The sequence below is a fragment of the Pelophylax lessonae genome (genome assembly GCF_965119305.1).
Source record: "Pelophylax lessonae genome assembly, chromosome: 5".
NCBI lineage: Eukaryota > Metazoa > Chordata > Amphibia > Anura > Ranidae > Pelophylax > Pelophylax lessonae.
The window spans coordinates 360,011,101-360,155,279 of NC_138772.1; the positions used below are offsets into that span (position 1 = coordinate 360,011,101).

General features: G+C 42.1%; 1 protein-coding gene across 1 annotated transcript; it reads right to left on the bottom strand.

Moving 5' to 3' along the window:
* Window positions 1-21,642: 21,642 nt before the first annotated feature.
* On the bottom strand, window positions 21,643-62,572 carry LOC309556379 (1,25-dihydroxyvitamin D(3) 24-hydroxylase, mitochondrial-like; the record flags this gene model as incomplete). Its single annotated transcript, XM_082258841.1, has 11 exons — window positions 62,490-62,572; window positions 61,997-62,187; window positions 52,619-52,712; window positions 42,859-42,955; window positions 42,678-42,769; window positions 40,743-40,854; window positions 37,640-37,782; window positions 35,529-35,695; window positions 34,703-34,781; window positions 27,464-27,661; window positions 21,643-21,753 (listed from the first exon to the last, which is right to left on the bottom strand). Exons 1-11 carry the CDS (start codon window positions 62,493-62,495, stop codon window positions 21,643-21,645), a joined length of 1,290 nt encoding a protein of 429 aa, XP_082114967.1. The 5' UTR covers window positions 62,496-62,572.
* Window positions 62,573-144,179: the final 81,607 nt, after the last annotated feature.

Sequence of the window (144,179 nt, forward strand, 5' to 3'; positions counted from 1 at the left end):
ATATGTATATATGTTTATATATATATGTATATATGTTTATATATATGTATATATATATATATATATATATATATATATATATATATATATATGTATATATATATATATATAAATATATATATATATGTATATATGTTTATATATATATATATATATATATATATATATATATATATATATATTTATATATATATATAAACAGTATATACTGTGTGGTGTGTGTGTATGTATATATATATATATATATATATATATATATATATATATATATATATATTTCTTGCTTTACTCTTTTATGCTGCTCATGATGATGCAGCCTAAGTAAGGTTCAACATATTTCTTGGGTTGATAGACTTGCTTCAATATGAACCATGAAAAGATGCGCTGAATCAACAGTCAAGAGTTATAGACCTCCACCTCATCATACCTTCCCCATAGGAAAGGAAGTGAAAGGAATAAAAACACTGGGGGGGGGGGGGGGGCAAAGCTGCTGCTCCACTTTTCTGGCAATAATCTCTCCTTTTAATATATACACGAAAAGACAGCGCTTGCAAAAAAAATGTGAAATTACAATAAAAGTGTAATAAATGATAATATATTGTAATGATGCAATAATGACCATAAAGTGCAATCGTGCTACATCTAAACTATAATAATTAATCACAAAGGTGCAATAATAACCATAAAGTGCAATCGTGCTACATCCAAACTGTAATGATTAATCACAAAAGTGCAATAATAATATTCAATCAGAACAGTGCAATAAATATAAGATGCAATGATGCTAAATGCAACAATGCTTAAAGCAAAAAAAATATAGATATAAATGTCAACTGGTGTGACAATCCAATTAGCTATCCAAATAATATATAATATAATATCTCCAATATTATTACCAATGCAAAGTGCTCTAAGGTGCTGCTGAAAAAAAGGTGCTTCACACGGTGCAAAGGTGCCACAAATCCCCTTAGGGAATCCACTCACCGGAGCCGATGGACCTTACAAAAAGGTCAAAAGAGCCTTATAATTAAGTGGACTGGAAACCTCCAAGGAGTAACACTCAAAAGAAAGGATGGACCAACATAGTGAAGCCCGCATATATACGTTTATTTATCGTTATATAAGAAATACTCACAGAAGATAAAAACAGTAATCGCATATAGAATATACAGATGTCCGCATGTAAGGAACGATCACATAGTCCTTCCAGGAACGCAGCCGGCGTGCGTTCCATGGACTCCAGGAAGTGACGTCATGTGGTTGCCGTTTACTGGAAGTGCGTTTATGCGTTTCGCTCGCCTACAAGGGGCGTTTTCAAAGTTCAAGTTATAGAAAGGTATATGAATTTGGCAAAGTCCTCACCACTTTTTTAATGTGTGAGAGGCACTTTCGCAAAATCCGCCTGCACCAGTTTTTATGAATTCCAGGGACTGTGTCAGAATCCATCAAGTTCAACATTGCAAGAGAGGCATAGGTTCAGCATACAGCCAGCTGAAATCAATGACTGGCTGAAATACGCGGTGACTGTACATCGCTGGACACTATTCTGAGTGTTACGCATATTTAGGACCATATGTATTGAAAATAAAGTTGACCCACTGATGAAGTCCACACCCAGGAAGCAAAGCATATAGGGAATGAATGCTGCTATTTTACATCATTCCACAGCCATCCTAAGTTAGACAGCGGCAAGCCAATGTGATTACATGAGCCTTTACAGATAGCACGGCTAAGTACCATTCATCATGGGGTAAAAGTGGAGTTCCACTCCGGTATTAAAAAAATGTCAGCAGCTACAAATACTGACAAAGACTTTTAATATAAGGAAACTTACCTGTACAGAGAGCCCGTGATATTGGCACCCAAAGCCGACCCCTTCATCAGCTCTGGGTGCAGGCATCGTCATCCTTACTAAGGGAAACAGGAAGTGAAGTCTTGCGGATTCACAGTCTGTTTCCTACCGCGCATGTGCGAATAGTGCTGCGCTTTCTGAATGGTCCCGCTTACTTCTGGGACCCGTGTGTGTCTCCCAGAAGGCAGCGGGGGGGAGGGGGAGGGGCCACAAATGACGTAGGTCGCCACAGCGCTCTTACACAGAAGTGGGAGCGGGTACCTGTTTTTGACCGGTATCCACTCTCCCCCTGCCCCCAAAAAGGTGCCAAATGTGGCACAGGAGGGGGGAGGAAGCAGATAAGTGGAACTTCCACTTTTGTGTGGAACTCTGCTTAAAGCAAAGACAGCAAAATTTAGATCTTAATAAATCCTGTATAGTGTAGCACTGCCCCAGCAGGGACCACTGGATACTGACTCTGCGGGTTCCCCTGGTTTACCAGCGCATGGTTATAATTAGAAAAGTTCCTGGATCCCTCCTTGCTCCTGTTGGCTCTTGACAGAAATAAACAGTCTGAGGGTGTTGGTTTTTTGTTGTTTATTTTGTAATTGGAATAGGAGAAGGCATTAGTGGGATACTCCAACTGAACTATTCACATAGATAAGGACTTCTATCTTCGGAACTTCTTTAGTGATCAGGAACAGCCAGGCTGTTAATCCCCACTGCCACAAGTGTACATGGGGTTAAATCTCTTGCTCTCTTTACTCTCTGACAAAACAACTTGGTGAACGATATCTTATCTGTAGGACACTCTCACTAGCATCATCTTCCCGCTGACACCCGTCCACTGACTATCCTAGGAGCAGGGGTGGCCCCCCTCAGGTCAGGCCCCTTGACACAATATTCTGTACTCACTGTACTACAAAGACAGATCCTCAGGTGTCTTCCCTCTCAGTCCGCTTCCCTGGACCTCTGGGTTCAGCTCCTCACTGCTACTCTTCCGGCCCTCATGACGACTCCCTGAGGCCGCATGGCACCTCCACAGAGGAGGAGGCAGCCACCCCCTCCCTCCAGGACCCTGCTCCACAACTAAATACCTCGAACACATGTGCTCCTGGCTTTTTTACAGTATCCCAACATGCACCGAGGCGACTTTCCCTCTGCCAATCATCAGGACTGTATCAAAAGCCCAAGCACCCATTTGTCAGGTTTCCTCCCACTGTCCAACATGCCTCCCTACTGGACCAGTGTGAAACACTCTCTAGACAGAATGAGTTGCACTCTGAGCACATTGAGCACACCTCACCAACAGATACTGCTCTCTGGTAGGCAGGGAAAATATAGATTTACCTGCAGCTCTTCTGGTAAACAGACAGAGCTCAAACTATACTTTCACACTAGCACCTACCTAGGAGGGTGCTACAATAGGGAACAGCTTGCTATGAAGCTCTGGTAAAACAGGGGTCTTAGCGTGAAGTGAGCGGCCAGTGAGCACTGGTGGAGGATTGCACGGGCACTTTATGTACACTTGTTCTACTTTAACCACTTGCCGACCGCCGCACGACTATCTACGGCGGCGGTCAGCCCCTCACAGGCAAAGTGACGTAGGGCTACGTCACTAGCTTGTGAGGGTCTAGGGAGCGAGCGCGCGCCGCCGGAGGCGCGCTCCCGCTCCCGCGTGGTCACGGACCCCCCTGCGCATGTGACCGGCGGACCCGATGTCCGCCGGCCACTCTGCGATCGGCGGGGGAGAGGGAGAAAGTCAGGCAGCTTGTGTAAACAAGCTGCCTGTCATTCTCCCCTCTGTATGAGAGATGATCATATGGATCTACTATGTAGATCCGTTGATCACTCTGCATACAGCTGAAGCCACAGCCAATCACAGTTAGAATCACGCCCCTAGGGACACACACAGCCCCTCCCTCTCAAATAAAGTTAACCCCTTCACTACCAGTGTATTTTTACAGTAACAGTGCATATGTATAGCACTGATTACTGTAGAAATGTCACTGGTAACCCCAAAAGTGTCAAAAATGTCAGTCAAGGGTCCGATCTGTCCGCTGCAATGTCGCAGTACCGCAAAAAAAATCGCAGATCGCCACCATTACGCGTTAAAAAAAAAAACAACAAAAATGACAAAAATCTTTCCCTTAGTTAGTAAACGCAATAACTTTTGCGCAAACCAATCAAAATACGCTTTTTGCGATTTTTTTACCAAACATAGGTAGCATGAAACAAATTGGCTGAAAATGTTAAAAAATTTTGATTTTTACATTTTTTTTGGGGGAATTTCATATAAAAAAAGGGAAAATATTGCTATTTTTGCAAAATTTACGCTATTTTTTTGTTTATAGCGCGTGATCAAAAAATCGCACAGGTGATCAAATACCGCCAAAAGAAAGCTCTGTTTGTGGGAAAAAAAGGACGCCAAATTTGTTTAGGTACAGCGTCGCACGACCGCGCAATTGTCCGTTAAAGTCACGCAGTGCCGAATCGCAAAATACCCCCTGGTCGTTTAGCAGCCAAATCCTCCGGGGCTTAAGTGGTTAATCATTGTGTAAAGCACAAAGATGGAAGAGCATCACTTATGGACTGGTAAATGTGATTTTCTATTTTTTTATTTTGTGCTTTTTTGATTTTATGGTGTGTTGAGTCACATGGGTAATTTTGCACGAATTATATAATTTTACAGATTTTTTAATACTGATGTGATATGAGATTTTGTTGCACATGCACTTTATATAGCTCCATTGTATGTTGCGTTCGCTGCACTAATATTTAGTATATTGAGTTGTTGAAAGTGAAGTAAAAACACATTTGAGTGCTAGCAGCAACCAAGCATTTAGTCACAATATTTATATTTAATTATTTTTAATTTTGGTGACCACTATTACCTTTGGAGATTGTGCTTATTAGGATTAGCTGTTTTGCATAAGTATTCAAAAATGTGTGTCTCATGTAGAATCTCATAGGAGACTCTGAAAGACACAGAAAAAGCTGCCAGCAGCAGAGAGAACCAGAGAAGACAATATCTAATTAGCTTCTGAAATCATCTAGAATTTATATCCAGAATTCCACAGGTTATGAGAATTTTAAACAAGTACTCTAAAGAAATTTTTTTTTTAAAAAAGTGCTTTTGTTTTCAATTTCTTATAAAGCTGTGTTTGACACCACTGCAATGTACCAAGATAAGATATACTGTATACTCTACGATAATACAACATTTCAAGCATCCTATTTTATTCCTAAAGTAGCTCTGCCACCTAGTGGATTTTAATAAGACTTGACACGCATGTATGCAATAGCTACAGAGAAGACACATAATGCCAACATTCAGCAATTGTGACCTTTAAAACATACCAAATAGTGTTTACAGTGAAGCACACTTTTATAAAAATCAAATACACAACGATGTTGTTAACATTTTATATGTTTAACCACTTAAGCCCCGGAGGCTTTGGCTGCTCAAAGACCAGGGCCTATTTTGCGATTCGGCACTGCGTGTCTTTAACGGACAATTGCGCAGCCGTGCAATGCTGTACCCAAATTAATTTGATGTCCTTTTTTTTCCCACAAACAAGGCTTTCTTTTGGTGGTATTTGATCACCTGTGCAATTTTTTTTTCGGCGATATAAACAAAAAGAGCTTCAATTTTGAAAAAAATAACAATATTTTTCACATTTTTTTATATGAAATTCCCCCCAAAAAAATTGTAAAAATCAAACTTTTTTTACATTTTAGGCCAATTTGTTTTCTGCTTCATATTTTTGGTTAAAAAAATTGCAACAAGCGTATTTTGATTGGTTTGCGCAAAAGTTATTGCGTTTACTAACTAAGGGAAAGATTTATGTCATTTTTATTGTTTTTTTTTTTAACTAGTAATGGCGGCGATCTGCAATTTTTTTTTTTGCGGGACTGCGACATTGCGGCGGACAAATCAGACCCCTGACCAACATTTTTGATACTTTTGGGGGTACCAGTGACATTACTACAGTAATCAGTGCTATACATATGCACTGTTACTGTAAAAATGACACTGGCGGGGAAGGGGTTAACTTTATTAGAGATCCAGGGGTTAAGTGTGTCTCTAGGGGCGTGCTTCTAACTGTCAAGTGGCTTTTGATGTAACCACAGAGACATACGATCCTACATAGCAGGATCGTATAGTCTCTGCTGTTACACCAGGGAAAATGACAGGAGGCTTTGTTTACATCAGCCGCCTGCCTTTCTCCCTCTCCAGTTGGAGATCGCGAGTGACCGACGGAAATCGGAGCCACTGGTCACTCGCGCGGGGATGCCCATGAACATGAGGGGGCAAAAGCGCGCCTCCGGCAGCGTGCGCTCGCCCCCTACAGGCTCCTGTGCGAGCGACGTAGTACTACATCGCTTTGCCCAGGAGGGACTGACTGCCGCAGTAAATGTATTTGCGGCGGTTGGCAAGTGGTTAATAAAGTAAAGTGTTATGATCCCAGAGGGAACCTTTTCCCTTCACCGTGGATATATTTACAAACCATAATTAACTATTAACTGCAATACACACTGCTCAAAAAAATTAAAGGAACACCTTTTAATCAGAGTATAGCATCAAGTCAATTAAACTCCTGGGATATTGATCTGGTCAGATAAGTAGCAGAAGGGGTTCTTAATCAGTTTCAGCTGCTTTGGTGTTAACTTCTTGCCGACCGCCCGCCACACTTGTATGGCGGCAGTCTGGCGCTCCCAGGCAAAGCATCGTACATGTATGGCGCTAGCCTCTACTAGCCCCTAGCATCGGCTCCGATGGCCACTGGTCACTCATGATCAGGAGAGAGAGAAAGACAGATAGCTGATGTAAACACAGCCATCTCTCATTCTCCCTGAAGTAAGCACAGAGGCTATGCGATCCTGCTATATAGGATCGCATGTCTCTGTGGTTACTTCACTAGCCACGCCCCCTGACAGTTAGAAGCATGCCCCTAGATACACACTTAACCCCTTGATTACCAGTAAAGTTAACCCCTTCCCTGCCAGTGTCATTTTTACAGTAACATTGCATATTTATAGCACTGATTACTGTAGTAATGTCACTGGTACCCCCAAAAGTGTAAAAAATATCAGTTAGGGGTCCGATCTGTCCACTGCAATGTCGCAGTCCTGCAAAAACAATTGCAGATTGCCGCCATTACTAGTTAATAAAAACAATAAAAATGACTTAAATCTTTCCCGTAGTTAGTAAACGCAATAACTTTTGCGCAAACCAATAAAAATATGTTTATTGCAATTTTATTTACCAAAAATATGTAGCATAAAACAAATTGGCCTAAAATGTTAAAAAATTTTGATTTTTAATTTTGTTTTGAGAATTTCATATAAAAAAATGTGAAAAATATTGTTATGTTTTAAAAATTGTCGCTCTTTTTTTGTTTATAGCGCAAAAAATTAAAATCGCACAGGTGATCAAATACCACCAAAAGAAAGCTCCGTTTGTGTGAAAAAAAGGACATCAATTTCGTTTAGGTACAGCATCGCACGACCGCGCAATTATCTGTTAAAATCACGCAGTGCCGAATCGCAAAATAGGGCCTGGTCTTTGAGCAGCCAAATCCTCTGAGGCAAAAGTGGTTAAAGGAGATGTACAGACAAAGCTCCTTTGGCTGTACATCTCCTGTGGATCACAGGAGTGCAGATCATTCTGCACTCCTGTGACCTGTTTTCAGCAGAGAGCGGTCTGAAATCTGCCCTCTGCTGACGTCACAGAAGCCGATCCAGGCACCGCATCATCACGACCACGGAGTCTGGATCCAGTAGGTGCCTGGGCTGACAACCGGGTCAGCCTCTGAGCGAGCTGCTGAGAGTCTGAGTCGGCTGCTTCCTGCCTCCCCACAGCTCAGCGCTCCTATGAGCGAGGAAGGGGCAGAGCAGAGAGCTGCTGATGTGGCAGTCAGCAGCACTCCGCTCGGGGAGCTGTCAGAACCGAGCAATCGGCAGTGTTCGATCGCTCGGTTCTCAGTGTAGAAGCACTGGGGGACAGATGTAGGATAGGACCGATGCTGCATCCACCTAGATAAGTATAGTTCTCAAAAAAAATAAATAAAACCATACTTATTTTTTAACCACTTCTGGACCGGAAGGATTTGCCCCCTTAATGACCAGGACTTTTTTTTTGCGATTCAGCACTGCGTTACTTTAACGGACAATTGCGCAGTCATGCAACACTGTGCTCAAACTAAATTTATGTCCTTTATTTCCCCACATATAGAGCTTTCTTTTGGAGGTATTTGATTACCTGTGCGATTTTTATTTTTTGCGTTATAAACAAAAAAAGAGTGACAATTTTGAAAAAAAAAACATTATTTTTCACTTTCTGCTATATAACATTCCCCCCCCAAAAAATCTAAAAATCTAAATTTTTTTAACATTTTAGACCAATTTGTGTTCTGCTACAAATATTTGGTAAAAATATTTGCAATAAGCGTATTTTGTTTGGTTTGCGCAAAATTTATTGCGTCTATTAACTTCAGGAACAATTTATGTCATTTTTTTTTACAAGTAATGGCAGTGATATGCGATTTTTTGCAGGACTGCGACATTTCTGCGGACAGATCGGACCCCTAACTGACATTTTTGACACTTTTGGGGGAACCAGTGACATTACTACAGTAATCAGTGCTAAAAATATGCACTGTTACTGTAATAATGATGGAACTGCCAGGGAAGGAGTTAACAGTATAGGTGATCAAGGGGTTAAATGTGACCCTAGGGGAGTGATTCTAACTGTGTGGGGGCGTGGCTTATGAGATGACCACAGAGACATGTGATCCTATTTAGCAGGATCACATGAGCTCTGCGAACATCCCATGGAGAAGGATGATTGGCTGTGTTTACAACAGCCGACCGTCCTTCTCTCTCAGCAGAGAGTGATCGTGGGTGTCAGGCGGCAATCGGAGTTCCTCTCAGGCGAGCAACATAGGTCTACGTCGTTTTGCCTGTATGAGCAACCCTGCCGCAGTAAAAAGGCGGCGGGTGGTCGGGAACTGATTCATGAAATTAATACCAGGTGCACTAGATGGGCAACAATTTAAAGAACTCCAAAACAGGAATGGCTTTAAAGTCGGAGGCCACTGACATTTTTTTTCCTTACTCATCTTTTCTGACTGTTTTTTACTAGTGTGACCAGTGTGTCCCCTTTCAATGCAGAGTGACCAGCATGTCCCCTTTCAATGCAGAGTGACCAGCGTGCCCCCTTTCAATGCAGAGTGACCAGCGTGCCCCCTTTCAATGCAGAGAGACAAGCGTGCCCCCTTTCAATGCAGAGAGATCAGCGTGCCCCCTTTCAATGCAGAGTGACCAGCGTGTCCCCTTTCATTGTAGAGTGACCAGCGTGCCGTGCCCCCTTCAATGCAGAGAGACCAGCGTGCCCCATTTCAAAGCAGAGTCACCAGCATGCTGTGCCCCCTTAGAATGCAGAGTGACCAGCATGCCCCCTTTCAATGCAGAGTGACCAGCGTGCCCCCTTCAATGCAGAGAGACCAGCGTGCCCCCTTTCAATGCAGAGTAAGCAGCGTGCCGTGCCCCCTTTCAATGCAGAGTGACCAGCGTGCCCCCTTTCAATGCAGAGTGACCAGCGTGTCCCCTTTCAATGCAGAGTGACTAGTGTGCCCCCTTTCAGTGCAGAGTGACCAGCGTGCCCCCTTCCAATGCAGAGTGACCAGTGTGCCCCCTTTCAATGCAGAGAGACAAGCATGCCCCCTTTCAATGCAGAGAGACCAGCGTGCCCCCTTTCAATGCAGAGAGACCAGCGTGCCCCCTTTCAATGCAGAGTGACCAGTGTGCTGTGCCCCCTTCAATGCAGAGAGACCAGCGTGCCCCCTTTCAATGCAGAGTAACCAGCGTGCCGTGCCCATTTCAATGCAGAGTGACCAGCGTGCCCCCTTTCAATGCAGAGTGACCAGCATGCCCCCTTTCAATGCAGAGACACCAGCGTGCCGTGCCCCCTTCAATGCAGAGACACCAGCGTGCCCCCTTTCAATGCAGAGTAACCAGCGTGCTGTGCCCCCTTTCAATGCAGAGAGACCAGCGTGCCCCCTTTCAATGCAGAGTGACCAGTGTGCTGTGCCCCCTTCAATGCAGAGAGACCAGCGTGCCCCCTTTCAATGCAGAGTAACCAGCGTGCCGTGCCCATTTCAATGCAGAGTGACCAGCGTGCCCCCTTTCAATGCAGAGTGACCAGCATGCCCCCTTTCAATGCAGAGACACCAGCGTGCCGTGCCCCCTTCAATGCAGAGACACCAGCGTGCCCCCTTTCAATGCAGAGTAACCAGCGTGCTGTGCCCCCTTTCAATGCAGAGAGACCAGCATGCCCCCTTTCAATGCAGAGTAACCAGCATGCCGTGCCCCCTTAGAATGCAGAGTGACCAGCGTGCCCCCTTTAAATGCAGAGTGACCAGCGTGCCCCCTTTCAATGCAGAGAGAGACCATCGTGCCGTGCCCCCTTCAATGCAGAGAGACCAGCATGCCCCCTTTCAATGCAGAGTAAGCAGCGTGCCGTGCCCCCTTTCAATGCAGAGTGACCAGCGTGCCGCATTTCAATGCAGAGTGACCAGCATGTCCCCTTTCAATGCAGAGTGACCAGCATGTCCCCTTTCAATGCAGAGTGACCAGTGTGCCCCCTTTCAATGCAGGGTGACCAGCGTGCCCCCTTTCAATGCAGAGTGACCAGCTTGCCCCCTTTCAATGCAGAGTGACCAGCGTGCCCCCTTTCAATGCAGAGTGACCAGTGTGCCCCCTTTCAATGCAGAGAGACAAGCGTGCCCCCTTTCAATGCAGAGTGACCAGCGTGCCCCCTTTCAATGCAGAGTGACCAGCGTGCCGTGCCCCCTTCAATGCAGAGAGACCAGCGTGCCCCCATTCAATGCAGAGTAACCAGCTTGCCATGCCCCCTTTCAATGCAGAGTGACCAGCATGCCCCCTTTCAGTGCAGAGTGAAAAGCATGCACCTTTTAATGCAGAGTGACCAGCGTGCCCCATTTCAATGCAGAGTGACCAGCGTGCCCCCTTTCAATGCAGAGTGACCAGCGTGCCCCCTTTCAATGCAGAGAGACAAGCGTGCCCTCTTTCAATGCAGAGTGACCAGTGTGCTGTGCCCCCTTCAATGCAGAGAGACCAGCGTGCCCCCTTTCAATGCAGAGTAACCAGCGTGCCGTGCCCATTTCAATGCAGAGTGACCAGCGTGCCCCCTTTCAATGCAGAGTGACCAGCATGCCCCCTTTCAATGCAGAGACACCAGCGTGCCGTGCCCCCTTCAATGCAGAGAGACCAGTGTGCCCCCTTTCAATACAGAGTGACCAGCGTGCCCCCTTTCAATGCAGAGAGACAAGCGTGCCCTCTTTCAATGCAGAGAGACCAGCGTGCCCCCTTTCAATGCAGAGTGACCAGCTTGCCCCCTTTCATTGTAGAGTGACCAGCGGGCCGTGCCCCCTTCAATGCAGAGAGACCAGCGTGCCCCCTTTCAATGCAGAGTGACCAGTGTGCCCCCTTTCAATGCAGAGAGACAAGCGTGCCCCCTTTCAATGCAGAGAGACCAGCGTGTCCCCTTTCAATGCAGAGTGACCAGCGTGCCCCCTTTCATTGTAGAGTGACCAGCGTGCCGTGCCCCCTTCAATGCAGAGTGACCAGCGTGCCCCCTTTCATTGTAGAGTGACAAGCGTGCCGTGCCCCCTTCAATGCAGAGAGACCAGCGTGCCCCCTTTCAATGCAGAGTAACCAGCATGCCGTGCCCCCTTTCAATGCAGAGTGACCAGCGTGCCCCCTTTCAATGCAGAGTGACCAGCTTGCCCCCTTTCAATGCAGAGACATCAGCGTGCCTTGCCCCCTTCAATGCAGAGAGACCAGTGTGCCCCCTTTCAATACAGAGTGACCAGCGTGCCGTGCCCCCTTTCAATGCAGAGTGACCAGCGTGCCCCCTTTCAATGCAGAGTGACCAGCGTGCACCTTTCAATGCAGAGTGACCAGCGTGCCCCCTTTCAATGCAGAGTGACCAGCGTGCCCCCTTTCAATGCAGAGAGTCAAGCGTGCCCCCTTTCAATGCAGAGAGACCAGCATGCCCCCTTTCAATGCAGAGTGACCAGCGTGCCCCCTTTCATTGCAGAGTGACCAGCGTGCCGTGCCCCCTTTCAATGCAGAGTAACCAGCGTGCCGTGCCCCCTTTCAATGCAGAGTGACCAGCGTGCCTCCATTCAATGCAGAGTGACCAGCGTGCCTCCTTTCAATGCAGAGAGACCAGCGTGCCCCCTTTCAATGCACAGAGACCAGCGTGCACCCTTTCAATGCAGAGTGACCAGCGTGCCCCCTTCAATGCAGAGTGACCAGCGTGCCCCCTTCAATGCAGAGTGACCAGCGTGCCCCCTTTCAATGCAGAGTGACCAGCGTGCCCCCTTTCAATGCAGAGTGACCAGCGTGCCCCCTTTCAATGCAGAGTGACCAGCGTGCCCCCTTTCAATGCAGAGAGTCAAGCGTTCCCCCTTTCAATGCAGAGAGACCAGCATGCCCCCTTTCAATGCAGAGTGACCAGCGTGCCCCCTTTCATTGTAGAGTGACCAGCGTGCCGTGCCTCCTTCAATGCAGAGAGACCAGCGTGCCCCCTTTCAATGCAGAGTGACCAGCGTGCCGTGCCCCCTTTCAATGTATAGAGACAAGCGTGACCCCCTTCAATGCAGAGAGACCAGCATGCCCCCTTTCAATGCAGAGTGACCAGCGTGCCCCCTTTCATTGCAGAGTGACCAGCGTGCCGTGCCCCCTTTCAATGCAGAGTAACCAGCGTGCCGTGCCCCCTTTCAATGCAGAGTGACCAGCGTACCCCCTTTCAATGCAGAGTGACCAGCGTGCCTCCTTTCAATGCAGAGAGACCAGCATGCCCCCTTTCAATGCACAGAGACCAGCGTGCACCCTTTCAATGCAGAGTGACCAGCGTGTCCCCTTCAATGAAGAGTGACCAGTGTGCCCCCTTCAATGCAGAATGACCAGCGTGCCCCCTTTCAATGCAGAGTGACCAGCGTGCCCCCTTTCAATGCAGAGTGACCAGCGTGCCCCTTTTCAATGCAGAGTGACCAGCGTGCCCCCTTTCAATGCAGAGTGACCAGCGTGCCCCCTTTCAATGCAGAGTGACCGGCGTGCCCCCTTTCAATGCAGAGTGACCAGTGTGCCCCCTTTCAATGCAGAATGACCAGCGTGCCCCCTTTCAATGCAGAGTGACCAGCGTGCCCCCTTTCAATGCAGAGTGACCAGCGTGCCTCCTTTCAATGCAGAGAGACCAGTTTCCCCCCTTTTAAATGCAGAGTGACCAGCATGCCCCCTTCAATGCAGAGTGACCAGCGTGCCCCCTTCAATGCAGAGTGACCAGCGTGTCCTCTTTCAATGCAGAGTGACCAGCGTGCCCTCTTTCAATGCAGAGAGACCAGCGTGCCCCCTTTCAATGCAGAGTGACTGGCGTGCCCCCTTTCAATGCAGAGTGACCAGCGTGCCCCCTTCAATGCAAAGAGACCAGCATGCCCCCTTTCAATACAGAGAGACCAGCGTGCCGTGCCCCCTTCAATGCAGAGAGACCAGTGCACTTACCTGCAGCGGCGCCTTCTCCTCAGTCCCCCGCATCCCCTCGAGTCCTCCTGCCTCCTCCTCGGCCATAAGATAGGGAATGGATAGGGGGCTGCACCCCCAACGCACCAGCCACCACTCGTGGCGATGCTGTCCTATGCAAAAAACATTTTTGCCAGGCTTTTTATAAAATTTTTTATAAAAAAAAAAAAAAAACAAGTTGGCTTTTATTTCAGGAGGGTGGCATATTTAGGTTTTCATTTCTTTTGGGGGTTTATTGGTATTTATCTTATGTCAATAGGTTTTTCTTTATACTTTATGAAATGGAAGAGAGAGGGGGGAGGGTGGAGGGAGAGAGAGAGGGGGGGGAGGGGGGAGGGAGAGAGAGTGGGGGGAGAGATGGAGAGGGGGGAGGGAGAGAGAGTGGGGGGAGAGATAGAGAGGGGTGGGAGAGAGGGGGAGGTAGATAGTGAGGGAGAGAGGGGGAGGGAGGGAGAGAGAGATGTGGGCAGGGAGAGAAAGAGAGGGGGGAGGGAGAGAGAGGGGAGGGGAAGAGAGAGAGGGGGGAGAGAGAGAGGAAGGGGAGAGAGAAAGAGAGAGAGAGAGAGGGGGGAGAGAGAGAGAATACCTCACCTGAAGCAGCAGTTTGTCTGTGCTCGGTCTTGCTGCCTCAGTCACTTAGGCAGTTCCCCCTCCGCAGCAGCCGCACAGTGAGGATGAAGGGAGGAGCGCAGGTGGGCGGGGCCCGAGACTCTGTAATAGGCACAGAGCAGGACGCTTTGCATGCTGAGTCCCTACTCGGACATCACTGGTTTCTAGACGCCATTCGGCAGGCGATCCTAGCAACCAGTTTACCGCACAATGTAGCTGCTGCTGCGGCGTGGGGGGATCAGATCTGGGGGAAATGGCCACCCTGCGTGGGTCCCCCAGGCAACTCCCCAGCATGCGCATGTGAAAGACGGCCCTGCCGGGCCCCCCTTGAATGCCCGAATGGTCAGTCCGCCCCTGCACAGGACATGGTTCCAGTAATCTTTGTCCTTAGTCTGCTTGTCTTTAGTAAACTGTTTGCGGGCTTTCTTGTGCATCATCTTTAGAAGAGGCTTCCTTCTGGGAGGACAGCCATGCCGACCAATTTGATGCATGGCGTATGGTCTGAGCACTGATGGGCTGACCCCCCTAACCCTTCAACCTCTGCAGCAATGCTGGCAGCACTTATACATCTATTTCCCAAAGACAACCTCTGGATATGACGTTGAGCATGTGCACTCAACTTCTTTGGTCAACCATGGCAAGGCCTGTTCTGAGTGGAACCTATCCTGTTAAACGGCTGTTGGCCACCGTACTGCAGCTCAGTTTCAGGGTCTTGGCAATCTTCTTATAGCCTAGGCCATCTTTATTTAGAGCAACAATTCTTTTTTTCAGATCCTCAGAGAGTTATTTGCCATGAGGTGCCATGTTGAACTTCCAGTGACCAGTGTGAGAGCGATAGCATCAAATTTAACACACCTGCTCCCCATTAACACCTGAGACCTTGCAACACTAACGAAGGATAATGGCTAATCGGGCCCAATTTGGACATTTTCTCTTATGGGTGTACTCACTTTTTTTGCCAGCAGTTTAGACATTAATGGCTGTTAGGGATGGGCTCTGTGTTTGTGTTGAACATAAGTTTGACTCAAACATCAGCTGTTCGTGTGTTTGCAGTCATGTGACGGCTGAAGAATGGGCATACAGCAGATAGCCTTTGAAGAGGCGAAGCGTTTTTGAATTTTTTTCTATTTTTCAGGTCTGGCAGGCGTTGTGATTGACAATGGATTTACATCGAGGGACACTGTATTTTCTTTATTTTTAACAAAGGAATTGTTATATGTTCTGTGATTTTTACATTTTTACACTTTTTGGGTGAATGGGTAGGGGTACTATATACCCGATACCCATTCACATGGGGGGCAGGATCTGGGGGCCCCCTTGTTAAAGAGGGCTTCCAGATTCCGATAAGTCCCCCACCCACAGACCCCTCACAACCACAGCCCAGAGTTGTCAGGAAGAGGCCCTTGTCCCCATCAACATGAGGACAAGGTGCTTTGGGGGGCACCCCAAAGCACTCTCCCCATGTTGAGGGCAAGGAGCCTGGTATAGTTCAGGAGGGGGGCGCTCACTCGTCCCCCCCCCTTTCCTGGCCTGCCAGGCTGCATGCTCGGATAAGGGTCTGGTATGGACTGGGGGGGGGGGGGGGTTGACCCTACTCCTCCCTTTTTTCATTTTTATTATCTGTATTGCCGGGAGCCGGCAATACATTGCAGCCGTAAGCAAGTTTAAATTACATTTTTTTCCTTTAGAAATGTCAGTATTGCTGCAGAAGGCTCCATACCTTGTGCAGATGTGCCACCTTACAGGCACATTAAGGGGACCCCCCAGATATTAATATGATGTTATTATTTTTATTGTTTCACTTTAAGCATCATTAAAATCACTGCTCCTGTGTGCTTACTGCAATTTTTTGAATTGATGCATTGAAACATGTCCTCCAGGGCAGTACCCAGATCCCCATAACCTTTTTATGACAATAACTTGCATATAAGCCTTTAAAATGAGGACTTTTGATTTTTCATGCTCGTGTCCCATTGACTTTAATAGAGTTTGCATGTTCACTGGAACTTTTTCCCTGTTTAATATGTTCTGGTGTGAACCAAACCGGGAGGTGTTCGGTCTATCACTAATGGCTGTGTGTTGAGTTATTTTGAGGGGACAGCAAATTTACATTGTTATACAAGCTGTACACAAACTACTTTATATTGTAGCAAAGTGTAATTTCTTCATTATTGTCACATGAAAAGATATAATAAAAAATTTACAAAAATGTGAGGGGTGTACTCAATTTTCTCTATTTTTTAAATTTACAGTATCTCACAAAAGTATCTTTCTTCCTAGATTTAGACCACAATGTATTCTGCTTCATTTCTTTGGCAAAAATATCCGAAATCAATGTATAATATTTAGTCTGTATGAAAATGATAGAGTATACAAACGATGATATATATTTGAAAATTGATCAGTCCTGATGTACTGACAGCCTCATTTTTTAGGGGCCTAAAAATCCAGGACAATACAATTACCCCCTAAAAGGCACCTTTTTGGAAAATAGACAGTCAAAGGTATTAAGTGAGAGACATGGCGAGTTTTTGAAGTTGTAAACTTTTGTCATGATTTTTTTGGAAATTGAAGAAGTACATTTTTTAATAAAGTTGCCATTTGAACATATTTTTTCTCGCACACATAGGGATACTTAGAATTACACCCCAAAACTTGATCTGCTATACCTCTCCAGTATGGGGATACCACATGTGTGAGACTTTTTCACAGCCTAGATGCATAGAGGGCCCAAGGTCCAAGGAGTACCTTTGGTCTTTCAAGAGGCATAAATTAAGCATCCAATTTCCTGATTACCTATTATATTTTCAAAGGTCCTGGAGCACCAGGACAGTGGAAAAACCCATTTTTGAAAGCAAACACTCCAAGGTATTTTCTGAAAGGCATAGTGAGTCTTTTCAAAATGTAATTTTTTTGCCACAAGTTTTTGAAAAATGCAGGAAAGAAAATTAACATGATTATTTTTTTTTTACAAACTGTTGTTAATAAGATATTTCCAACACACATCACGGGCATACAACCCCAAAACATATTCTGCTACTCCTCCCGAGTATAGTAATATCATATACAGTACTTGAGACTTTCTCACAGCCTAGCCATATAGAGGGACACAAGTAATGCATCGGATTTCCTGACTACGAAGTAAGAAAGCTGCGCTGTGTGAAATAATACCTGAAATATTAATATATATAAAAAAAATAGTGTTGAACTAATATCAAGTGACTTGTTGTGAATCACAAATAACATAAATACAATCTCAAAAATTGTGCCCATACAGTGATATGAACTTGTAAGCGAAAAGTCCCAATGGTATCAGTCCCAAAGTGATAAGGGTAGGTGGAACTAATGAAAAGTAAGGAAGCCAATGCCTGCTGTCACCATGGTGCTCCTACTAGTATGACATGCATATGCGCTTACCAGAGTCAGGTAAGAAAGGGGCTTGTAAGTAGCAGTCTCCTCGCAACACCACTTCTCCTGAAAGGTCAGCTTCCTTCAGTAAACCCAAATGTGAGTACCCAGGATAGGGTTAAACTGATCCAGACACCAATCTCAAATGTGGTCACCGGTACCGCCATACAAAGAAACAATATGCTCCATAGTGTAATTCACACAAGCGCAGCTTTCTTCCTTTGTGCTTTTGTTTGGTGTTATCTCACTTAAAGCTGCAGCTTTCTTTACAAGTTATTAAGCGCGGTTACACTTTAATATAATAGGATTTCCTGACTACCAATCACATTTGTGAAGGCCCTGGCCAGGGGTGGACTGACCATTCGGGCACTGCCCAAGGGCCCGAAGTCAGGGGGGCCCGGCAGGGTCGTCTCTCAAATGCGCACGCTGGGGAGTTGTCTGGGGGCCCCACACAGGGTGGCAATTTCCCCCGATCTGATCCCCCCACGCCGCAGCAGCAGCTACATTATGCGGTAAACTGGTTGCTAGGATCGCCTGCCAAATGGCGTCTAGCAACCAGTGACGTCTGAGTAGGGACCCAGCATGCAAAGCGTCCTCCTCCGTGCCTATTACAGAGTCTCCGGCTCCACCCACCTCCGCTCCTCCCTTCATCCTCACTATGCGGCCGCAAGACCGAGCATAGGCAAACTGTCCCCCCCTCCCTCTCTCCCCCTCCCCCTTCTCTCTCTCCCTCCCCCTTCTCTCTCTCTCCCTCCCCCCTCTCTCTCTCCCTCCCCCTTCTCCCCCTCCCCTCTCTCTCTCCCCCCCTCCCCTCTCTCTCCCCCCCCTCCCCTCTCTCTCTCTCTCTCTCGACCCTCTCCCCCCCTCTCCCTCCCCTTTCATAAAGTATAAAGAAAACCCTATTGACATAAGATAAATACCAATAAACCCCCAAAAGAAATGAAAACCTAAATATACCACCCTCCTGAAATACAGTAAAAGCCCACTTGTTTTTTTTTTTATAAAAAGTCTGGCAGAATTTTTTTTTTCTGCATAAGATAGCATCGCCACCACTGGCGGCTGGTGCGTCTGGGGCACAGGGGTACCGCCCCCCTATCCATTCCCTGTCTATTGGCCAAGGAGGAGGCTGGAGGACTCAAGGAGACGCGGGGGACTGAGAAGAAGGCGCCGCTTCAGGTAAGTGCACTGCTCTCTCTGCATTGAAGGGGGCACGGCACGCTGGTCACTCTGCATTGAATGGGGGCACGCTGGTCTCTCTGCATTGAAAGGGGGCATGCTGGTCATTCTGCATTGAAAGGGGGCACGCTGGTCATTCTGCATTGAAAGGGGGCACGCTGGTCACTCTGCATTGAAAGGGGGGAACACTGGTCTCTCTACATTGAAAGAGGGCACGCTGGTCTCTCTGCATTGAAAGGGGGCACGCTGATCACTCTGCATTGAAGGGGGCATGCTGGTCTCTCTGCATTGAAGGGGGCACGCTGGTCACTCTGCATTGAAGGGGACACGCTGGTCACTCTGCATTGAAAGGGGGCACGCTGGTCACTCTGCATTGAAAGGGGGCACGCTGGTCACTCTGCATTGAAGGGGGCACGCTGGTCACTCTGCATTGAGGGGGGCACGCTGGTCACTCTGCATTGAAGGGGGCACGCTGGTCACTCTGCAATGAAAGGTGCACGCTGGTCACTCTGCAATGAAAGGTGCACACTGGTCACTCTGCAATGAAATATGCACGCTGGTCACTCTGCATTGAAAGGGGGCACGCTGGTCATTCTGCAATGAAAGGGGGCACGCTGGTCACTCTGCATTGAAAGGGACCATGCTGGTCACTCTGCATTGAAAGGGGGCACGGCACACTGGCTACTCAGCATTGAAAGGGGGCACGCTGGTCTCTCTGCATTGAAAGGGGGCACGCCGGTCTCTCTGCATTGAAGGGGACATGACACGCTGGTCACTCTGCATTGAAAGGGGGCACGCTGGTCACTCTGCATTGAAAGGGGGCATGGCACGCTGGTTACTCTGCATTGAAAGGGGGCATGCTGGTCTCTCTGCATTGAAAGGAGGCACGCTGGTCTCTCTGCATTGAAAGGGGGCACGCTGGTCACTCTGCAATGAAAGGTGCACGCTGGTCACTCTGCAATGAAAGGGGGCACGCTGGTCACTCTGCATTAAAAGTGGGCACGCTGGTCACTCTGCATTGAAAGGGGGCACGCTTGTCACTCTCCATTGAAAAGGGGCACGTGGGTCCCTCTGCATTGAAAGGGGGCACGCTGGTCACTCTGCATTGAAAGGGGGCACGCTGGTCACTCTGCAATGAAAGGAGACACGCTGGTCTCTCTGCATTGAAAGGGGGCACGCTGGTCACACATTACCCAGTCCATACCAGTATAGATCCTAACACATTACCCAGTCCATACCAGTATAGATCCTAACACATTACCCAGTCCATATCAGTATAGATATCCAGCATGATATTTTTAGATCTATTTTTATTTTCAGTGTTCCTTTAATTATTTTGAGCAGTGTATATGGAATAGTACTCACTGTAGTACATATATCAGTGTTATAGGTACTAGCACTCAGTTTACAGAAATCAGTGTTATATATAGGGAATAGCACTTAGTGAGTTCTATTCCCTATATATAAAACGTATATCTGTACACTTAGTGCTTTTCCCATAATACTGACATCTGTACACTTTGGCGAGAAGAATATTCCTTACATTAGTGGTCAGTGGGAAGAATGTTCCTTACATTGGTGGTCAGTGGGAAGAATACTCCTTACATTAGTGGTCAGCGGTAAGATTGTCCCTTACATTGGTGGTCAGTGGGAAGAATGTTCCTTATATTGGTGGTCAGTTGGAAGAATACTCCTTTCACTAGTGGTCAGTGGGAAGATTGTCCCTTACATTGGTGGTCAGTGAGAAGAATGACTCTTACATTGGCGGTCAATGAAAGTAATGTTCCTTTGTGTGGGTGTGGCTTGATTGTGGGCAGGGACACAGGGGGCCCATGATCTCTTATTGCCCGGGGGCCCCATGAGTTGTCAGTCCGCCCCTGGCCCTGGCGCACCAGAACAGTAGAAACAAATTAAATGACCACATTTTGTAGAGTAAACACCCCAAGGTACTTTGTTTAAGAGGCACAGTGAGTCTTTTGAAGACTTCATTTTATTGCCACAAGAAAATGAAAATCATTTTTTTTTTTTTTTTTTACAGAGTTGTCAATTTTTTAAGAGATTTTCACATGCAGCATGGGCATACTTTGAATTACATACCAAATCACATTCTGCTACCAAGTATGACAATACCACATGTGTGAGACTTTTTCACTGTCTGGACCGATTATGTACTGGACTTTGTATCTTTTGTATCACAGAAATTACCAATTACCACAAAACCAATGTACCTCAATGATCACCTCTCTACGAGTGTGCAGGCTGTGAAGTTCAGCATTTTAAGGTGCAATGAGGGAGAAAGGAGATTGATACTCTTGGAAGTGTTGGTTACCCTGCAGACTTCACAGAACATTTTAGAAACAGCGTTTAGTAGTGCAGGGAGTGAGAAACGTAAGTATTTACCCTTTTCTTTTTCAGGTACAGCTTAATAACCAATTTTAATTGATTGAAAGTGTCACTCTAAAGGTACTCCATATTGGTTTTGTATATGTATTTATCATGGTCAAAATAAAAAAAAATGTTTAAAAAAACTTTACATTTTTTTTTTTTTTAAATCAGGGATTGTTATGAAATATTGCATACTGTATAGAACGCTGGAAAAAGCATATTTATTTATTTATAAGGACAAAAATACTTTACAATTGTGTTCCTTTGTGTATTAAAGTAAAGTAATATGTATAAATGTAGCACAATAAATACATATATTTTTGGAAAAATGACACATGGACCTATGTGTTTATACTACGGAAAATGTGAAGTAAAATTAAAATACATATAACACATATCTATCTATATGATAGTTAAACACAGTAAACATTTTGACACGATTTAGAAAATTATCGAAAAAAATGAAATATTATTTGTAAGAAGAGTTCTATCAAACATCTTAACATAATCTTCTTTAAAAAGATAAAAATGTTAAAATAAATGGAATCATTTACACATTTTTTTTTTAGGAAATACAGAGAATAGCATAAGACATGTTGCTAACATATGAACTGTAGGAGTATCTATCGCTTCTTCAAAGATACAGGCAGTTGACGTGATGGAATCATGAGCCCTGAGATCACGCCTTTGCAAGGTTCATTGTCAGTTGCACATATGTAAAAGTTTTGGATTATCTAGAAAAACAATTAAAAAATGATGAATTAATAACTTTACCTTAAAATGGATACCACAGTAAATATTATATACGTCTTCAAAAAAACTGTATCTCTAGATGATTTTTCCTCAGCTTAGGTACTCTTTTTTATAGGGGCATATTTATAAGGGCCCACTCACACAACCCCGTGGAGTAGTATGTAGTAAACTTACATGTTACAGCAAAGTATGATGCAGGGTCCCAAAACAGGGAGCACAACCTCCTCTTTCTGCATCTCTCAACTTTTCCAGAGTGTGGGAATCCAGACAAAGCATATTTTAAGGTCATTGTGAGTTTTGAGAGCTTTCTGTAACATCAGCAGGGCTGCTGATAGAAATCGCTGGGCCCTGTACAGACTACCTAACAGGGCCCCCCCCCCCCCAAGAAAATATTAAAGATATATTTAGCTAAAATTACAATACAACTATTGTTAGCAGACACATATACAACATAACTCACATAATTCCTGCTAAATCCAAAATAAAAAAACAATTTAATAATTAAAAATGAAGATGAGATGAAAAAAAATATATAGGCTGGGCAATTGGAGCTTTGGGATCAGAGAGACAGAGGGAGAGAAACAAAATTAGAGATAACAAACTCAGGAGCAGAGCTAACATTGGAGCCAGGCTGGGAGGGGGGATAGTGAGGGACAACTATACCTTTATCAACAGATAAAATCTGGCAGCAGGGAGAGGGAAAGAGATCAGCTTTCAGCTGCTGGAGGAAGAGTTCTGTATTTGTTGTCCATTAATAATCCCCCTCTCTGTGTGGGCCCCTCTGTGTGCTTGGGCCCCTTACAAGAGCACCAGTGGTCCCCCCTTATCAGCGGCCCTGAACATCAGTGACTGCAAATCCAATATTAATTGAATTCTTTCTAATTCTATCCTTGCAGAATGATGGAACATTTGTCACCCTTTTTTGAATTACAGAATTTGAGGAAACCCTCCAGTGCACAATTCTAGATGCAAACAAGAAATGGAAGACAAATCCTAGTTTAAATAATCAATTTTTTTTAAATTTGTAACTGCTTAGGGGAAAATGTTGAGACACATTAGCCCTCTTCCCTCTTACTAAAATCTTCTTCTAAGATCTGAGAGTGCAGAAGAACCAAGTGGGGTTGATTTACTAAAACTGAAGAGTACAAAATCTGGTGCAGCTGTGCATGGTAGCCAATCAGCTTCTAACTTCAGCTTGTTCAATTAAGCTATTACAAATAAAAAATCTTGGAAGCCGATTGGTTTCTGTGCAGAGATGCACCAGATTTAGCATTCTCCAGTTTTTGTAAATCAACCCTAATGTATGCTTGCATAATAATACATTGAGAGAGGTACTATTATGGAGTTTTATAGACCCACTAAACCTGGAGAGTGCAAAATCTTGTGCAGCTCTGCATGTAAACCAATCATCTTCCAGGTTATTTTTTCAAAGCTTAATTGTACAAGCTGAAGTTAGAAGTTGATTGGCTACAATGTGCCGCTGCACCAGATTTTGCACTCTCCAGTTTTAGTAAATCAACCACATTGTGTCACCAAACTGTGTAGAATACCTCCTGCATACCTCGATTCTTCCCAACAGCTCAGGAGTCACTATAAAAAGCACAGTATGGGAGCGCTGAAAGCCTCTGGTAACTGGGGAGAAGCAAAGTAATATCATTTCAACACAGCTGCCATTAGAAAGGTAAGTATAGAGCCTTTTCTTTTACTGGGAGATCTTTGAGTACAAGTGACATTGTGATGACATGGTAGCATTTCTAATTGGGGCAGATGTGACCTTAGGTGTAGTCAATCACCTTCTTTTTGACAAACTCATCTTTAGGGCTCTTTCACATGGTCTGCCTCCGTCGGCGGACTCCGTGCTGCTCAGCGGGGGATCGATCTGCCAATCCCCGCTGAGCAGGCAGGTGGCAGCTCCCTCTCCGCTCTGTGTGTGGAGAGGGAAGTGTAAGAGCCCCGCTGCTCTCTATGGGGAATCAGATGAGAACGCACCGCCTGTCCGCTCTCATTCGATCCTATCCCATCCGATCCCCTGGACGAGTGGAAAATAGGATTTCCATCCATCCGGATTTTACGGACAGGATCGGATGCGGATGGGAGCGGGTGTCAGCGGACATGTCACCGCTGACATCCGCTGCCCCATAGGGATGCATGGAGGATCCGCTCAGGTCCGCCTAAAAAACTGACAGGCGGATCTGTAAAATAAAAGCAAGAGTGTGGGACTTTGAATGAGGTTGACTGGACAAGGAAATTTATTACAAAAATACAAAAACATATGAGGGTATAATTGCATAGACACACACAGAGATATAGTAAATAGCATGGTACAATATTAGTACAGACAAATGCAGATACAATATAATACAGATTTTCCTCGGATCACATGCGGATCTCTCTGAAGTAAATGAGTACAATAAAACCTCATAATCTGTGTGTGCTCACAGTCTAAAATATGTCATAATACGCTAAAATATCTGAGTGATCGTAGGCTCGACGCGTTTCATGGACCTCCGTCCATTCATCAGGAGCTTGGATATATGTCTATAAGGTGAGAATATGGATTGTATTAATATATTGATTTACGTAATGAAATAATTGGGAGGTATATAAGAAAAAGACACTACCTTAAGCAGTATCAGAATTCATGAGCAATCCAGTCTGGGAATGAGGGACCACAGGGGATCCGGAGAAAGCCTGACCCGGGGCTGAGGCGCGGAAAATATCCAGCAGGGGGGACAACAGGGGGGGAGGAGAGGACCATAGCCAAAACAACTCAAAGGACTCCAGGTGTATTGCTTGAGAATATGATGGTAGAGGCACATTGTAAGCTAAAGGACGGGGTCTAGGTATGTATAAAAAACATTCAATAAATATATATATATATATATATATATACTATAAAAATAGGATATACTGAGAAAGCCATCTCAGGAACAAAATTGTCAACAATATTGGATACATATACTCAAAAGAATAGACCCAAAAATAGTGCCAATAAGAAAGCCATCAAAGAAATAAGCATTGGAAATAACCAGGGCTTGCTGGTGAAGCCCATGACGAAACCAAGTTGTAAAGGAAAGTGAAGGGGGAGAAGACCAAAAAGGGGGGGAAAAAGAGAGACACCTCTAATGTGAAGGGAGGGTACCTGTGAAAAGAGTGAAAAGAAGGTGTACCAAAAGAAAACCAGAGTGACAAAGTAATAGGTGATAAGTGATCCAATTGTGAGAAGAGACATACCCTGGCAGAATAAGGGGGTGCCAAGGAAAGGGTGAGGGGCTATGAAAAGAGATGCGGTGCGCTGGAAGGTCCAGTGTGACCAAAATGTGCTTGCAAAAAAGCATAAGGCAGAGTGATAGGTAAAATGTAAGGCTGTGTAAAAAAGGTATCTGATTACCCCAGGTTTGCAGCAAGTATGGTATGTCTGTGAGAGTAGAGGTTGTTCCAGTCCAAGCCGTGTGTCCAACGTTGCTGAAGTAATGCCACGCCAGCGCCATGCTGGCGTCAGTCTATATGGGTGGCCAAGAACCTCCCACATCCGGTTAGGTAGACCGGACATCAGAAGGCATGGCCCGCCACTGACGCTTGGGGATGGAGAGTTGCCCTGGCAACGGGACGCCAAATGGCCGTCAAGCACCAGGCATAGTAAGCATGGCGCCGATGGGGGGCGTGACGCCCTGCCCCAAACCCGGATGCTTGCACAGAGACAGGCACGGGGGGGAGGCGGCCGGCCACCCATCGCAGCCCCGGACCAGGAAGTCCAGATCAGCCAGATTCCCCACGCCCAAACTGGATAGGACGAGCTCAGGAATCATTGCTTGGCATGTAAATGATATATTATATTAAATTGATTGAAAATTGATGTAAGGTTACTCTGCCTGGTGCTTGACGGCCATTTGGCGTCCCGTTGCCAGGGCAACTCTCCATCCCCAAGCGTCAGTGGCGGGCCGTGCCTTCTGATGTCCGGTCTACCTAACCGGATGTGGGAGGTTCTTGGCCGCCCACATAGACTGACGCCAGCATGGCGCTGGCGTGGCATTACTCCAGCAACGTTGGACACGTGGCTTGGACTGGAACAACCTCTACTCTAACAGACATACCATACTTGCTGCAAACCTGGGGTAATCAGATACCTTTTTTACACAGCCTTACATTTTACCTATCATTCTGCCTTATGCTTTTTTGCAAGCACATTTTGGTCACACTGGACCTTCCAGCGCACCTCATCTCTTTTCATAGCCCCTCACCCTTTCCTCGGCACCCCCTTATTCTGCCAGGGTATGTCTCTTCTCACAATTGGATCACTTATCACCTATTACTTTGTCACTCTGGTTTTCTTTTGGTACACCTTCTTTTCACTCTTTTCACAGGTACCCTCCCTTCACATTAGAGGTGTCTCTCTTTTTCCCCCCCTTTTTGGTCTTCTCCCCCTTCACTTTCCTTTACAACTTGGTTTCGTCATGGGCTTCACCAGCAAGCCCTGGTTATTTCCAATGCTTATTTCTTTGATGGCTTTCTTATTGGCACTATTTTTGGGTCTATTCTTTTGAGTATATGTATCCAATATTGTTGACAATTTTGTTCCTGAGATGGCTTTCTCAGTATATCCTATTTTTATAGTATATATATATATATATATATATATATATATTTATTGAATGTTTTTTATACATACCTAGACCCCGTCCTTTGGCTTACAATGTGCCTCTACCATCATATTCTCAAGAAATACACCTGGAGTCCTTTGAGTTGTTTTGGCTATGGTCCTCTCCTCCCCCCCCTGTTGTCCCCCCTGCTGGATATTTTCCGCGCCTCAGCCCCGGGTCAGGCTTTCTCCGGATCTCCTGTGGTCCCTCATTCCCAGACTGGATTGCTCATGAATTCTGATACTGCTTAAGGTAGTGTCTTTTTCTTATATACCTCCCAATTATTTCATTACGTAAATCAATATATTAATACAATCCATATTCTCACCTTATAGACATATATCCAAGCTCCTGATGAATGGACGGAGGTCCATGAAACGCTTTGAGCCTACGATCACTCAGATATTTTAGCGTATTATGACATATTTTAGACTGTGAGCACACACAGATTATGAGGTTTTATTGTACTCATTTACTTCAGAGAGATCCGCATGTGATCCGAGGAAAATCTGTATTATATTGTATCTGCATTTGTCTGTACTAATATTGTACCATGCTATTTACTATATCTCTGTGGGTGTCTATGCAATTATACCCTCATATGTTTTTGTATTTTTGTAATAAATTTCCTTGTCCAGTCAACCTCATTCAAAGTCCCACACTCTTGCTTTTATTTTATGTATAAATTACAGGGATGGAGGCCACTAGACATGATATGTGGCAGGTCATAGACGAATTCTCTCCTTCACATATGACAGGCGGATCTGATCGGATCGGTCGTGTCAAAGGGGCCTAAAGCATGCTCAAATGCTGGAGGACATGTGGACTATTATAAGTATGGCAGAAAGCTTCCCGTTTGACATGAGGTTTGCAAGTCTGCATGCCAGGCTGATACTGTTGAGGAAGACTATTTCCAAGAACAGACAAATGGATTGTGCGAAAAATTCAACATTTCTACGTCTTGCGCTATTTATCAAGATCAGCTGTTCATTTTCAACATTTTTTAGCATCATAATCAATCCTATCACAATTATAGTTATGTTAGTATTACCCAACACAAAGCCAACTGAAGCTGCAACTCTGCCAAACGTCTTCCAACACACATTCTTTTTCCAACTCCAAAAGGAGTGCTTGCAAATGGGTTAACTGAAGCTCTTGGCTTCAACCACCTCTCAGGTTTGTATTTTCGCGCATCAGGAAAGTAATCTTCATTCCATGTCATTGCATGAAAATTAATCATTGCGATAACCTATAAACAAATAAAAATGAAAACAAATGTCATTAACCACTTCAATACAGTGCCCTTTCACCCCCTTTCTGCCAAGGCCAGTTTTCAGCTTTCAGCGCTGTCACACTTTAAATGTCATGCTACACTGTACCAATATGAAATTCTTACCATTTTTTTCACACAAATAGAGCTTTCTTTTGGTGGTATTTAATCACCACTAGGTTTTTTATTTCTTACAAAAAAAAAAAAAAGAAAAAAGAGAGAAAATTAAAAAAAAAAAAATGTTTTTCTTATTTTCTGTGAGTAAATTTTGAAAATTGGTAATTTTTCTACTTCACTGATGTGCGCTGATGAGGAGGCACTGAGGGGCACTGATAGGCTGCACTGATGGGCACTGATGAGGTGGCACTTATGGGCACTAATAAGGTGGCACTAATGAGGAGGTACTAATATGCCGCACTGATAGGGGGCATTGATAGGTGTCACTGATGAGCACTGATAAGCCGCACTGATGGGCACTGAAAGGCAGTACTGATAGACACTGAGAGGTGGCACTGATAGGCGGCACTTACGGGTGGCACTGATGGGTGGCACTTATGGGCACTGATGGGCAGCACTGATGAGCGGCACTGATGGACACTGATGGGTAGCGCAGATGAGCAGGCACTGATAGGCACTGCCTGGCAGAACTATGGGCACTGATGGTGGGCACTGATGGTGGGCACTGATAGGCATTGGTTGGGGGGGACTTATGGGCTTTTTACTTTACAGTAATCAGGGCACTGATGATCAGTGCCCTCATTACCTGTCCTAGGCTCCCCTTTGAGGAGGAGCTGCTAATCGGCTCTCCTCGCCACACACTCTGACAGTGTGAGGCGAGGAGACCCAATAAATGGCACTTCCTCATTTACATGTGACCGGCTGTGATTGGACACAGCCGATCACATAGGTAAAGAGCCATGTCATTGGCTCTTTACCAAGATCAGGATCGCACCATATCCTAGCATCCCAGAACGAGAGCCGTTCCGCTCTGCATTCATTTGACGGTGGGCAGGCAACAAGTGGTTAAAGAACTCAAACTTTAAAGTGAGACAAACATTGCAAACCAAAATCCAACTAAAAATTCAATAAATACAGTTTCATAAGTCTAAAAGAACAAGCTAAGGTGGACATTTGACAGTAGTCAGACACATGTACATTATACAAAAAACATTTCAATAGAGACCCAAAAAAATATCAACCCAGCTGACAGACATCCCCTCAGAAGTATTTGCTGAGGATTTAGAGCACTGATAAAAAAATAAATAAATAAATAAAAAAAAAGAAGGTATACAGTAGGCATTGACAGAAACATGTAGTAAACAAGCTGCCTGTGCAGATGTTTTCAATCAGCTATAACTATGTTCTATTAAAGGTGCCCCTTGCCCGGACACCTTGAGGGCATGTGGCCCAGTATAGTTGGGCCAGCCAGGTTGCATGCTTTGATTAAGGGTCTGGAATGGTTGCTGATAATACCTGTTTGTAGATTGGATGTATCTACTATTGTTAATATTTTCTTATTTAAAGTTTGCATTATTCCTGTACTGGTGTGTATATATATATATATATATATACGTACGGTTAATGTTATATGCTGGTTGCAGTAGTTCCTCTGCTCCCAATTACTTTGACTAGATTATTGGTTCATTTCATAGAAAGGGAATTTCCTATATTCACAGAGGCCCTGTCCTGGGTGGAGGCACTGCCAACTTTATTATCAAACCCACACTTAGTGAAGGTTCTGGTTCTCTTATTAACTTATAGGTTTTGTGCAATATCCTGTTTGTGAAGGGCCATTGATCATAACCCCCTAAAGGAGGGCTGCACTTTGTATGTGCTAAAATTCACATCTCCTTGCTGAATATTTTAAGTTTTTTTTTTCAATTCATACATGTTCCGCAGTGTTACCCCCCCCCCCCCCACACACACACACACACACACTAGTACAAACAAATGGCAACCACCTCACTGGCCTTTGCAGCAAGGAGAATATGGAAGGATGACACATGTCCATAAACAAGAAAAATTCCAAGCTCACTTGCAAACCAGCCTGCAACAAACCGAATTGTCCTGTCTACAGTTCCTGACAAAAAATATGCGTAAGCTGCAGGGCCACTTCACAGCACCCTAGTGTACTGCAGTGCTAACTCTATTGATTTTGAGAGCCTCCAAAGTTGGAGCACATATATAATAATGAAAAGATTAAGGGCAGATATGCCTGGAGGAACATAAAACATGTATACAGGCGCATTAGTCATACCATAAGCTAGAGTCCATATGGATCAGATGCAGTCACTGAGTGAGGATGGAAGGGAAAAAAGGGAGTCCACCTATTAGGGCAGCCTTCAAGAAACCAAAGCCAGGGGTTCCACAGGGCTACAAACAAAGACAAAAATAGAGGCGCCTCTGTTTTTGTCTTTGTTTGTATGCCTGGAGAAAGCCCACCCCTCAAAGGTATAGGCACACACTGGATACGCAGAATTAGCACAATGGCAGCAAAGGTATCCAATTCTGAGAGCCTCCAAAGTTGGAGCACATATATAATAATGGATAGATTTAGGACAGGTACACCTCCTTGCCTATTGAATATTAAAAAAAAAAAACAAGTGCAGCGCTATAAAATTAGTGTCAAACAATGAATATAAAACCATCTAAAAAATTGTGGAAAGAAATACCAAATAGTTCCAACATTAAAAGTATTAATTTAGGGGGGCATGGCCTGGCTGGCATGCTGTGAGGACGCTCGAGCCTTGAGCTCTGACATCCCTGGGCATTTTTCCACCTCTAGCAGCCACTTTCTGCACCACCTTGCAGCCACCCGGCAGTGGCTGACACACTGTGAGCAGGCTCCAAGCCTTCTTCACCCTGCACACAGTCAGCTCCAGACCCACGGCCAAAATGGCACCCAGCCGCGAGGCATTACAGCCATCCTCTCCTGCTCCCAGCGGTCCAGTGTTCTAGCCCTCAGCCTATATTCAATCAGGAAGACAGTCTTCTCCTCCCTCTGAGCTAGACACTGCAGAAGCAGAATGGGACATCAGGGAACATAAGCCCTCCCCACCAAGGCAGACATCCAACAATTTATAGCTGCAGTATAACAGTCCTGCAAGCAGGCAGTAGAGGGGCTGAGAGCAGATACAGTAGCTGTAGGGCACAGGGTTGAAGCTTTAGAGAATGGATCTGATGACATCATGCAATCCATTACCACAATGCAAGACACCACTAAACAACATGAAGAGGTTTTGAATACCCTATGAGATCAGCTTGATGATTACGAAAACAGAGGATAGACCAATGGATGTTATCTGTAAACTCCACAAATACTCTCTGTGAAGAGGGTGAACATGCAAGCAGTACGTGGAAAACCCACAATTTACTTTAATGGGGCTCAGCTCTCCTTATTTCCCAATTTATCGTGGCGCACTTTTTAGCAACAATGAGCTGTAGACCCTCTCCTTGAGGCCCTGCGCAGGGTGGATGTCAACTACTGCAGGGATTTTCCTTTTCACCTGACAGCTACTCGAAATGGGAAGACCGCTGTCCTCCACACTAAAGATGACCTACAACACTTTGTGGAAACGTTGGACCTTCCACCAACTGATTTTCCAGATTGGAGTTTGAATAGCGCCAGGCTCCGCTCAGGTCTCATCATAAGAATCAATGTGGTCGTTGCAACCAAAGCTCAGCATCCTCTCCTCCCTCCTGAATGTTAGCCAGACCATGAGTTGTGTGAGTTGCTTGCTGGCATCAGGCTGGCTTGGTGGCCGGGACTCCCGGTAGTTACCCTTAGATATTGCCTTATATTCCATCAAATATTTTGATCTAGGGCTTTATCGGGGACTTCCCACCACGTTACTATCTACAGAGCTGGAGAGGAAATTTCTTGACATGGTTTGGGAGGATAAATGTCCTTAAGATGACAATCTTGCCCACAATAATCTATATCCTATATACAGTACCAATAACATTACCTCAGATTTTCTTTAGGCGACTACGTACAGCATTCCTGATTTTTGTGTGGCAGGACAGACACCCTAGACTAGCCTATGATCTTCTCTGTAGACACAAATTGGACTGTGGTGTTGGACTCCCTGACATAGCTTTTTACTACAAAGCCATGGCACTAGTCCATATATTGAATTGGTGTCACAACTCATGGAATAAATTTTGGGTTCCGCTGGAAAAAACGATGGCGAGTGGGAATCTTGCAGGCGCCCCTTGGATTCCATCAGCATTTAGAAGTCTTTTGGACTGGACATCCCAAATGATTCAAGCATCTTTGTCAACATGGGACCGATTGAACGCCTCAGGCCAATATGCTCCCCAAACATCCCCATTGGCACCTCTTGGGGCTATCCCTGGTTTCCACCCAGATAAGAACCAGGATTATTTGGCTCCTGGGGCTTCAACAGAAAAGTTGCATGTGCCAAATATGCCCCCGAGGGCACTTTGTGTCCCCTTTCTGTGATACAGGCTTCATACCGAACTATCCATTTTGCATCCTGGAGACATCATCAACTAACAGACCTTCCTAGTAAATTACAACCCCATCTACGACCACTCAATACACTTAACACCCTCAAATGTGTACGTATTTGCTACCTGATAACCCTATAGCCATACCCAACATTAGTTGTTAAATTGATTGCCATCTTTCCTATATCTTTCCTATATTCTTTTTTCCTGAAGACTAGTTTTCCTTCAACCACTACCCTTTCCTTCCCTTATTTTACTGATATTCTATTTAGGCCACATCTGACCACTATACACATGTTGTACTTGATTGACCAAATCAGGCGTGTATGTATGAAGGGGATTCCTATTGTGCCTTGGTTTGCCCCCGCCTAGTCACTCACACCCGTAATGACGATGGTGGGGGGATGCGTGGGGAGCCCGGGTGCATTTGGTATCTGCTATACGCTTGACTTTTAAGTATGCAATGTTCATCCTGTATTTTGTGGATTACTTTAAATATGTGCATCAGAAGTGGAGTTTATATTTTTTACTTCTTTGTGATTCTAGTTGCATATTTTTCATTTTTTCTTTCTGAAAAATGCAATAAACTTTTATTATTAAAAAAAAGTATTCAATTAGTGTCCACATATTTCTCATACAGAAATGTAATAATGTCTATAAAAGTGAATAGTGATCAGCTAAAATGAAATCATTAAATCATTAAATGGAGACTGCATGCTACTTGTAGCCATATGATCCCTATACGCAGTGCCGGTCCGGATCTATGGCAGTGCAAGGAGAACTCCATCGCACAAATATATCAGCCAGCCAGGATCCCGGTATTCACTGACTGAGATATGTTTGTGATGTGGAATTTTTATAATTTTGATAAAATCTGTATTTTTGCCAGGATTAATGGCTGGCAGCCTTCTGTTATACTTGAGCCGCATGCTTGAAATACTGCTGCTATTTCCTTTACAGATAAAATCTCATTCACTGGAACAGTAGCATGTTCACTATCAAATATGGCTTTTCTGAACTATATTTTATAGGATTCACTGTAACAGGTTATGATGGCAGTTTATGTGTATGTGCTGGCATTGGCATGTTCATGAGAACCCATGCTGGTTCCATTGTATACAGGCCAGCTGGAAACCCCTGCACATAGTTTCAGTTGGTTCATTTACATGCACACCCATTTCTATTGTACTTTTGAAAGCATACATGTCTGTGATTGGTTGTGTTGACACCACCACCCCTGTAAACCCCTTTTGTTCTCTGACTATAAAATAAACAGGAGGGCTGCCTTAAGCAGGGCTGCTACTATGGACATAGACTGTGAAACAGCGTTTGTCTGTCTCTCTCTTTGTCGCCTAGCGCGCTAGGATAACTTTATACAAAAGAGCTGTACATTGTACTTTTCAGTACAAGAGATTAATGGCGTTTGGCACGTATTATATCCACAAGTGCGCTTTGCAGCGCAGCAAAGTTTTCAGCGCACCGAGCGAATTTCTATGCTCCAAACCCCATTAATTTCCATAACAATGGGCAACCACAGCATCTCCCAGAGATAAAGGATAAGAAGCTATTCCATAGTATAAAACCATATTGATTGCTTTATTTAAAGATTCACTTCAAACACCTGGGTGTTTTTATTTGTAGTCATTTGAAGATTTTGCCTTATCTCTAAAAATATGGGAAATATGTAGACACTAATTGAATAATTTTATTATTGGGACTGTTTGATTTTTCTTTCCACAATTTTTTTAACTATTTGGTGTTCATTGTTTGACAATAATTTTACAGCGCTGCACTTGCCTTTTTATATAAAACTGGTGGGTTTGGTATCATGAATTTTTAGTGCTGGCTGCTTGCTTGTAGAATCAACCTGAGCCCGTTTTTTTTTTTTTACCTCCTTGACTTTTAGTCCAGAAAATTTGAATTTACTAATTGGACATATTCAGCTTCCATTGATTTTAATCTGCTTCAAGTTCGGCACCCAAACACCTTTGAAGTTTGCAGAACCCCTGCTGGACCAAATACAGGACTGTTTTGCTTATCACTAGTCAAAAATAATAAAGAGCTAATTTCAGGGAAAATAAAAATCATTGAATCCTGCAACAGATGGTATGGCCTCCAGAAAGTCCCACTCTCAACATCATTGAGCTAGTCTGAGATTGCTTGCAGAGGCAGAAGGAAATAAAAAAGTCAAAGTCTGCAGTGAAAGCATGCTTTGGTTTTCCAGATACTTGGAACGGCCTACCAATCAAATACCTTTAAAAACAGCATGCTAAAAGAATTGCTGTTTTTTTTTTTTTTTTTTTTTTTTAATTCAAGGGTTGCTCACACTAAATAGTGATTTATTTGTCTATTGTTTTTTTTTTTCTCTTTTTACTGTACCTGCACATTTTTGGACATTTCTTAATTAACAAAAACTATTTACAATATTTCTTTGAAAGCATTCCTGCTTAACAACAATTTTCACAAGTACCTTAATTCCTTGTACGTTACTGTATGCAATGGCTATATGAATGATTGAAACTTTTAAATTACATTAAAACTACTTACACCTCTTGGAATCACATATCCACCAAGGTTTGTGTCCTCCTCCATTGTTCGACTGGTAAAAGGAACTGTAGGTGTTAGTCTGCAATAAAATTATATATATATATTACCCTTAAATGATCCATAACCACAATACTTTAATTTTCAACACATTTTAGTTTTCATTGTACTGTATAACAAAATAAAAAATATAAAAGGAAAATGTCTTACTGTTTTTAACCTCCCCTTATGCCTTTAATTAACCATTATATTCTCAATATTATATACATTTGATTGTTAGTTGTGAATAAAAGGAATATTTAATGGCACTGAGCAAGTTTTTTTTACAATTTGAAAAAAACTTGAAAGATTTACTGTATATAGAACCTGTAATCTAAGAACTCTTTAATGTAAGTAATGAATGTAACAGTACAAAAACTGCTACTACAAAGGAAAAATGGAAATATTACATTTTTCTGAAATGTCAGCAAAAGTATGAAGATTAAAAAAAAAAAATGAAATTAACCAGTTTTATGAAAATTTGCTGATTTGAAGAAATATATTACAGTCAATGGAGAATGCAAAATTTAAGTGGACTTTGTTGTTTTTTTAAGGAGTGCAACAGGTTTCTGAGGAACAGGGAAACTCCATTCAACTATCCTGGACCTTTTCTTTTATAACGTAAATACATGAATAAATACAAATAAAATAAAAAGGCTCTTTATTAGTCTAATTATTTTGTTGAAATTTTTCTAATTTATTGTAAAATCAATAGGTAACTACTACTTATACTACTAATTATAACCAGGATAATATAAACAGTAATAATATAGGTAAAAATAATATTAACCTCATTGATTCTTTAATGCAAGCCTTCAGATATGGCATCTTTTGTAAATAATCAGCAGATGGTGACTGGCCTGGTGGTAGAACAGTTCGGATTTCATCTAGAACTTTTTCCTGCACATCACTGTGTCTTGATAAATTGTATATTAACCATAATAGAGAATTTGCTGTCTAAATTAAACAAAAACAATAACACAAACAGGGCACATTGTATCTAAAGCTTAGTTCCTTGTATATTGTATTATTGCTTCTTTTTGCAAGCAGATTTTAAATATGTGTTTGTAGAGCAAAAATAATGTTCATGTCCATTTTACAATAGTGCAGTGGTTCAACTAATAACATTATGGATGAATTAAATTAACCACTTTAGTTCCAGAAGATTTTACCCCCATCATGACCAGGCCATTTTGGCAATGCACTACTTTAACTGTTGATTGCATTGGTCATGCAACACTGCACCCAAACAAAATTTGTATCATTTTTATTACACAAATAGAGCTTTTATTTAGTGGTATTTGATCCCCACTGGGTTTTTTTTTTTTTTTCGATATACATGAAAACATAAAAATGAAAATTGTGGAAAAAAAAAACAATATTTTTTTTTACTTTGTGCTATAAAACATCCAATAAAAGAAAAAAATAAATCAAATGTCTTCTAAAATGTTGGCCAAAATGTGTTCTGCTACATGTTTTTGATATATAAAAAGAAAATGCCAATACCAATAAGTGTTTGATGATTGGTTTGCGTGAAAGTTATAGCATCTACAAACTATGGTATATATATTGGAATCTTTTTTTGTCTATACTACTAATAGTGGCTATCAGCAAATTATAAGTTCGATACTGCGGTGGTCAATCTGACACTTACTGACGCTGGGGGGAAATTACTAACTGCCACTGACATCACCAGTGACATTAATACAGTGATCAGTAATAATACTATACACTGTCACAGCTCTAATGGCACTGCCTGGGAAGGGGTAAAGATCTAGGACAATCAAGGGGTTAAATATGTGCTCAACTTTGCTGGTAATATACTATATGAAAAATCGGCCAAAATGCAGTCATTTGGACAGTTTGTTTTTTTTTGGCTAGGTAATGGGCACAAATTGATAATCAGTTGTGATGTTTTTGAGCCGAAAATATGAAGGACAGGTTTGGAAATTTTCTGCCGAATTAATGATAAATTGAAAGGTTAATGTGTTCCTCGTCCAAACTGTTTGCACTAGGTACATGTGAAAAAAACAAACAAAAAACTGATTAAATTATGTCCATTAAATTATTTATTGGTCATTACATGGTGGCACTATTGTTTGCCCTAACGGCCTGGTGTTCTTTTTTCGAAAATGAGTTTGAACGACTTTTCGTATAGTGAATGACCGGCATATGTGTAATGTGTGTACAGTGTGCTGCTTTTACTAACTGGCCTCTTCGTTTCTTATCCCTGCTTTGCATAAAAGGAAGGTGCACCAGACCAAAATTTAAAGGAGCCCATGTTATCTTGATTGCTTACCAGATATTGCTGGCCAGATATTCTCCTGATTCAGCAATTAGCTTTCCTGCACAGATTCACATGGGAAAGCTCTATTTTGAGTCAATTCAAGGTTATTATTTTAACTTAAGTCCTGATAAAGGGGGAGTTTTTCTGAGCCAAAAACAGGTTGGCTCTTTTTAGAACAAACTTATAAATTAATTTGGACTCTGGCGCTCTTTGCATTTGTGCATGTTTTTTTCTAGAAACACAAATACAGAACACAATATGAAATAAACTAAACTACCCTACAATTTCCAGCTTTAAAATTAAAAAAAAAAAGCATAGATCCTTTTTTTTTATTTTTCAAACAGATTTTTCCAGAGCAGCTCAACGAGTAAAACTGAGATTTGCTGATTTGCAGTAATGTTTTGGAACAAGCTATAGCAATATGTGTATAGACTTGTGTATATAGCACATTCGTTGCCAATTATTATCCAAAATTGTCTCTAAAATATTCAATCTGCTAAAAAAAAATGTGTTTTGTATTATGTATGACTGACTGCACTGTTTTATTATTAAACAACAATATTATCTGACCATATACAGTACGTTTAGACAAATTAAAAAATAAAAAAACTTACAGTTTCTACACCTCCAATCTGCAGTTCAGTAAACAGACCAGATAGCTGTTTCTTGGTGAGGGAATGATTAGAGGAAATTGTGTTAAGTAAATCATTATTCCATGCAGGGCTGGATTTTAATCTCTTGTCAATAAAACATTTTGCTGGTTAAAAAAAGAGAGGGATAAATTGAACAAGTTCAAATCTGGGTTTAGTGAAATTGCATCTTTAAAAGGAAATGTATATTTTTCTTATTTTATTGTCCACAGTATAAAACATAACATTTGTATACAGTTTATACAATACATATACTTTTGTTTTTATATATACACAGTGTATTATTGTACACCCCAAAAAGACCTGTCAAACCACTCCTAAAATGTTATGTGGGCAGCTGGCCAGCACTTGGTAAGTGTTTCACATGCTCAAACTAAAATACTCAGAAAAAAGTGCAGAACTGTCCAAAAACACATTTCAGTACAATGATGATAAGCATATTGCTTAACCAGTTGTCGACCGCTTACGTTATATTTACGGCGGCAAGCTGGCTCATACAGGCAAAGCGATGTAGGGATAGACCGCTCACCTGGGAGGAGCTAGGGGGTGAGCGCGTGCCGCCGATGGCGCGCTCCCACCCCCGATCGTCAGAGGGGAAGCCGATGTGGGTGTCTGGTGGCTCCGATTGCCACCTGACACCCGTGATCGCTCCCCGCTGAGAGAGAAGGACGGTCAGCTGTTGTAAACACACCCGACCGTCCTTCTCTCTGCAATGATCACAGAGCTCATGTGATCCTGATATATAGGATTGCATGTCTCTGTGATCATTTCACAAGTCCAACCCTCATACAGTTAGAATCCCTGCCTTAGGATCACATTTAACCCCTTGATCACCTATACTGTTAACCCCTTCCCTGCCAATGGCATTATTACAGTAACAGTGCATATTTATAGCACTGATCACTGTAGTAATGTCACTGGTACCCCCAAAAGTGTCAAAAATGTCAGTCAGGGGTCCAATCTGTCGACCGCAATGTCGCAGTCCCACAAAACATCGCAGATCGCTGCCATTACTAGTAAAGAAAGAAAACATTAAAAATGACATACATCTTTCCCGTAGTTAGTAGACGCGATAACTTTTGCGCAAACCAATCAAAATACGCTTATTGCGATTTTTTTTTTACCAAAAATATGTAGCAGAAAACAAATTGGCCTAAAATGTTAAAAAAAAAATGTTTGTCAGATATAGCAGAATATGAAATATATATATATATATATTTTTTTTCAAAATTGTCGCCCTTTTTTTGTTTATGGCGCAAAAAATAAAAATCACACAGGTGATCAAATACCACCAAAAGAAAGCTCTATTTGTGGGGAAAAAAAAGACATAAATTTTATTTGGGTACAGCGCTGCACGACCGTGCAATTTTCCGTTAAATTAATGCAGTGCCGAATCGCAAAATAGGGCCTGGTCATTAGGGGGCAAATTCTTATGGTCTTTAAAGTGATTAATAAACATGTGCTAATAAATCAAATACATAATTATGTGCAAAACAAACAAAACAGTGCAGCCCCACAGTGCAATATATAACCAAAAATCAGTCAACCAAGTGATCTTCTTTAGATAATTTGCCCAATGCCACCAACAAGTGCCCCCTTTTCTAGCTCATGCCAGAATTCCCACCTTAGATTTAGACATATTAAGCTTAATCCCTGTAGCACTATGTAACAATTTAGGATGATAAAGCAGCAAGAAGCATATACAAGATGACAGCATTCATCCATAAAAATAACCTGTATAATTCTAAGCCAACTGATGTAAAAAAAAAAAAAAAAGAGCTGTTCTTCTCCACAGAGATCATGAGCAAAAGGTCCAGGTCAGTGTGATACACAAGCAAGCTCCACTCTTTACGTTTTACGTCCGTCCAGACTTCTTCAGAAGATATATTATTAACCCATTGTTGCAGTTGCGTGTCATTACCTCTTATTGTGGACTGTTTTTTGGTTTTATATTGCACTGTGGGGCTACACTGTTTTGTTCCTTTTGCACATGATTACTTATTTGTAAATGTTTACCCTCACACAGAAAATAAATTAGTGAGGTCCGCCAGGAAATCCATATCGGACCCTTCAGGTCTGATACAAGGAGGATTCCATGCAAAAAAGAAATGTGTGAGGCCCCCCTAAAAATCCATACTAGGCCTTTAACCTGAGCAAGCAGCCTGGCTAGCCCAGAAGGGAGGGACAATAGGATTGCCCTCCCCCCCACACCTGAACCATACCAAGCCACATGCTCTCAAGATTTGGGGGGATGCCTTGTCCCCATGTTGATTAGGACAAGGTCCTCTTTTACACAATCTTTGCCAAGTTGTTTTGAGAGGGTTTGAAAGCAGTGGGCTTATCGGAATCTGGAAACCTGTTTATTAATAAAGGGGACCCCTAGATACCAACCCCTGCTATGTGAATGAAAAAAAAAAGTTTTAACCTTGAAAAAAGACACTCAAACATTTTACAAGTTTTTTATAAAAAAAAATAAATAAATAAAATAAAACCCCAAAAAGTCCTTCATTGCAAATCTGTTGTCAATCATGATGCATGCCACCACCGACTTGCTTATAAAAAACTTGATGACCCGCTGCCCATGACCAATTACTGATAGTTACACTAGGCAAATGACAGCCCCACAAACTGTCATAAGCTAAATAAAAAAAGAGACAGGGATAGTGGTGACATCATTGTCCAAATATGGTCATGAGGCCATATATAGGAAATGATGTAAGGTTCAATTCCCCACCCATTTGCTTACGTGGCTGGGAATTCCCAGCCGTGGAAGTGAATGGGCTGGGTGATGTCAGTGGTTGTTAAGAATGCAGTGACTGCAATAGCAGCTGCTTCCTTAGCAACCATTGACAACCGAAAACTGTTATATTTATCTGCCCCGAATACCCTAATTGTTCAGCGTTTGAATAAACTTACAAACTGTCAGTGTTCAGTCTGAACTAAATTTTGGACTGAAAACTAAGCTCATCCTTACTTTCAATTACAAAGTAATAGGCACATTTAAATAAAAACAACAAATACCTACAATCACATGTTACTCCATGTGCAAATTCTGATGAATAAATACCTGTTGAAAATATATAATCCCAAGCTTCTGTATGTTTTTGCCATGATCTTGTGTTAAATTGCTTGTGAAGATCTGCTGAGGTTACAATTAGAGGGCCTAAGTACCGCATCATCTGTGAAAGTAGAACAATGTGTATATTTAGCTAGCTGATGCCATTTTTACACAGCTAAGCTATGGTCATTACATATTCCTGTAAACATGCAGTAGACGCCTCTTTACATTCTGTAGTGTGTTCCTGATAGTATAAAAGTTTGGTTGCCTATTTGCACATAACCCATCCCCAGCTGTCAAAACACCAAGCCCCCATTTATAAGAAATAAAAAAAAGGTTTCCCTGAATCCCTATCCCTATTTACTGCTTGGAGCGTTATACATGTTTATGTTCATTAAGTATTTTTGTTTTTAGTATCCATCCTCATATGTGTTTTTCTTAGGGCAACTACAGCCCAAATAATAAACATAAAATGCATATACCTGTATACAGCAAATTGTGCGGGATACTCATTCAGAGCTATAACCCCTATGGCAGAGGTGTAACTAGTACTTTCAGGGCCCCAGTGCAAGAAACCATAAATGGTCCCCCTGACCCCCATCATGGTGCCCTTTCCATTGGTCCTGGAGCCTTCCCTCTATGCCTGGGGCCCTTGGAAGTGTATGATTAACCATTTCATTGTTAGCAGATCCCTAGTGGAAATGCATGATATTTCCACTAAGGAACCCAGAACCCCCAGATCCATACCCACCATTGATTCCCCCCAGTTCTACTCCCATTAGTATGTATGATGTATGCATATTCTTAGCCCCCAAGTGCATAACTTTACATTTATTGACATTAAACCTCATTTGCCACATAGTTGTCCAATTAAACAGTGCATTGAGGTCAGCTTGTAAATTGGAGACATCCTGTAAGGAAGTTATTCAACTGCATAGCTTGGTGTCATCTGCAAAGACTGAAATGTATCACTCGCTGTCATGCCCAGACAGTAATGTAACAGAGTTTACTCTATGGCAGCCTCTTACAGAGGCAAAGTTTTTTTTAATCAGAGCATTTGGATTAAGCCCAGCAATTTTTAAATATTGTTTGATTCAAAAGGAAGAAAAATGGTGCAAGAAAATATCTACAAAATAGAATACAAAACAGACATAAACAACAGTAATACATATGGGATTAAAAGTGAAAAATGAATAGTTAAAGGAGAACTGAAGTCAGAACCTTTGGATGGAGTGAGGGGGGTTATAACCCCTGTCAGTTTTTTTGCCATCTGTGTCCCATTTGGGAGATTTCTCCTAATTTCCTGTCCCATAGCCAAACCAACCCAATATTTGATATTTTGTTTTATCGTGGGTTGCTCCATTAGAACATAAGTTATGGATTTTGTAAAACATTCGGCTGTGGTAGTTAAACCGAAAAAAAAGATTTAGAATGTGTATTGCTTTTAGCTGCTCTACCAGACTATTTACTAAAGGCCATGCTAGGAATCCTTGGCAGACTCTACTAGTGAAGTTTTATAACATGTCTGAATTTTATCTAAATTTCCCTGCTTTTTGTCAAAATCTGGGTTGTGTTCTTTTAAAGGTGTTAATCCACCCCGATAAATTCCTAGAACAGGCATGAGAAATAAATCTGTCCATTTTTATTAGCAACTTGCACATTTTGGAGAAAATGTAGGGTTGCACTCTGTTGACTACAACTTTCCCATTCCCTCTACACACTTTGGGGCTCACCAGACCTCATTATCTTCACAATTGAGTTTAGATACATTTGAACCTTTAGCAATCTCCTTTGAAAATATTTATATTCTGCCTGTAAAAAACCCTCATTAATTTAATTGAATAACCCCTGTTTTGAAATTACTTATTATCATTTACATTTTAAAAAAATTAACATTTTGGGGTGAAAGGTGACTAATTAGAAATTAGAACTTATGTTTAGTACCTTTTTTACCGAGTTTATAAACGTCAAAGCATCTTCGGTACAAGCTTCTTGGAGAAGTCCACATCTCTCATTGTACAGGACTGAACAAATTACTGCAAAGGGACATACAACCATATTTGACATCCTTTACAAAATAAAATAAAACGTACAAACTATTTTTTTTTTTTTTTACTTTACTTACTTTCATATGAAAGTTTGTTTAGTTCAAGGTACAAATCACCAATTTTCCCATCTTGGTCACATTTTTGGCTAATGTACTTAATAAAATCTTTCAGTACCTAAACAAGTGAAATAAAAAACAAGCTGCTTAAATGTATGTTTAATTATGTAGAATACACTTATGTTCTCTCAAAATAGTAATTTATGTGCAAGAGAAGTTCATATTTTTAAGGCAAAAGTGATATATTTTTCATTAGTATTTGCTTACTTTGAGTTCCATGTTTTTTTTTGTATATCAAATGAAAAGCTGGTAACCCATAGGACAGGTATCAACGCAAAGTCTGGCCATTGTAAATAGAGCTTCTGGCATTATCTTTCACTATGTGTATGGGCTGGGGGCATTCTGGTCTAAAATACTGAGGCTGATTTTCCCCGGAAGCTGAGAATCTTTCTAATCTCTATCTAACTCTATTTACCTTTAGTTATACTTTAAGAGAATATACGTACAAAGTGGGGGACTGGGACTCTGGGGCCCACAGGGAGATTTTATGTCTGGGGACACACCTTCATTGACTTATAATACAATCATGCAAAGGATCCATCTGATTTTCACATTTTTATTTTCACTGAACAAGATACAAGCGGAAATCAACAGCAAACAGATGACAGGAAAATTACATACACAGCAATTGGTTAAGCTTTTTTGTGCTTAAGTATGATAAGAATGACAAGTAATTATCTTAATTGTATTAAGTAAATCTAGTTGTGCTGAACATGATGAGAATGATCATTAGTACGGAGCTGAAATTTTGTATATTACCCAGTGCTTAATATGTTGACATTAGTTATGTATGTATGTATTTACTGTATAATGCAACCATGAAAATATAATCAGACATTTGGTCTGTCTGATTTCTATTTGTTATTCTTAGTCAACAAGATACAAGATATATACAACAGTGAATGAACAGATGACAGCAAAATTACAAACACAGTAATTCCTCAAGCTTTTGTGTTGCTAAGTATGATGAGGATGACCAAAACTAGTCAAGCAAATGTTGGGGATGGTGACCAGAATTAAAGTCTATAAGATGTAGAAATCAGTTATGTAGAATCAGGCCATCTTTAAAGAGTTGCTATACTTTAACTGTACCCACAGGTTTTCATCTAAAATGTAAACTTTTAACCCCTTTGTAATATCCTTAGGTTGTACAGCCATGGCCAAAAGTTTTGAGAATGACACAAAATATTAATTTTTACAAAGTCTGCTGCTTCACCATTTTTAGATCTTCTTGTCAGATGTAACTATGGTGAAGTATAATTACAAGAATTTCATAGGTGTCGAAGGCTTTAATTGACAATTACATTAAGTTTTTTGCAAAGAGTCATAATTTACAGTGTTTACCCTTCTTTTTCAAGACCTCTGCAATTCGCCCTGGCAGGCTGTCAATCAAGCTCTGGGCCAAATCCTGACTGATGGCAGCCCATTCTTGCATAATCAATGCTTGGAGTTTGTCAGAATTTGTGGGGGTTTTTTTTTGTTCACCCGCCTCTTGAGGATTGATCACAAGTTCTCAATTGGATCCTGGCCATGAACCCAAAGTTTCAATGTTTTGTTCCCCAAGCCATAGTTATCACTTTTGCCTTATGGCAAGGTGCAAGGTGCTCAATGATGCTGAAAAAGGCATTGTTCCTCACCAAACTTTTCCTGGATAGTTGGGAGAAGTTTCTCTCGGGGAATATTTTCACCATTTTTTATTCATGGCTGTGTTCTTAGGCAAAATTGTGAGTGAGCCCACTCCCTTGGCTGAGAAGCAACCCCACACATGAATGGTCTCAGGATTCTTTACTGTTGGCATGACACAGGACTGATGGTACCGCCCATCTTTTCTTCTCTGGACAAGGTTTTTTCTGGATGCCCTAAACAATAGGAAAGGGGTTTCATCAGAGAAAATTACTTTACCCTAGTCCTAAACTGTGAAATCCCTGTAACTATTGCAGAATATCAGTCTGTCCCTGATGTTTTTCCTGGAGAGAAGTGGCTTCTTTTCTGCCCTTCTTGACACCATGCCATCTTCCAAAAGTCTTCTCCTCACTGATCATGCAGATTCATTAACACCTGCCTGCTGCTATTCCTAAGCAAGCTCTGCACTGGTGGTGCTCCGATCCCGCAGCTGAATCAACTGTAGGAGACAGTTCTGGCACTTGCTGGAATTTCTTGGGCGCATTTGTTAAGAAGGAAAGCCTTCTTAACAAATGCAGTGGAAATGTTTTTAATGAATTAAGATTATTTTCATGGCAAAGAGGGACTGATCAATCTTCATAACATTCTAGAGTATATGCAAATTGCCATCATAATAACTGAGGCAGCAGACTTTGTGAAAATTAATATTTGTGTCATTCTCAAAACGTTTGGCCACGGCTGTAGTTATTACTAGCTCTGTTACCTTTTCTTTTACTGTTTGTTAACATCCTATGCTTCTAAGGGGAGGATGCGGTATGATTGGGATTATTGTCCTATTTTTTGTTCATCTTTAACAAATATTTTTTTGTATGGGCAAGAATATCATCATAAGCTAAATATCTTCTGATATTCCTCTCTTTGAGTAAAATAAGGTATTTCAGAAGAACCTGAACAATCTAAGACCTCAATTAGTTTTTACAATTTTTACAAAATTCTTTAGCAATAAGTAAGGAAGTTTTCATGTCATAGGTTTCTCATCAGTGAGTTGTTCATTCTTAAAAATCATCATTTAGATTTTTGTAAGGTCATTTTTTTAGGTCTGGATCTTTTCAATCTTTTCTTTGAAAGTTCAAAATTAAGTCGATCAATATCAACTTCAGCCAACGTGTGCCAGAGTTTGCTAAGCTTCTGTTGGAATGTCACTTTGTTTGATCTGAATAAATTATTAGGGGTTAAAATATATATATATATAAATGTTAGGACAAATCCCAGAAATACTGGTACACCAGTGATTGCTTGACCACAAATAAATAATAACATTAATGCCGTGCCAAAAGGCAAGGTTTGTTGATATTTAGAATATTTTCTTGTTTACTTACTAAAGAAGATACCCTCCAAAATCTCATACATCCCAGCATTACCAGTAGAGAAGTAATGACTGACCCCCTAGTTAAATATTGTCATTCTTACTGTTCCATAGGATATCGTTTTGTTTGCTAGGCAGTCAGTATTGAGATGACATTAGGCATTTCTGGTTCACTTACTAAAGAACCTAGCTGCTTAAATTCAACAAGTGATTGACAATCAACTATAAATAAGTACGTAGTGAGGATCTGTCATTCTTGACTCTTGTCTGTCTCTCATTGCTACCTGTCATTCCTCTCTTTGTAATGTCAGCCCCTCTGTCCAGTCGTTCCACCCCCATCCACATCATTCCTGTCAATTCTTTCTGTGCATGGCAATTTCAACAAGTCGCTAACATGATTATTGTCTACCTCTTTGTTGTGACCCACTCTCCTTCTTCCACTGCTCCTACTTCCTGCATACGCAAACATGTACATTTTTAGCCTTTACAGCCATTGATTATTGGACTTTATGTGTTAGTACTGAAAGGCAGAACACTGGAACAAAATATTTCTTGGGTTTTTACATAGTTACATAGTTAGTCAGGTTGAAAAAAGTTAATCTAGTTTAACCAATAAAAAAAAAAAAAAAACAATCATACAATCCCATATACTGTACACAATCTTATACCCACAGTTGATACAGAGGAAGGCGAAAAACCCCCAGCAAAGCATGACCTAATTTGCTCCAGCAGGTGAAAATAATTCCTTCCTGACCCCCGAGAGGTAATCAAATATTCCCTAGATCAATTTTACCTATAAATATGAGTACCCAGTTATATTATGTTTTTTTAGAAAATAATCCAGCCCTTTTTTAACGGAATCTACTGAGCGGGCCAGAACCACTGCTGCAGGGAGTCTATTTCACATTTTCACAGCTCTTATTGTGAAGGAACCTTTCCATATTTGGAGATGATATCTCTTTTCCTCTAGATGTAAAGAGTGCCCCCTCGTTCTCTGTTATGACCTTAAAGTGAATACAACACCAAGTTCACTATATGTACCCCTTATGAATTTGTATATGTTGATCATATTCCCCCTTAATCTCCTCTTCTCAAGAGAGAATAAATTCAGTTCCTCTTATCTACCCTCATAGCTGAGCTCCTCCATGCCTCTTATCTGTTTCTCTGCACTTTCTTAAGTTCACAGATATTCTTTTTGAGAACTGGTGCCCAAAACTGAACTGCATATTCCAGATCAGGTCTTTCTAATGATTTGTACAGAGGCAAAATGATATCTCTCTCTCCAGAGTCCATACCTCTCTTAATGCCAGAAAGGACTTTGCTTGCCGCTTGACATTGCATGCTATTATTAAGCGTAGGATCTACCAAAACCTGCAGATCCTTCTCCACCCTTGATTAACCCAGTGTACTCCCCCTAGCATGTATGATGCATGCATATTCTTAGCCCCAAGTTTGTTTTATACAACATATAAGGCATTTTCTTTGGACTGTGCAAACACTGGGCACAGGGCAAAGGTAAATGTTATGCCCCTGGACAGGTAAGACATTAACATTTTATTTGAATTTTACTATCACTGGGCAAAGGGCTAAAGTAAACTTTATGCCCTTAAAAGGGTGTCACATTAATAGCATCTGATGATGGCTGGATAGGGTGTGCTTTTAGAAAGTTTAGTAGTTTTACTAGACAACAAGTACATCTGGTGCCAAAAATGCTTTAGACTTGATGTAGAAGACATATCAGAGCATGTGGAAAATTACTTGGCAGATGTGGAGACTATAACTGAAGATTCAGAACTTACAGAAGGCATATCAAATCATGAAATTACAGATTCTGCATATGTGGAAAACACCTTTTGGCATCAAATTATAAACTCTGCAGGTATGGAAAGCATAACAGGGCAGAACATTACAGATTTGGCAGATGCAGTGCTTGAACAAGGCAGGTCTACACATAAGATAACATCTTCTACAGTTGTGGATGCATATCTGAACATGAAGTAGATTAGTTACATTCAGAATAGGTCACACTCCTTTGTCTCCCTTTGTCTGTTCAGTGACCTGGACATACAAACTTAACATTGTAGAATGTGCAGAATAAGAAATAGTAGAATGTTTTTGCAAGCATTGTTTTTGCTGACCAGGAGCTGATCAGGAGCTGATCATGCTTCAACCAGTCCTTTTTTTGGCCTTTTGTGGAGCAGTTTTACATAGATTCTGTTCATGAACCTCTTCATTTTTTCTCACTTGTGGATGACCTTCTTTTAGAAGACATATGAGCAAAACCTATTGGTAACATATATCATAATATTAATTGTAATGCTTCTGCAAATTGTTTGTGTGCAAGTTTGTAAAAAAAATGTTGGTATTTACCTAAGACTAGACCCCAGCCCAGTTAGATTGTGAAGGATTCCTCTTTGTGTTGTGTTGAGTAAGCTTGCCATCTGTTGACCTGGAGGAGTGAGCTTTAGTTTTGGGAATCAGACTTTTAGGAGAAAGAAAAATAAAATTATTAACATAACAAGATGCTAACACATGCCAATATTTTTGGCCCAATTTATGAATATTTGGTATACTTTCCTCCAACAAAGGCTCTAAGTTGTCAACTTCTGGAGGACATCTCTGTGTTACATCTTGCTTGGTGAACGTTAACCAGAAAAATGGCATCAGGAATAGGGCACTTCTGCTGGAGGATATTACTGTGTTGCATCTTACTTGGTGCGCGTTGACTTTGACATGTCATCAATATGGGGCAATGCTACTGGAGGACAATACTGTGTTACATCTTGCTTGTTGACAGTTTTTTCAGGAATGGATCAGTGTTGCTGGGCTGCATGAAGAACATCACTACGTGGAGGTTTTAATTCCTGGGGCAAAAAATAAATAAATAAAACCCCAGATGCAACCATGCTGTATACAAAGATAAATATTGTATTCCGTTTAACATGCAACATCCCAAATGTTGGTAAAGTTGTTAAAGTTAGTTTAATTATTTTGGTAGCGCACCATGCTTCTGGAGGTACACAGGCCTTTGTGGACCTGTTCTTGTATTTCACATATTCAACCACCAGGTGGAGGTCTCATTTAAGTTTCATGTGCGTCATATTATCAAAGGACAGAGCTGTGTGGGTATAAATAATGCTAAAAAGCTCTATACAGTGCAAGTAAGGAGCCCTAAATAGATTTACCATTCTAACACAATATAGTTTCTCAACTCTTAGTAATTCAATTATTGAGATTATTTTAGATATTTCTGGTTCACTTGCAAAAGATGATTGCTGCTCAATTTACAAATCCCAGCATTACCAGTCCAGAAATAAGTGAAGGACTAGCAGGGCCCCAAAATAAATGATACTGTTCTTACTGTGCACCAGGATATAGTGCTTTCATTTTTAGTCAGTCAGTTACTCAGATTAGTTTAGGGTTCATTTGTTAAACAAGATGACTGCTCGAACCAAACCCAGCAAACATTATTACCAGTCTAGTGCAGAAGTTGATGACCCCCCCCCCCCCCAAAAAAAAAAAAAAAAAAAAAAGAAATTGACTATTCTTACTGAGCCCCCTGACATATAGTAAAGTTTTATTTTTTAGTCAGTCATTTGGATTAGTTTAGGCTTTTCTGATTCACTTGGAAAACAAGACAGCCACCTACCTAAATACCAGCAAACAGTATTGCCAGTCCAGGCCAAAAGCAAGTGACTGACCCAAAAAGAAAATTATGCTCCTCACTGTGCCCTAGCAGGATTACATCTTTTTTTTGTTAGTCAGTTATTCAGTTTAGCTTAGGCTTTTCTTTGTTTACTTACAAAAGATGGTGGCCTCCAACCGATAGGTTTCTCAGCCTTCCTGGATGCCTGCCTCACCCGGCTCAGGCGCACACTTTCCATCAGCTCCCAGGGCCTACATGAGCTGTTTTTTTCTGCAAAGGGTTTTGATGGGAGGAGGATGTCCGGTAGTCCAACGTCAGTCCTTACTTGAGCAGTCACTGACATCGCTATCTGTCAATGCTCAACACAGGCTCCGCGGAAATTGGAGGATGGGCTGCAGTCAGCTGGCAGCCATAAATCAATCGTGACTTGTTGAAGTTGCTGTTCACAGTGAGAATTGACTGTAGTGACTTGCTATTGGCCCCTTGGGGTGGAACAATCAGCGCAGAGAGGCAGGCATGAAATTTACAGGAACGACAGGTACAATTTTAGATTCCCAGTAGGTACTTTTTATCTCATTTTTTGGTCACAAACATACTATTTTTGAGTGAAGAGTTTCAACTTCTTAGTAACTTTGTTGTCTCTTTATATAGTAGTACTCAGCAGAGAACAGTGCTAATGAGCATTGTCTAACCCTTTTTATTGAATGAAATGATAATATTATAGTAGACACTTTGGGTTGTATTTTTAAAACAAATTTCATAACTGATCATCCTGAAAAACCACCTGTGCATTTGTTCTGTGCGAATACCTGCAAAATGTTATTTTCTCTCATGATAGGATGTTCTAGATTCATAAGAAAATACCTCAATAATGGCCACTTCGTGGAGCTGCTGATTATTCACTGAACAAAATTATAAATGTAACACTTTTGTTTTTGCCCCCATTTTTCATGAGCTGAACTTAAAGATCTAAGACTTTTTTTTATCCACACAAAAGGCCTATTTCTCTTAAATCTGTGTTAGTGAGCACTTCTTCTTTGCCGAGATAATCCATCCACCTCACAAGTGTGGTATATCAAGATCCTGATTAGGCAGCATGATTATTGCACAAGTGTGACTTAGGCTGGCCACAATAAAAGGCCACTTTAAAATGTGCAGTTTTATCACACAGCACAATGCCACAGATGTTGCACGTTTTGAGGGAGCGTGCAATTGGCATGCTGACTGCAGGAATGTCCACCAGAGCTGTTGCCCCTGAATTGAATGTTCATTTCTCTACCATAAGCTGTCTCCAAAGGCGTTTCAGAGAATTTTAGCGGTACATCCAACCGGTCTCACAATCACAGACCGTGTGTAACCAGCCCATGACCTCCACATCCAGCATCTTCACTTCCAAGATCATCTGAGACCAGCCACCCGGACAGCTGCTGCAACATTCGATTTGCATAACCAAAGAATTTCTGTACAAACTGTCAGAAACCGTCTCAGGGAAGCTCATCTGCATGCTCGTCATACTCATCGGGGTCTCGACCTGACTGCAGTTCATCATCGTACCTGTCTTGAGTGGGCAAATGCTCACTTTCGATGGTGTCTGGCACTTTGGAGAAGTGCACTTTGGCAGATGGCGTCATGTGGGTGAGTGGTTTGCTGATGGCTACCTTGCGAATCAAGTGGCCCATGGTGGAGATGGGGTTATGGTATGGGCAGGTGTATGTTATAGACAACGAATACAGGTGCATTTTTGTGATGGCATTTTGAATGCACAGAGATACTGTGATGAGATCCTGAGGCCCACTGTTGTGCCATTCATCCACTACCATCACCAGCACGGCCCCATGTTGCCAGGATCTGTACACAATTCCTGGAAGCTGAAAACATCCCAGTTCTTAAATAGCCAGCATACTCACACGACATGTCACCCATTGATCATGTTTAGGATGTTTTCGATCGGCGTTTACAACAGCGTGTTTCAGGTCCTGCCAATATCCGGCAATTTCGCACAATCATTGAAGAGTGGACCAACATTCTACAGGCCACAATCAACAACCTGATCAAATCTATGTGAAGGAGATGTGTTGCATTGCGTGAGGCAAATGGTGGTCACACCAGAACTTTCAGAGCCCCTAGTGTTCTCTGCCCCCCCCCCAGTGCTCTCCACCCCCTGTGCTGTCTGGCCCACCATGCTCTTTCCCAGCCTCCCTCGCAGCTCTACTGGGTTCTTCCACCCCCTCTCCTGCTGGCTTTATTCTTCTATATGCAGCCATTTCTGCAGTTTGCTCTCTATCCAACCCCCCTGTGCGCTCCAGCCCCCCATGCTCTCCACCCCCTGTGCTGTCTGGCCCACCATGCTCTTTCCCAGCCTCCCTCGTAGCTCTACTGGTTTCATCCCTCCCCTCTCCCGCTGGCTTTATTCTTCTATATGCAGCTAACCCTGCTGCTTCTCCTATCTGACTTCCTTCTGCTGCCCCCCCATGCTCTCTGACCCCCCTAGTGCTCTTCACCCCCCAATGCTCTCTGCCCCCCGTGCTTTCAGCCCCCCCCCCATGTTTCCAGGCCCCCCTGTGCTCTCCAGCCCTTCTGTGCTCTCTGCCCCCCATAACTCTCAGCCCCCCCAATGCTCTCCAGCCCCCCGTGCTATCAGGCCCCCCCAGTGCTCTCTGGCCCCCCTATTTTCCCACCCCCTCAGTGATCCCCACCCTCCCTTGTGCTCTCCCATTCCCCCATTGCTCTCTGCCCCCCGTGCTCTCCAGTTTCCCCTGTGCTCTCCTGCCCCCCTGTGCTCTCTGGCCCAACTACCTCCAATCTGATCTGCCTACACAGAGGAGGATGGATCCCCGTCCATTTGTTTTTTGGTGGACCGGATCAGTTTGAAGGTAGATGGGTGTAAATGGACAAAAGTCTGTTTACGATCAGGTCAGCCTGAAAAACTGACAGGTGGACCTAATCGGAACGGTGGCGTGGAAGGGGCCAAAGTCACATTAATGGCTATATGTTGTTCAGACATGACATTCATTTTTATCAAATTATAATAACAATACCAGCTTTTTTCTCTATAGTGTCTACATATTTTAGGAAAAGGTATTCACCTCATTAATCTTCACATCCATTTTTGCTATTTCTTTAGGTCTCATGAGGTGACCTTGCACATTTTTTCTCATGTTATGCCATTCTTTTCCTTCACTGTAAAATAAAACATACTGTATTTATCAGCATATAACACGCACAGATGTATACCATGCACCTTAATTTTAAAAAGGGAAGTTTCAGGAAAAATACTTACGTTTTTAAAAAAGAACTTTGAAGCAAAATAACAGCAGCTCAGAGCTTTTTTTTAATTAATATTTTTACCACTAATAAAGTAAATAATGTAATATTAACACATATTAAACAGCCTCCCTACACATTCCACTGGCCCTCCTGTACATTCCACAGCCTCCTTTACACTCCACAGCCCCCCCTGCACATTACACAGACCCCTTTTCATTACACAGACCAGAAAAAGATTAGTGCTGCTCAGCACCCTACTCCTGCGCTCAGAACCTGGTCCTCAGGCTGCCTCAATCTTGGAACTTGTACTCATACTTGGCATCCACTATGGCTAGGCTTTGCTGCCCTCTACGACCGGGGCGGTCGACCAGACACTGTAAATACAAAACAAAGAAAGGGCGCACCAGCCTAGTGCATTATCCTCAGCAAGTTTATTGATAATAAAAGGGTAAAAATCAGCCACTCACAAACATGCGTGAAAGTCAAGCATTTCAATTCCATAAAGCACCATCTTTACAGGAGTCCAATATCTCATAAAAGCGGAGGACTGACTCGTTTCGAGGCTGTGCCTCTTCCTCAGAGCCAGAGGAAGAGGCACGGCTCGAAGCGCGTCAGCCCTCCACTTTTATGAGATATTGGACTCCTGTAAAGATGCTGCTTTATGGAATTGAAATGCTTGACCTTCACGCATGTTTGTGAGTAGCTGATTTTTACCCTTTTATTATCAAACTTGCTGAGGATAATGTGCTAGGCTGGTGCGCCCTTTCTTTGTTTTGTCATTCCACAGCCCCCCTGCCCATTCCACAGCCCCCTCTTTAAATTACACAGACCCCCTGTACATTACACATCCCCTCTGCACATTACACAGACCCCCTGCACATTACACAGACCGGTGGAAAAGACAAAAAAGAAAAAGAGGGGCGCACCGAACTCTTTTTTGTCTTTTCCACCAGTTGGTTCTGGATACCCTTGATCCTGAAGGGGGCAGCAAGACCAATAGCTCTCTCTACATCTAAGTTTGTAGTTCACCTCTTTTTACTCCACCAGACAGCACTCGAGCACAGGAGGTTTTGGTTTACTACTTGAATATATACATTACACAGACCCCCAGCACATTACGCAGCCCCCTGCACATTACGTATCCCCCTTTACATTAAACAGCCCCCCTATACATTGCACAGCCCCCTTTACATTACACAGCCCCACCCCCTGCACATTACACAGCCCCTTTCATTATGCAGCCCCCTTTTCATTGCTCAGCCTACTTTACATTACACAGCTCCCTCCCCTGCACAGTACACAGCCCCTTTCTTTATACAGCCCCCCTTTACACTGCACAGCCCCATGTACATTACACTGCCCCCTCCCTCCCCCCCCCCACACAGTACACAGCCCCTTTTATTATACAGCCCTCTTTAAATTGCACAGCCCCCTTGCACTCCCAGGAGACCCCCCAGTCTCCTGGGACAGCCCTGTCCATGTACTCTAAAGTTAAAAAAATCACTGCCAGACCCTTTTCATAGATCCTTCCTACATTCTGTCAGTGTTATTGTAAACCAATTCCTCTAAATATCTTATTAGCTCAATTCTTTTATGGCCAGTCACGTGACCACTCTCCCCTGATGTTTCATGGCCGGTCACCTGACCGCTCTCCTCCTCCAATCTAAAGCTACACTCGGAGGAGGAGGAGCAGGAGGAAGAGAGCAGCAGGAAAGAACAAAGCTAATATGAATGTGCCACTTGTGTGGCTGTGCAGTGGTGAAAACTGTCACCGGCTACATCTCCACCAGACCTAGCCGATGACTGATCACTATACTGGCCTGCTGCCAGTATCATGTGATCGCTGTGACCAATCACAGCAGATCACATGACAATTGTAATCAATGGATGGCTTCCTTTTGTGCCATTTATTGTATACAATTGTGTTGCTAGCTGTGATTGGTCCCAGTGATCACATGGTACAGAGAGGGCCAATCACAGCCTATCTGTATCATGTGATTAACAAAAGACACTAAACGAATCAGTAAAAATGGTTGCTTATACCAATGAAGTTCACTGTTATAAGCAATCATAATGTATAAAAAAAGAAAAAATACTGATAAATTCCCCAGAGTATTACAGTGCCACCTATCAGTGCCAATCAGTGCCCGTTAGTACTGCAAATCAGTGCCCATCAGTGCTGCCTGTTAGTGCCCATCAGTGCACTGAGTGCAGGAATGGGGAGATTAACTCAGAAGCCAGGCACATTGTTCATAGGGGGAGGGGGCAGCCTGATGGGGCACAACTGAAATCTGTTGATGTTTATTATTGCCACATGCTGATGTTTAGTATAATAGGTAATCACCACACTACTATTTACAATAAACTACTGGAGGTAAAATTAAAAAAGTGTCAGTAAAGCAGTAAGCTTGCTGCTAAGCACTGTTAAGTATTCCCACACCACAAAAAGGAAAAAAAAAAGTGTAATGCTAACTTACTAATCAATACCTTAACAATAATGGTGGAACCCTCTAATAAATGGTAATCTCAATCAACTTCAATATTACCACTAGGGATGGGCTGGATGTTCAAGTCAAACGTAAGTTCCACTCGAACATTGGGTGTTCGTGTGTTCACCAAACACACGAACAGCCGGGGCGCTCGGCGGTAAGTTTGCCCGCTGATGAGCGCTCCATAATGCACTGAACGATTGCAGTGCATTAGAGGTTGAGATTAGCCAAAGCATGCACCTGACCTGTATGCCTTGGCCAAACACAGCACAATGTCCGATCAAAGACATGATTAGCCAAAGGCAGGGTGCATTTAGCCAATCATGGCTCAGGGGCTAAGTCCACGCCCACACTATATAAGGCTGCTGCTTACAATAATAGAGGTTAGGCAGGTAGTTAGTGGATAGTGTGTTGAGTTAGTTTAGTGCAGTCAGTGTAGTGTTCAGGTTATATCCCACTTTTAAAATGTATAGGTATATTGTAGTCCTGGACCGCTCTCGGGGCTCCCTAAGTTTTGTGTCCCTGTCACTTATAGTTCACAAGTAGGGTTAAGCGAACCCAGACTGTATTGTTCGGGATCGTACCGGACTTTTGGGTATTCAGTACCCGGACACGGACCCGAACATTTCACTGTATGTTCGGGTACTGTCCGTTGTTCAGTAATGTTATTTGATGTTTTGGCGTGGTTTTAATGGCGCGGTTTCAACGGGTGCAAGGCAGCCAATCAGCAAGCGTTTAACTAGTGTGCCCTTAGAAGCCATCACATCCATGCATACTAATAGAATGGCTGTGATTGGCCAGTGCAGCATGTGACCCAGAGTCTATATAAGCTGGAGTCACATAGCGCCGCACGTCACTCGACTCAAACTATACTAGGGAGAGGTTCCTGGTGCTGCTGAGGGAGAGATAGGGAGATTATTGTAGGGTCAGGCTGGAGATTGCTTTGAGGGAAAGCATAGGAAGAATCTTCTTTAATCAGACAGCGATCTACATTGTTTTGATTGTGTGGGGGTGCAGTGCACAATCTTATTACCCGGAGGGAGAGATAGGAGATTATTGTAGGGGCAGGCTGGAGATTGCTTTGAGGGAAAGAATAGGAAGAATCTTCTTTAATCAGACAGCGTTCTGCATTGATTGTATTGTGTGGGGGTGCAGTGCACGATCTTTATGCCCTGACCTGAGCCCAGTAAGAAAGGAGAAAAAAAACTTTTATCAGTCTGTAAGGTGTGCGGCGTGCAGTGTGCGGTGTGCGGTGCTGCATATTTAACCACTCTACTACCGCTCACAGTAATACTACTGCGGCAGAGTGGCTCGTTCCCGTCCAGTCACGTAGTATTAACGTGACTGGACTCCTCCCCTTCTGGGCGGCGCTTGCGCGCCGCCGGAGGCTCGCTCCCGCTGTTTTCATTCACAGCGGGAGTCGGGCCAGGGGAGGAGCAGCGGCGATCGCCGCTGCTCTTACCCGATCGTCGGGGATCGAGTCTGGAGATCCGCCCGCTGTGTGTAAACACAGCGGGCGGATCTCCATAGTGACAGGGAGTGACAGATCGGACTGTTCAGCATAGCTGGACATCCGATCTGTCCATGAATCACATAGTCACCTCCCCCCCTACACGTCAGTAAGCACCAGGCATACATTAACCCCTCCCTCTCCAATAAAATTAACCCCTTCCCTGCCAGTGTCATTTTTACAGTAACAGTGCATATATATAGCACTGATTACTGCAGTAATGTCACTGGTACCCCCAAAAGTGTCAAAAATGTCAGTCAGGGGTCCGGTCTGTCCGCCGCAATGTCGCAGTCCCGCAAAAAAAATCGCAGATCGCCGCCATTACGCGTTAAAAAAAAAACACCAAAAATGACAGAAATCTTTCCCTTTGTTAGTAAACGCAATAACTTTTGCGCAAACCAATCAAAATACGCTTATTGCGATTTTTTTTACCAAACATATGTAGCATAAAACAAATTGGCCAAAAACTTTTAAAAAAATTGGTTTTTACATCTTTTTTGGGGGGAATTTCATATAAAAAAATGTGAAAAATATTGTTATTTTTTCAAAATAAACGCTCTTTTTTTGTTTATAGCGCAAAAAGTAAAAATCGCACAGGTGATCAAATACCACCAAAAGAAAGCTCTGTTTGTGGGAAAAAAAGGACGTAAATTTCGTTTGGGTACGGCGTCGCACGACCGCGCAATTGTCAGTTGAAGTCGCACAGCGCCGAATCGCAAAAAGTGGCCTGGACGGAAGACAGCAAAATCCTCCGGTTGTAAAGTGGTTAATGCAAGCTCAGTGCATATGTGTCTGCCTTATCTGCATTTAAAAAAGAAAAAAACTTTTTTCCTTCATATTTTACTTTGACATACATTGTTTAGACAGACACTGCTTTTTTAACCTGCTCTTCAAAAAGCACCAATGTAAGGGGAAAATAGTATTTAGGGGAAAAAAATATTTTTCAGTTTTTCATTCAAAGGGGTTTCTTTTTTATTCAATAGCGGAATAGAACAAAAACAGTATCCAACCTGTTAGGCGTGCGGTGTGTAGCGGCCATTTCATGCAAGCTGAGTGCATATGTGTCTGCTTAATCTGCATTTTAAAAAAGAAAAAAACTTTTTTCCTTCATATTTTACTGTGACTTACAGCGTTTAGACACTGCATTTCAAATCTGCTATTCAACAAGCACCAATTAAGGGGAAAATTATTTTTTAGATTTTCATTCATATGTTACAGTGAGATACAACCATTGCATACTGTTGTTGTATTCTGCTTTGCAATAAAAACCCATTTAGGGGGAAAAAAAGTTAATTGCGGCCTAGTCTGCATATGGTACAGTGAGATACACCCATTGCATACTGTTATATTGTGCATTGCAATAAAAACCCATTTAGGGGGAAAAAAAGTTAATTGCGGCCTTGTCTGCATATGTTACAGTGAGATACACCCAGCGCATACTGTTGTATTGCGCATTGAAATAAAAACCCATTTAGGGGGAAAAAAAGTTAATTGCGGCCTAGTCTGCATATGTTACAGTGAGATACACCCATTGCATACTGTTATATTGGGCATTGCAATAAAAACCCATTTAGGGGGGAAAAAAAGTTACTTGCTGCCTAGTCTCCATATGTTACAGTGAGATACACCCATTGCATACCGTTGTATTCCGCTTTGCAATAAAAACCCATTCAGGGGATAAAAAGTTAATTGCGGCCTAGTCTGTATATGTTACAGTGAGATACACCCATTGCATACTGTTGTATTGCGAATTGCAAAAAAAACCTATTTTGGGGGGGGAAGAATTATTGCGGCCTAGTCTGCATATGGTACAGTGAGATACACCCTTTGCATAGTGTTGTATTCCGCTTATCAATAAAAACCCATTTCGGGAAAAAGATCCAAAATTCGATAAATATGAGGAGAAGGTCAAATAAGGGACGTGGCCTTGGTCGTGGTGTTGCTGGTGGAGCTCCTGTTGTAAGGAGAGGACGTGGTCGATCTGTGCCAGGTATACGCACAGGTGAAACACCTTTCTCAGCTGCGAGTAGGCGACAGAACCTGCAGCAGTATTTGGCAGGGCCTAATGCGCCTTTACAAATGTTGAGGCCAGAACAAGTACAGGCGATAGTAGATTGGGTTGCTGACAGTGTCTCCAGTTCCTTCACATTGTCTCCCACCCAGTCTTCTGCTGAAAGGTCAGAGTTGGCACCTGCAGCCGATGTCCATCAATCTTTCACCTCACCCCCTTGCAAATCAGCTAAGCAGTCTGAGCCCCAATTCATGCAGCAGTCTTCTTCTTTTTGATGAATCTGTTCAGCATGGTTTCCCAGGGCCATCCACCTAGCCCTGCCCCAGAAGTGGAAGAGATTGAGTGCACCAATGCCCAACCACTTATGTCTCCAGATGAGTACATGGGAGGACCGTCGCAGCACGTCTCGGATGATGACGAAACACAGGTGCCAACTGCTGCGGAATTCCGAATTGTGGAGACCGACAAGGAGGGCAGGGGTGAAGACTGGGTGGAAAACGATGTGGCGGACAATGAGGTCCTTGACCCCACATGTAATGAACGTCATGCAGGTGACCTGAGTAGTTTGGAGGAAGAGGCGGTGGTCGCACAGAGCCACCAGCACAGCAGAAGAGGGAGCAGGGTGCAAAAGCGGAGCGGCCGTGCCCTAGACCCTACGCCTGCTACTGCCCAACGCAGCAAGGGACCGAGCACACCAAAGCCAGCTCAAAGGAGTTCCCTAGCATGGCAGTTCTTCAGACAATGTGTTGATGACAGGACACGAGTGGTTTGCACGCTGTGCAATCAGAGTCTGAAGCGAGGCATAAAACTTCTCAACCTGAGCACAACCTGCATGACCAGGCATCTAAGTGCAAAGCACGAGCTGCAGTGGAGTGCACACCTCAAAAAGAGGATCCACCAGCAACACCACCACCTGGGTCACCAACAACCATCTCCACAATGTCCCGTGGAAGCGTTCAGCTTTCTATCTCCCAAACACTGGAACGAAACGGAACACATTGCGTCTGGTGGAGACGCAGAGTTTGTAAAGCCTTATGGCGGTGGCTGTCCCAGAGTACGTTGTGCCCAGCCGCCAATACTTTTCCAGGCAAGCCATCCCTTCCCTGCACAAGCAAGTGGGTGACAAAATCAGGTGTGCACTGCGCAACGCCATCTGTGGCAAGGTCCACCCAACTACGGATACGTGGACCAGTAAGCACGGTCAGGGATGTTATATCTCCCTAACAGCACACTGGGTAAATGCAGTGGCGGCTGGGCCTGAGGCGGATAGCAGTTTGGCGCATGTCCTTCCACCACCAAGGATTGCAGGGCGCTTCAGTTTGCCTCCTGTTCCTAACTCCTCCTACTCCGCTTCCTCATCCTCTACCGCCTCCTCATCCGGTCAGCGTAACACCTTCACCACCAACTTCAGCACAGCCAGGGGTAAACGACAGCAGGCAGTTTTAAAACATGCCTGTTTGGGTGAAAAACCACACAACGCGCAGGAGCTGTGGAGGGGCATTGAACAGCAGCCCGATGAGTAGTTGCTACCAGTGAGCCTCAAGCCTGGCCTGGTGGTGTGCGATAACGGGCAAAATCTCGTAGCAGCTCTGGGCCTAGCTGGTTTGACACACCCCTTGCCTGGCGCATGTGCTGAATTTGGTGGTGCAGAGCTTCCTTAGAAATTACCCCGATATGTCAGAGCTGCTGCAGAAAGTGCGGGCCGTCTGTGCGCACTTTCGGCGTTCTCACCCTGCTGCTGCTCGCCTGTCAGCGTTGCAGCGTAACTTCGGCCTTCCCGCTCACCACCTCATATGTGACGTGCCCACAAGGTGGAACTCCACCTTGCACATGCTGGCCAGACTGTGCGAGCAGCAGCAGGCCATAGTGGAGTTTCAGCTGCAGCACGCACGTGAGTCGCTCTGCGGAACAGCACCACTTCACCACCAATAACTGGGCCTCCATGGGAGACCTGTGTGCCTTGTTGCGCTGTTTCAAGTACTCCACCAACATGGCCAGTGCCGATGACTCCGTTCTCAGCTTAACTATCCCACTTATATGACTTCTTGAAAAAACACTTTGGGCAATGATGGAAGAGGATGTGGCACAGGATGAGGAGGAGGAGGATGAAGAGATATAATTTCCAAGGCTTTCAGGGCAGTCATTCACAAGTGGCTCTGAGGGTGGGTTCCTGCACCCACAAATGCCAGGGACACAATTGTCCAGCAGGGGCACAGTTCTGGAGGATGACGAGGATGAGGAGATGGAGAAAGATATGGAACCATGTTCACAGCAGGGTGGCACCCAGGCCAGCTCATGGCCATCACTGGTGCATGGCTGGGGGGATATAGAGGACACAGAGGATACACCTCCCACAGAGGACAGATTTTCTTTGCCTCTGGGTAGCCTGGCACACTTGAGCGATTACATGCTGCAGTGTCTCCGCAACGACCGCAGAGTTTCCCACATAGTAACTTGTGCTGATTACTGGGTGGCCACCCTGCTGGATCCCCGTTACAAGGACAATGTACCGTCCCTAATTCCCTCACTAGAGCGTGATCTGAAGATGTGCGAGTACAAGCGCACATTGGTAGACGCGCTGCTGGTGGCATTCCCACCTGACAGGCACAGTGGAAGCACAAGGCCAAGGCAGGGTAGGAGGATGAAGAGGTCGCCAACGCAGCCAGGGCACTGCCAGCACCTCAGAAGGCAGGGTTAGCATGGCCGAAATGTGGAAAAGCTTTGTCAGCACGCCACAACAAGCAGCTGACCATCAGTTGATATGGAACGTCTTAGCAGGAGGCAGCATATACATATACATATACTCACACACATATACACACACAAGTGTGTTTGAGCTTTGGGGTGCACACCTTAATGCAATAGGCTACACACACCTATGACAACATGTAGGGTGTGTTGGGAGTGTTGATTTCTGCATACCTGTTCCTCCCATGAGCAGTGAAGGTGGGGGTTCACCCTCGCAGCCATCATTTTTAGAATGGATTTAATTACAGCATACATATTACACTCAGCATACGTTTGATTCAATACATCACTGTGTAACTGACAACGCTGACATTTAGTATAAAGTTTGTTGACGTAGTAAATATAATACAGTATATATGCAATTCATTTTCAGAGAGTGCTATGTCACAAAATACATCTTTACATGATGTAATCCCACACTAAAACAAAGAGCACTTACAGTGTAAGCAGACCATACTCTTCTCCTCTATATTCTCTATACATTTTCCAAGGTTTAATCTCCATTCTCTTTGGATACATTGTTTCTTTTCTTAGAAGGGTTTCTAGCAAATCTGGGTCTCCAATTTGCACTGACTTGAAAACCCCAAGATTCATCTTGAAAATACCTCCAAACTGTTGATGATATTTTAACTAAAGAGAAACAGAACAGTGATTTCCTTGTCTGAAACTTCAAATTATCACATTACTAATATTTAGGACATAAAACTGGAAATCTAACATTATAAAAAGTACTATGCTACTTTGACCCATGTGTGATGATGGTGATGATGATGATGATGAGGATGATGATGATTAGTAGTATCAGTAGCAATAGTAGTAGCACTAGTAACAGAAGTAGTAGAATTGGTGATAGCAGTAGAAAAAAAACCATGATATTTTAGTTACAGAAGAAGTACATCTTTAGGGTTAGTTATAAGACCAAGCATAGTTACCATCATTTCATGTTGATTTTGTAACCCTCCATTCCAAAGAATATTAAGGAAGCTTCCAATGCCAGGCAGGTCAACAGGACCTGGGATGTTACAAAAAGGCACAGGTCTTTTTGCTAAGCCAACAAATTTGGGCGGTGTGTGAAAAAATGCCTTGTGTATTAAAACATCAGGCATAGTAAGTGGCAACAGAAATGAAAAAGTCTTCATTGCAAATGTAATTACTCAACAAGTTTCATTACAATAATCAATCTAGAGTGCAGAATTTTCCAAGAGAAAAATGTGCTAGAGAAAAGTTTATGGGAGCACAAGATAAAATCTTGTCTATATATGGGACAGTTCAAAAAAGGGCATACGGTACTCTTGGATATCATTGGTTTAGAGTTTCAAGGGGATGAGCTTTAAAGTGTTTGAAAATAACAGAATGTTTACACCAGTAAAGTAAGACCTAGTTTGTCCTTCACTAATTGAAAAGATGGACCAGTTCAATGGTCTAATGTTCAAGTACACTACATCAAGTGCACTTCAGTTCATGCAACTTCCTGCAGTAGCAAAGTCTAGCTAACAAAGCCAAGCCGTACAGAAAATCTATTTACCAAATAGTGTTGAACACAATAGCATTTAAATTGGGAAAATATAATACCTACATTCATTTTTTTTTTTATATTCGTCTAAAACACACCAATATCAAAGTGATTTAAAAATTATTACAAATCTGTGTTAAGTTATTATAATAGAATGTGGTGTTGATAAATGTTACCACACACTGTATTCAGTTTATTTTTAAATTTTTTTAATCCTCTGGACTATATTAGGGAGGGATAACTAACATACAGTGCATCCGGAAAGTATTCATAACGCTTCAATTTATCCACATTTTGTTATGTTACAGCCTTATTCCAAAGTTGAATAAATTCATTATTGTCCTCAAAATTCTACAAACAATACTCCATAATGACATTGTGAAAGAAGTTTGTTTGAAATCTTTGCAAATTTAGTAAAAATAAAAAAATGAAAAAATCCCATGTAAATAAGTAGTTACAGCCTTTGCCATGACACTCAAAATTGAGCTCAGGTGCATCCTTTTTTCACTAATCATCCTTGAAATGTTTCTACAACTTATTTGGAGTCCATCTGTAGTAAATTCAGTTGATTGAACATGGTTTGGAAAGACACACATCTGTCTATATAAGTTCCCACAGTTAACAATGCATGTCAGAGCACCAACCAAGCCATGAAGTCCAAGGAATTTTCCGTAGACCTCTTAGACAGGATTGTATCGAGGCACAGATCTGGGGAAGGGTACAGAAAAAAATTCTGCAGCATTGAAGGTCCCAATGAGCACAGTGGCCTCCATCATCCGTAAATAGAAGAAGTTTGGAACTACCAGGACTCTTCCTAGGGAGCGCCGCTTGGCCAAACTGAGCGATCAGGGGAGAAGGGCCTTAGTCAAGGAGGTGATCAAGAACCCGATGGTCACTCTGATAGAGCTCCAGCATTTCTCTGTGGAGAGAGGAGAGCCTTCCAGAAGAACAAACATCTCTGTAGCACTCCACCAATCAGCAATGTATGGTAGAGTGGCCAGGCAGAAGCCATTCCCCATTAAAAATCACCTAAAGGACTCTCAGACCATGAGAAACAAAATTCTCTGGTCTGATGATACAAAGATTGAACTCTTTGTTCTGAATGGCAAGCATCATGTCTGGAGAAAAACAGGCACTGCTCATCACCTGGCCAACACCATCCCTACAGTGAAGCATGATGGTGGTCTATCATGCTGTTGGATGTTTTTCAGTGGCAGGAACTGGGAGACTAGTCAGAATCAAGGGAAAGATGAATGCAGCAATGTACAGAGACATCCTTGATGAAAACCTGCTCCAGAGTGCTCTGGGCCTAAGACTGGGGCAAGGTTCAACTTCCAACAGGACAAGACCCCTAAGCACACAGCCAAGATAACAAAGGAGTGTCTACAGGACAACTCTGTCAATGTCCTTGAGTGGCCCAGCCAGAGCTCAGACTTGAACTCAATTGAACATCTCTGGAGAGATCTGAAAATGGCTGATCCATCCTAATGGAGCTTGAGCGGTCCTGCAAAGAAGAATGAGAGAAACTGCCCAAAAATAGGTGTGCCAAGCTTGTAGCATCATACTCAAAAAGACTTGAGGCTGTAATGGTGCCAAAGGGGCTTCAACAAAGTATTGCACAAAGGCTGTGAATGCTTATGTACATGTGTTTTTTTTTCCCTTTCATTTTTAATAATTTGTTTGTAAAATTTTGAGGAAAATAATGAATTTAACCCATTTTGGAATAAGTCTGTAACATAACAAAATGTGGAAAAAGTGAAGCGCTGTAAATACTTTCCGGATGCACTGTAATTGCTTATACACCAAGACAAATTAAGTAACTAAACAAATTGATCCATATTGTAATCAAGGGGACAATCTTGCGCTAAATAATGACGGAAGATAAAATGACGGAGAATAAAAAGGAAGCACAAAAAATAGCAGCTTGAACACTGGACTTATAGAAATCTGAATAAAAATGTACATCAAATAGTGCAGCGCTAAGGACATATGATTATTAAGTCACAGAAAAAGGCTAAAAAACATTGGTGCAGTGCAGTTAAAAACTAAACCAGAAGGGATAAAACAAGTCCATTAAAATCTTGAATAATGGATCAGATATGTAGAGATGTTATGAAAAAAATCAGGTGCGCTAAATTCACATGTGTCACAAATCAGGAGGTAAATATGATACTACAATAAGTATCTACCACACCCCTGTGATGTGTGCCTGGGTTAATGTACAATCAAGTGTGTATACAATAAACCATCATATACTCATATTCATAAACATAAATATAAACGTGATGAATGAGATCGTGATTGGATAAATGTCACTCAGGTGAAAGTCAAAGAAGAACACGAAAGTGCACACTGGAGTGAATCTCAACATAAAGTGTCACTTAATTCATTTGTTGCCACAACTGTATAATGTGTACAAAACATAGGAAAAAAAGGTGGAAGGTGCATATAGTCCCAGCTATTCCCACACAAGTTTGTGGTGAAATCCACACAGCAGATTCCCCTGGACTTGTCGGGTGCAGATAGGTTCCACCACCTTATTGGGGTCTAGCCCCTTACCAGAAGGAAGAAGGTCAAGGGCGAAATGTCAGCTCAGCAGTATAGTGGATATTCAGGAGAGCAGGTGAAACACTCAAGTGGGAGGTTCAGCCTCTTACCAGATCACACAGTAGTAGGGCTCATGTCACACTATTATCGTGGTGCCTCTCCCCAATCCTGGTCTTCCACACACTGGGCGATGTCTCTCAATTGTCACGGGTGAAGACTTCCACACGTGTCTCACAGAAACAAAAACCAGACAATACTGCAGTACCTCTAGTATTTATTACAACATAAAATCAAATGCACTTACATAGGTAGTTTCTTCTGTGGTCACAAGAAATCAAATACCGATAAGAGAGAAGCCGTGGCAGTCTGCAGTGCGGTCCGCGGCGACTGGCGATGACGATGTGCCGCTCCTTCTGACGCGTTTCCTCTAAACAGACGTCAACGGAGATAGGAGATGGCGCGCATCGTCATCTATCGCTCTTAAATCTCCTGATATGCGACGAGCTTCCGGTGTCCGCAGTGTATGTCTTCCTTTGCAGACCGGAAGTGACTCAACATCCGGACCAGTTCAGGATACTTCAAGCTTTAATGAGATACACATCCGGGCAGGACAAAACACGTCACCCTTTCAGTGTGCCAATCCTAAATAGGAAATTGGGACTGTATCTAGTGCCTGACAACCGGAAGCTAGGTCTGCAAAACTAAAATACATATAATGGGGAGAATAGTGTTCCGTATCCAGATGTCACTATTCAATATAATAAAATGCACAATGGTTAAAACATCTTATATCAATACTAAAATATTAAAATGTAATTAAAATCAGCTTAAGTCACAGAAAAAGGCTAAAAAACATTGGTGCAGTGCAGTTAAAAACTAAACCAGAAGGGATAAAACATAAGTCCATTAAAATCTTGAATAATGGATCAGATATGTAGAGATACCAGAAAGTCCAAATCAGGGAAGAGATCCCAAGATACGGTGAGCAGGAAGAAAACACCCAGCCTGGGAAATGAGACGTTTATGAGAGGATTACGCTATGGTCTCCTTCCTTCTCTGCATACCGCCACTTATACTGGAGCCATCCACCTATCTGTGACCGGGTATGACATGCTGGGAGATACAAGGAGTACATGGAGGTGATACCGTTCTACTAAAGTGGAGGAGAGAGTCCATCTTAAAAGGGTTGTTACCTTATGCCTGAGTGGCCTGTCCATTAAGTTGGGGGCCCATTTTTTGTGGTAAGCAGCCACCTTTAATTTATCTGCACGGGTGTTTTCTTCCTGCTCACCGTATCTTGGGATCTCTTCCCTGATTTGGACTTTCTGGTATCTTTACATATCTGATCCATTATTCAAGATTTTAATGGACTTATGTTTTATCCCTTCTGGTTTAGTTTTTAACTGCACTGCACCAATGTTTTTTAAGCCTTTGACTTAATAATCATATGTCCTTAGCGCTGCACTATTTGATGTAAATTGATCCATATTATTTGATTATTTTATCTGTATTATTGTAAAATGCTATCAAAATACAATTATGATATATGATGATGTTCACTTTGTTTTTACTGCTGATATCTAAAAAAAAAAAAAAAAAAATTAAATGAACTTTAAAAAAAATTAGCAATGTTTTTAGTAAGCAAGATCACATCGTAAACTGTCCCATATACACTACACTAAATTACTTACTATCTGCACCATTTGTGTTGCTTTATAATTAAAGTAAAATTTTATAAATTGAAAGTTAATTTAAAAACCCTGTCCCTCAAAAACATCATGAAGCTCCCCTGAAAATAAATACTTTGAAGTTTATATTTTTGTGTGGGATAAAGTCAGGGTTTTAAGCCTAGATAGCAACACTAACCTCCTGCAGACTTTGTAGCTCATATGTGCTCATATGTGCGACAACAGGGAGAGTGGGCCTTAACCAGCACATGGTGCACATATATGTCCATAGGGACCAAGGTTTCCGTGCTGAGAGCACGCTCACTGCACACTGCCAGCACAGTTACCCAGCTTTCACAACAGCTCCTGGTCTCTGTTTAGGATCAGGAGGAAGCAGTGATCGGCAAGTCCTTTTAGCGCCACCAGTAGGGAGCGGGAAGAAGTGAACAAGTCAAAACTGCTTCTACTTACAAAAGTCATATTATAATGAAGAATCTCAGACTAGTTTTCACCCAGAGGTAACAAAAAACTTTTAATCCTTATCAAACTTTTTGTGATTTAGTGATCAAACGGAATATGGCAATACCTTATGAGCAGTGATTGCTCAGTTGATATGGCAATAACTACATAGGAAACAAAGTTGCAAGCCATTGGTACGTTATATACAAATTAAGGTGAGTTTTCACTTGGTTAAAGTTACCAGAAAAAAGAGACCTCTAATATGTTTAATTATTTTTATCTAGCAAGTATGTCTATAATAGTGAATTCACAAACAAGTAAAGTGTGGGTGGCCTGTACCTCTCATATTACCATGAACTTGATGCACCCAGTTTAAAATGTTCTACTGGCATTACTGGCTTGAAAAGTGTAAAGGGCATTCAAACAAGCTGCTGTATTCTAATTAAACCATCATTAAAAAATACCAGCCTTTTTGTTACTTGGTAATTAGTTATAACAATCACCGTAGATGTATTGTCCTCATTGTTGGTCCTTCTTTCTGAAGTGTATTTCCATCCTTAAAAAAGAACATTTTTCAAAAGAACTGGTTATTTGAAGGTGTATATAGTCAATTACTGCAATTGCTAAAAATAGTTGAGGACTCTTGGTGAAAACACTTTGAAAGACTATTTCCATGTGAATTCTGTATAAACATAGAGCTTATTTAACATTTTTAGCTACCAAACTCAATAACCTTGATTGTGTCTTTGTTCCTTGAACTAAAAAAGTATTTAAAAGCTGTGCCACTGAACTCACTTGAACCAGATGTAGTGAAAAGACATTAGAACACTAGAGCCCTACATAGCAATGCTTTTCACTGGATGATCAGATGTTTGGGTTTAATAACATTGAGACAGCATGTTCAAAAGCCCTATATTTACTTGCATTGAAGTAAGGTGGGTTATTTTTAGATATGTTTCTATAAAAAGATGGTTAATTAGTGATTTTTAGAACCGTTAACAATAAAACCATGTTCAATGTGTTTTCATCTTATTGGGGCACCTTATAAAACCCCAAAAAAGGCCCACCTAAAAATGAACATGAAGTGAAATAAAACAGGATCTGTGTTTGTGTGTGGGTTTATATATACAGTATCTCACAAAAGTGAGTACACCCCTCACTTTTTTGTAAATATTCTATTATATCTTTTTATGTGACAACGCTGAAGAAATGACACTTTAGTTACAATGTAAAGTAGTGAGTGTACAGCTTGTATAACAGTTTAAATTTGCTGTCCCCTCAAAATAACTCAATACACCCCCCCCCCCCCTAGGCAAGGGAGAGGACTTTAACGGTACCACTTGGATAAAATGTAAAAAGTTTAATTGTACAAATTTTAAAACCATATGTACAGACAAGACTTACAAATACACAATCTTTTACAGAAACATATGCAGATTTTGTGTTGTTATACAGAGTAAATAAATACATCATGCCCTTTATGCAGGTTGGGTGGTGGGTAGCTTCTTGTGATTTCAATTTTGACGCAGATGCGTTTCACGGGTCACTGCCTGCTTCTTCAGGAAAGAGACTACAGCCAAGCTCTAAAATAAGAGAATACCATCATCAAGATTTCTGTTAGCACCATGTTATGTAGTATGCAAATTCAAAGTTGAATGTTCTGCATACCTCAGTCAGTATAGAAATACATGTAAACAAATCCGAACAAAACCGAATCCTTCTATAGATGGGGTAGTCCACACAGGCTTTGTTCATGATCCATCAGAGGTCCAAAACTTTTATGCATATGTTAGTGTCAAAAAATTGGAGGTATCTAAAAATAGAATTGTATGTGGATATATCTAGGGGTGTGTTTGTATATATTTTGCTTGGAGGCAGATAGCCATAGCATAGTAAGAAAGATGGGGGACAGAGAGGACAAAATAGTATAAAGTTTGATGTGGGGCCCTTAACACGCCAAACTACACCCCTACTTCCCAAAATGAGAATTTCTTGTACTGGGCTAACCCATATCCTATCTAAAATGATTGCATTCATATATAGATTCATTACACACAGAGTGATATATTTCAAGCATTTCTTTCTTTAATTCTGATGATTATGGCTTACAGCTAGTGAAAACCCAAAATTCTGTATCTCAGAAAATGAGAATATTGTGAAAAAGTTCATTATTGTAGACTCATGGTGTCACAATCTAACCAGCTAAGTAACTTAAAACACCTGTAAAGGTTTTGTGAGCCTTTAAACGGTCTCAGTCTGGTTCAGAAGGTTACACAATCATGGGGAAGACTGCTGACTTGACAGTTGTCCAAAACACAGTCATTGACATTCTCCACAATGTGAGTAAGTCACAAAAGGTCATTGCTAAAGAAGCTGGCTTTTCACAGAGTGCTGTATCCAAGCATATTAATGGAAAGTTGAATGGAAGAAAAAAGTGTGGTAAAAAAAGGCATACAAGCAACAGGGATAACCACAGCCTTGGGGGGATTGTGAAGCAAAGGTCATTCAAGAATTTAGGAGTGCACTAAGACTAGTGTCAGTGCTTCAAGAGTTTTCACACACACAGATGTATCCAGAACATAGGCTACAACTGTTACATTTCTTTTGTCAAGCCACGCCTGAACCAGAGACAATGTCACAATCGTCTTACCTGGGCTAAGGAGAAAAAGGACTGGACTGTTGCTCAGTGGTCCAAAGTTTTCTTTTGGATACATTTTGCATTTCATTTGGAAACCAAGGTCCCAGAGTCTGGAGGAAGAGTGGAGAGGCACAGAATCAAAGTCGCATGAGGTCCAGTGTAAACTTTCCAAAGTTAGTAATGATTTGGGGAGCCATGTCATCTGCTGATGTCGGTCCACTGTGTTTTATCAAGTCCAAAGTCAGCGCAGCCCTCTACCAGGAAATTCTAGAGCACTTCAGGCTTCCCTCTGCTGACCAGCTTTATGGAGATGCTGATTTAAGTTTTTAGCAGGACTTGGCACCTGCTGACACTGCCAAAAAATACCAATACCTTGTTTTTATTGATGGTCTCACTGTGCTGGATTGTCCGGTAAACTCACCTGACCTAAACCCCATAGAGAATCTGTGGGGTATTGTCAGGAAGAAGATGAGAGACACCAGACCTAATAATACAGACAAGCTGAAGGCCACTATCAAAGCAACCTGGGCTTCCATAACACCTCAGCAGTGCCACAGGCTGATCGCTTCCATGCCACGCCATATTGATGCAGTAATTCATGCAAAAGAAGCCCCAACCAAGTATTGAGTGCATACTATATTGTACATGGACATACTTTTCAGTAAGCCAACATTTCTGTATTAAAAATCCTTTTTTTATTGATCTTAGGTAATATTCTAATTCTCTGAGATATGGAATTTTGTGGTTTTACCAACTGTAAGCAATAATTATCAAAATAAAAAGAAAGAAATGCTTGAAATATATCACTCTTTGTGTTCCGAATCTATATAACATACCATATAAGTTTCACTTTTGGAATTGAATTACAGAAAAAAATTAACTTTTTAATGATATTCTCATTTTTTGATATGAGCCTGTATAATGAGTTTAGAAATTCTAGATAATACTTTACAATACAACACATTATATCACTTTTGAAGTTGTATTCTGTCATACAAGATTTTCCGTAACTTTATTAAACTTTTGGTTTTCAATATGAGACTAGCATGCAAAAAAAAGTAGACGATCACTCGTCCGATATTCTTATTGTGTGTACGAGGCTTTACTGCATCACAGAATAAGTATGTACTACCACTCTATTCCATGCCTCCCTCATTACTATACCACCTCTTTTTTGATTTCCACCCACTTTCCTCCAATCTGATTGTACAGTCTCCTCTAGATCTACCATCAACTATGTTAGTGATGGTGAACCTTGGCACCCCAGATGTTTTGGAACTACATTTCCCATGATGCTCAACTACACTGCAGAGTGCATGAGCATCATGGGAAATGTTGTTCCAAAACATCTGCGAACCCAAGGTTAGCCATCACTGAGCTATTTAGTGCAAGGGCCTATCTGATATGATACAAATTGAATGGATGGGTCCTCCTTTTACTTAGTTTTGGTAAATCTATAGGAAATTATACAGAGATTGTACAATTGCATAGTGTATGGCCATCTTTATATAGGTACATAGGAGGGAGTGGATGGGAATACTCAGCTGTCAGGCCCAGATCATATCTCCGTGTAGTGGGAACTCCTCTCACGTTTTTTTTTTTGGCCATTTTGGAGTGTCATAGGGCAGCCTATTTACTTCAATGAGCTGCCCTAGGCATTACAAATGCCCCAAAGGAGCTCCAGAAATTTTTTGAACCATAGTGTGTTTTTTACTGATCTTTTTTTGTGCTGTTACCTGCGCTTGGGGTGCTATTAAAGTGTTACTAAACCCAAGACCTTGCATTCACTATATCTGGTGTCCCACGGTACACAGAACATGGAAATGCAATTTTTTTTTAGCAATTTAAAAACTGCTAAATATCTTTTCTCATCACCAGTTTCAGCAGTCTTGTGACTTCTATCAGGTGTCCAGCCAAGCACTAGTTAAAGCTTTAAGGAGGAGTTTTCTCACTGCAAGATCCCTGACCCTCTGTCTGGACAGTGCTGATTGGCCCTTTGCTAATAACCTGCACTCTCCCAAGAAAAAAAAAAACTCTTTAGCAATACACACCATACAGAGCATGTGCAGCCTGACTCCAAAGACTCTGTGTTATCAGGAAATTATTAGAAGTTAGTGGAAGAAGAGGAGGATCAAAGAAGACAGGATCAAGCAGCCTTTTTACACAATGCAGTAGATTAACCCCTTAGGTTCAACAGTGAGTATAACAAGCATGCTTTACTGCATATACAGACTGATTTTACTGTTATGGTTTTAGTAACACTTTAACTTTAAGTGGCAATGCAAAAACAATGAACGTTTAAAGCAAGTTTCTGAAAAGTGCGGCAAAGTTTGTGTTTCCTGTGTGGTTTGCCATGTGTTTGGAAACACACAGATGTAACTGGGACTTCTTTGTTCTTGTGTAAACACACCAATTTCACTTTCAGGCTCCATTCACACCTAGCGTAGTGGGGGCACTTTTGTTGGCTTTTTTTTTTTCCTGCGACACACATAGGGCAGTCTAATGATTTTAATGGGCTTCACTGCATGTGGCAAAGTAGCTCATCGAACATTTGCGGTTTGCACGTTTTTTACAGTTTTTTTTTTCACGTGGCAAAATATGTATTTTCATCTGCATTTGGGATTCTGCTAACAATTAACGGCACCGAAAGCACGATTAGTTAATTTTACGTGTATAACAGTGGCCATACACTATACAATCTGATAGTTCAATCTCTGTAAAATGTCCTTTAGATTTACCAAAACTATATCATAGGAGGACACCCCTATCTATCCAATCACTCTGTATCCAATCAGGCAGGCCCTTGCACTGCATAGTTGATGGTAGATCTAAAGGAGATTGTACAATCAGATTTCATAGTGTATGGTGAGCTTTGCAGACTTAGGCTGTTGTGTGATTGCTCAGCTCCAGCACACTCTGCTAAATGAGCGATTGATGTAAGAAGAAGGTACACAATGATAGGTCAGTAAAGGAAGACCCTGGCTGTGTATTTAGCAAGAATGGTGTACAATGATTAGATGTGAGTACAGAGGTGGGTATGGCGAAATATTCTGGAGGGGAGGACAGGCACAGGGCGTGTGTTAATGAGGTCCACTGATGAACTCCTTCCTGTGTCTTAAAGTGGAGTTCCACCCTAATTTAATACTTACCTCCATCTTCTCGCTCCGGGTCACCTGAAAAAGAAATGGATAATCGCATATTTTTTTTTTTTTTTACTTACCTCGTAGCGAAGAAAAAATACTTACCTTACTTCCTTCTTCCTCCTTCCTCGGCCGCGGCCCGTCGTCACTTCCTGGCTCTGCAATGATTCCTGGGAGCTGAACGTCATAGCTCCCAGGAATCATTGCGCCTGCACCGGCCCCGACGTCAGTTCCGGGTCGCGCGCGTCATCCCCTTCTAAACAACTTCTGGGCATGCCCAGAAGCTGTAGAGGGATGACGCGCGCGACCCGGAAGTGACGTCGGGGCCGGCGCAGAGCATCGTGGGACCAAAGAAGGCGGAAGAAGACGCCGAAGGGGATCTCGCTGGCTTCAAGCTGCCCACATCTGAGATGGCAGCGCTGGACAAGACGTTTTCAAGGTAAGTATTTGTCCTAACAGGTAAGTGCAACCCGGGACAGATCAGAGGCTAGCCATTGTGGAATGTACTAGCCCTGACTGTCCCGGGGGTATTAAAAAAAAAAAAAAAAATCCAGGGTGGAACTCCGCTTTAAAGGATTTCCCAACCTAAGGGTCGGATACCAGGAAGTAATGGAGGAGTTTATTATACAACAAGCTGGAGGCTGAGGTAGCCTATCCTAGGACAAGTAGAAAGCTTTTTCTTTTCTGCAAAAGAGGTACATTAATGGTATATTGATACACAGGGAAGTTGGAATTTAGAAAAAAAAAAAGGTGACCTTAGCGACATATATGAGATTTTAATAATTAGTGTTACCTAAACTATGTTTAAGTCTGAATTACAATGATGTGGTCATTTCTCCCCTGTCTGTGTGCACAGATCTGTACACCCATTTCTCCCCTGTCTGTGTGCACAGATCTGTACACCCAAAAATCCTTAAAGTGGTTGTAAAAGGATCATATATGTATGAAAGTAAAAAACCTTCAGTGTGCAGCTCCCCCCTCAGCCCCCCTAATACTTACCGAAGCCCGATCTTGATCCAGCGATGTATACAAGACCAGAGGCTCTCCCAGGTCTGCTATTTATCCTTACATTGGAACCACCCTTGTTCACAATTAGAGCTCAGTCAACAGTCTTCTGTATTAGAGCTGGCAGGATAGAGCACAAGATCATGGCATATGTCGATGATCTTTTGTTTTTTATCTCTGATCCAGCCAAGGCTCTTCCCATTTTGCTGAATATTTTCAGCCAGTATGGGGATCTAACTTTAAAATTATTTATGGTAAATGCGAAGCACTTAATGTTTCTCTACCAGAAGCTTTAGTTCAGAGTTTGAAGGCAGTCTTCCCCATTCAGTGGGCAAGACCGCACCTCAAATGCTTGGGTGTTAGGGTCACCACTGACCCCTCCACTTTACATGAAGCAAATTTCCACCCCATACTGCAGAAGATACGATCTGATCAAGGCAAATGGCAAACACTGACTTGGTTCTGTAGGTGTAATGCACTTAAAATGACTATCCTTCCTCAGCTTCTGTATTTGATACAAACATGTCCGATTTATGTCCCCCCTAGCTTTTTTTGCCCACCTCAGGGCCTTGATGAGGTCCTACATCTGGGCAAAACAACACCCACGCTTGAGCTATTCTCTTCTATCTCTACCTAACGCAAAAGGGAGGATAGGCCACCCAGATATCGACAGGTATTATAAAACATCTCACCTGACTAGAGTGATAACCTGGAGTGTACAATTATCATCAAAGCTTTGGGTGCCAGCTGAACAAGAAAGTACCTCCATCCTGCTTTCCATTTTGACGTGGGTCCCCCCAGCTGCATGGGAGAATCCTAAAAAGCATCTGACAATTGGGCCAACCCTGTTTCAGACAGTAGGGATAGTAAACAGCTAAGATGTCTCTTACTGGCTGACAAGGGCAGAATTAAACACTTTATTTTAAATCAAGACTAGATGGACCCTACAGAGATCCAAATGCTGGTCTCATCTCCGTTAGATCCTATAGCGGCACTTCAAGTCAGACATGTTCTTAAATCGTTACTGTGATTTAACTATGTGAGGCCACTATCTCCTTTTGAATCTATATGCTACAATATTGCACCTATGCAACACTTGTTGTCAGCAGTCTATAGGTTGCTAACCGCACTCTCAGAGGACTTTGTTCCTCCTTATATCCAGGAGTGGGAAGCTGAATTGCAACTCACCTTCACTAAATTATGGATAAGGAGAGCTATCTTACTTTACGTCCCTGGCAAACAGGTTCCAAGAACAATGTTACAAGCTTTGACGTGTTAGTATCGGGTACTGGTGCTGTTACATAAACAGTTCCCTCAGCTTTCTTCTACCTGTTGGCGATGTCAGCAAGGTTTGAGATAATTGATTCATCTATTCTGGGACTGCTCGTTACTCCGCCCATTTTGGAAGGCGGTACATAAAATAACTCATCAACTTACAACAGTGGATTTAGGGAGTAACCCTATTGGCTACCTGCGGAATGTTAATGAGCTACCAATGAAGGGTTACAAGTACTCTCCCATTGCTCAACTCTTGGTGGTAGCCAGAGTGTGTGTTTCAGCTCTGTGGAAGTCCACTACACCCTTATCGATGAGGATGTGGTTCAATTGAGTAAACAAAATTTACAAGGTGGACCAACTGACAACCACATTGTACAGCCAGAAAGAAAAATCCCATAACACTTGGTCTAGCTGGGTAGAATTTACTGGCTCAACTCTTTATCAGAACAAATTATACACAGATGCTTAACTTTTTCGAACACAAAATTTACTTAAGGAATATGTTGGTCCTGGTGAGAGTAGGATATAGGATGAGTTACAGCATAAACCGTTACCTTGGGAGGCAGCCCCCTTCATGCTGGCTGGTTAGGGGAGTTTTTTTTTTCTTCCTTTGCTTTCCTTTTTGGTTTCTTCTCCGGGGTAAATTTAATTTTTTTCCTCCTTTTTGTTTTCTTTTTTTATATATAGAGATAAGCTAAAAGTACATCAGTCAATATATTACTTAAAGCGGAGTTCCACCCTGAAATTTTTTTTTTTACCTAAAAATACCCCCGGGACAGTCAGGGCTAGTGCATTTAAGCAATGATAGCCTCTGAACTGTCCCCTGATTCACTCGCCTTTTTAGAAGAAATACTTACCTTGAAAATGTCTTGTCCAGCGCTGCCATCTCAGGTGTGAGCGTCCACCAGAATGCCCTGCACCAGCCCTGCTTGTCACTTCCGGTGCAAGCGCATCATCCCTGCACAGCTTCTGGGCAAGCTGTTCAGCAGGGAATGACGCGCCTGAACCGGAAGTAACGAGCAGGGCGGGTGCAGGCGCATTGACTCCTGGGATCGATGATGCTCATCTCCCAGGAGTCAATGCAAGGAGGAAATGACGGTGCGGGCCGAGGCCGCAGAGGGAGGCAGAGGAAGGATGGTAAGTATATTTTTATTAAAAACAAAGTAAGTTAAAAAAAAATAATTATCCAATTCTTTTTCAGGATATTTTCTTCTATTGGAAACTGCAAAGTGAAAAAATAGGGTGGAACTCCACTTAAAAAAGGAGCCTGTGGGGAGGGGGGGTGAAGGGGGGAGGGAGCAGGAAGGGTGGTTCCTGCTCCTCTCTCAATTCCCCACCCTCCCAAGCTACTTTATATTTTTAGATTTAACATGTTTACGTGTAGGATATAATATATAGGTACTGTTAAGATACAATCACCACAATATCTTTATTGTTCAGGCTTCCATTTTTTTTTTCTCTGTTGTAGTTTTTACTGTTAATGTACAATAACATACATTAACAGTAAAAACTATAACATAAAAAAAAAATATTTATTGGAAAAGGATACAGGTTAAAAAAAAAGGAAATATGGAAACAAATATATCACTTTCCAGATTGTTGGTAGGATGGCATTTAATTGCTTGTTGGAAAACAGTAGCATCCACTTACTGTTAGATGATCTGTGAGGCATTTTGTCATCCTGCTTCCAAATTGTTACAACAGTGCTCACAATAATACAGATCACAAACTGCCATATATTGGCTGCGGTGGCTAGATTTAGCCTATCTGAAATCTGGGCACTGGTATCCTGCCAGTTAGCAGCAATATTGAAAAAGGCCACTAGTATTCTGGTGGTTGCTCTGGGTGATGTCACACTAGACTCCTGTGTCACTCTGACACATTTCATTTCTCAAAGGATAGCATGGGAATACAGAGTGGTCTTTGTATATTACAATCATACTACTTCTACACCAAGCATTACTCTTTGCAATCCTGTACAACTGGTAGAGGTTAGTCATACATTTTCTTTTTTTTTTCCCATTAATAAAAATGAAAAAAAAAAAAAAATACATTAAAAAACAAAACTCTTTATCATTTTCACTTAAAAAAAAATCATATAACAAATGTTCAATTATTCTGCATAAACGAGTAAAAAAGAAAAATCAATAATAAAATGTTAAATATTTAATTAAATGTAAAATGCCTTTAGTGATATTATATCACTATTGAGATCTCAAGGGCTATGTTTACCATTTTCAGAAATCCGTTTGTATTTGCCCCGTAATATTTTGGTGGAATTTCTTTCCCCTCAGACACAATGGAAATACAAAATGAATGAGTTTTTAACGTGCAGTCTGAAAGGTGTCATCTATTTGATAAATGCTTATGAAATAAGGGCTGTGTTGGAAGAACTAAACAAGAATTGAGGATTTTCATACAATAAAATGTCTGCAATATGTTTTAGGGGATTAAAAAACATCCTCTTTCTAAGCATTTTAAACAGCGCCTCAACCAAAGAAAAAGAGGTACACCTTTTTGAACTAAAGTGAGTGAAAGACTGGCAAGTGCCAATTTTATCTACAAAATGTTCAGGAGCAAATCCAAATGAAATTTAGAACTGAGAACCATTGCCTTCGTAGGTCTCAATATTGATAATGGACTTTTTGCTGTTAATTAAATATTTAACACTTTAATTTCAATAGGTTAATTGAAAATTGCTTCTACATCCATCAAACCAGATATTGATATGTTCGTTTAACAAAAACAGTGTCAAATATCGCATTCGATTTATGTTGCCCTCCTTTTATTATATTATAATAAAATATTACAAAAAAATTAAGTTTTACTACTAAGATAGGTAGATTATCTATAAGAGTGATCATTAGCTGATGATCTGCCTGTTTTTTTTCTGCTCATCAGCTATCATTGTCTTACTGAACTGCCATATACTGTATGTCATTTATATTGACATTTGATATATATGTTGTTGCTTGAAGGAAGCCCCCAAGCCTGGTTAGGAGGCGCTGCTCATCCTAATATTTATACTACAAATACAAAGTTTCTCCCGAGGGCTTTATTGCAGTGAAAAAATTGAATTAATCAAAAATTAATTAAATAATTTTTATTAATATAAAATATTAAAAAAACATTTTTTACAAACATTCAAAGCCACATACTGTTTAAAATATGAGTTCTGGTAAATATAACCCCAACTACAATAGGTGATGTCACTTTACAATGGCAAGTAACACACTTAGTTTAGTATTACTTTGAACAATAAGTTTTGCTTAAGCTCTGATATATATTTATATCATGTAAGAGGCTGGGAGTGCAACATATATCCTGGATGAGTTCAAATCTATTAACAGTGTAGAAGTAGCAATTTTTAACTCAGTTATTTTATGCCTATGTCATTAAAGTGACGTAACATTTTAATTCTTTTTTTTTTTGGTGCCTTCAAAGTCCACTGGGTGTTTTTTTTTTGTTTTTTTTTTGAGTTCTTCCAGGTTATGGTTACAGTTTGATACAATCCAGCAAAAAAGGAACATAAAAATAATAAATAAAAATTACAGCTGGTATTACAAAATTAATGCACATACATATGAAGAAAGGTTGAGGCTGAACCTCCCAAATAAATCAGAATGTAACAAAAACATCACTCAGCATCAGTAAGGGGAGTATCAAAATCTTCCAACCCAGTAAAAAATATATATATCCAAAGTGTCATATAGATGCCCTCGGCATGGAGCTAGTGTAGTATATAAGTATAATTAGGGATGGGTTTGATGTTTGAGTCGAAAGTAAGTTTGATTGGAACATTGGGTGTTCGCTGAACACATGAACAAATGTAGCGCTCAGCAGGAAGTTTGCCTGTCAACGAGCGCTGCATAATGCACTGCGATCCCGCAGTGCATTGGCTGCTGATGATTGGCCAAAGCATGCACCTGACCTGTATGCTTTGGCCTATTACAGCGCTATGTACTGTCAGAGCCATGATTGGCCAAAGGCAGGGTGCCTTTGGCCAATCATGGCTCAGGGGCTAAGTCCATGCCCCACACTATATAAGGCTGCTTACACGACAGTCATGTACTGTATAGTGTGTGTTAGTGGAGATTAGGCAGGGTAGTTAGTGGATCGCGAGTTTAGAGCAGTCAGTGAAGTGAAAGTGTGTCGAAGGTGCTATTCCTTCTGTGTCAGTAGTGGTTTTCTTTTTTTTGTTTTTTTATTCTTTTTGTGGCTCAGCAGCACTGATAATATTTGAGGCATAATTGCTGTCATCTTCTGCATTGCAGGTGCTATTCCTTCTGTGTCAGCAGTGGTTTTCTTTTTTTTTGTGGCGCAGCAGCACTAATTATATTTAGGGCATATTTGCTGTCCCCCTTCTGAGTCGTAGGCACTATTCCTTCTTTGGCAGCAGTGTTTTTATTTTTTTTACGCAGCAGCACTAAAAATATTTATGACCTAATAATTGCTGTTCCTCCATTCTGCATTGCAGGCATTCCTCCTCTGTGCCAGCAGTGGTTCCCTTTTTTTTCTTGGTATTCTTAATTTTTTTCTTTATTAAAAAAAAAAAACTATAATAATAGTTTATTTAATGGTTTATAGTGCACCAAGCACAAAAGTATTGCACCCAAGCACCATATTCCCTTCCCACACTGTATAATAATAAAAAGTTATAAAAATCCCCCCCCCCCAAAAAAATAAAAACAATAATAAAACAGGTTACATTGTTCAGGCTTCACCAACACCCAAAGCCCAATTTGTTTGCACCTGTTTAACAGGTGCATGTAATTTTAACTTTTTTTTTCAAATTTTTAACAGTGGGCCTGTTCCTGTGCCCAGCAAGAGTAACTGTGAGGGGTTACAGTGTTCAGGCACCACCAGCACCCAAGGCCCAAATTTTCTGAACCTGTATGACAAGTACATGTAATTTCAATTTTTGTTTCTAATTTTTTAATAGCAAGACCCGTTCCTGTGCCCAGCAAGAGTAACTGTGAGGGGTTACAGTGTTCAGGCACCACTAGGGATGGGTGAGCAGTTTGGGCCGAGCATACGTTTTGGCCTGAACATAGCCTCAGGTACTCGCCTAACACCTGAATATTCTCGGCACCAGGGGAGGACTGGGCCAGGGGGCAATTGCCCCCCCCCCCCCGGGATGCTCTGATGCCCCATAAAAAGGCTGCACTGCTTTTGCCACAGACATGCCTAAACTATTCCTGGTGAAGAGAAGTAAAAAGTCCCTGCCGCTGACCTACTTAGTGCGGGTTGAAGCCAAAGACAGAGCACAGCCCCCCCTCCAGCATGGATGGTGTAAACTGTGTCTAAGCAGAGGCCAGTTCCATGCCCTACTGGAGACTCTCCCCCCACAGCCAGCCCCAACCGAGCTGTCCCAGCTCCCCCCAACCACCCCCTGCTGGCAAGGTCAGGGACCCGAAATGGGCCGGTGAGTAGAGAATACCTGGAGTGGAGCTTCAGCCTGGAATGGGGGTCAGCAGGAGGCTGGGAAGAGGGGACGTGTCACTGCACCATGGGCCTCCTTTGTACTTGCCCCCTGGGCTGAAAGTTGCCAGTTAGTACCTGCTCGGCACTTAGCAGGATGTTTGCCCACCGAGCCCACAGTCAAAAGGTTGTTAAGGCTTCACTGCTGAGAGATGAATTTTAAACAATAATTGTAATAAAAAAAATGAAAGGGGAACCCCATGACAGAATTATGAAAAAGAAAATGGTGTGGGTCCCCCTTTAAAATTTATACCAGGCCCTTATCTGGGCATGCAGCCTGGCGTGGCCAGGGAAGGGGGGGTGAGGGACCACCTCCCCCCCACCACTGCTGAACCATACCAGTCTGGTTGCCCTCAACATGGGGAGGGTGCTTTAGGGTGAGGAGGACAAGGGCCTCTTCCCAACAAACCTGGGCTGTTGATGCGACATATATTTTTTTTACAGGCCTTCACTTTAAAAATGGGCTTTTGTTTCAGAGTGGTGGTATTTTAAGGTTTTCTTTTATTTTCAGGATATATTTTGTTCACAGTACATCACTGCATAATTTGATGTGAGTGTCTGAGCTGGTGGTCTTGCCTTGACACATAGGGATAAGGTGTTGAGACCTAGGATGTCCACCATCGCCTCAAAGGAGTACGCAGCTTGTATTCCCCTCCTTGTCTCCATCTTCTTGACCAGGCCAGGGACAGCCTTAGGCCCCTTTCACACGGGCGTTCCGTTTTTATCGTCAGTTCAGTCACGTTTTTTTTGTTACGAAACGGACACGGATGTCAATTTATACATCAGTTTTACATCCGCTGACATACGTTTTTTCATCCGCCGACGTCCGTTTGTTATCCGCCGACGTCCGTTTTTCATCTGCCGACGTCCGTTTTACATCCGCTGACATCCTTTTTTTTAACATTTTGCCATACATTTTCCATCCATTTTTCATCCGTTTCATATCAGTTTTTCATCCTTTTTTTATGACTCATTATTTCCTATGTCACTTTGCTCTTCCCCAGCATGCATTGGGTTTCCCATGCTGCTTTGTGGTCCCAGTGAATGACTCAGTGTGCATACAGTGTTTTTCCTTTGTGTTCTGTGTCTTTCCTGTGATTTATAGCAAAACGAGCAATGGCCCCTTCCTGATTTTGGGATGATGTGACATGCTTTATGCTCATGTATTACATGAGGAGAGTGGAGAGCCGGAGGAGGAAGACATTTGAGCGAAAACGTTGCACCTATTGGTCTCATCCCATGATGCTGAAGAGGCCTTATGAGGGATTTGTTTCTCTACACTGCGTGGATATGAGACATTTTCTGGTGAAATTCTTTAATTTCACTCAGATGACTGTAACCACATTTGATTTTCTCTTGGAGAAATTGGTACCACGTCTTCAGCGGATGGACACCAACATGAGACTCTGTGTGCCCCCAGTGGAGCATCTTCTAGTCACTCTCAGGTAAGTCAGCTGATGTTGTCATGCTAATGTAAGAGGCCACCAACTCTCCTGTTGCAATAATGTTTACTCAATAAGCTAACTCCAACCCACCTAGCCCCCCACCCCCCCCCCCCCACTATAACTGACACACAGCACACAGAATACATATTTGGTTGGGCATCATATACATGCAAAATATTAAAATATACTTGTTAAATTTACTCACTGGCCACCTTATGACTAATGTCAAATTAGCCAATCACATAGCTACTACTCATTGACTTTGGGTGAGAGTGGAGGGTGTTGTGCAATCCACAACATAGCATAGTTGGGAATAAGGGCTAAATGTCAGATAACATGTAATTGCCAAAGAAAATTTACTTTTCCGTTAATTATTGTCTATTTTCCTTATGACTAGGTTTCTTGCATCCGGACAGACATTCTGGTGTGTGAACCATTATTTCCTATTGGGGATCTCCACAATTTTGTTGATCGTTCATGACACCTGCAAGGCCATATGGGTGGAGCTAAGACCACTTGCAATGCCTGTCCCTGAGGGATTTCTGATGAAGACCCAATTCCCCAACTGCCTTGGGGCCCTTGACAGAAAACATATGCGTATTAAAATGCCTCCTGGATCAGGCTCCAGTTATTTTAATTATAAGAAATATTTTTCCTTGGTGCTGATGGCTATCTGTGATAGCAATTATAAATTTGTTACAGTGGATATTGGGGCATATGGTAGCACTGCTGACTCCCGAGTGTTCAGGACATCCGCAATGGGTAGAAGGCTTTTAGACGGCCAACTGAACCTACCTGCTGACAAGCCACTGCCGGGAACATCTGGACCAGATATGCCTCACGTCTTAGTGGCTGATGAAGCATTTGCCCTCTCAAGTCATCTTTTAAGGCCATATGCCAAACATAATCTAACAAGCCAAAAAATGATTTTTAACTACCGACTTAGTAGAGCAAGGAGGTTTATTGAGTGCACATTTGGCAAGCAAGTGGCGCATTTTCCATAGTGCCATACAACTTAACGTGGAGAATGCAGAAGAAGCGATCAAAGCATGCTGTGTGCTCCACAATATTGTCCGTGGTAAAGAAGGCATCAGCCTGGAAGATGAAAATGAAACACATTTGCCCTCTGTGCAATATAATGGACTGCGACCAAACCACTCAGCTCTTGCTCTACGAGATAAATTTGCTGATTATTTCATGTCCCCTGAAGGAGAGGTTCCATGGCAGTATGCCCATATGTAATCAGTATCAAGATTTTAAATAACTGCCCTTATTTTACTTTTGTTCAATAAAAGAATAAAAAAAACTTTTTTTGTCAGTAATTTTTTTTTATTAGCATCGAACATAACAACAAGTGCTAACTTTTCGTGTTTTTAACAGGAAAACTCAAATAAAATTCAAAATGCAAAGTTTTTCTCACAAAAACGCAACATTCACGTGTCTATAGTAATGGATGGACTCTACAGGTCATAGGGGACTTTGAGCATTCCCGAGCAGGGTGGGTGCTGGTGAAGAAGTGCTGTATTGGGTCTGGGACATGAAGGAGTCATGTGAGCTGGAGGTTGGCTGGCTGCTAGAGGGGTTTGGCTGGCTGCTGGAGGGATTTGGCTGGCTGAACGATGGTACATGAGACGGTGGTCCAAATGGTGGGAGGGTAGGGGTTGGTATTCTGTGATACGGCTGCATTGGGTTGGTAGGAGGTGAAGGCTGCTGATATCCATGATGGCCAGATGGGTTTGGTGTACCCGGCACGATGGAATGGTGGTACGGCCTTTGTTGGATGTTGAACTCTGGCATGGGTTCCCCAGCCATTGCAGCTCTTACACAGGCTATCGATACGTTTCTAATGGTCATTTGGACCTCCATTTTCCGGTGGCTCGCGGTCTGTGCCAAATGGTGGTAGAGGTTTGTGTAAAAAAGTAGCATCGTAGTTGTTGGGATCGTTGAAGGGGTCCATGGCGTCAGCCCTCCGCATTGCCCTCATATCCTCCATGAACCCCATCATGGCAGTGTCCATTTCAGTTAGTGCTGCACGTCATCGTTGGGACCCTCTAGCTGTAGAAGCTCTAATAGGGGGAACCTGTACAGTAGGGAAATTTGTTAGAACATTTGTCTTTAATAAAATTTTACAATGGGGCTTTTGGTTTGGTAAACTTCACTTACGGGCACATGTTGTCTTGGTTGAGTCCGAACATGTTGTGGGGACACTCGTGCCGATGTGTGTGGTTGGGATTCCTGGTAATTTGTTTCACCCTCCATCTCCGCTTCGGTCACTTCTTCCCTCTCCTCTTCAGTCCCTGTAATGTTGGAGCTGGTGCTGTAATAAATATTGTAAATGTTTTTAATACAATACATTGATAAATGTGGGAAAATGTTTGAGTCTATCATTTGTTCTACGTCTCAAATTAATACAATTTTGGGTAGATCAATGTTAGAATGACAGTTTAGTATTCACGGGCTTAAGTCCATTACGTTTCTTAAGAAGCCTAACATTTCGAAGAATGGACTCCTTTTTTTTCGGCTGACTCTTGCCCTACTCCTGCTCTCCTCAGCCTCATCGTTCAGCTCCCGTCTGTAGCGGTCCCTCTGTGACCTCCACCTGGTGACGATTTTTTGGCCTATGAAAAGTGGATACAATGAACAGAATAAAATGACAGACGTGAATGAAAGGTGAACTACAAGTCTCAGCATGCTAACAGTGGAACATAGTGGAAGATAAAGTACTAAAACTTTACAGTTCACCTATCTGTCTCTATTAGCATGCTGAGACTTGTATTCCATCTAATTGTGACATATGGGTGGACTACAAGTCTCAGCATGACAACCCCATCCCCAAATCCCCCCAACCGCTACACTTACCATGTATGCGACGTTGCCTCTGACTCATTGTAGACCAGTTCGGTGTCACCTCCAGAAAGATTTCTTCCCCCAGTCTGGATTTGGTAATACGGTCACTATATTCAGTGGAGTGCTTGTCCCATATGCCAGGCCTGGCATGCACAAGCTGAATGAGACGTTCATGGGACACATCTCTGGCCATGACTGCAGGTTTATAAGAAACAATTCTAGATTGCAAACGTACTGGGGTGTGTTATTACTGGTGTTGATGTCACTTCCTAGACCACCAGACCACTACCTGGGTCAAAGGTTAGATATGAATACTGTATTTATTGATAAAAAAAAAAAAAAAAACGGATATGAGCGGAGCGCATGTCAGCGGATGTCATCCGCTAACATCCATTTTGCGTCCGTTCTGTTTTTTAAATGGAACAAAAATAGGGTTCTCTTCCGTCCAAAAGAACGGACATGAACGGAACGGACGATATACGGATGTCAGCGGATGTACATCTGCTAACGTCCGCAATACCATTGACATGCATTATGTCAGTTTTTCATCCGCAATCGGAAGGGATGAAAAACGGACATACGTAACGCCTGTGTGAAAGGGGCCTTACAGGAAAAATAAAATAAATAAACATTAAAAAAATGTATTTTTAAAATTTAAATCTCTACACATTTAATAAAAAAAATAGAAATACTATTGTACCTCCATGTGCAAAATCACAACCTCTAGCTTTAGGCCTGCCTTACCTTTTTTTAATAATGAGGATTTATGAAATGCAATGGTAGATATGCAAACAAGGGAGATAAATACAGTATATGGTGTTTTATTACTCACTACAAAGACCCACACTACAGAGCTTGATCTATTTGCTGCCTATTCAAGTGTATGTGTACTGTCCTAACACTAGCCAATTCTGCCTAACACATACTTAACATCTATAATTTTATTATTTTGACAGTAATTGGGGATTCAGGCATGAGAGGGGGTCCAGGAAAGGTGGAACGGGACAGCCAATTGAAACATTTCAGCACATGGACATGCCCCCTACCTTATAAATAGACCAGAGCTGGCGGCCATTTCACATTCTGCTTTTTGTCAGTATAGGGAGAGGTTGGCTGTGCACATCAGGGACAGATTGCTAGACACAAATAGCTCTGTTAAGATCCACAAAAGTCCTTTTGAGGGCTGGTATTTGGTATAGGTCTACTACACTTTCTTTTTAGTTTAGGGACAGGTATGCTGTGTTCATCAGGGCAGATTGAGATTGGCAGTGACACAAATCGCTCTGTTAAGATCCACAAAAGTCCTTTTAAGGGCTGGTATTTGGTGTAGGTCTATTACACTTTCTTTTTAGTTTAGGGACAGGTATGCTGTGTTCATCAGGGACAGATCGAGATTGGCAGTGACACAAATCGCTCTGTTAATGTCCACAAAAGTCATGTTAAGGGCTGCTATATATTTGGTATAGGTGTTCAGTTTTTCAGTTTAGGGACAGGTATCCAGTGTGCTCCAGGGACAGAGATCAGCAGTGACGTAAATCGCTCTGTTAATGTCCACAAAAGTAATTTCAAGGGCTGCTATTTATTTAGTATAGGTGTGCAGTGCACTATATAAGGGTGTAATCCATGGTATAATATACTTTGTAATATAGAAAGCATATTATAGTGGATTTGTATTGTGCACTGTGCAGCATTGTGACTGGTGTAGTGACTGAGCGTTGCTACAGCAATACTACAAACAGTGACAAAAGCACTTTTAATGTATTGTAACTAGGGTTGAGCGGACACCTAGATGTCCGTGTTCGACGGGTTCGGCCGAACTTTAAAAAAAAGTCCGGGTCCGTGTCCCGGACTTTTACCGAACTTTTCCCGGACACCGAACCCCATTGAAGTCAATGGGGACCCGAACGTTAAGGCACTAAAATGGCTCTAAAACACCAAAGGAAAGGGCTAGAGTGCTGCAAATGGCAGCAAAACGTAATTAAGAGCATGGCAAGTGCTCTGCAAACAAATGTGGATAGGGAAATAACTTAAAACAACAAAAAAAAACAGAAAAATAAAACAATGTTCTTCTTCATCTCTGAAGGACGAGGCCCATATGGAGTAGGAGGGAGGTTGAGGTGGTGGTGGATGTGGCGGTGACATAGGCGTGCGCACAGGGTGTGCTGGGTGTGCCTGGGCACACCCTAATCACCTAGGGCACATAGCATTGCCAGTGAGGAGATGGGAAAGATCTCCCTGGGACCTGCTCTGCTCTATTTCTCCTTGCCTACAGGTACATGGCCCCGATACATTACTCTCCCTGCTGGCAAACACATGCATGTGTATTTCAACTTTGGGGTGCACACCTTAATGCAATAGGCTGCGCACACCTATGGGCGGTGTAGGTGGAAGCGGCGGTGGAGGAGGACCAGGGCCGGATTAACAGCATCATGGGCTTGGTGCTGAGGATTTTGAAGGGCCTTAGGGCCGTGCCTTGCCATGCACCCAGAGGAGGAAGGGTGCAGCCATGCATGCCTAATTCAACATGGGATGCTGTCTCTGAAGCCCATAAACACATCCATGCATCGCCAACTGTCCCTCCTTGTCCGGCCTTCACGCTGTGTGGGGAGGTTCTGAGGGTGCTGCCTGGGGAAGCGAGCATAGAAGCCAGACTTCTGTGTTTACAAGTGACAGAAGAGCGGTAACAGTGAATATGGCCAACCCGGGGCCTATATAAAAGGTAGGGGCCTGGAGCTGCAGCTCCAATAGCCCCTACATTAATCTGGCCCTGAGGAGGAGGACGAGGTAGCCAACACTGCTTCTTTTCACAAATTTTAAATGAGGGTACACCCCAAAAGAGTGAGAAAGAGCAAAAATGGAACAATGGGTGGGTAAGGTCGGTATCCATTGCTATTCTGCATAAGGTACGGAAAAGTCCCGTGGGATCCATGCCTGGTTCATTTTAATGAACGTGAGCTTGTCCACATTGTCTCTGGACAGGCGGCTGCGCTTGTCTGTTATAACGCCCCCAGCCGTGCTAAATACCCGTTCAGATAATACACTGGCTGCAGGGCACGCCAGCACCTCCAAGGCGTAAAGGGCAAGCTCAGGCCATGTGCCCAATTTGGAGACCCAGAAGTTGAAGGGGGCAGACCCGTCATTCACTACATGTAGGCGTGTGCACACATACTGCTCCACCATGTTGGTAAAATGCTGCCTCCTGCTAAGACGTTCCATCTGAGCTGCTGGTGCTGCTGTTTGTTGTGGCGTGCTGACAAAGCTTTTCCACATTTCGGCCATGCTAACCCTGCCTTCTGAGGTGCTGGCGGTGCCCTGGTTGCGTTGGCGACCTCCTCCTCCTCCTCCTCTGCCTTGTGCTTCCACTGTGGCCCCGCTGTCAGATGGGAATGCCAGCAGCATGGCGTCTACCAGCGTGCGCTTGTACTCGCGCATCTTGCGATCGCGCTCCAGTGAGTGAATTAAGGACGGTACGTTGTCCTTGTAACGGGGATCCAGCAGCGTGGCCACCCAGTAATCAGCACAAGTTAGAATGTGGGCAACTCGGCGGTCGTTGTGGAGACACTGCAGCATGTAATCGCTCATGTGTGCCAGGCTGCCCAGAGGCAACGAAAGGCTGTCCTCTGTGGGAGGTGTATGGTCCGTGTCCTCTGTATCCCCCCAGCCACGCACCAGTGATGGCCATGAGCTGGCCTGGGTGCCACCCTGCTGTGAACATGGTTCCATCTCCTCCTCCAGCTCCTCCTCCTCCTCATCCTCCTCATCCTCCAGAACTGTGCCCCTGCTGGACAATTGCGTCCCTGGCGTTTGCGTGTGCAGGAACCCACCCTCGGAGCCCCTTGCGAATGACTGCCCTGAAAGCCTTGGAAATGTTACCTCTTCATCCTCCTCCTCCTCCTCATCCTGTGCCACATCCTCTTCCATCATCGCCCGAATTGTTTTTTCAAGGAGGCATAGAAGTGGGATAGTTAAGCTGAGAACGGCGTCATTGCCACTGGCCATGTTGGTGGAGTACTCAAAACAGCGCAACAAGGCACACAGGTCTCGCATGGAGGCCCAGTTATTGGTGGTGAAGTGGTGCTGTTCCGCAGAGCGACTCACGCGTGCGTGCTGCAGCTGAAACTCCACTATGGCCTGCTGCTGCTCGCACAGTCTTTCCAGCATGTGCAAGGTGGAGTTCCACCTTGTGGGCACGTCACATATGAGGCGGTGAGCGGGAAGGCCGAAGTTACGCTGCAGCGCTGCCAGGCGAGCAGCAGCAGGGTGAGAACGCCGAAAGTGCGCACAAACGGCCCGCACTTTCTGCAGCAGCTCTGACATATCGGGGTAGTTTTTAAGGAACCTCTGCACCACCAAATTCAGCACATGCGCCAGGCAAGGGATGTGCGTCAAACCGGCTAGGCCCAGAGCTGCTATGAGATTTCGCCCGTTATCGCACACCACCAGGCCGGGCTTGAGGCTCGCTGGCAGCAACCACTCATTTGTCTGCTGTTCCATGCTCCTCCACAACTCCTGCGCGGTGTGTGGTTTGTCCCCCAAACAGGCAAGTTGTAAAACTGCCTGCTGTCGTTTACCCCTGGCCGTGCTGAAGTTGGTGGTGAAGGTGTTACGCTGTCCGGATGAGGAGGCGGTAGAGGATGAGGAAGCGGAGTAGGAGGAGTTAGGAACAGGAGGCAAACTGAAGCGCCCTGCAATCCTCGGTGGTGGAAGGACATGCGCCAAATTGCTATCCGCCTCAGGCCCATCCGCCACTGCATTTACCCAGTGTGCCGTTAGGGAGATATAACGCCCCTGACCGTGCTTACTGGTCCACGTATCCGTAGTTAGGTGGACCTTGGCACAGATGGCGTTGCGCAGTGCACACCTGATTTTTTCCCCCACTTGGTTGTGCAGGGAAGGGATGGCTTGCCTGGAAAAGTAGTGGCGGCTGGGCACGACGTACTGTGGGACAGCCACCGACATAAGGTTTTTAAAACTGTGCGTCTCCACCAGACGGAATGACAGCATTTCAAAGGCCAATAATTTTGAAATGCTGGCATTCAGGGCCAGGGATCGCGGGTGGGTAGGGGGGTACTTCCTCTTCCTCTCAAGTGTTTGGGAGATGGAAAGCTGAACGCTTCCACGGGACATTGTGGAGATGGTTGTTGGTGACCCAGGTGGTGGTGTTGCTGACAGATCGTCTGTTTGCGGGGTGGCAGGTGCCGGTATCACTACAGATGTGGCTGGAGTGGCCGAGACTGCAGCAGAAGAGGAAGCAGGATGAGCCAGAGACGTTTCTTGGTTTTGAAGGTGTGTACTCCACTGCAGCTCGTGCTTTGCACTTAGATGCCTGATCATGCAGGTTGTGCTCAGGTTGAGAAGGTTCATGCCTCGCTTCAAGCTCTGATTGCACAGGGTGCAAACCACTCGTGTCCTGTCATCAGCACATTTTCTAAAGAACTTCCACGCTAGAGAACTCCTTTGAGCTGACTTTGGTGCGCTCGTTCCCTTGCTGCGTTGGGCAGTAGCGGGCGTAGTGTCTAGGGCACGGCCGCTCCGCTTCTGCACCCTGCTCCCTCTTCTGCTGTGCTGGTGGCTCTGTGCGACCACCGCCTCTTCCTCCAAACTACTCAGTTCACCTGCATGACGTTCATTCCATGTGGGGTCGAGGACCTCATCGTCCTCCACATCATCTTCCACCCAGTCTTCACCCCTGCCCTCCTTGTCGGTCTCCACAATGCTGAACGCCGCAGCAGTTGGCACCTGCGTTTCGTCATCATCGGAGACGTGCTGCGATGATCCTTGCATGTACTCATCTTGAGAAATAAGTGGTTGGGCATCGCTGCACTCAATCTCTTCCACTTCTGGGGCAGGGCTAGGTGGATGGCCCTGGGAAACCCTGCTGACAGAGTCCTCAAAAAGAATAAGAGACTGCTGTATGGCTTGGGGCTCAGACTGCTGGCCTGATTTGCAAGGGGGTGAGGTGAAAGACGGTTGGACATTGGCTGCAGGTGCCAACTCTGACCTTTCTGCAGTAGACTGGGTGGGAGACAATGTGAAGGAACTGGAGGCACTGTCAGCAGCAAACCAATCTACTATCGCCTCAACTTGTTCTGGCCTCATCACTTCTAGGGGCGTTTGATGCCCTACCAAATACTGATGCAGGTTCTGTCGCCTACTCACACTTGAGGAAGGTGTTTCACTTGTGCGTGTAGCTGGCACAGATCGACCATGTCCTCTCCTTGCAACAGGAGCTCTACCAGCAGCACCACGACCCAGGCCACGGCCCTTATTTGACGGTCTCCTCATATTTCTGTAATTTAAGATCTTGCCCTAGAAAGGTTTTTATTGAATAGCGGAATAGAAAATATGATCCAAAAAAAGTGTATGTATATCACACGTACACAACCACACTAGGCCCCAATTACTATTGTTTGTACCCCTAAAAGGCTAGATGAGAAGTAGGGGGAGTATGGAACAGGCAGCACCCTCAAACCTTCAGAAGTATGAGATGAACCCCAACAACTTGGAAAGGTGGATCTCTCTCACACGTACCGACACAGACTATCCCGCAATTCAATTGATCCTCAAAGGTTTTTATTGAATAGCGGAATAGGAAATATGATCAAAAAAAGTGTATGTATCTCGCACGTACACAACCACACTAGGCCCCAATTACTATTGTTTGTACCCCTAAAAGGCTAGATGAGGAGTAGGGGGGGTATGGAACAGGCAGCACCCTCAAACCTTCAGAAGTATGAGATGAACCTCAACAACTTGGAAAGGTGGATCTCTCTCACACGTACCAACACAGACTATCCCCCAATTTAACTGATCCCCAAAGGTTTTTGATTAAATAGCGGAATAGAAAATATGATCCCAAAAAAGTGTATGTATATCACACGTACACAACCACACTAGGCCCCAATTACTATTGTTTGTACCCCTAAAAGGCTAGGAGTAGGGGGAGTATGGAACAGGCAGCACCCTCAAACCTTCAGAAGTATGAGATGAACCCCAACAACTTGGAAAGGTGGATCTCTCTCACACGTACCAACACAGACTATCCCCCAATTTAACTGATCCCCAAAGGTTTTTGATTAAATAGCGGAATAGAAAATATGATCCCAAAAAAGTGTATGTATATCACACGTACACAACCACACTAGGCCCCAATTACTATTGTTTGTACCCCTAAAAGGCTAGGAGTAGGGGGAGTATGGAACAGGCAGCACCCTCAAACCTTCAGAAGTATGAGATGAACCCCAACAACTTGGAAAGGTGGATCTCTCTCACACGTACCAACACAGACTATCCCCCAATTTAACTGATCCCCAAAGGTTTTTGATTAAATAGCGGAATAGAAAATATGATCCCAAAAAAGTGTATGTATATCACACGTACACAACCACACTAGGCCCCAATTACTATTGTTTGTACCCCTAAAAGGCTAGGAGTAGGGGGAGTATGGAACAGGCAGCACCCTCAAACCTTCAGAAGTATGAGATGAACCTCAACAACTTGGAAAGGTGGATCTCTCTCACACGTACCAACACAGACTATCCCCCAATTTAACTGATCCCCAAAGGTTTTTGATTAAATAGCGGAATAGAAAATATGATCCCAAAAAAGTGTATGTATATCACACGTACACAACCACACTAGGCCCCAATTACTATTGTTTGTACCCCTAAAAGGCTAGGAGTAGGGGGAGTATGGAACAGGCAGCACCCTCAAACCTTCAGAAGTATGAGATGAACCCCAACAACTTGGAAAGGTGGATCTCTCTCACACGTACCAACACAGACTATCCCCCAATTTAACTGATCCCCAAAGGTTTTTGATTAAATAGCGGAATAGAAAATATGATCCCAAAAAAGTGTATGTATATCACACGTACACAACCACACTAGGCCCCAATTACTATTGTTTGTACCCCTAAAAGGCTAGGAGTAGGGGGAGTATGGAACAGGCAGCACCCTCAAACCTTCAGAAGTATGAGATGAACCTCAACAACTTGGAAAGGTGGATCTCTCTCACACGTACCAACACAGACTATCCCCCAATTTAACTGATCCCCAAAGGTTTTTGATTAAATAGCGGAATAGAAAATATGATCCCAAAAAAGTGTATGTATATCACACGTACACAACCACACTAGGCCCCAATTACTATTGTTTGTACCCCTAAAAGGCTAGGAGTAGGGGGAGTATGGAACAGGCAGCACCCTCAAACCTTCAGAAGTATGAGATGAACCCCAACAACTTGGAAAGGTGGATCTCTCTCACACGTACCAACACAGACTATCCCCCAATTTAACTGATCCCCAAAGGTTTTTGATTAAATAGCGGAATAGAAAATATGATCCCAAAAAAGTGTATGTATATCACACGTACACAACCACACTAGGCCCCAATTACTATTGTTTGTACCCCTAAAAGGCTAGGAGTAGGGGGAGTATGGAACAGGCAGCACCCTCAAACCTTCAGAAGTATGAGATGAACCCCAACAACTTGGAAAGGTGGATCTCTCTCACACGTACCAACACAGACTATCCCCCAATTTAACTGATCCCCAAAGGTTTTTGATTAAATAGCGGAATAGAAAATATGATCCCAAAAAAGTGTATGTATATCACACGTACACAACCACACTAGGCCCCAATTACTATTGTTTGTACCCCTAAAAGGCTAGGAGTAGGGGGAGTATGGAACAGGCAGCACCCTCAAACCTTCAGAAGTATGAGATGAACCCCAACAACTTGGAAAGGTGGATCTCTCTCACACGTACCAACACAGACTATCCCCCAATTTAACTGATCCCCAAAGGTTTTTGATTAAATAGCGGAATAGAAAATATGATCCCAAAAAAGTGTATGTATATCACACGTACACAACCACACTAGGCCCCAATTACTATTGTTTGTACCCCTAAAAGGCTAGGAGTAGGGGGAGTATGGAACAGGCAGCACCCTCAAACCTTCAGAAGTATGAGATGAACCCCAACAACTTGGAAAGGTGGATCTCTCTCACACGTACCAACACAGACTATCCCCCAATTTAACTGATCCCCAAAGGTTTTTGATTAAATAGCGGAATAGAAAATATGATCCCAAAAAAGTGTATGTATATCACACGTACACAACCACACTAGGCCCCAATTACTATTGTTTGTACCCCTAAAAGGCTAGATGAGGAGTAGGGGGAGTATGGAACAGGCAGCACCCTCAAACCTTCAGTATGAGATTGTGTTCACTGTACCCCACAAAGATTGAGTTCACTGCACCCCACAATGATTGTGTTCACTGCACCCCACAAAGATTGTGTTCACTGCACCTCACAAAGATTGTGTTCACTGTACCCCCCAAAGATTGTGTTCACTGCACCCCACAAAGATTCTGTTCACTGTACCCCACAAAGATTGTGTTCACTGCACCCCAAAAAGATTGTGTTCACTGCACCCCAAAAAGGATGTTGTTCACTGCACCCCAAAAAGGATGTTGTTCACTCCACCCCAAAAAGATTGTGTTCACTGCACCCCACAAAGATTGTGTTCACTGCACCCCAAAAAGATTGTGTTCACTGCACCCCAAAAATGATTTTGTTCACTGCACCCCAAAAAGGATTTTGTTCACTGCACCCCAAAAAGGATGTTGTTCACTCCACCCCAAAAAGATTGTGTTCACTGCACCCCAAAAAGATTGTGTTCACTGCACCCCACAAAGGATTTTGTTCACTGCACCCCAAAAAGATTGTGTTCACTGCACCCCAAAAAGGATGTTGTTCACTGCACCCCAAAAAGGATTTTGTTCACTGCACCCCAAAAAGATTGTGTTCACTGCACCCCACAAAGGATTTTGTTCACTGCACCCCACAAAGATTGTGTTCACTGCACACCAAAAAGGATTGTGTTCACTGCACCCCAAAAAGATTTTGTTCACTGCACCCCAAAAAGATTGTGTTCACTGCAGCCCAAAAAGATTGTGTTCACTGCAGCCCAAAAAGATTGTGTTCACTGCAGCCCAAAAAGATTGTGTTCACTGCAGCCCAAAAAGATTGTGTTCACTGCAGCCCAAAAAGATTGTGTTCACTGCAGCTCACACACAGAAAAATGGATGTGGATCACTGACACCTGCCTATCTCCAATCCCACACCACACAGCAATATCGATTGTAGTTTGTAGAACACAGTTTCCCTAAAATTCAGCAGACTCTGTCCCTAACAGGATTGAGAAGAGATCGTAGATCAGGATTGAGTGCAGACCCCACCCCCCACACAGCAATATCGATTGTAGTTTGTAGAAGACACTGACCCTATATAATTCAGCAGACTCTATCCCTAAAATGCCTACAACTCGCCCTGCCTAAACACTCCGACCTGTCCCTCAATTCTATCCGGACACAAATGGTTTTTTCCTGCCTATCTTTCCCTAATCAGCAGCCAGCACGTTGATGTGTGCTCTGTCCCTGAATCTAAGCAGCATAATGACGCCGCTGCGGCTGCCTCGAACTTATAAAGACTTGGTCACATGCTTCAGACGGCCAATCACAGCTACTGAGACATTTGCAGGCATGGCTGGGATGGCTTAAGGCACACCAGTTAAACGATTGTTGATTGGCTGTTGAAAGCCCGCCATGAAAAGAGCGCCAAAGCATGCAAAACCCGGAAATAAAACGACCGAACACGGATTTTTACCCGAACATACAGTAAAGTGTCCGTGTCCGTGTTCGGGTACAAAAAATCCAATTATTCGGTACGAACACGAATAATACAGTCCGTGTTCGCTCAACACTAATTGTAACTGGTGTGATAGACCAGTGGCCACCCATTACCACATATTGAAGTGGGGTGTTATTTAACTGTATACTTTCCTAAGTGAATTTGTGTCCTGCAAAAATATTGCCTCTTTTGCTGCGTTAACTCTGATACACACAGTGCCAAACTCCCTGGCCAATTTTTTGAAAAACAGGTGTGATAGACCAGTGGCCCCCCAATACCACAGATTGAAGTGGGGTGTTATCTGAGTATACTTTTATAAGTGTATTTGTGTCCTGCAACAGTATTGCCTCTTTTGCTGTGTTAACTCTGCTACACACAGTGTCAATCTCACTGGCCAATTTTTTTAACAACTGGTGTGATAGACCAGTTGCCACCAATACCACATATTGAAGTGGGGTGTTATTTAACTGTATACTTTGCTAAGAGTGTATTTTAGTCCTGCAAAAATTTGGCCTCATTTGCTGTGTTAACTCTGCTACACAGACAACAGTTACTGGCCAATTATTTGTAGAACTGTTGTGATAAACCTGTGGCCCCCCAATACCACAGATTGAAGCTGGGTGTTATATACCTTTTTCCAGATATACTGCAATTCTCTAGAGACTTTTGTCACAGGGTAATTTAAAAACATGACAGGCAGAGGAAGAGGCAGAAACTTATGCAGGGGTGGTAGGGGTAGGGCAGGAGCATTAGGCCAGAGCCAAAGTGTGAAGTATCAGAAGGTGTGTTCGATTACGTCAAAGGATGCACCAGACTTGGTTGAATGGCTCACTCAGCCTTCCTCTTCTGCACCCTCTTCATCCTCTCTATCTGCATCCTCTTCACTGTCTGCTGTGTGTACCCCCACAAACACCACCACCACCACCACATACCCTCCGCTTGAGTCACTGGAATTATTTTCCAATCCATCACAAGACATTTGCGATGCGCAGCCATTCTTGGCATCGGATCAGAAAGAGGAGGTAGCAACAGCCGCCACTCAGCAGTCTGACGACAGTACCCAGATCAGCCCAAGGAGGTTGGTCCCTGCTGTTGCTGCCTACTCCAAGATCTCGAATGTTAGTGGTGGGAAAGGTGACGTGGCCACCCACGTGTCTATGGACGTCACGTGGGTGGCCACACAAGAGGAAGAGGAGGGGAGTTCAGAGTGAGAGACGGACCGGAAGATCGGGAGGAGAGGCAGGCAGAACTTGCATTGCACAAGAGGTACAAAGCAGACTACAAATGTTTTAAGAGCAAGCCATCAACCATGTACAGTCACATCTGGCGCTTCCAGGACGCCGGCACATGGCTCCACAGTGTGGGCTTTTTTCAATGTGTATGTTGCTGACAACAGTGTTGCCATCTGCAGCCTTTGCAGTCAACACATAAGTCGCGGTAAGCCCAACACTCACCTAGGGACAGCCGCCTTAAGAAGGCACCTGAACTCCCATCACCGGGCCCAGTGGGAGCAACACCGTCAGAACCCACAAAGCAACACTCCAGGCTCTCACCGTCCAGCCCCTTTTCCTTCTCCTTCTCCTCTCTCCTCACAATTGTCCTCCACTCCACCTTCCGTCACATTGTTCTGGAAAAAGGCAGGCTTCTGTGGCCCAAATGTTGGAGCGGAAAAATGATGACGCCGGATAACCCTCTTGCCCAACGTTTGACTGCTGGCTTGTCGGAACTAATAGCCCGCCAACTACTGCCATATCAACTGGTGGACTCGGAGGCCTTTCGGAAATTTGTGGCCAGTGGAACACCACAAATGGTCCCAGGCAGGAAATATTTCTCGCAGAAGGGCATTCCTTGGCTGTATGGCCATGTTTAGCGTCAAGTGAATATATCTCTGCCACACAGTGTTGGTGCAAAGATACATCTGACCACAGACACATGGTCTAGCAAACGCGGGCAGGGAAGATAGATCATTTACTGCCCACTGGGTGAACCTTCTGACGGCCGTTAAGCATGTAACCCGTGGCACCCGTGTAGATTTGGTTGTACCGCCACGGATTGCATGCAGGCCAGCCTCTTCTCCTCCCCCTCCATTGTCCCTCTCCTCCTCAGCTGACTCCTCCTTTTCCGCTGCTACCGTCTCTTCCGCTGCGCCGCCCAAGATCCCCAGAACCTATTCCACATGCCAGGTGAGACGTTGCCATGCTGTGCTGTGTCTGGTCCTGCACTCCTTTAAGCTTTGCCTTCACAGGCAGATCAGTGGCTGACACCGCTCAATTTGAAAGTTGGTAAAGTGGTGTGCGACAACGGTGCCAATCTGCTGAGCGCGCTGAAACAGGGCAAAATAACACACGTGCCATGCATGGCACACATCCTGAACTTGGTCGTGCAGCGATTCGTTGCCAAATACCCTGGGGTCCAGGACTTCTTGCGGCAGGCCGGGAAAATCTCGGGCAATTTCAGAAGATCTTACACAGCCATGGCTCTCCTTGCTGCCATTCAGCGGCGACACAACCTGCCCATCAGGCGTCTTATTTGAGACTGTCCGACGCGATGGAACTCAACGTTGCATATGCTTGATATGGCTGTTGCAGCAGAAACGTGCAGTTTACGACTACCTGTACGAACTCTGCGGCAGGACAGGTTCTGGGGAGCTTGGGTTTTTTTCACCTCGCCAGTGGCTGCTCATGCAGGATGCATGCAGACTTCTGCAGCCATTTGATGAGATCACCAAACTGGTCAGTCACGGCCAGGGCGCCATTAGTGACATCGTACCTTACGCCTTCTTTCAGGAACATGCATTGTTCGTGTCATTGATCAAGCCATCAAGGAGCAGGAGCAGGAAGATGAGGAAGTCGCAATGTTGGATGAATTCCCAGTGGGTGCTACTCCATCTGAGACAAGTCAACAACAGGAGTCTGAAGAGGAGTTAGAGGAGGATAGTGTCAGGGGGGATGAGGAGGAGCAAGAAGAGCATGCTTTAAACCTTTCTGGAATCCCTGGTGTTATCCGTGGATGGGGGGAGGAGAACGAGGATGACATTATCCTGGATGATGAGCTGGCAGGCCACTACACTGCTTCCAGTTTAGTGCGAATGGGGGCCTTCATGCTCCAGTGTTTTAAGGGGGACCCCCGTATAAAAAGCATAAAGGCCAAGGACCAGTACTAGGTGGCAACATACTTCGACCCCCCTTTCAAACAAAAAATGGCGGAAATGTTACCACAATCACAGAGGGCGGTCAGAATGCACCACTCTGCATTCTGCTTTTGTGTGCGCTGGCAGAGGAATTTCCAGTCACAGAGAGACAGTTGCGGGTAGCAATCCAACTGCGCCTGCAAGAAGAGGGCGGTTTAAAGATGTCTTGGTCACTTCAGATATGAGATCCTTCTTTCAGCCGAACCATCAACAGCAGTACTCCGGATCCAGCATCGGGGAAAGCCTAGACCGACAGCTTTCCGACTACATCGGGTTAATGGCCGATGTGGATGCTCTGGAGGAGTGATGAACCCCTGGACTACTGGGTGGGCAGGCTAGACCTCTGGCCAGAGCTTGCACAATTTGCAAGGGAACTGGTGGCTTGCCCCTCGTCCAGTGACCTGTCCAAAATGAAGTTCAGCGCAGCAGGGGGTATCGTGACCGATAAGCGCACTCGCCTAGCTCATGACAGTGTAGACTACCTCACATTTATAAAAATGAATGAGGCATGGATCTCTGAGGAATTCAACACATTTGACCAGTAGACCATGTTTCATTGAAATTCCTCATATATCCACAAATATTCGCCAGACCGCCATCCACCCACAACAATTCCTGGTCCTTGTCTTCGCTAAATACAGCGGCATAAAAGGCAGTTCATATCCCGGATGACCCGGCATTCTTCCTACTACACTGCTCTGGGATGGCGCCGAAGCGCTACAAACGTTCTGTGATCCGACACCTCACAGATGCGGCTAAGTCCTGTATTAGCCTCTGCTGGAAAAGCATGACCCCCCCGACGATCTCTCTCTGGTTGCGCAGAGTGAAATGGATTCATGACCTGGAGGACCTGGTACTCTCCGCACAGGGTAGACGAGAACAATACTCCAAAACATGGGCATGCTGGAATATGTTTATACTGTCAGACGGGGGACAGGCTTTGAGCGCTACTCCCCCTTCGACCTCTGCCTGACTGGAGACGGGAGTCGCCCGCACGGGTTGCTTGCTTCCCTCTCCTTCCCCACTACCTGTGGACCCTCTCCCCTTTTTCTATGGTCCTCCCTTTGGCTTTTTCTCATTCCATGTCCAGTCTTCACTCCTCTCCCTTTCTTCCTACCCGTCTTCCCCTACCTCTGTCCCGTAACCCTTCCTTACATATACAGCTACTCCACTTTACCCCACATTAAGCGTATGAACCCAATGGTTTTGGTTTCCTGTACACATGCTACTTTGCTTTCCCTGTTGATTTCTGCTACCATACTTGTGTGCTGCCTTGTATTTCGGCACCTTAACCTCTACATTATGCATTTGTATGTGTTATGAATCTCTCAGTTCCTTGATACTTGTACTTTATGATTGCAACTTTTCACTGTTCTTGCTGATGTGCTATACCTCTGTTTATATGCATTTAATATACTGTGTTCTATCATATGTTCAATAAAGTCAAATTTGAAAAAAAAGGCAGTTCATGTCCATGGAATGCCAAATTTTTGGGGCCTTTCATGGCCGACAATTATTTTTTCTGTGAATGCCTAATGTACCTCCAGCCAACAAATACTACGTTCTTAGCTGTCAGGTAAACCCAATTTTTGGGGCCTTTCATGGCCGACACTTACTTCTGTATCCTGTAAATGGCTAATGTACCTTCAGCCACAGAATACAACATTCTTAGCTGTCAGGTAAACCCATGTGGGCTAATTTTTTGGGCCTATACTGGCCGACACTTACTTCTGTATCCTGTGAATGCCTAATGTACCTCCAGCCACCAAATACTACATTCTTAGCTGTCAGGTAAACCCATGTGGTGTAATTTTTGGGGCTTATACTAGCCGACACTTAATTCTGTATCCTGTGAATGCCTAACGTACCTCCAGCCACCAAATACTACGTTCTTAGCTCTCAGGTAAACCCATGTGGGCTAATTTTTGGGGCCTATAATGGCCGACACTTACTTCTGTATCCTGTGAATGCTTAATGTACCTCCAGCCACCAAATACTACATTCTTTGCTGTCAGGTAAACCCATGTGGTCTTATTTTTGGGGCCTATACTGGCCGACACTTACTTCTGTATCCTGTGAATGCCTAATGTACCTCCAGCCATCAAATACTACATTCTTAGCTGTCAGGTAAACCCATGTGGGCTACTTTTTGGGGCCAATACTGGCTGACACTTCTGTATCCTGTGAATACCTAATGTACCTCCAACCACCAAATACTACGTTCTTAGCTGTCAGGTAAACCCATGTGGGCTAATTTTTGGGGCCTATACTGGCCCGACACTTACTTCTTTATCCTGTGAATGCCTAATGTACCTTCAGCCACAGAATACAACGTTCTTAGCTGTCAGGTAAATCCATGTGGGCTAATTTTTGGGGCCTGAAATGGCCGACACTTACTTCTTTATCCTGTGAATGCCTAATTTTTCAGACTGCAATTGAAAATCAATGGGTCTGTAAAGGTTCCGCCAAATTGTGGAATGGATGCGGACCCATTTTACAGATGTGTGAATGGACCCTATATGTATTTGACATGTATTTACCGGCTGCTGTTAGTTCTGGCTGATTTATGAAAAAAAATGTTTGCGGTAAAAAAAAATATATATATTTTTTAGGGCAACTTTTCCAATTGCTTGGACAATTTGTGCACAGCTAGTAAGTCTTTTGTGGCTGCAAATATGACCTAAAGGTTTTTAAAGTTCGCCTCCCATTAAAGTCAATGGGGCCTGCAGCGAACTCGCGGTTCGCAGACTTTTGAGAAAATTTGCGGCTGACGTTCGTTAACCGCCCCGGCCGATGTTCGTCCATCACTAGTGCTATGTACAGAGTGCAGAGTTCAGGGTGTGCTATATACAGACTGCAGGTTTCAGGAGTATGATATATATAGAGTGCAAAGTTCAGGGTGCATAACATACAGAGTGCAGAGTTCAGGGTTCAGTAATGTGTTATGTACAGAGTACAGGGCTCAGAGTGTGCTACGAACAGAGTGCAGAGTTTAGGGTGTGTTATGGACAGACTGCAGGTTTAAGGAGTATGTTACATATAAAGTGCAGAGTTCAGGGTGCGCTGTGTACAGAGTGCTATGTACAGAGTGCAGGGTTCAGGAGTGGCACATTTCATCTGAAAAGAAAAGTAATAGTAGGTGGCTGCAGGCATTGGGATTGCATGTAAAATTGACAAGTAGACTCCTGCCGTTCAGGTGTAAGCATTTTGGGCAGCTGTGCTGCCACCGATCGTGTCCACACACCCTGGTAACAGTGCCCCCACGCGTGCACCCCCTGCAATGTATTATGGGCTCATCTTGCACATCTGAGGGCTTGGGACAAAGGGTGGGTGCCAAAGGGTGTGCACGTCCGCTCTCCTCCCCTTCTTGTTGGTAGCCCAGATGCTTTGCAATGCATCCAGTGGACCCCAGAGGAGACAAATTTGGGTAATTTATTGTGCTTGTTTAAAATACACATTGGTTTTTCTCCTCTTAGAAAGGGATTTTTAAGGCAATCAAAGAAAAAAGGAAGCAAAAAGATCTATAATAAAATTTGAATATTTATTAAGAACTGGTTAAAATTATATTGATACAAATATTGAATAACCACACTGACTGATCCTGATCATATGGTCAAACTAGAGTGGAGACATAGTTGACCATATGCAGGTAAAACCACATACAAGTAATCGATCAAGAACAAAATTGTGACAAAAGGGAAAGGAGGGGAAAACATATATCCCACCATGGGGAAGGGGCCCCCAAGGGTAAAAAAGGTGGTGAATCAGACGCGTTTCTAAATAATTTGCGAACTTTGAGTTCACATGAGGACATGAAAACTCTGTACAAGTAGTGACATGATTGGGATTTGAACAAACAACCCTAGGGATGCCAGGTGGAAGTGTTAACCACTGTTTACATTAATATAAGCCCATTCACATCCAACTGAAAATGTTTGGATCCACCAAACAGTCACTATGAAGTAGATGATCTTTTTGTAGGATGTCATGAGGGGATGTATTTAGTCTCAGTTACATTGAAATGTAGTAATCTTACTACTGACTGGTGCAAATGACCACAGCTAGCAACCATAGTGATGCAAGAAGGTTGAAATATTTTGCCTGTCTGGCATCAGCTGGCATTTTGTGATACATTTGCATTGGAGGTAATATGAAATTGCTGGACACTCCATGTTTGATATGCATGTGCTTGAAAAGGATATGTTCTGACTGCAGAAAAATCAGAAGAACCATGCACAGTATGTTTATTCTACAGAGGTATAGTCCCATAGCGGCCAAGTGCCCTGAATTCTGCTGGGCAGTCACACAAGTTTAAGTACTGTTCCACAGCCTCAGTGCCCTGCAGGCTGTCCCACAGGATCCAGCTCTGTCAACCTTCCATCAGCTCCAGTATTTCTCTAATAAATGTGGAGCCCCACATACCAGATGTCATAGGGACATCCCAACACAAAGGAAAGTATGAAAGTGAAGTTACTTCCAAACAGTAGTTACCAATACAGTTCAAATGCTTGCCAAATTATTTATTACTCATTCATTAAAATAATGTCATGATGTTAGAGAGTTTAAATTCCTCTTGCTAAAACGTCTTTTATCTGGCAATGTTTAGCATTTACTTCACATAAACACTTTACATTTATACAATATCAAGGAAAATATTGTGAGCTTAAATCTAGAAATTTACCCGTGATACTTTGTTCCTTCAAATCGATGACCGAAATCTGATGGTCAACATCATTCATCCCACTTTCTCTGACCCTAGGTTGTCCTGGCCAAACCAAAGCCTGGGTAGTTAAAAGATAAGCATACAGTGATGAACTTATCTCTCTGTCACTTTAACTTCTTTCCCTATCAGCATGCCTCTTGTCAGCACATCATCCAATTGGCTGGTAGTGAAATTTAGTATGTTCTAAGAGTGATTTAGTAATTTTGCAAAATGTTATTTTAGTTTAGTACACAAGACATTGAAAAGCAGGAAAGAGAGTTTCCTTAGGTGAATGTCTGGTATACACTAGGAAAGGACTGCATAAATGGGCCATTCTTTTTTAAAAGCTGAGTTGGTAAAAATGGAAGCCATTTAAAAGTCTTGCAGAATTACTTTATTCCTTATTTGACATACTTAAAGGGTAATTCCAATTTAGCGGGGGAAGAAAATAGCAAATAAAGAAAAAACAATATAGCATATACAGTTGCAACACAAATCATATTGTAATTGAATGTTATTAAAAATTACTGCAAACTAGAGCCACTGTAATTTTCTGAAAATGCAATATGGCTACCTGGAGCTGTTCTGTACACAAAATGTATACTGACCACACCCCAGAAACATAATTTCCTGCTTGTGTGATTGGCTCACCAATTTTCCCAGAAATCTGCCTAAGATACAAGTCAGATTTCTGGCATCCCCTGCAACAAAAATGTCATTGTGGTGAGATAATCCCAATAGGAACATGTCTAAAGGGATGCAGGCCCAGCAGATTTCCTCATTAGAGCTCTGCAATTGCCACAGCTGGTTGATAATTATGAAACCACTCTCATTAGACTCACTCAGCACAGAGGAACAAACAGTGATTTCTTTAGAATAACAAAAGGTAGGAATCTGCAACAAAGTTTGTTAAAATCCTTGCAATGTACAGAGATCACCCAGAGGGAAATGTTTTTTCCCAACAAAAGTAGAGTTACGCTTTAAGGTCTATAGGTCATGTAATGTTTTAGCAAGATGATGTGCTTTGCTACAGAAAAAGAAGTGGACTATTCGCAGCTACCACATTCACCTGAGTGCACCCATTGAATTTCTTTTTAAAATAATAAACAATATTAAGACTATTGTGTAATCAGCAACATTTTCTCTTTAGACTGTCTGTTGGCTAGGATAATTAATAAGATTTAAGGTATTACTGATATCAACTACAAAATGAATTTTGGAATTGTATCTTGATTTATACGCATTGATCATAGATATGATGAGAATCAAGAAAACCAACAACATGTAAACTTTACAGTAAATACATGATTTCATTTACCATTTGCCCAAGCTGAATTTATCATGTATACAAAGAAAGTTATAAAAATGTAAAACTGCTTTTTAATCTGACTTTATGATCACCCAGTTTATCAATAACATGATTTAAAAAATACAATATCTTTGCATCTATAGCCATGTGCCTTTGCTAAAATGACAACCCATGAACGGGCTAATGTTTATATGGTATATTTGTTACTGTCAGATCTTTTTCAATAAAAACAAAAAATATATTGAAATATAACATATATTATGTCTGTGCTGTAATGCCAGTAAACGTCACTTGGTGGCAGCAACACATTAGGAATCTCTACTAAAAAAAACTTGCAACATTGTTATAGACTGTATAGTATATTATATACTTAAGGATATATGATTAGAAGTTAAATGTATTAACTGTTTTCTGTCAGGGTAATGAATTAGAAATTCTTCTATTTCTGGTAAATTCATGCTCTTAAAAAAAAAGCATTTGATGCAAAGTGTATGTATCTGTTTGAGATAGGGCTGTTTGCTTGCTCAAAACTGTTGGCAATTTGCTGGAACGATGTAACGGATATGTTTCCCTGATTAAAGAGGAAGTTGGTGCCGTAAACTGTGTATGCTTTACTCATGGAATTATTGGACTAATCCCTTTTGTGGATGGTATGCTTTCTGTCTTCGTGGAAGGTGTGCTTTCTGTCTTTCTTTCTACTATATTGTAAAAAAAAAATCAAAAACAAGACATCAACAAAAAATGATATATATATATATATATATATATATATATATATATATATATATATATATATACACACACACACACACACACACACACGTTTAGGATGACTTACCCCTCCTGTTTAAAAATCCAACCTGTAGAGATTGCATCAACAGTGGCCTCCCAATCAACCACTAATTGAGACATCAAGATTCAAGGTTACAATCAGTTACTACCACTGCACAGTTACAAGCCTCTGCTCTTCATCAAGTTGCATGTAAAATGTTCATTAGACTTAATATGTTCTGTATACCCACACAGGGTGTAGCCACACAGGTGTTTCCCCTCCACCAATTTGACCTAATCAACACTATAATCATAACAAACAAACAAATAATTTACAAACATATCTGTCAGAAATATTAGACACTACAATTGTGATCATTACATAATCTGACTCCCCTATTGTTATACAGTCCTGGAGATATAAACATTTATTGCTCCATCAGATAAGGTTTGTTCCACCCACTGTCATACCCTAAAAAGAGCATATCAATATGGACAATAGATAAGTATCTATATGTTTGTCCCAAACAATTCATATTAACAGAAACAAATAGAGATCCTTGTCCCTATTCAGGCCACCTGGATGTAATGTATTTCATTGATCAATCCACCATAACTCCCTTTGTTTTAGTTTTAACATTCTATCACTCCTCTCCTGTCTCTAGGTATTTTTTTCCAATATCATGAACCTCAAATCAGTATCTTTGTGATCATGTTCCATGAAATGCTTTTATGCTGGTAAACTTTGCTGTCTCCCGTGGATAGAACTGTGGTGTTGGGACATACAATATTTAATTTAATGTGTGGTTTCCCCCATATAAATCAAATTGCAAGCGCACATTAATCTGTAAATGACATAATGTATGTTGACTAGCAGGTATGAAACCCTCTAAATGTGTACTTCTGACCACTATTAGGATGAATGAAGCTCTCCTATTTTCTCATTAGTAAGGATGGGCCTGAATGACCCCCTGTTTGGTTCGCACCAAAACGTTCGAACATCGCGAAAGTTCAGAACCGAATAACAAACCCCATTGAAGTCTATGGAACCTGAACTGGGAAAATCAAAAGTACCCATTTTGAAGGCTTATAGGCAAGTAAATGGTTATAGGGGTCCGGGAACTGCCCTGGTGGACATGTATAAATGAAAAACACAAGTTTTTATAAAATGTAATTTTTAAATGAGCAGTGATTTACTGATGCTTAAAGTGAAAGCATAAAAATAAAAAATAGCAATAAAAAGGAAAGCTTCCTTTCAATATAGTGCCTGGGGGGGGGGGGGGGGTTCCTTTAATCTACCTGTAAAGTGACACATATGTACAGTGTACAGAAGCTGCTTCAGCAATAATTGCATTTATAAAGCCCAAAAAAAATGAAATTTTCTTTATTTTGTAAACAGCTGCCAGTCTGTATAATGAGCCCACAATGTAGTGCACTGGGAGCAAGATTACCATTTTTTTTTTTTTTTTAGATAATTTCTGGTGTCTCTTCCACAGACTTTGGATACAAGTAACAGGCGTGAAATTGGTCACTGAAGAAAGCTTGGCAATACGCTGTGGCTGGGGGAATATGCCGATTTGTGTACCAGTGTTCTCCCCTCTCTGTAAGCTCATGTTCCAACCTTCCTCAGCCTCAGAACAAACATCTGAATCAAGTAATGGCTGTACATCGTCAAGGAGCAAGTGGCTGACGCTGTGTTCAAATAACTCTGCTGACTCCTGCATGCCTGATCCTGGGGCTATGGCAGGAATAGCTGTGGACAAGGATGCAGATATAGCCACTCTGGTGGCTGCAGTGGACTGCGCACTAGTCTCTGCTTGGGTAATGGAGGATGAGGAGAATGGGGATAGTTTAGTAAGCCAGTAAACCACCTCCTCTGCATGGTGTGACTGGATAGCACAGGCAACTTTACTAAACAGAGGAAATGATGCCCTGCCTGAGGACTGACCATGTCCACCTTTGCCTGTGGACACATACGCTGCTGGCCTCCTCACAGTGCCATGGGAACCTCTGCTTCTCCTTGTTGGCTTCCCAGACATTACAAAATGTAATAAAGATGGGAAAATGTGTACGTGGATGCACTTTATCTAATGGAAAGTGGTGTTTGGTGCACCTTAACCTGAGTACTCACTACACATTCCACTTGCACACTACAATATACTGCAGGAAAAACTGCACTGACGCACTGCAATAAACTGCGTTAAATGTGCAGTAATGCACTGAAATATACTGTGTTAAACGTGCACTAACGCACAGAAAATGTACTGTGTTAAATGTGCAGTAATGCATTAAAAAGTACTGCGTAAAACTTGCACTAACGAACTGAACTATACTGCAGTAAACCTGCCCTGACAAAATAAACTGACGCTAATGTAAAAATGAATGTTTACTACACTCACACTGACTGAACTATCGCTAGATTCACACTAAACTGATATTCTACACTGACAATAGAATCAGAATAGCACACTAACTCTCTAGTAGCCCTGAACAGAGCCCTGTTTTATCTCTCTCCACACCAATATTACACTACAAATGGCCACTATTGAAAGAATACTTTTATAGCGTGGGGCAGGACTAAGAGCAATGAGCCATGATTGGAAAGAGTCATCATTACTTTTTCCATTAATGGCTCTGACAGTGCTCTGTGCCCTGATTGTGCAAAGGTTTCATTACTTCAGCCAATCAGGGCTTCCAATGCACTGTGCGGCAGTGCAGTGCATTGTTGTCATTCTGCAGGCTGAACAAATGGTCAAATGCCCCGATAATTTGGAAGGTCATCAAATTGGCAAACAGGCAATGTTCGGTCCGAACTCATGCTTGGGCCGAACCGTTCGCCCATCCCCACTCATTATATGTTATATTATTATGTTATATTATACACAACTCGGGAACAGAAAACATCAATTTCTATTTCTCCCGAAAAGGTTTTCTTAGCCTCTTGTTTACATGTCCTGTAGTGTTTTAATTCTGCAGTAAGCTTTTAAAGGTACCTTCTGGAAAAAAAAAATCAGTTTCAAGGTATGAACCTTGCAATAGAGTGCAGGGTTTCCTAATGATCTTGAAAATGTCCTTGCTCTATGTCAGGGCTCAACATTTCAAGTCCTGAGCTACTAGCCAGGCCTTAAGAGTTAAGCCCCGTACACACGTACCGAATGTCGGCCGAACGATCAGCCGTCTTTTGTCCGGTGCTGTCCTGTCGGTTGAAAAGTGCTAAAGACTGCACACGAATTTTGTCTGCCAACAACACAGAAGTGATGCCATGTGATGGTTAACTTTCTGTGTGTTTTTTCTTCTCTGAGCATGCCCAGTCTTGCTCATCTGCTGTTAGTCGGCCGAATTCTGTACTGACTGGCGAACAATCGGCCGTTCTGGTGACGGCCAACAAAAATTTTAAAGTCTGCATGCCAGATTCTGTTCGGCCGAAAAGTCGCAGTCGGTTGTCGGAAGCATCATACTAACAAGCCGACAATCGGCCGATCGTTCGGCGACTGAATATTTACGGCCGACAATCGCTACGTGTGTACGGTCCTTTAGTCACCACCAGTTACCCCACCTAACCCCTACCGTGCCCCGCCCCTAAACACGCCCTCTTAAAAATTATCTCAAGAAATGACATTGTTAATTGTTTTATGCAGAATTAAGTTACAAAAATAAATATAACAACAACTTTATCAGTGCCCATCAATGTAGCCTCACCAGTGCCTATCAATTAATTTCTGATCAGTGCCCATCAATACAGTCTTATCAGTACCCATCAATGCAGCGAGTTCCTATCAGCTCAACCTCACCAGTGCCTATTAGCGCAGCCTCGCCAGTGCCCATCAATGTAGCCTCACCAGTGCCCATCAATGTAGCCTCACCAGTGCCCATCAATGTAGCCTCACCAGTGCCCATTAATGCAGCCTTACTAGTGTCCATCAATGCAGCCTCACTAGTGTCCATCAATGCAGCCTCACCAGTGCCTATCAATGCAGCCTCACCAGTGCCTATCAATGCATTAGGAGAGAGAGGAGAGCTGGCAGGATCACACAGAGTGGGATATCCTGCTGTGACACAGCATGGATTTGAATTGCCACAGTCAAATGAAGTCGCGCCTCCTGAACTAGGTCCTATGATAGACATCATACTACTTCACTTTCCCAGCATTGGACCAGTGTGCTGTTTATCATAGGAGCCGGTCCAGGAGGCAGGACTTAATTTCACTGAGGCTGCCGGGCAATTCAAATCCATGCTGTGTCACAGTAGGAGATCCCTGCTCTGTGTTATTTGACTGGCTCTCCTCTCTCTTCCCCTGGCCGGTCGCTGAGGGAATGGCTTCAATTATGCCTGCCAGAAGCTCAACCCCCTCCCCCGAGGCAACCCCACACTCACCCTCAAGTTTATTCCACTCGCCAAATGGGAGCAGGAAAGTTGAAATGTTGAGGGCTGCTCTATGTGATACTGCTGAATACTGTTTTCAGGGTACCCTAGATTCTTACTTTTTGACACATTTCCTTTCTCACATCTGACCCCACTGCTTACAATGCATTTGCCTCTGCGTAACTGGCTTCAAACAATATATTTAATTACATGTGGTGGATGGAAACTATCAAACAATAATATTTGGTTCCTGTCTGTTTCACAAATAGATTAGATTCAATCTTACCACCCTCAATGTAAACTGTAGTGTCTAAAAAGGAAACCGCTATTCCCTCTATACACATACTGAATTGTATATCTGGGCTGTAAACTATCCCTGAGGACGTCACCGGATGTGACGAAATGTGTAAGATTGGAACGCACGGCGTGACGTGTGACGGCAGGTGGAATGCAAGCCGGTACTCTCCTGCTTGCCACTCTGCAGCCAGCTGATACTGGCACGCACATGGTCACAGACAGCCTAGTATTATTTTTAAAACCGTTTGCCAATTGATTTGTACTTGCCTTTTATTATATATCCATTGAATGGGCATAAAAATAATATTTTTTTAACTACTACACTATCCGCAGCACCTTTTCTTTTTTTCCCCATCCTGGCCCCATACACTATGAGGTGAGAGGAGAGGAGGAAAGCCACCATCCCATCCATCCCACAATTGGAAAATCACAAGGAGTTTCCCATTAGCCCGGAGGCTATTTAAGCATTACTGGTCTTGATGCTATAAAGGCATACAAGACCCACTCTATCTGGTAAGTGACCCACCCTTACCTTATCACACCGGAGAGGAACCAGAACTACACTATTGTCACAGAGTGGATCGGAAAACTTCCACATTGCACCTGCACTTTTTTACGATGGATGAGCATTATTTGCACAAGAAACTACTTTTGAACTCTGTCACTACAGTCACAATATATGGACTTGATTTAATATATTTTGTTAAGCCACAAGCACTTTAAATACCACCTTTATTTATTTATTTATTTATTTATTTATTTTCATTATTGTATGGAATTCATATATATCATTCATATCACCATTTGTCAATGAATTGGATGTTTTACATGATGTGAAAAAGGTTTTACACTATATATAGTATAATCCCCAAGGGTTGCACTCAAGGTTTTTTTATTGCTTACAATTTTATCACAGACACTCATTAATTTCTTACACATCCCATCACTGTCAAAACTGTGTAAATATTAGCAAGCGCTATAGGTAGCCTCACTACAAGGCTACTATTACTAAACAATTAACCATATCAAAGTTTTCTAGTGTCTCCATGTTGCCCAGCCATTTGGCATTTTTTCCAGCAGGTACTCTTAAAAGCTTACTGCAAAAATAGAACAGTACAATATATTTTAGTACACTCTGATCTCAAGACAAGTAAACAAGAGGTTAAGAAATCTTTCTGGGGAGAAAAGAAGTTTTCCGTGCATGAGTTATGTACAATGTAAAGTAATGCGAAAAGGGGAAAGCTTCATTCATCTTAACAGTAGTCAAAAGTATACGATTAGAGGGTTTCATACATGCCAGTTAACATATGTTGTTTGAAAAATATGTATAAAACTGCGCGAAGAGCCCAACTGTGAAAAATAAATAAAAAAAGTGAATAAATAGACAGCTGAACTCAAAAAACACAAAATACAAGTCCTATCGTAATTAAACCATCTGTTGTGCTGTCTGAAAGTCCTTCTTACTTTCATACACACAAATATTCTGTTTACAAATGCACATAAATTCTTAAACTAAATCAGTGAATTTGAAACAATGCTGCATGAAATGAATATTCCATGAATCACACTCTCTAGGAGATACAGTGAAATCCCTCAAAAGTAAGTCTGTGTATTTATAAGTTAAGGCTTCATGCACACGGGATGTTGTTAAAAGTCCCTTGAATGCTGGTCCCTTGCACCCGCGTTTAGCGGGCGTCTGCGTTTAAAACCGTTCCTAGAGGTAAAAAAAATCATTCCCCTTTGAAACGGAAAAACGCGAGTGCTAAACGCGGGTCATCGCGTTCGGCCGCGTTTTTGCATTTGAAACGCCGGGAAACACACGTTCAAACGCAAATAATTGCTTTACAAAAAACGTCCCTGAACTCAACTGCCTGCAAATGACTGTAAACAACCCTGTGTACTTGGACAGATAAGATAACAGAGGTGGGTTCAGGGGCTTCTGAAAAAAAACACCCAACTGCTCCTAAACGGCCGTTTACAAGTTGCAGTGTACATGGACCCTAAAGTGAATCAACCACAATCCATTGAAAGTAATCAGTTTGTGTCGACCAGCGATCCCCTCCACCTCTTATCATGCAGCCTGCCAGGTGTTGAGACCCCAAATTATAGTTGGTCTCATAGGCATTTCCAGGTAATCTGGATCTTATAGCATGGATCATTGGCAGAGACTTTCAGCAACTAAATGAAGGACTGCACCAATCACTTCCTCTCGGACACCTAATACCAAAGGATCATAGGAAAGGTAACAATCTCCTATAGTGAAATACTGCAAAATTTGTTTTCTAAAAAGATACACAGATCTACTCACATAAATCCAGAAACAAAGCGCTTGTCATATCAAAGTAAGATACCGCTGCTAGACATGGCTTCAGCTGGCGTAGGACGTCAGCAGACTCAGTACCAATCAGAGGCAGAGCCTGTGCAGTTTGTTGAAGAGCATGCTTGATGCTTGAAACTATGCATTAGCTATGTTGGTTGTAACTTTGCATGAAGATTCTACTTCAAAGTAAATATTATTGCAAACTGGAGATTGTATCCTCGTTCTTTGATATACAGTATATACAGTAAATAGAATATCCAATGGTTGCCACCGCACACGAATCAGGGATAAGAAAATGGACCTGGGTGCACAGCAAACACTGTAGTGCATATAAACCAAAAAAGAGAGTGGCACTCACAGGTTTAGAAAGGTAAACACACGATAAAGTTTTTTAAAAAACTTTATCATGCTTTGCGTTCACCTTTTAGGACCCGGGAGTGCCGCTCTCTTTTTTGGTTTATATACTGTATAAACATACAGTATACTGCATATAATATCTAATGGCTGCCACTGCACACAAATCAGGGATAAAAAATGGGCCCGGGTGCCCGGCAGAGACTGCAGCGCATATAAACCAAAAAAGAGAGCGGCACTCACAGGTCTTGAAAGGTACACGCATAATGGCGGTTTTAATTAAGGTCTCGGCGAGGCACAAGCTTGTCTTCCTCAGGATAACAAACAAGTGAAGCAACACAACATATATACCCTAAAACCCCTCCCATCATTATCACCTACATGTGATGACATCAACAAGTGCAAAGTTCCAGTTAAAAACATTCATGGGAAAATATCCAGATTTGGGAGAACAAAAAACAACAACAAACGTACCTGCAAAAGGCAGCAAAGACAAAAAAAAGACAAAAATGCATGACCTAATATCATGTTATCTATGGCCGTCCATGTTAGGGCAGAGCTGGACTGGGGGAGCATGGTGAACATGTAATGTGTATGGGAAATACTACAAGGGGGCTTTTAACATAACAAGCCTTTATATTTACTTAAATCGGCCTGGTTATTTAAAGAGTACAAGTACAAATACTGTAGCTGCTGACTTTTAATATAAGGACACTTACCTGTCCAGGAATCCCAAAGTGTCGGCGCCTCAAGCCAATCTATCCATCGGCTCCGGTTGCAGGTGTCGGAACTTCACTAAGGAAAACAGGAAGTGAAGCCTTGCTGCTTAATAGTCTGTTTCCTACTGCACATGTTTGAGTTGTGCTGTGCTTTCTGAATGATCCCGCTGTCTTTTGGGTCCTGTGTGTTACCCAGAAGGCAGTGGGGAGGGAAGCAGGAGGGGCCAGAACTTTCAATGATTGTGGCAATCTTACCTAGAAGTGGGATTGGGTACCTGGTTTTGACTGTTTCCCAGACTCCCTGTCACTAGGAAAAGAAGTTTGAGAACATCACCCTAATAGTAGAACATACAGCATTAAAAAACCTGAAATAGGTTCTAACCCCTCCCCCACTCCATCCAAACCCCTCCCCCACCCCATCCAAGGAGATGCTTGATTCACGCCTTTGTAATGCTTTAACTGAAAGTGTGTTGACATAAGTTACTTCACACATTAATCACTTCTGGACCGGAAGATTTTCCCCCTTAATGACCAGGCCATTTTTTGCAATTCAGCACCGCAGCACTTTAACTGATAAATGTGTGGTCGTGCAACGCTGTACCCAAATAAAATTGATGTCCTTTTTTCCCACAAATAGAGCTTTCTTTTGTTGGTATTTGATCAAATCCGCAATTTTTTTTTTTTGCGCTATAAACAAAAAACGAGCGACAATTCTGTAAAAAAATATATTTTTATAACTTCCTACTATATAACATTCCCAATTAGAAAAAAAATTAAAAATCTAATTTTTACATCATTTTAGGCCAATATGTATTCTGCTACATATTTTTGGTTAAAAAAAATCCCAATAATCATATTTTGATTGGTTTGCACAAAAGTTATCGTGTCCACAGACTAGGAGAAAGATTTATGTAATTTTTATTTGTTTTATTTTTTTTTACTGGTAATGGCGGCAATCTGCGATTTTTTAGCAGGACTGCGACATTACGTCAGGCAGATTGGACACCTAACTGACATTTTTTTACACTTTTTGAGGAACAAGTGACATTACTACAGTAATCAGTGCTAAAAATATGCACTATTACTGTAATAATGACACTGGCAGGGTAGGGGTTAACCCAGGGGTGATCAAAGGGTTAAATGTGAGCCTAGGGAGTGTTTTCTAACTGTGAGGGGGGTGGGCTTATGGAATCAACACAGAGACCTGCTTTTCCAAGTAGGAGGAACACAGGAGCTCTGTATTGATTCCTGAGAGAAAACGGTCTGCTGTGTTTACAACAGCAGACCACCGTTCTCTCTCCACGGGAAGCGATTGCAGGTGCCCAGCGGCAATCGCTGCCGCCGGCCCCATGATTCAGCTTCCCCAGTGGCGAATGGGGGCTCGCCCCCAGGATGGCTCCCACGAACCGCCATACAGGTACGTTGATTCGCGGGAACCTGCCGCCTTATAATAATGATGGCTGGTCGGCAAGTGGTTAAAGCAGCTCTTCAGTCACTTTTTCATTTTTCCATCTATTAAATCCTCCGCCCTTGTTGTTTTAACTTTGGATAGTAAAACATTTTTTTTTCTGCCAGTAAATACCTTATACAGCCCACTTCCTCTTTCTTGTCTGGTAAAAAGCCTAGGCTAATGACATCATGCACAGCTCTCTCTCTAACTCTCGTGAGAGTTTGTCAGCAAGGGAAGAGGGATGAGTTATGGGAAAACCAAGGAGAGCTGCAAAGCTGGAGTGGACTGGATGAGGGTGAAGATAACAGGAGACTGCAGAGATCCATGTGTATTCATTCAGGAAAGGAGAGATGTGCAGGCAAACAGTGGTGTAAGTGTGTCTGCCTGCCTGTCTGTGTGTGTGTATATATATATATATATATATATATATATATATATATATATATATATATATATATATATATATATATATATATATATATATATATATATATACACACACACACACACACACACACACACACACGTTTGCCTCTGAGTGTCTGTGTAAATCCAAGAAGTGAACAGGCAGCAGCTTCGGTTGCCAACAGTTAAAACGGCTACAGCCAGACTTAGTGGGGGAGATTTCTGCAGCATATTTGTACAGAATCACAGTATATATAAAAATAATATGCAAAGCGGTTGGAGGGAAGTTTCAGATATGGCAGAATGGCAGATATGTTTTTATTACAGATTATGTTAGCAGACTGCAGTTCCTGTTTATTATGCATTGTGTTAGAGCAGCTCATGAATAAAACAAACTAAAAATGTTTCATGCACTTTTTTTTTTTTTAAGGCACCGCATAACAATTCAGTTGTGCATTACCAAGCATTATGGTGCTCTTGGTGCGTGTGTGTTTGGGTGCCAATAGGCACATTATTGTAACACATGCATTCCCACAGTGCAAAGATGTGTACCCAACCTAAGATTAGCTTGGTTATAAAGACCTGTGCCTGTTGCTCCATGAATCAACAAAAATATTGGCCACATTTTTTATATTTTATTAAAATTCCTCAATATTATATAACATATAATAGCGTGTTGTTGTTCCATCCTTAGATCCCTATGGTACTACAGATGACAGCAGTGACAAAGGATTCAGAGGATAAAACCACAGCATGCATCAGGACACTGACATCTGATCCACCCAAGTTGTCAAATATTAAGCTGTCCAATTGAAGATGCAGTGATTAAATAGAGTGAAGATAGGAGGCATAGGCCGCCAAAGAGGTAAGTACCTCCTTTAATGATAGATACGAATGTGTATGGATGCTAAATGATAAACCACCCCCATAGTCTTCCTGTCAGGGCTTACCTTGGTTGGAGTCTGTAGCGCAGAGATGTACGCTCACCCTTGCAGATATCCACAGTCCAAGGTGACCATGTAAGAAAGCCACCTGGGCTGTGAATTTGTGCACGGGGGCTTGGCAGGAAAGGTGCTCCAATTATCAGTACGGGCAGGAATACAAACAGGAGGATAGTCCAAGAATAACTGTAGTCAATGGATGCCATGAGTCGGGATATTGATCAGGAGATGGGAGGAAGAAAAGGTCGCAGGATCAACACGGAACAGAGGTAAGGACAGAAGCCGGAGTCAGTCTGGAAAACATGCTCAGGAGACAAGAACACAGGAACTAAATCTGTCAACCAGGAACAATGAACTGACACTGCTCTCAGGGAGAGGCAGTGCTTTATACCTTGCTTAAACAAGCAATTAGCTTCAGGTGGACAATGAGAGACAGGAGCATACTCAGGTGAAGTCCAGTCCCCTAGTGCTGCACGCAATACCAGATTAACAAGACTGGATCAATATGAGCTGAAGTGTGGCTCAGAGGCAGGATAACAGGACAGAACATCAAAGTACCCAGGTTCAAATCCCATGTTAGGTACTTAACCGCAACCACACCTGGCTGTCTGTAAGGCATGGAGAGAGCCGTGACAGTACCCCACCTCTAAAGACACCCTGGTTGAGAACAGGTTCTTCACACAGGACTTTTTCAGGGGAGGCATTCGCAAACATTCTTTAAAAAAGTGTTACATGTGGTTAATGCAGGTTTTATGTATTACACGATAAATACAATTATCATATCCACCAATTTTAAAGCTGAGGTGCAACACAATTCTAAAGAATGTCTATGGCACGCTTTATGCCAAGATGCTCATGCACTCTGCAGTGTAGCTGAGTATCATGGGAAATGTAGTTCCAAAACATCTGGGATGCCAAGGTTTGCCATCACTGGCTTAGAATCACATGTGGATTTTACTTAGGGTGGTTTGGATGCAAACAAAGTCTGCCTAGAAGTTCCCACTCCTCTAAATTGATATCTATCCTTCAATGCATTTTCGTTTTTGGATAACTCCTCCCAAGAGCCAGTCCACTGTTTTGTACAAGGCTGGGAGCCCTTAAAGCCCTTAAAGCGGTGCTCCAGCCCCCCATGGAAAAATTAAAAGTCAGCAGGTACACATACTGTTGCTGCTGACTTTAAATATTAGGACACTCACCTGTCCTGGAATAGAGTGATGTCGGCAACCCCAGCCAATGTTTCCATCAACTCTTGGGTGCTGCCACCACCATAGACTGTAGCTTGTGGCTTCACAGCCAATTCCCTACTGTGCATGCGCGAAGCGTGGTGCGCTTTCTGGATGGCCCGGTGGCAGGGAAGGTGGAGGGGGGGCCGAACTTCTGACGGACCTCACCGTGGCGAGGTTTGATGGAAAAGGGGAAGAGTCCTGGCCAAAAACAGGTAATCACTCCCCCCTAGAAGGTACCAAATGGGGCATCAGAGGGGGGGGGGAGACAGAGAAGCAGAGCTTCAACTTTTGGGTCAAACTCTGCTTTAGGAGGAGTACTGAGGTCGGCTATGTACAGCACCCTGCTGGGCAGCCATGATCTGCCTGCATTGCATATCGAAGCACAGAGACTCAGTGATGATGACACTGGTGGCCAGCAATCTAACAACCAATGAAAGAAAAACACAACATAATAAAGTTAGCACAAATCCCCCCCCCCCATTCCCTTTCCAAGATACCTGTAACTGTGGCCTGCATCTGCGTTGTGCTAAAAACATACAACCCAACCTAAAACAAAGATATTAGAATAGCATCAGTGATGCAAGCATAAAATGGTATGCATAACATACAGGAATACCAAGGACCTATATGCCATAACCCTATCCACTTATGCACATTTTCATTTCTTACACCCTACTTAAATCTCAACATTTGCAGACATTGCCCTCTGCAAGTGAACTGCCCTCCTTGCTAGATACATGCAAACTATTTAAAATTAATTTTGCAACTCAATCCCTACTGAGAAAATGGAAATATCTAAAGAGGTATGGGAGAAAGAAAGAAAACCAAAGGAGGAGTATAAAAATGTTATAAACTTCTCCACAATAAGGGGAGTTTTTATAAACTACTTTTGATGTGGAAGTGGGAAGAAGAGCTTAAAACATATTTTTTACAGGGATCAATGGCAATGAGAATAAATACTGTACCTCCAGTTCTAGGTGCATTTATCACTGGGAAGTATCTAAAAAAAAACATATGTTACAGTTGTATCTAAATCATTGCCTTGGACTGCCTATCACAATGCACTCCAGATCTATCATTATATTGCTGGAGACATTGTAACTTTGCCCATTTAGTGTAAGGGTTTCAAAAGCTTTCAGAATTCCTGTTTTTAACGTCTTTATGAAATATTGATAATACAGGCAGTTCTTGAATCTTGAGTTACAAACATCTGACTCACAAACGACTCCTTCTTACAAATGGAGGGAGACAACGTGAGAGAAAATCTACCCCTAGGAAGGGAAATTCACTCCTGTAAGAGTTATCATGGGAAAAGGTGTCTCCACTGAAGCTGTATCACTATTCCTTGTGTAGCAGGTTTTCCAGGCATTGGGCCTGAGGTGGGTCTGTCATTGTTACCGGTAACACTCCCAGCACATTTGAGCTGTAACTCCAGGTGTGAGAACTGAGACAATGACAATTCTGGCATCTTTGGTTTGTGAGTTTTATTATATTTTGGGGATAGGAGAAGAGAATGAGTGGGATACTCCTCTGGCTCAACTAGGTACAATTTCGGGACTCTTCTAGCAAAAATGCCTGTCAGCGCTGTCTTGACGCCGCTAGCCAGCGCTTCCTCACGCGTGGATATACTGTAACACTGAAAATTGTGCTGGAATCTCGACTTTAATCCAGAAGATTCAGGACTGTAGAACACTTGACTCCTGACACTGCTTTAGCTCAAAAGTCACTGAATAGCTCCCTGCAGCCCTGCGCTGGCAACTCTCAACTGGTACACTCCACACTGTACAATGACTCTTCAGGGCCCAAACTGCAGGTTCCCCCTCTAATACTTCAGGGTCCTCCGACCAGGCACCCCCTTTACAGCTAGCTGACTCTTGGATTCCAGAACCTTCTCTGGAGCGGTCCCCTCTGACACTAGGTAGACCCCCAGGGGCAATCCACAGTACTCACAACCTTTGTAGGCTTTCCTGGGACTGGGACCCCTCTCTCTGTCTCTCTGCTGGATTCTCAGACAGCACCCAGAGACATCCACTTCCTTTGACAGGAGGAGAGACAGCCGTACTCTCCCTCCTGGGACTCTGCTTCCCGCCAAAGACACTGAGTCATGGACTCCCCTCAAACTTATACCCACTCCCAGAATCCTCTGCGGCATAATATGCCTTCTGAGGTAGTTACAAGCCTGAATTTGTCCCTGATTGGGTTTCCTTCACTGCCCTATGAGAAACCTCTCACAGAGCCAGCGGGGAGACTCCCCCCTCAGCAGACACACCCTGACCAAAAATAAATCATGGCCCTGCTGTTAAGCAGACAAAGCCCACTATGCATTTACCTAGCACCTACCTGTAGGGTGCTACACTTGTTTCCACAACAACCCAACATTTTCAAAATCCAATTGTCACAGGGACAGAAAGTGAGGTAAACTCTTCTGAACAGGCGCACAGACAGCAAAACAAATGTTAGAGGGGGTGTTACCCTCTTTATGCTATCCAAAAAATGTAAAAATTATGAACAAACCTACAGAACCTATCTTGTAACCCGTGGACTGCCTGTAATTGTCAGCCCTATGTCACAACTAGTTATTCAGAGTATAGGCATTGATGTCTATTCACTAAACTAAAGAACTAAAAGAGCTCATTTTTTATTTGCAGCCATATTCATGATTGCCAGCCAGTGGAAAACAACTAAGACCCCCTGCAGTCTCTAAAGTAATTCATAGAGTCAACACCCAAAGCCTATATGAAAGAATGATGGCTTATAAACAAAACACTCCAATTCATTTTTATTTTTTAGTCTAGGTGTGATCTAATGCCTTATGTAATCCAAAGCCCATACACTACATTCAACATTTTTTCAAATAACAAATAATATAGCATTATGATAATGTAATTAAAGTAAAGAAAATAATGTTTCTTTTTGTACAAGAATCCCTGCTTTAGCTATGTATAATATTGTTATTGAAGGCATATGAACCTGATACAAATTTATTGTTATGAATAAAGATACAACGTGTATGAGATTGACCCAAAACCTTTTAGTTTCCTTTTAAGACTAAAACATTGATCATCCCCCATTAGACAGTAACGGAAAAAATGGAGATAAGGTAAGAGCCAGCAAGAGAACTTTGCCAATCATTCGTTATAATGTTAAACATTTTACTGCTGAAAATATAGCTAGGTTACAAGAAAAATTACAATTTGTGGTAGTGTAGTATATTGTATAAATAAAAAAATAAACTTTTCTTAATCAAAGTAAAAAAAAAATGCTACTTGTTTTAAAGAGACCCAGCTGCAAAATCTACCCAGTGAATGAAAGCTTTACCTGCAAGGAAGTCAGCAAATACCTATTTTGTTACCCATGACATTAAACACTGTTCTATTTAGGAGAAATTGTTGTCAACATTTTTCTTTGTGGAAACTGCCATTTTCGGGTGTTGCCTATCCACTGCCTACCCCCCTGTGCTCACTGGTTCCTTCCACCGACTCCGTGTCACTGTGTCCTGTCCAGAAGTCAGTTTGTCAAAATGAGTAATTGTTATTTATTGTATTTAAATATTATTGTTTGTTTGAACAATTCCATGACAAAATATGCACATGTTATTAATAACATGTTGGCGAGGTATACAGACGACATCCTCCTCCTTTGGAGGGGGAGTCATGAGTCCCTGGATCAATATATGAAGTTCTTGAATTCCAATGATCGTGGTATTGTCCTCTCCTACGAGGCATAGCGAGAAAAGATTCATTTCTTGGATCTTGAAATCCAGATAGAGAACAATAGGCTTATTATGAGCACATTTTTCAAAACAACAGATCGGAAATTCATACATACTCATGGATAGCTGTCATCATAGGTCCTGGCTCGAATCAGTGCCTTGGAGCCAATTTGTCAGACTTAGGCGTAATTGCGCAACACTTAGCGACTATGATATACGAGCACCCTATCTAGGTGATAGATTTATAGAAAAAGGCTACAATGCGGCTACTTTGGATAACGAAATGGATCGGGTTCATAGTCTCAATAGAGATTCTCTGTTACTATATAAGTCCAATGCAAATCAAGATTTCAAATGGTCTTTTATTACCACTTTTTCTGGGCAGCATTATCAACACAAAAAGATCTTTAACCACTTGCCTACAGTGCCCTTTCACCCCCCTCCTGCCCAGGCCAATTTTCAGCTTTCAGTGCTGTCAAACTTTGTATGACAATTGCGTGGTCATACCAATATGACATTTTTATCATTTTTTTTCCACACAAATAGAGCTTTCTTTTGGGGGAATTTAATCACCACTGGGTTTTTTATTTCTTACTAAAAAAAAGGCAGAAAATTTTGAAAAAAAAATAAGGTGGCACTGATGAGCACTGATAGATGGCACTGATGAGCACTGATAGGCGGCACCGATGGGTGCTGATAGGTGGCACTGATGGGTGGCACTGATGGGCAGCACTGATGGCACTGATGGGTGGCACTGTTGGACACTGATTGTAGGCACTGATGGTAGGCACTGTGGGCACCGTTTTTTAACTTTTCTGTAATCACTGATGATCAGTGCCCTGATTACCTGTCCTAGACTACCCTTTGAGGAGGAGCCACTGATCGGCTCTCCTCGCCACACACTCTGACAGTGTGAGGCAAGGAGAGTCAATAAATGGCACTTCCTCATTTACATGTGACCGGCTGTGATTGGACACAGCCGATCGCATGGGTAAAGAGTCAGCCATGTTTGGCCAGCCATGTTACCTTCCTTTCTGGTCTAACCACTGAGGGATTCGCTTTGAGTGCTGGATTGTTATTTAAACGCTTGTCTAGACTCCTATAGCATGAAGTCTAGAGATCTGATAAGCTCACGTCCTGTTTATTATTACGGTGGAGGTGCACCAGGTGGATATTCACCTAAACAATCACATTTCTTTGGATGTTACTTCACTGGACCTTCTTTTCATCTGTCACTATGCGCTGCAATTTTTATCATCTATGGTATTATTATAAAACAAAACTACCATTAAGAGATAAAATACAGACAAATATAAATGACATGTATTTTAATTGAGGCAGCCTCTAAAAAGATGATATGTATGAAAATAGGTCTGTAACTTGTTTCTATGTAGTAAATATTCATAGTATTAAGTACAGATATAACTGTCAAAACATTACTTGAAATGAAAAAAAAAAAAAAGAGGGACCTAAAGCTTACCCATTTCCTGCACCTAAGAACTGCACCCAAAGTTTATTTATTTAGGTAAGGTTAATCAGGTAGAGTTAAAACCTTTGACAATGTTTTACTGCTGTCTGTGTCTTTGTTAAGGAGAGTTCATTTTACATTCTTTCTTTCTGATTGGTATCAGAAGTATAAGAATATATAGTATATATCAGAGGTATAAGAAGTGAGAAAAAATCTCTACAGTTCCTGTTTATTTAAAGTGATTGTGAAGGGAAAAATGTTATTCAAAAATAAATAAATAAATAAAAATAACAAACATGTCATACTTGCAGTACCTACCCGATCCTTCTCTTTTTCATTCCCCCGCCAGCGCTCTGGACCCCTCCCCCAAGTTGCCTGCTGTGGGTGCACTCATGCGTACTCCCGAACCGATGCCCTGCATCCATCCCCCTGCTCCCGCCTCACTGGCTGTGATTGGCATTTAATGGGTGTCAGAGGAGAAAGTTAAAGGAAATCCTCCAATGGAGACACAGACACCAATAAAAAAGCATTTTGTAGTAAAGTGAGAAAGGCCAAAGTGTACATAATTAAACCCAAAGCAACAATGTATTATAGTGTAGCTTTCCAATCACTGGATGCAGTGGCTGCATTAGCTTTCTTTTTTGCAAGCTTTTCTTCCTATTTTAATCTGGGGATTGGTCTGTAACATACCTTCTGTGTTAGGGTGGCTACATTAACACCTTCACTGTATTTATGGAGGAGCAAAGTAGTCACCCTCAGACAGCAGCATTTTCAATCAGTGGAGAGGGTTGTGTAAGATGGAATAGTAGATTTAGATGGACTTTTCCTGAGGGAACAATTTAAGGCTGAACTCCAGCTAACACTTTATAAGCAGCTATAGTGATATTTTTTTCTTCGTTTGAAGTAAAGGTTTTACATAAATGAAAAAAGCTGACCATTTGTCAGCCAATGGTCTTCTGCAACCCTCTAACTGACACATTTGCTCTACAGCTTAGTCTAGTAAAACAAGTTGAAAAACAACAGACTTACAGGCCAGACCACCAGGTAATAAAACAATGTTACAGTGGGAACTAAGACTTCTGTGTTAATGCATGTTACGGACTGCATCAAATATGTCATTTTCTATTTTAACCATAGTTACACTTTAAGAACCTAATTCAAGATTTTGTTGCTGACTGTTGCCACAGGAGGGAGATCTCCCCCCACCCCCTGTCCAGGTCATAGGTCACAGAAAAAACAGAAGAAGAAAAATCCCCCCTGCCAGAACAAAATCTCACAAAAAAATAATCAGCAACAGAAAATATTTAAAACCTAACAGATGTTTCAACCTTTCGCCACTTTAAAACTAAAAAAAGGGTTTACTTAGACCTTTTGATTAATAGAACTAATAATATCAATACATTAAATAATCCCATTAACAGAAAAATAGAATACAGGTATTTTATCAAATGTAAACATTGTTTCATTCTAATAAAATAAAAGACAGACACTTGTAAATATGGTCTGAGATCTGATAATACAAGAAAAAATGAGTTCCCAATAAATTGTTTTGTAAATATTAAATGTCTGGTTCAGTAATCTATTCAATAAAACTCTAACTTAGATTTACTTCCAAAACTCCTTCATCTTTTCTGAACTCTTCCCATATCAATCAATGAACAGGATTTAGGTCTGTGTCAGAACTTTTTGGTTTGGTTCACTTTGCGTGGCGAAAGAAAAGGCATAGAATTAAAAAGAGAATGTTATATTCACCTAGGATTCTAGGAGGACTTGGAATGCCACTTGATGAAATATTTTCAGGCAACTGTATTTTCAGCTTTTGCTTGTCTTGAGCAAAAGGAATATCATTATTTATCTAGAGTGGATGACAAAAATATTAAACAAAAACCCCTTCTAATTAGCCAATAAGATATACAGAGGTTGATTTACTAAATGCAAATAGGCTTTTCCCTTTGCAAGGGAAATTACACTTGGCAAGAGAATTTGCCCCAGAGATTAGTAAATGTGGTGATGTTTCACTTTGCAAAGCATACCCAATCACATGCAAGGAAAATAGAAAATAGCATTTTTGCTTGTACATGTAGTGCTACCCCCGCAGGAGCCGCTTGAATTTTTGTGCTGGGGTCTTCCACTGATTAATCCATAGCCAGTCACAGGGTATTTTCGCACAGCCAGGTGCACACACTCTTCCACTCATTGTCTCCAATGAACAGTCTAGGGGATTTGTTTTTATGTTTTACTTGGAGAACTTGGATAGGAGAAGGGAATGAGAAGGATACTCCAAATTAAGTATTCACAGATGAGGACAACTCTCACAATAGAACCGTGTAGCAGATCATCAGCCGGGCCATACAGCAGCTGTACGGAATGAACAAGTTCCTTTGTAGCTAAAATGAACTTTGCCTATTCAAGACACTAGCCAGTATTTCCTTTAGCCTGCACTCAGCAGCTGACTTCGAGCACCCACAGGGGGATCTAACAGCAAAAGACCCCGGGATTCCCTGAGGGGGTCTGTACTCACAAGGCTCCAGAAGCACACACAGCAGCCTTCCTCAGTAGTACCATACAGGATCCGCAGACATCCTGCCTGAGTCAGCTCTCACAAGAACCATGGGTTGCAGCTTCAATGTTTCAGGCCCTCAGGTTGACCATCTGAGGTTGCATGGCAGCCTGCACTGAGGAAGGGCAGCAGCCCCCTCCCCTCCTGGACCTCTCTCTGTAGAAGAAGACCCAGAGCCCATGTGCTCATCAGATATGAATACAGTTTCCCAGCATGACTTGAAGCTCAACCCCTTATAATTGGCCAGGGCTGTATAGACATCCATGTGCTCATCTGCAAAGTTTCCTCCATCTGTCCAGTACATCTCATAGCTACCAATCCAATGTGCACCATAACACACTGAGCAGACTCTACTAATCAAATCACAGCTCTTTGTTAAGCAGACAACAAATACATTTCCCTAGCTGTCTCCCTGTTAAGCAAAGAAACCAAAAACTATATACACTCACTCTAGCACCAACCTAGGAGGGTGCTACACACATGATTGGATGATGGAAGTCATCAGAACTTAACCTCATTCACTAAGCTCTAGGGCAAAACATTTGCAAAGTGAGCAGCCTATTTGCCATTAACAAATCAACACCACAGTCCCTAGCGACAGAGGAGTGAACAAATGTGATAATTAATACATCAAGGACCCATTCACACATCCATTTTCTTGTGCATTGCATCAATGTGCTGTGTCACATGTTAACATGCATTATACTATGACAGCCTATTGATTTTAAATGGGCTGCCAATCTGCAAGAATAAACAAAAACAAAAAAAAGAAACATGCAGCATTTTTCCCACATAGTACACCACATTACAGTACATGGTAGTGCATTACAATGTATTGTGGTGTTCTGAAGCATACAGTATATGTGTTGGATATACATTGCCTTAGTTTAGTTGACTCACAGTCAAAATAAACATCACCACAAAGTGCCAACAAACATAAGGTGCATTAGCTACCTCCTGTTCGACCATTTACAGTGCCTTGCAAAAGTATTCGGCCCCCTTGAACTTTGCAACCTTTTGCCACATTTCAGGCTTCAAACATAAAGATATAAAACTGTAATTTTTTGTGAAGAATCAACAACAAGTGGGACACAATCATGAAGTTGAACGAGATTTATTGGATATTTCAAACTTTGTTAACAAATAAAAAAGTGAAAAATTGGGCATGCAAAATTATTCAGCCCCTTTACTTTCAGTGCAGCAAACTCTCTCCAGAAGTTCAGTGAGGACCTCTGAATGATCCAATGTTGACCTAAATGGCTAATGATGATAAATAGAATCCACCTGTGTGTAATCAAGTCTCCGTATAAATGCACCTGCACTGTGATAGTCTCAGAGGTCCGTTTAAAGCGCAGAGAGAATCATGAAGAACAAGGAACACACCAGGCAGGTCCGAGATACTGTTGTGGAGAAGTTTAAAGCTGGATTTGGATACAAAAAGATTTCCCAAGCTTTAAACATCCCAAGGAGCACTGTGCAAGCAATAATATTGAAATGGAAGGAATATCAGACCACTGCAAATCTACGAAGACCTGGCCGTCCCTCTAAACTTTCAGCTTATACAAGGAGAAAACTGATCATAGATGCAGCCAAGAGGCCCATGATCACTCTGGATGAACTGCAGAGATCTACAGCTGAGGTGGGAGACTCTGTCCATAGGAAAACAATCAGTCGTATACTGCACAAATCTGGCCTTTATGGAAGAGTGGCAAGAAGAAAGCCATTTCTTAAAGATATCCATAAAAAGTGTTGTTTAAAGTTTGCCACAAGCCACCTGGGAGACACACCAAACATGTGGAAGAAGATGCTCTGGTCAGATGAAACCAAAATCGAACTTTTTGGCAACAATGCAAAACGTTATGTTTGGCGTAAAAGCAACACAGCTCATCACCCTGAACACACCATCCCCACTGTCAAACATGGTGGTGGCAGCATCATGGTTTGGGTCTGCTTTTCTTCAGCAGGGACAGGGAAGATGGTTAAAATTGATGGGAAGATGGATGGAGCCAAATACAGGACCATTCTGGAAGAAAACTTGATGGAGTCTGCAAAAGACCTGAGACTGGGACGGAGATTTGTCTTCCAACAAGATAATAATCCAAAACATAAAGCAAAATCTACAATGGGTATTGTGGGTAATATACTCGCGCCTAGGAGTTTGAATATAATTAGTGGGAAGCAGCAAGTAGTAAAAATCACTGTCTAGCAGGGGATAGTGATCTCAAGAATGTAGGCAAATGGTATATATACTGCGCTAACCCTATATATGTGAAAAAGAACTTGTAGTATGCAACTGGTCAGTGTGAGTGCACGTGTGAACGTGAAACCAGTACTACTGTGCTAGATTGCCATCCTTGCTGATATAAACTGATATAAATAAATAAAAAATATGATGATATATAATGATTAGAAATTGCGTATTAATACCTAAAGTGCACGTGCCAACATGTAAATTAGTGTTACTTATAAAGTGCTGATAAATAAATAACTTGCAATAAACCATGTAGAAAAAAGTATCATAACATATGAACATACAATCCAATAAAAAAGTCCATATAGTGAAAAATAGATGAGAAAGTGCAAAAGCGTGCTCAGAAGAAAGTCTCTTATAGTGAAGATGGGATCGTGTGTGCCGGTGATCCTTGATTGCTATCACTCTTTTTTCTACATGGTTTATTGCAAGTTATTTATTTATCAGCACTTTATAAGTAACACTAATTTACATGGACGGATGGACGTATCCATAACGAGACCGTCCATCCGTCCATCCACATCACAGGAGCAGCAGAATAAGCGCTTTAGATTCTTATTGGCGTACGCCATAAGAATCCACACCGTCTGGTAAGTGTGCTACCTTACCTTTCTGGCACAGAGTGATAGCAATCAAGGATCACCGGCACACACGATCCCAACTTCACTATAAGAGACTTTCTTCTGAGCACGCTTTTGCACTTTCTCATCTATTTTTCACTATATGGACTTTTTTATTGGATTGTATGTTCATATGTTATGATACTTTTTTCTACATGGTTTATTGCAAGTTATTTATTTATCAGCACTTTATAAGTAACACTAATTTACATGTTGGCACGTGCACTTTAGGTATTAATACGCAATTTCTAATCATTATATATCATCATATTTTTTATTTATTTATATCAGTTTATATCAGCAAGGATGGCAATCTAGCACAGTAGTACTGGTTTCACGTTCACACGTGCACTCACACTGACCAGTTGCATACTACAAGTTCTTTTTCACATATATAGGGTTAGCGCAGTATATATACCATTTGCCTAAAATCTACAATGGAATGGTTCACAAATAAACTTATCCAGGTGTTAGAATGGCCAAGTCAAATTCCAGACCTGAATCCAATCGAAATTCTGTGGGAAGAACTTAAAACTGCTGTTCACATATGCTCTCCATCCAACCTCACTGAGCTCGAGCTGTTTTGCAAGGAGGAATGGGCAAAAATTTCAGTCTCTCGATGTGCAAAACTGATAGAGACATACCCCAAGCGACTTACAGCTGTAATCGCAGCAAAAGGTGGCGCTACAAAGTATTAACTTAAGGGGGCTGAATAATTTTGCACGCCCAATTTTTCAGTTTTTTATTTGTTAACAACGTTTGAAATATCCAATAAATTTTGTTTCACTTCATGATTGTGTCCCACTTGTTGTTGATTCTTCACAAAAAATTACAGTTTTATATCTTTATGTTTAAAGCCTGAAATGTGGCAAAAGGTCACAAAGTTCAAGGGGGCAAAATACTTTCGCAAGGCACTGTATGTACTATCCATAGGTCCTCCCACATCATCGACTACTCGTGCACACTCTCTAGAACACACAGCGGTGGGATTAGTGACCTACAGTGTCCACCGGACACTGCCGATCACTGCTCATTATACCGGGCTGCTGTGCGTGGCTCTGGTACCATGTAATCACAGTGAGCACATGAACATTATGTTATTGTTTACTACTGTTTGAGCTCTGTAATTGGTTACAGTGATCACATGGTACCAGGACCAATCCCAGCAGCCCTGTACCATGTGGGAGCTGCGACCAATCACAGCATCACACTTGTACACAAGGTTTCATGAATGAAACCTTTACACAGTCTTTTACTGATTGCTTATTCCAGTGATCATCACAGTGTGCAAAAAGGAAAAAACATGATCCCTTCTCCCCCCAGAGTAGTACAGTGTCACACTATGGTAACACTGCTCTGCTCTGATGAGAGCATGTAAAATAAATAAATAAATATGTAAAATTGGCCTGGACTGGAAAGGGGTGAAGGTTTTGGGATTGAAGGTTGTTAAGGTGGTATGCTTTGCATCATGGTGCAAAAGTGTGTTTTGGCTGCATTTTTTTTAATGCAAGCACGGTAAATACCTGAACTTTACTTTGTTTTAGCTGTTTGTAATACCGTACACAGCAAAACTCAGACACAGGGAGATGGAGGCAGCCCAAGAAGCCAGTGAGGTGTGCTACAGTGCAAGAAGCTTGGTGATTAGAGGAGAGTGAAAGAGAGATGAGTGCATCAGTATGCGGTTTATTATTTCAGTGATGGGAGGATATCTGTAAGTAAAAGTAATAAAGCAGAATGGCAGTGCTATGTGGCAAAGCTGTATAAATCTAAGCCTGAAATACAACTCCTTTCTGAGGTAAAAAGGTCCCTTATATTTATTTCATCTGTATATTTAACTGTTTGCCTGAAGTCGCCCCAAGTTCAACTTAAAAAATAAATGCAATTTGTTTCAGCAAAGCTAAAATGACTTGCTTTCAACTTCAGCAATCACATTGGAGAGTTTTGGATTCTTTGCTTTTTACGATTGTTCTTTGATGAGATTACATTCTTCTTTAGTACATTGTCATTAGGAAACAGAAATAAATTTAGATCTTCCTTCAGTCAGAGGAACTTTTAGATGAGCTACATGTAAATACATCTATACTTCTAAGCATTAAAACTTCCAAATGTGGCACTTTATATAACAAAACATTTTATATATTTATTTAATGATCTGTGAATGTAATGCTTACAATGGTAAAAGAAAAAAAGAACCATAATTATATTTGAGATATTTAGGATGGAGATCAGTTTCATGTCACTTTGCTTTCTATAATAGTTATAACTCTTCTAAAGCGATATTCTTTGCTTTGGATCATATTGATATGTCAAAAAGAGCAGAAGATCTTGATAAATGATTATTACAATCAGTCTGTAAATGCATATATAAGTTGGAAGCAATGGGATATATTAATGAAAATGGATAGATTTGTTCCATTCTTCTAATTTATCTTTGCTTGATTTTATTATTTTTTTTATTATTTTGTTACTAATTTGGACTTTTGCTTGCGCGGCATTATTTGGGAATACTTGTAATAAATGTGTTTTAGTAATTAGGTATTTTGTCATATATTGTAATATTGTTTTGCTATTGTATTTTTCTGTTATAATGGTTAAATTTCATATGACTTTTCAGATGGGTGACATCTAGACTGGGTGTATGCTCTATTGGATGGACGCACCTCAGACCTCTACTTTCTCCTCCTATAATGTCCTAGATGGGGAATATGTTCCTAATAACTACCTTTGGCAATGCCTCTAGTCAAATAAATGGATTTAATATTACTGCCAACATATTGTCTCCTGTAGTGTATTATCCCCTTAAAGGCTACTAAAGGCAGAAATATTTTTTTTACCTTAATTCATTTTAGGCATTAAGATAAAACACTTTCTCCATGCAACTCCCCCCGCAGCCCCCCCCCCCCCCCACAATACTTACCCGATCCTGATCCAGAGATGTGCACGGGAGCAGAGGTTCTCCCGGGTCTCTCTATCCTCATTGGCTGAGACACAGCCCATTAATAATAAACTTGTATTAATTATTAATAATTTTAAAAAGCCTTTACAGTCCTTTTTAGGGCAGGAGACATGGACTGACATTGGAAGGAGGAACCAGGGAGCCCTCAACCTCGGAATCCATCTGTGCCACACCTAGCTAGATGCCCTAGCTCCTCCTATATCCCACTTATAAGAGAAGATAAAGGAGAGGAGTGCCTACATACTGTGCTTTCTATTGCAGACAGCGGCTGGTACTAGGCAGGACAGCCCCTCCTCACTGTTTGTTCTCAAATGCTGGGCATAGGTGTTTAGTAATTTAACGCTGCATTTTACACATGAGGGATTTTACATTCTGGAGATCTGCTTATTTCACTGTAACTTTTGGGAATAATCCACCTATCGAATACTAGGTGCTAATTCCTGAAATTCCGAGTTAATGTTAAAAATAATGTATTATGAAAATTCTGTACTTTAAAGGGATAGAAAATCGTACCAGAATAGTATAAAAATAATTTTTATCACAGTTTATTTGTACATAAATTTACAAAAAAAAACATACATAGGTTGTTCAAAAATAATACGACATGATAAAATAGGGTGTGGTAATATGTACCTCATTCATCTAGTGACTAAAGCACATAATATAACTGTATGAGTTCTATGATGCACATTGCACAAACAGAACCAACGTGTCTCACAGTATTTTGGCTCCTTCTTCAGGGAAGTTGAGCAATTATTAGAGGCATGGTCTGTAAGAGTAAACAGTCATGTTAAAACATTCATCAGATGATTTGAAAAACTGGTAGAGACAAACCCAAAAGGGATTAAAGCTATAATTGCAGCGAAAACGTGGTTCTACAAGATATTGACACAGGGAGGCAGAATGCAAATGCACGCCACCCATTACAGATATTTTTTTTTTTTAAAAAAATTGAAAACCATTTATCATTTTTCTTTTATTTCACAATTATGTTCCACTTTGTGTTGGTCTATCACATAATATCCCAAAAAAAAATACATTTTGGTTTTTGGTTGTAACATGACATAATGTGGAAAATTTTGAAGGGGTAAGAATACTTTTTCAAGGCACTTTATGTATGTTTATAGTTTCTACGATATGCTTGTTTTTCTACAAGATTACTTTTGTCACTTGAATAACAAATGAATTGTTGAAAAAATAGACTTTGTCCTAAGAAATGCATTGTATGAATGTCATGACGTAGGAATCTGCTACCACTGCGGGTGTAGTGGCTGGCTGAAACCAGGTACAGCAGTTGGATAGATGGTGGTGAAAGCCACAGAATTGAAATGGAGGCCTTGGCTGGTGGCTCACTTGAAGTTGGTGAGAGCCCTGAAAAGGGCTGAGGCACAGAATTTTAAGATACCGCCTTGTCTTTAACAGAGTTCCCAGTGGTGAAGATATTACGCTGGTTGCGGTCCTTCGGCCAAGTATGCCACAATGAAGAGCAGGTGGGACACTCTTGCAGCACTGGGACACTGGCTTACTCTGCAGCAGGGTACACAGAGTGATTAGAGCTAGATAGTGGTTGACTTACACAGGGTAAGAAACAACTTGGAAACGGTAGGAGCAAGCTAAGAAATGTACTGAGACAAACTGGGACCAAAGCTGGTAACATGCTAGGACACACTAGGAGAAAAGCAGGGGAAAAATCTGGACAAAATACAAACACTGGGAATCACAAGAGGCACAGAGGTTAGTAGCACAAGGATCACAGAGAAAACACATTAAGAGAATGTAGAGGGTCCGGTGGCCAGTGTATGGTTGTGTTGTTTGAACACTAAGCACTCCACACACTAGCCTTTGAAAACAAGGGTCCCTCTGGGATTGTCCAGAAGGCTGCAGCTTCACCTAGAGGGAAAGACTTGATGCTGGAGCCTGGAGTTTGACATTGAAAATAAGCATATGCAAGATTTGTATGCATGTGATGTATCATGTAACTGTGGTATTGTAATGGGTCCTATTGTGGTTATAACCAGGAAAATTTGTGAATGCCAATAAAACCTTTTTTTTATGAGAAAATTAGAACTATTTTATGCGTTCTTGGTGATTAATAATCACCTGCCACAAAAATTCCCTTGTCCTCTTTTTTTTAAGATTTATTTCTTAACGTCCTTAATCCATTTTAATGAAAGTTATGCTGGATACATTTTTCTGCAGCTCTTACCTCTTCACCTTCATTATAGTACAGGCAACATATTAGGTTTTTTAATATTATTTTCATAAAGGAGTCGATTTAATGAACTGTAAACTGTTTATCTCTGAAAGCTAATTAACTAAGAATATTTACATTTATATTCATAAAGCATATTTATGTATCTTTCCTGAAGTAAGATTTTTTATTATAAATCATTTGCAGGTTAAAATGGTGTTATTAAAACCTCACTAAGAGGCAGACAGATGGTCTAACACATTTCCAGCAAGCTTGTTGTTGGTTTTGATGTCCTATATTCATTCCACAGTCACATTACTATCTATCCCATGATATGCAGAGGCTTTATGAATGATAAATGTATTTATTAGTAGAAACCTGTTAAAATGTGATAAATGTAATTATACATACAGATATAGAAGGAACTGACAGACACATTGGGCCTGATTTACTGAAGCATATACCCATATGCGAGCATATAAATGTGCAGATACCCAGATCATATCCTTACAGTATTTACTATATATCCATGATACTATGCTCCAGTTTATTTTCTGTTTAAATGGTATTTGTTCTTTTGTTCCCTTTTTTAGAAAAGGAGGCATGGAAATGTTTTATTTATATATTCATCTTGTGTGGCAAACTTGAACCACACATGTGCATTAAACATAGGCATACAATTTTCTTGATAAATTCATGGATCACATTTGCTGAGTATGAGTAGGCATGGGCAGACGGACGCACAAACTTTATCCCGTTTGACCCCTTGCTTGACAGGAGCCATAAATCATATAAACAAGTGGTATTTCTACTGTATGACAACTTCCTGTTGCCACTGGTTTCTAAAGAACTTTCTTATTAACCACTAATGTCACAGGAAATACTCATCCCCTTTAAGCAAGGGGGGTAGTAATAGCAATGACATTGACCAAATATGGCCATGGTCATATTTGATTAATGATGCCACCATTATTCCCGCCCATTGCCTAATTTAGCTGATGCCAGCTCAGTGAGTGGTGTTGGCTATGTGTATGTTGGGATAGGTTGTGTGCACCAGATCATTTTGCAGGTGTACAGTATCATGAGTGACATGGATCTGTGTCGCTGAATGACATGAATGACGATGGATTCACAACAAGGGTCCTTTTCTGGGTATTTAAATTTTTGTTTAATAATGGACTTGTCAAATATTTGGGTGTCTTTATTTCAAGACTAAAACTTTTTTTTTTGTGAGTGAGTAGTAGGGGTACTATGTAATATGTACCCCTACTCATTCCCATGAATGATGGTGTTATCTGGGGGCCTCCAGTTGGTGGCTTCCAGATTCCAATAAGACCACCACCTGCATACGCCCAAGAGGCGAGGGGGACTTATAAGGGGGACTTTTGTGTTTGTTTAAAAAATTCAGGTGGACAAACCAGGCAGGGATCCAGGTGTGCAAACTGACCAAATGTTGCGAAACTACAAACAGGCTGGGTTCATTTCGAACTTGACCCAAACCTGAATCTTGTTCTACTGCTGAGCAGTGGTTATTACACACAATATGAATAAGAAGTGTTGGCTGCAGTAAAAGAGTCAGTTGATTTACCTGTAGTACCTTTTTTTGCTTAGCCAGGGGAATGTACAAAGAAAAGTCTTTTTTATTTTTCTTCTGTACATTACTGGAGCTTCACGGTGAGTATACATTAATTTGGGTAAGTGAAAAATATGTTATTTTGGTAAATCACCCTCAATGCGTTTTTTGGGAACTTAATCTTACAAACATATAGTAAATACTGATTACATGTAGCTCTGCACTGTAAAGGTCTTACCTTGCCTTCCTGTATGCAGCCAACTTGGACATGTGCTGACTGCTGTCTTTTATAGACTCTGATTGCTTCATCACTTCCTGCTGCTTCCTGGGCGTCACTTAGTGATGAGGTTGCACACAGGATATATATACACCGCCTGTTGGCTTGCAGTGCTTTACTCATATGTTTGTGCTTCTAGGTGCATCTCTGCTGGCTATCTACTGGTTTCCGTGTTCCTCCGTGTATGACCTGGCTTTGGCTGATGACCTTCCTGGCTCTCGATCTCCCTTTTGGCTGATGACCTTCCTGGCTCTCGATTCCCATTGGTCTATGACTTTCTTTGACTACGGTTCTGTCTATCCTTTATCAGTTCCTCCGCTCCCGGATCCGAACTCGCTCACCCTGAGGACCTCGACCTGGCCCCAAGTCCATCTCCACCATCAGGAGCTCTGGTGAATACCAGTTGGCGCTTAGACTCCGCACCTCAGGCTAGCCTGGGTCTTCCACCAGGGTGACCCCGCTGTACGCTATGCTCAGCTACGGGAGGCGTGACATGCACCAGCTGTAACAGCAGGATCCCCAGTTCTATGATGAAGATAGGAATGTGCTCACCTCTTAAAGAAGAGGCCTGATGAGCATTATTGACATTGACTCTAAGAATTGTCCTTGTAAACATTTTGGCAATTTTGCATGAATTTATTTTTTCTTTGCCTAAATTCCATTCCTTTAGTCCTAAATTGCAACTTCTTTGCCCCTCTCCATAAACAGGGCAGAATTGTAGGTGTTACTGCTCTTCCTCCTTGTGCAATGAGCATGCCTATATGGTGCACTTGTGTTGCATGCACTGACATCATCAAGGGGTCATATTTTAAGGATTACCATAAGGACTCCGCACCTCAGACTAACTTAATCACTGGCCAGTGGAACAATGGATAGAAATCTACCAGTAGTAGCAGGTACTTAGTTCTTGCAGGTGTGTTCACTCTCAGTGGGAGATTATTTGTAATTCACTAAATAGTAAAATCAAAAAATTTGGAATGGCACTATAGCTACTCAAATGAAAAGAAATAAAAAATAATAAATGCATCTGCATACAGTGCCTTGCCAAAGTATTCGGCCCCCTTGAACTTTTCAACCTTTTGCCACATTTCAGGCTTCAAACTTAAAGATATAAAACTGTAATTTTTTGTGAAGAATCAACAGCAAGTGGGACACAATTATGAAGTGGAACAAAATTTATTGGACATTTCAAACTTTTTTAACAAATAAAAAACTGAAAAATTGGGCGTGCAAAATTATTCAGCTCCCCTAATTTAATACTTTGTAGCGTCACCTTTTGCTGCGATTACAGCTGTAAGTCGCTTGGGGTATATCTCTATCAGTTTTGCACATCGAGAGACTGACATTTTTGCCCATTCCTCCTTGCAAAACAGCTCGAGCTCAGTGAGGTTGGATGGAGAGCGTTTGTGAACAGCAGTTTTCAGTTCTTTCCACAGATTCTCGATTGGATTCAGGTCTGGACTTTGACTTGGCCCTTCTAACACCTGGATATGTTTATTTGTGAACCATTCCATTGTAGATTTTGCTTTATGTTTTGGATCATTGTCTTGTTGGAAGACAAATCTCCGTCCCAGTCTCAGGTCTTTTGCAGACTCCATCAGGTTTTCTTCCAGAATGGTCCTGTATTTGGCTCCATCCATCTTCCCATCAATTTTAACCATCTTCCCTGTCCCTGCTGAAGAAAAGCACGCCCAAACCATGATGCTACCCCCACCATGTTTGACAGTGGGGATGGTGTGTTCAGGGTGATGAGCTGTGTTGCTTTTACGCCAAACATAAAGTTTTGCATTGTTGCCAAAAAGTTTGATTTTGGTTTCATCTGACCAGAGCACCTTCTTCCACATGTTTGGTGTGTCTCCCAGGTGGCTTGTGGCAAACTTTAAACAACACTTTTTATGGATATCTTTAAGAAATGGCTTTCTCTTCCATAAAGGCCAGATTTGTGCAGTATACGACTAATTGTTGTCCTATGGGCAGAGTCTCCCACCTCAGCTGTAGATCTCTGCAGTTCATCCAGAGTGATCATGGGCCTCTTGGCTGCATCTCTGATCAGTCTTCTCCTTGTATGAGCTGAAAGTTTAGAGGGACGGCCAGGTCTTCGTAGATTTGCAGTGGTCTGATACTCCTTCCATTTCAATATTATCGCTTGCACAGTGCTCCTTGGGATGTGTAAAGCTTGGGAAATCTTTTTGTATCTAAATCCAGCTTTAAAATTCTCCATAACAGTATCTCGGACCTGCCTGGTGTGTTCCTTGTTCTTCATGATGCTCTCTGCGCTTTAAACGGACCTCTGAGACTATCACAGTGCAAGTGCATTTATACGGAGACTTGATTACACACAGGTGGATTCTATTTATCATCATTAGTCATTTAGGCCAACATTGGATCATTCAGAGATCATCATTGAACTTCTGGAGAGAGTTTGCTGCACTGAAAGTAAAGGGGCTGAATAATTTTGCACGCCCAATTTTTCAGTTTTTTATTTGTTAACAAAGTTTGAAATATCCAATAAATTTTGTTCCACTTCATGATTGTGTCCCACTTGTTGTTGATTCTTCACAAAAAATTACAGTTTTATATCTTTATGTTTGAAGCCAGAAATGTGGCAAAAGGTCGCAAAGTTCAAGCTGGCCGAATACTTTCGCAAGGCACTGTATATAGATTCCCAAAAAAGATTATGTCAAACTGTCTAAAATAATCAGGTAATCTTAACAGTGAAAAGAAATAATAAAAAAAAACATATGTGCAATATCTAAAAAACTCATAAATAATGTGCAAAATACGACATGTGTAGCAAATCATGTAGAAAATACAGTGGTAATAAAAATAGAAAAAAAAATTATATATTGATGAAAAGATAAAATAAAATTTACCAAGTCCAGTGCCAAATAATGGTTGAAGCAAAAAAAAAAAAAACAGTCTATATTGATATGTGCTGTGATCCAGTAAAATCAAGGTAAGTAGGGATTTAAACGGTGCTCTATCCCATTAATTGACAATTCACCACTGTGTGCAGTGGCCACTCACCTTAAGATAAATATATGTATCTGATACTGAGGGGTCTTGGAGGAAACAAAGTCCAGACAAAGCCAGCTCAGTGAGGAGAGAGGAGAGTGGAAGGAGATTGAACAGCTGAGGAGCCTGGAATTAACCACAGCAGGGGTAATTCTCAGCAATTCTCAGGCAGGATCATTGTGATTATCACCTCTGCCTGCAGAATTTAGAACAGCCTCTCCAGGCTTTGCAGTCTGTGTTACTTTGCCACTCTGCACCCTGCTGCTCTCTACAAGTTCTATTTCCTGTAACTTTACATCTTAGGAAAGCACATCAGTCTGCTCGATCTGCTCTGTAACCTCATTGTCTTCATTCTGTTCTGAAGCTTTGGCTGTCTATTCCTGCTTGCATTATCAGTGGATGGGGCATAAGTTAAACCTCAAAAAGGCAGTCCTGCTCTCCTTTATTATCCAACCTTCCTTACTGCTGGTGGGCAAGGCTAAAAGTCCAGCCAGGGCTACATATAATTAGACAAATCTGCTACTAAATTAAAGCCCTATCTGTCCTAAAAAAAACAATATATATAAAAGTTTATGATGGATCACAATGCTAACAGGCATAATGTGTGAAACCAAGGCATCTCAGAAACGAAAAGAATAGGTTTTTGGAAGCAGAGAAAAAAGACCCAGCAGTGGTCTATCTTTCACACGGGGGGGGGGGGGGGGGTTAAGGGCAAAATGTGGCGCAGGTCTGCAGAGAAACCAGTCAGCTTACAGTACAGGTTTCATTGTCAAAGCTTAATTGAACAAGCTAAAGTTAAAAGGTGATTGGCTATTATTCACAGCTGCATCAGACTCAGAGTGCCCCAGTTTTAGTGAATCTCCTCCACCTTTCACTAATACTTAATAAAAAAAGTAAGAGCTAAGTTGGACCTATGAGCTGGACACTTTTGAAGGTGTTGATTTCCCTGTTAACTTCAGAGGATGATCTTCTTTTGCAAATACAAATACTGTATTTTGTATTTATGTTGTAACAGGTTCAGTTTGACTTTCTTGATGTCACCAAAGTACAACTTTCTTGAAAGCTGGAATTTAAGTGGTAGGTGTAGTGGCAGCAGATTAAAACAGTATGTCTATTATCTACAGATACACATGCTCGAAAATAAAATAATGGTCATACATACATCTTTTAGAGACTCAATAGTTTTGAACTAACTTTCTCTCCAAAACAATTGTTAGAAACAACAACAAAACAGAATATTCACTCCATGGATGAAAAAAACAAAAACTTAAAAAAGACGTATCGTTATAATTTCTAACTTTGTGCTGTGTTCTCCAGGGGAAGTAATGCATTGAACAATTGGTCCTGTTCTGATCTGCGGCCCTCACACTGGGCTAGCTTTTCGGCCAGCTTGCCCCAACTGCTGTCTGATCATGCTGCTAACAAGGAGACTCATTTTTAATTAGGTGAAATTGACAGTGCACACAGGGAGAGGGATATACACCTGTTATTATGGGGGGGGGGGACTAAAACAATAGCCTGTGTTGTGAATTATGGCAGGTATAGACCAGTGCAGTTAGTCACAACACAAGCCAGCAGCTTCTATTTTAGTCCATTTCCCTGTAGCAGGTAGGTGGGTCTACGCTCAGTACTAGCTCCCAGGTTATGTGGTGGCTTGTGTTTTCACTTACATTCTCTCTTCTTTTCTATCTAGTCTAGCACTGCCAGTGTGCTTTGATAGAGAGATCTCTGGGCTGGGGGCAAGGGAAAAGAGCAGAAAAAAGGGGGAAAAAATAAAGGGAGAAAAGGTGTTTCAGGACAAAGATGGCAGCAACTTAGCAGTGACCATCAGAAGAAGAATGTTGTGCTGTAATTGTTCATTTAAAAAAAGTTTGGTGAGAGCGCTCTGCCAAAAAGCATGCAGTCAGTGAAAATTAGCTTTGTGTGTCTCTGTGTTATTGAGAACTATGATGTGGACATGGCTGCCTTCCTGTCTTCATTACCTCTATTTCTATGGATATAGCTGATCAACAACACTGTGGGTGTTCACAATCATTATAGAGGAGAGTGAGGAGGAAGTTATGGCTCAGTGCTGTGCTATAACTCTCCTATGGGAACACCCATAAATTGGGCTTCAGACTGGAGTGGAGCTACAGCCAGCATACGCATAAAAAATATCCCTTTTTTTGGCACAATGCAGCAATGGCTCTGGACAGAACCAATTGGTTGTAGCACTGAGTCCCATTTCAGGATACAGAAAGGATTTAAAAAGTATTGAGATAGTTTAAATGCGATCTGTTTCAGAAAATATGATCATTGTAGGGAACAATATCATCATTGCATCAATAGCCAGTATATATTAGTGCTAATTAGTGTTATCTAATTAAATTAAAGGCCATTTACACATAAAAGGAAAGCAAATTATATAAATGTCAAGTCTAATTGAGGAGATTTTTTTTTTTTCATTTCTATGTAGATAAAGCATCATAGGAAAATGAATTAAAAGTATTTGATTATGTTCAAGTGTTGCAAATAAATGATGGTATTAATGGCAAAATGATTTCATAGATGCGTGTGCACATACCCAACAAAAATGTGACATTTTAATTTATGTTAAGACATGAAACTAATTACTGGATTTTAAATCATTTTTATAACTTTGTGTATTAATCCAGTGTAGTTAATGTACTTTAGTTTAAAGGGTGAACAAACTCATTTAAATGTATTGGAGGGTTTTGTTTTTTTTTTTTTTTGTTTTTTTTTTTAATAATGGAACAAGAAAAGGAAAAGTGCAATGTTGCTTATCACATCCAGTCAGATTCTTGGCTTTATCTTCCTTCTTTTTTATCTTCTTACAGTTGCCAGAAAATTGACAGATCTGTTTGCAGGAAATTGTTCAATCCAACTAATGTTTATAGACAAGTCAATGCTTAGCCGAAAAAATTATAAACTGAGTAAAATATTGTCCTTCATCCTAAAGCTAGCAAGTGAAAAATGTCAGGTTATGCCACATTTAAATCTCATCTCCAAGAAAACAGCTAAATATAAAGATGAAATACATATAAGAGAGGTGTGTTACTGGACAAAGGCAGAGCATACCTGATCATTCTCTGCTGCAGTTTAGTATTATTTACAGGTATCCCACCCACCCCCAGTCTGTGACTGGACAGTAAAGATGAAGCAGACTGCTGTGCTCATCTCTCTGTCCTTTTTCTCCCTCTTTTGTTAGTATGCTCTTTGTACTGCAGCACAACATATTGGCTCCTTGTGCTGCTTCTCCCTCCCCCAGTCTGAACTCTGCTCTATGGGGACTGCAGAATACTGATACCAAGCAAAATGTACATTCTCATACTGCTTGCATTTAAATAAAAAACATAGAAGTATGGATTACTGAATAAAGAGATTATTTTTTGTCTCTTATTTCTGTCTGGAGTTCAGCATTACATTCAGCAATACATTTTCAAAATACATTGTGTCAGATTATAGTATTTTTTGTTGGGGTTTTAGAAAATGTTATTTTTAATATTGTTGTGGTATGTTTGATGTATTAATGTTCATCCTTTGGAAGGTTCAACCCTTAAAGTGGATGGCTATCCACATATTTTTTTAAAAGTCTCAAACTTTTTTGCTTACTAAATTGCATGGTAAATCATTGCCTACTATTAGACAGTCTGTTTCTTCAGCTGCCAATTTAATTTAGTCCCTAGGCAATTACCACACCTAAACGGTGAGTCGGTGAGTCAGTGAGTATCTAACCCCTCAATGTCCTGGCGATTTTCATCTTTTTTCCGTTTTCTAAAGTAATTGCTTGGTTTCCAACACCCTTCTACGAGGGACAACAGAAAAAGTTGAAATATACTATACCTTCCAAGGGTTGAAACCATTTTAAACTGAATGGCTTACAAAATAGGAGAGGACATTGATGCAGAGTTTAAGTTGGCATTTTCTAAATAAATGAATCAAGATCCTGAAGATTTAGGGGAATCCATTGAGAGTAAATTTAAACATCACAAAAAATTAACTATAAAATATTTAAATAGAAAGTGGGATATATCCTTATTAGAATCATATATTGAATATAAAATTGCCCCTAGAGGCTTGAGAGACAAAGTTATCACTGCAGAACATCTTCATAATCCTAGATTTCTAGAAAAATGGAAAGCACAATGCATTGAACATGGGATTATGGTCATGTGCTTTATAGTAGAAGAGGAAAAAATACAATTAGCAGAATTATCTGATCAAATAGAGGAAAGTACAAAAATATTAGACCCATTTAAAGATAAACAAGACTTTGTAAAATACAATGAACTCCTTAAAAAAGAGATAGAAAAAATAAAAAAAAAACCTACGTATAACTAAACAAGAGATGATTAGACATGACTTAGAAGACTGGAATAAGGATGAGATCTTTGACTTAACCAGAGTAAGAGGCAGAAGCAGATCTAGACGTAGGAGATACAACCAACATCAAGGGGGACCGTTTTCTTCAGATAGTGAGGAAGAGAGCATCAGAAAGTCAGTTCATTTATTAGAAGGGGAGACCTCTCAAGAGGACAAGAACAATCAAAGCAAAATACCAACAAAGAGAAACCCCAATGCAAAGAAATAACAAAGGGATCCAACAAAATAACAGGAAAAATAAACAGGCGCACACACAGCCAAACAGATTAGTTTCTAAAGGAATACCTAATCCCCAAGAATCTAACCAGGAGAAAGATCTAAAAATTATCAACTTGTCAGAATTCCCTCTAAATATCGATCATATAAAATTACTGCAAAGAGGCCTGTCAATTCTTACCATCCAAAAGAATTGATGAATTTGAGGTCTTTAAAGACATCAATCTCTTCCTCAGGAAAGTGCTCCTAAAAATGATGATCAACATCAAATAGTTACACATTCAAAATATAGTGACAGAGAAATGCAGGCATTGAGGAAATTAATAGAATTGCTTGAGGAAAATGAAGAACTTGAAGAGGTTGAAAATGAAGTAGCAACTAACCCTTGAAAGAGAAAAGAAAAACTTAGATTGAGGATGCTCAGTGAAAATAAATGGGTGAGCCTCTTCTTAGAATCAGTCCAAACTGACCTTAAATCAATTAACTGGAAAATGAATACTCAAGACAACCTTAGTAGGGATGAACGGAAGGCCCTTAGCCAGTTACGCAAAGCAACTAACATCATAATAAAAAGAAGTGACAAAGGAGGTAACGTAGTCCTAATGAATCATTAGGACTACGAAAATGAAATAAAAAGACA